General features: G+C 36.8%; 1 protein-coding gene across 2 annotated transcripts; it reads right to left on the bottom strand.

The window, feature by feature from the left end:
- Positions 1-69919: 69919 nt before the first annotated feature.
- On the bottom strand, positions 69920-131360 carry LOC145687461 (uncharacterized). Of its 2 annotated transcripts, none has more exons than XM_081760917.1 (8): positions 130938-131360; positions 121973-122161; positions 116547-116741; positions 113575-114148; positions 78056-78303; positions 76641-76800; positions 72241-72343; positions 69920-70090 (listed from the first exon to the last, which is right to left on the bottom strand). In XM_081760917.1, the coding sequence occupies exons 2-8, from the start codon at positions 122156-122158 to the stop codon at positions 70060-70062; spliced, it is 1497 nt and encodes a 498-aa protein (XP_081617043.1). In that variant the 5' UTR covers positions 122159-122161; positions 130938-131360; the 3' UTR covers positions 69920-70059. The 2 variants fall into 2 exon arrangements, with proteins under 2 accessions (XP_081617043.1, XP_081617041.1); XM_081760915.1 differs by having other exon boundaries at positions 121973-122172; positions 130938-131225.
- Between the last annotated feature and the right edge of the window lie 12819 nt (positions 131361-144179).

Genomic DNA, 144179 nt, shown 5'->3' with positions numbered 1-144179 from the left:
TGTTGAATGTTGCCAGCGAGAAGAGAAAGTTTTCATCTTGCTTCTATAACAAAACAAAACCGAAACCAGAATTAACATTTTACATTCGAGACGGGACAAGGATAATTCAAATTTGGTGTTTGGTTGGAGTCCTATAACTTTTAACAATTCTTGGCTCGAGCCCGAATACTTGCTCCTCCTGAACTCAAACCTAGAACCTTGTGACCGATGTCCTTGCCTTCTGAAGATTTCTTGATTGAGTCAACTAACTTTTAGTATTTAGATACAAACCGCCTATATTCCATGTTTATACACAGTGTTATAATAATAATTAGTTGTAGTAGTAGTAGTATCATTGATAATTATATTGTCTATATAGGATACTTGAAGAGAGTAGTACTTGGAACTACACAAAGGATTTAGCTCGACTCTACTCGAAACTCGATTCGAATCGGAGTCGAGTTGGGGGAAATTTTTCGAGCCGAGTTCTCGAGTCGAGCTCAAAGATGTCTGCTTCGAGTCGATTCGAGTTTTAAAGAAAACTCGCTCAAACTCGTTCGTGCCCATCCCTATTGTATGCATGGCGGGGATATAGAGTCTTTTGGAGGGGGATAGTACCATAAACATAATATATTTTTAAAATACTTTTCTTAAATAGATTTCACGGCTTTCTTCCCAGGTGGGCGAAGGGATGGTAGTCTTTCAGCATTTCTTATAAGTACCTTATTTGAAACTAGCAGCGTTCACCCCGCTTCGCTGCGGTCACCCCGGAACGCAATAAACTTTGTTACTTAGATAATTTTTACTTTTTCGCTTTCAAGTGATATGATAAAAACCATAGTAGATTGCAGTAAATGTTAACATTATATCGCCTGTCATTTATGTTAACCCGCCGAGTGACACGGTCATGCGGGTTGCATATAAATACGTTTATTTTTACCTATGATGAACTAACAAAGGATTTGTACGTTATGGACACTTGAATGGTCAATTATCTCAAGACACTGGTAATTGAAAATTAAAGTGATATGATAAAAACCATCTAGGGTCCAAATCCTAATAACCCCCCAAAAATGAAAGAAATTGGTTCAGCCGTATTAGCGTGAAGAGGGAACAAAGGATTTGTGCGTTCTCTTTTATATATAAGATATGTAAAACAGTAACACAATATACACACATCTTCTTGTCTTCAGTTTTAATTGCTGATTTCAATTACAAGTTTCAATTGTCGATTGCAATTAACAATTAAATGTTTCAATCGCGCCCTTTGCAATTAACAATTAAATATTCCAATTGCCTGGTGAATAATTAACAATTAACAATTAACGAAAACTTAATTGCAAATTTTATGATTGAATTCAATTGCAATTGAAATTAATCGTCAATTACAAATTGAAATCAATTGCAATTGAAATCAATTGCAATTAATTTTCAGAGCAATTACTTGTTACCTTATGCTCGGCATAACCTCATTCGATTTTGATACAAACCCTCCAAATTCAAAATTAATTGTTTCGGAAAGATCCGTATTGTAGAAAATTACATACCATTTGGAAGGGTTGTCAAAACAATACTAGGGTACGTGTGGAGAATAATTTGGTTTACGTTAGAAATTCTCAAAATTCTGTTTGGTTGCTGGTCATTCCTTCCAGCTCAGTGAAAAATATTGTTTCGGCAATCCACAACAAAGGCCATTTTGGAGTGAAGCGATGTTTGTCGTTCGCTAAGACCATGTTCCATTGGAGAGGTATGCGTGAGACTTTTACAAAGTATATTCAAGAGTGCCTTCTTTGTGCACGAACCAAGTACTCCTACAGGGTGATTAGAAAGGAGCCCTGTCATGTTGAGTCGTCTTCTTCCTTTGAGAAGCAGTGCCTCGACCTGGTCGGGCCTCTTCCAAAGAGCCAGGGATATAAATATATCTTGTCCATCTTGGACGTCTACAGTCGTTTTGTGTGTTTCTTCCCTCTTCGGACGGCACACACAAGAGAGATTGTGGCGGTCCTTGAAAAGAGATATTATTATCAGCTACCATACCCGAAGTATTTGGTGAGTGACCAAGGTCCGCAGTTCTTGTTGGGCGTCTGGAAAGAGTTTTGTCAAAAACACCGGATAAAACATATACTTACCACGCCATACCATCCGGCTTCTCATGGCATTATCGAACGCAGACATCGTGACCTTCATCGCATTCTCCGCCTATATTGCAGTGACAACCAGTCCAAATGGAGTAATTTTCTAAAAGCCGCCCAAGATTTGTGCAATCACTCTTGGTGTGATGCTCTCGGATGTACTCCAGCAGAGCGTTTCTTATCGTATTCAGCATCCAAGAGCTTCAAAGAAAACTTCATTTGGCCCAAAGAGACGGTGCAAGTAAAGGAAGACAAGAAATTTGTAGTTTCTATTCCAGCAGCAGAACCGAAGAAGGAAAGAAAGCTGCGGAAACAACAAGACATCATCACAGAAGGTTCTTTGGTGATGGTGAAAACTCACCATGTGTCGTCAATACCAAAAAAGGTATTTGCTAAATTTATGCATACCTACGTTGGACCTTACAAAGTAATAATCTCCAGTAATTTTTGTAGTAACAGAAAAAAAAACAACTTAAGAAGAACTCATAAGTTCAGATTTTTTTTTTCTCCGAAGCTCCCGGAGGATGTTACCTTATGCTCGGCATAACGTAACATGGCCCGGTGCTTTTGAGCACCTTGTATATTGGAAGGGAAATTTTAATTTTTATTTAGAATGTAAGAAAAACTGTTTTATTTTACAGTAGGAAAACCGTAGGTCGCAAATTTTGTGTAATTTCAGTAAAGTAAATCGTTTCAACTAATATTACAGGAAGATTACATGATTAGTAATTATATTTTGTATATTTTACGTATTTATCCAAGAATATAACATTATTTTAGGAAATAAGTGTATATTCCAGCTTTTTCAATGATTTTCAGTTTATTTTTATACATATTTCGGCATAGGGAATCTTCACAAGAAAGCTAAAATTTTAATTTCGTAAATCTTCTTCAAAATTCCAAATTAAGAAAGTCAGCCATAATTTCTTCTTGGTGCATCTCTTTGTTTTCGAAGTAAATTATTTGATTGGATAATCCACAATCACAGCTGCGGCTGAGATTTCGGCTTTCTTTGATCTTCGCACAGAAGCCTATCATCCGATAGTTACGTCACGATTATCTTCCAATTAGGGATCATCTTCGTGTAATTCTTTGTATTACATCGTCAGCCATTTCAGGAGACAGGCGTACAGTGTTCGTCGTCTGTAGAAATTGTGGAGTAATTCGTCTTTATTTTAAAACTGTGATAAATTCTTCGTTTTGGCTAGTATCAGAAGTTGTCAGCAGAGATAAACGTGCTGTGTTTGGTGTTTTAACAAAATTATTAAACAAGTAATATTCCAGACTGTGAAGTGATTTTCGTCTTGTATAAGGGATACTAGTATGGAATGTGCTTATTGTTACGGAATGAGCTCATTGGCAAATTTTACGTTCTCGATCAGCGAGAGAACGTAGGAGAAACTGGAGGAGACGGTGATAGAGAGTAAATATTGAGTCGGTGTGCAAGCATCGGAGAAGAAGAAGTTGAGTGACGCTCAATGGCTTTTTAGATCGGTGCTACAGTTGTTAGTATCTGAAAACTTTTTTGGAACCACAAGTTAAGAATCTCCAAGGAGATTCTAGTGGCATAATTTATCAGAAACCCTTTTTTATATATATATCTGCTTAGTCGCTGTCAAAGGAATGGACTCACGTAAGTAGGAACCAGTGGAAGTGAAATTCAATCCAGGTATTGGCATCTTCAAAATTCCTTGTCTCGATAGAACAAATATGTGTGATTATATTTTCTGGTGCATGTGTGAAATTCATAACATGATGTGTTAAGTGCATAAAGTTTCCCTCAACGCCGCACACATGCAGATTTGGTCAATGTGACATCGTGTTTTCATTCAATGGGGGGGGAAAGAAAGCTAGATTATCTCAGCACAGAGCGATTGTCGTAACCACAAGAAAATGTGTGTACCACACACACATTTTCCCCCAGTGAACAAAAGATGTTTAGATTCCCTGAAATCTTGAAATTATTCATTTTTCGGTAACACTGCTCGAAATTAAATTTTATTTTATTTTGGCATGTTTCTTTGGTTTTAAACAAAATGGTTCTAAACGTTGATTTTTGGAAGTAAGTGTCAGATTCACGGCTACAGTTAAGTGCAAGGGTACATGAATTTTGCATACCGATAACAGAAAACTTTCGGCAATAGGCTAAACCTTCGTAATATTCTATTCTGATACCCATCAAGTTTTGGAAATTTCAGTTTTTTTTATAATCACTAGTAGATACTTTATTCCTTCTTTATTAAGAAACTTAGAATTTCAGAGCGACACGAATGCAAGTAACCACTGCGTCTTTGGTCTGAATGTGGTAGCGAAACAAATAAATATATATAATAAGGATGGTGCTTCATGAAATATATGTGTGACTTTTTTTTTTCATTCTTGTTTAGGTTAAGTTAGTGTAGTTAGAATAGGGATTTAGGTTTAAGTTAAGGCAATATGTTGTGTGAGTGTTTACCTGTGCTAGATTGTCCAGTGGGTCCGAGCTGTAAGAGAGGTAGCGAAGAGCGTAAATCCTCTATGCCGGCCACAATCTTAATGCACAGCGGATTCTGAGCACCAAAAGATAAAGAAAAGTGAAAGTAGCTAACCACAACCTTGTGCAGTGACGTATTATTTTCAATAGTGTAATGTATTTATATTGTGTCTTTTCATTTGTTTTGCGTGTCGATTCAATGTGAATGTTTTGAAAGTCAAGAATATTACATGAAGAATATTAAATGAATGTGAATATTTTAGGAATATCTGTGGAAAGTAAATAATGTTTTGGTTCTGAAACTTATTGAAATCGATCATATTAGTTTCTTAGATGGGTATGTCAGTCAAGTGTAAAGATTTTCTGTTATCAAATATTTTGTCCAACTTTCATGAATATTTTCGAATAAAATTTACTAGCCGTGAAAACATCTTTCTTTTCGAATACAGTATATAATTATCTTGTAGTTTTAAGAATTAGTAGAAATATGGAGTTTATGTTTTGGTATGTATGTGAAGCATGATCAAAGCAAAGAGCAGTACGTACACAATAAGTTTACTGGGGAAATGAAATAGCTGTGAATCAAGGGAAGAGACTTTCCTTAGTGTGACCGGGGTTGAAAACAACCGAATCTATAGAAATTTTCTCATTTTATCAGTTTCAATCAAAATCTCAGTTTGGATTTTTTTTGTTGCAAAATTCTGTTTTTTTTTTCCAAGATTTTTTTTTAAAATTCAAATAGGGCTTTTACAGACAACATTAAGATCTTCATTGTGCTCATTGCCAGCTCCACTCGTAGGTCGATGTCTGTGTCTGTAGTCGTGGTTCACAACCTATTTTCGGATGGGATGCGGATGATGAACTGCAGGCCCGGATACCGGACTGTGAGTCGAGATGGAAGAGAGTTTGGAATCTTTATATTTCGGGCCAGATTTGAGTTCTATTTTCCGTAGATGATTGGCTTGGTGAGTGTATCAGTGACTGTTGATGACGAGCCCATACGGGCCCAGTAGGTTCGGTGTCACTAGTCAGTGATACATTCAACATAGCGTGTAATCTCAAGGAAAGGGAACATCATACAAAAACACAATATCAACATCATTTATTATTATTTATTTTTTTTAGTTAAATACTTTCAATTGATTTTGCCCAACACTGCCCCCTGCGTCCGTCCCTACATCTAGCTAATTGTTAAACGAAAGATTTCCTGGCAAATTTCATGTAGAATGTAGGACTATTGAACTAACATGAGCCGTAAGAAAAATTGTTTTTAAGTTTTACATTCCATGGTTATTCAGGCTAAGCTAAAGGAGACTGAAATAAATAGTAGAATAGAAAGTGGGAGGAAACAGGACACCGAAAAACTTACACATACGGCTTTTGTTAAGCACATTCCCACTGGGCGGGAGCTGTGTGGAACAGGGTGAACCTAAATTTAGACAAAACTTACAGAAAAGTTGACATTTCGGAGAGGGGGTTCGTACCTCCAAGATACACCTCTGCAACTACCCAAATTTTTAACCAAAGTGTTCCAGTAAAATTTCCTGTAGAAAATATTCTACTGTACGTTTTAAGGAAAATAACTGTAATAAAATAACTGAATATCACTGAACAGTAAGGCATTTAACAAAATAACTTTTAGGAACATAAACTAAGAATGGTCATACACTATTTCGAGAATTAGATAAGACGAGAAATGTTTACAATAGTTTTCATCTCATCTCGATTCTCATTTCCAAAGCGGGACGATAATTTGAATTATCCTTGTCCCGTCTCGAATGTAAAATGTTAATTCTCGTCTCGAATTTTTGTTTTAGAAACAAGATGAAAACTTCCTCTCCTCGCTGGGAACATAAAACCGAAATATTCTTGACAAGTCGCGTTTCTGCATATAGTGGTATCGCCTGAGCGATAATAAGCTTCTAACTTTTAGTCTTCTACGAGATAATTATTATTAATTTATAATTATTACTATTATTATTCCTGAAGATTTGATAGTTGAAGTATTGAAACATCCGAGTATTCAAATATCTGAATATAATAAAATGAGTGTCATTGCCGATCAATCGCCACTAAAAATCCTAAAGTAGAAAAAATAAATACTTCTTGACGCGGATCAGATACGAGAACCTCCAGATTACTGGCAAGGGCCTTGACCACTGAATCACTATCCTATGCGATACACGATTTGTCTCTACTGTGTTTACGTTAGATATCTTTGAATTCGTTTAAAAAGCTATACGTTATTTTTCTTCGTTTCAAAACGTCTTTTATATTTCTTATATGATGCTATAAGTCAATAATCTTTGGCATAGTTTATATTAATAACTTGAGTTGTTCTTAAATCCTTGGTTCACAATTTCTTCTCTACACCAAAGTTCAGTTGGACAAACTGGAGAAAAATTAGTACCCACTAATAAATGAAATAACGTACAATCCAGGAAAAACTATAAAAGTAATAACATATTATACAGTAATTTCCCCCTGCAAGTTCAAAAGTATGCGTATAATAATAAATATAATTATAATTATAATAATAATTGTTCACCTTAACAGTGAAGTTGTCTATTATTATTATTATTATTATTATTATTATTATTATTATTATTATTATTATTATTATTATTATTATTATTGTTCGCCTACTTTTGAATTTGCACGGCGAATTTACTGCATAATATGTTACTATTTCCGTAATTTTTCTTGAATTATGTTATTTTGTTTATTAGTGTGCACTAATTTGTCTCTAGTCGTCGAATAAATTAATTTTGTTGTACATTTTGGTGTAAATAACCTTACAACAAACAAGAAGCAGGTTCGTTCCAGAGCTGAAGTTAGTAATATTTGGGGTTTAGCTTCATGTGACATGATAGTGTAGGGGCAGGGTTGATATGTTTAAAACAAAATGTTTAAAACAAGTGTTTAAAACATGATTAAAACGAGGGCTGTTGTTTTATTCAGTTTGTTTTAAACGTTTTAAACAAATTGTTTTTTTCGATGCTGGTTGGACATGTTTAAAACAACTAAAATATCATATTTAAGAAGCTAATTTAATTTTCTAACAAACAACCCATCCTCCGCAGGATTTGTGCATGGAGTAAATTACAAGCAGAGTTATATTCTTATTATAACAGCAAGTACTGAACGAAATTCTGAACATCAGTGTGCGTATAACTAAACCAACAAAAATTCAAGTGAAGTATTTGAACATTTCTTAATTTCCAAGAATAACGGAGGTTAAACACACTATACACTATTCTAAGATCCAAATTCACAAATTCAAAACTTGGGTATTTTTTGATCACTATCATTTCCATAATAATAACAGTTCTCACGTCATAAGCCAGAAGAAATGCTGTGACAAATACAATACGACTCATAGGAAAGAGCAGTGACTAGCCTACAAGAAGCAAATGACATTTTAACTAAACAGTTTTCAAGATACATCTCTATCTGCAACATGGGTAGCTAATAATGATTAGTGTCTACGGCATAACAACACAATTAACTCTAGACACCCGCCAGGAATTTTAACAAAATGGTAGACTCTCACGTTCGGGGCTCTGGTGAGCCCCCTAATTATCACAGAGTCATGAGTTATACACCATTGGAAAGCTTATAGACCACAAATTCCAACGAAGTAACATTCGTGAAATTCCCGCCGTATTCGTAGAAAAAGAACAGACATAAAAAATCATTAAAAATATGAAAATATTGACTTTGTGGGGCCCTGGCAACCCTTGCAGCCACCCTACGCTGACAAAATGATGCTAATGTGTAGGCCACATACTTGTGACAATAATATAAGAAATGGTAGCCATTGCTGCCATTGCGTAATGAATTCGTTTTATGTAGGAAATATTTTAAAAATATATATATGCGCAGAAAAACATTCATTGAATTAGACATTCTCTCTCCTCCCCCACTACACTGGCGGATCCACGGGGAGGGCGGAGGGGGCGACCGCCCCCTCCAAAGGATTTTTTGAACTTTCAGCATTTATCATTGGGAAATACTAACATGGTCTTTTTCCCGACCGATCCAATATGTATGACAAGCGTAGCAGAGTCTAATCAAAATGTGTGGTACTTAATAGTACTTAATACAGACATATTTGAATTATGAATACGTTTCTCCCTAGTTCCTTGGGGCGAACCACTGTAGTGCGTTCGATGCTCACTCACCGGGAATCAAATCACAGAACCCCTTGCATCAAAGATCAAAGGTACGTTCGCTAGCTACTAGATCAACAAAGAGAACCGTGACTTTTGGAGTTCAACACGAAAACATTAGGAAGGGACCACGAAATCTTGAGAAATAACACAAGTTTGTTATTGTAATTCATACATAAAACACGAAATCCTGAGTGAGTAACTTCGTACAGGCCAAACCACTTAAGCTAGAAACTTGAAATTAGGACAGTATATAAGATTTGTTACGTAGGGTATTACTAAGGAATTTTTTTTTTTTTTTGAAAATCGAAGAAAGGAAGGGAGAATGGGGTGGAAATTACTTTAATAAGATGACCATCTCTTCGAATCTGTTACGACTAGAGACTTGAAATTTGGCATTTGGATTTCTCATTTAAAATAATTTGACACGCGTTTCAACTTTTTTTTTTTTGATATTATAGTAAAACGGAGAAAAAAGAGATGGAAAGAAAAAGTGGCGGCGATTGCAAATATTATAATAAGATATCAACATCTAAGAATCTTTGAAGGTTACAAACATGAAATTTCGTATATGGACTTTCCACTTAAAATAATTCAATACGTATAGCAGCATTTTTTATATTTTACCTAGAAGGGAAGAAAAGGGGTGGGATTATTATTATTAATTTTATTATTATTATTATTATTATTATTATTATTATTATTATTATTATTATTATTATTATTATTATTATTATTATTATTATTATAAGATGCCATATCTCGGGATCCCTTGCGGTTAGAAACATGAAAGTCGGTAGTTTTATTTTTCATTTAAAATAATTCAACATTTATTTGAACGGTTTTTTTTTTTCACTTAACGTAGAAAAGAAGGAAAAAAGGTGAGGCTGGTTCATTAAAATGCCTTACGAGGTGTTTGAATTTCGTGACAGTCTTACCTCAATCCAATTCTATATGAAAGGCAGAAGGAAGAACGCGAAACATTGTGCCACAGTACCACGTAGGAACATCTGCTACGGCCGTACGTCGACCAGATTGGGGATCTGGGGCGAGCCCCACCTAGACGAAGGCTAGTATAATATACCTAGGTAATTTTATTGTTGTTGTAAGCATAACTATAATTATACTGTTTCGTGGACCCCACACAAATATAGAGATAGATTAATTTTGTATTAATTTTTCTAACTGCTGTCCCGCAAGTTACTCAAAATATAAATGATTAGAGCAAATTGTACACTCTTTCGTTAAAATGAATGATATCGTCAATACAATATTTTCTTCTGTGCAAGTACTGTGCTAGACAGTGCATCTCATATGTTGCGGTGACTGTGTGTGAAGTGAATCATGACACCGTCACGTCTCCGAAACGGAAGTACGTATTTAATTTTAATCTACAGAAAAAATACTCCCATTACAAAAAAGAAAAAAGAAAAAAAAAGAAAAAAAGAAAAGAAAGAAAAAAATACAATTTCGGGTCCCAAAATGGAATCTGGGAATCTTTTTTTTTTTTCAACCCCTTCCAGCCCCGGATTCATATGAGTCCCATTCTTGCAAATTAAATACTGGTCACCTTGAAGCTACGCTCATCTTCGACAAAGCGAACCGCCCCTCCCAAACGATCCTTCTGGATCCGCTAGTGCCCCACTATAGTACCATGTCCATATGAAAATCATTTTTGCTGCACACATCGTGTATACGAACAATAATTATGCTTCTAGACCACTTCAGTGAAATATATCTTGTGTTACATGGGACCGTCTCGAAAATAAATGTAAATTAACCAAATTTGACTCCCTATTCCTCTATAAACAAGTACACATACAGGTTACTATCATGTAGGGGACTTCTTCATTGCTTCACATACCAATTTTTATGCATGTACCACAAAGGCGGGAGGAATACCCGCCAAAACCTGATGAAAAAAATTGATGATAAAAAACTTCACCCTCCCTCTCTCGGCCGTACATACGTACCCCCTATATACATAAAATGCAACTGACGGAAAGCTTTATCCCTCAAAAATACTTTGGTACCAAATCATCTTTCTAGCTTAATTAAGGACTGAGCTATTGATGTTTGTTGTAAAAATAAATGTAATTTACGTCAAAAAACTTAAACTCCAAAAATTGGGTAACTTTGGCCCCTCCCTGCTCCCCCATATAAGCAAGAAGTACAAATACACGATATTACCATGTAGTGGCCTACTTCATTGCTTCACGTAACATTTTTTATGAATCTATCCCCCAAGAGGGGGAATGGCCCCCCAAAAACTGTTGAAAAAACAAAACAAAAAAACAAAAAAAAAACACGATATTTACCCTCCACATACATAAAATGCACACCAGCAAAGCTGCATCTTTCAGGAATAAATTGCTACCAAAACCATCTTCCAGGCTTAATTTGAGGTTTAAGACTGAGTCATTGAGGTTTAAAGCCCTGACACAGCAGTTGCGTCAATGCAGACGACCAGTAGAACGTAACACAAAGAAACTAAACTATTATCCATTTCATAAAGATAGGCCCCTGACTTGGCGGTGCTGCCGTGACGTCCAGTCAAAACTTATATTACATTGCCGTACCTCGTTGGAATTGTTGGAATGTTGTCTTTTCAATACTTAAGACATACAGATTTTCTTTGTACTGTGTAGTGAGAAAAAAATAGAAATTAATGGAAAAGTGGGTATTTTTTCGTACTTTTTTGGTAAAGCAATGTTTATAGGACTATATCTCGGAAAGGAGATAACATGAAATAATTTCCTGTGCACGATATGTAGATGCATATATTACCTGTAAGTTCTGAAAATTTCATTACTCAACACCTAGTAATTTTCTTGTTATTCAGTAAAAAGTGAGACATCATTATCTCTAAATTGCTGCGGTGTATTTACAATCTGAAAAAACTTTTAGAAAGATCTTAAAGTAGCTTTTTCAACCAAACTGTTTTGACTTGTTTTAAAAGATAAACAATCACAAATATGATATTGTGATTTTCTCAGCTTTGCGCCCTTTCCTATCGCAGTTTATACGGAGTGCTACGTTGTCACATTTTCCTGGCCCTATACACTCTCAGCCGGACGGGTATTTAAACTTGTCATGCACACTGTCCGGCACTTTTTAGATATTTTTAAAATTTTATGTCTCCACAGATTTTGAATCAATTTCTTAGAAATTAACAGGATATACAGTAAATGTGCCAAGTGTTCAAAATTAGAAAAGCGAACTCTTATTTTGTTTGGATTTGCATGTGATGGTCCTCGAAAATTTGTTGCTTTTTGTCAGTTTTTCACTTACTGCACGCAGTACAAAATACACTTGCACAGAAACAAATACAAGCACAAAATTTATTATACGACACAACCTTAGTTGATATGTAATATTGAGTTTGCACTTCACAGAAAATCTGTTTTCAGATCTAGGAGTCCCAGTACTTCTCTTTAGTGTTGTATCCTCGTCGCCAAAAGTGCCTTTACATCGCCGTGACGGGTATGTGACCGCGCAGTACTCCAAGAAAGGGATGGTTGCATAAGAAATTGTGATTAATTTTGAAGAGTTTTTATTTTGACTAGGGAACTAACGCAGGTATAGGGAGTAGAGGCATAGATTTGAAGCATCAGTACACTGTTATCTCTGAAAAGATTCGTATTCTCAGTTTTTCAATTAATCATCGTCTATGTTAAGTTAATAACTGCTGACAACTGCTACTAGCGCTTTTCACTCTTCAGGAATTTAACACGACATATTCGCAGGACACTTTTCTAAATCCTAAATGTATGCGTGAATCATTTCATTCGTCTCACTGTCCTTACTTCAGAAAGGAAACTGAATATGCTGAACGTGAATATGTTTCGCTGTCGTAAAGCAAGGTCCGTAATAAATGTAAATAAGGTTCTTATTATTAAATAAAACACAGAGGTATCTATTCCGTGTATAGCACAATATAATACAGTAATTAATCAACATGATAATCACTAACGACCGCAGGATTTTTTCGAACGGGGGTGGGCAAAAGACCGATATAGAGTTTTTCGATTTATTGCCCTATATATATTAAAAGTCATAACATTTATCATTGATAGCGTATATCCTCTTACTTTTTAAAATCACCCCAGTAGCCTATTAGTCAGAACATACATCTCCAGATATAATGTACAGGGAAGACAAGGAAGGAGATATGAAAAGTGGCGTAACTAATTTTACTGCGCCCTGGATAATCGATTACTCATACTCGGCCCCTGTCCCACGCATTTCAACTGCTGTGTTATATGGTTCCATGTCAGAAGGGCCCGAAAAAGGGCGAGGATACAAAGACCCGAGTCAAAACGGGGCTCGGTTTTAAAAGGCCCCGCGTCATAAGAGCAAGGTCAAAAGTAGCTCCGCGACAAGTCGAAAATGCACCGCGTCAAAATGTTCCTTCGTCAAAAGGGTCCGGGTCAAAACATCATGAGTAAAGAGACTGAGTAAAAAGAGCCTTATGTCAAAAAAGCGGAGTCAAAAAGACCCCGCTTCAAAAGGGCACAGGTCAAGACGGTCCCGAGTCAAAAAGGCCCCGCGTCAAAAGAAACCAAGTCAAAAGAGCCCCGCGTCAAAGGGGTCGGAAATACAATTCCACGGCTAAAAAGCCTGAGATCAGGAGTGAAAATCAGGAGAAAGATATATATGACCAGTGGCGTAACAAATTTTATTGTGCCCTGATCGTTGGTCATCTATTTACTCATACCTTCCCCCTGCCACCCGCATTACAGCTGGTGAATATATATATATATATATATATATATATATATATATATATATATATATATATATATATATATATTTCTATGTCAGAAGGGCACGGATAAAAGGACAAGAATAGAAATGCCCGAATCAAAAGGGCCCCGGTCGAAAGGACCCTGTGACAAAAGGATCCGAATCAAAACAGCCCCGCTATCAAATGGGCCAGAATCAAAAGGACGTCGCGACAAAAAGGCCCTATCAAAAATGTCGGGGTCAAAAGGGACCTCACCTCAAAAAGGACACAGGTCAAAACGGTCCCGTGTCAAAAGAGTTACAGTCGAAAGGGCACCGCGAAAGAAAGCCCGAGTTAAAAAGGCCCCCGTTAAAAGGGGACGAGTCAAAAGACCCCTGCGTCAAAAAGGCCCAACTTAAACGGCTCCGCGTCAAAAGGGCCCGCAAATATAATTTCACGGCGAAAAAGCCTGAGATCAGGAGTAAAAATCAAGAGAAAGAAAGAGATATGACCAGTGGTGTAACTAATTTTACTGCTCCCTGATCATTGATCATCTATTTAATCATACCTGCCCCCTTCCGTGCTCCGCGCAGAGTTGGCATGTATATATATATATATATATATATATATATATATATATATATATATATATATATATATATATATATATATATATATAATATATATATATATATATATATATATATATATATATATATATATATATATATATATATGGAGCTGTCATAAGGGCACGGACAAAAAGACGAAGACAGAAATGCCCAACTAAAATGGACTCCGGCCAAAAGGGACCGGCGACAAAAGGGTCTAAGTCAAAAGGGCCCCGCTGCCAAAAGTGCCCAAATCAAAAGGTCGTCCCGACAAAAGGGCCCTATCTAAAAAATGTCCGGGTCAAGAAGGACACCGCCTCAAACCGGCACGGGTCAAGACGGTCCCGTGTCAAAATTTCCCGAGTCGAAAGGGCCCCGCTACAAAACGCCCCGAGTCAAAAGAGGCCCGCGTTAAAAGAGGCCGTGTCAAAGAAGTCCCGCGTCAAAAAGGCCCCGCGATAAAAGGCCCGGTAAATACAATTTCACGGCTAAAAAAACTGAGATCAGGAGTCGAAATTAGGAGAAAGAAAGATATATGAGCAGTTGTGTAAGTAATTTTACTGCGCCCTCGATCGTTGATCATCTATTTACTCACAACTTAACCCTGCCGAACGTATTTCAGCTGGTGAATATATATTCTATGTCAGAAGGGCGAGGACCGAAATGCCCGAGTCAAAAGGGCGAGGACCGAAATGCCCGAGTCAAAAGGGCCCTGGTCGAAAGAGCCACATGAGAAAACTGCCCGTCAAAAACGGTCCCGCGTCTAAAGGGCTCGTGCCAAAAGGGCTAGGCGACCAAACGCCCGAGTCAAAAGGGTCCAAGTCAAAACGGCCCCGGTAGAAAGAGCCCGGGTAAGGTGTCGGCGACAAATGAGCCTGCGTCAAAAGGGCGCTGTTTCAAAAGGGCCCTGGTCAAAAGAGCCGGAGTCGAAACGGCCCCGCGCCAATAGGGTTCGAGTCGAAAGTGCCACGTGTAAAATATACCCGAGTGGAAAAGGCTCCGCGTCAAAAGGGAACGGTTCCACGGGTAAAAAGCCTGGGATCAAAGCACGAGTGGAAATCAGGCATGCACAAGTGTAAATTGACCCTTTGGTAAGTTGAAGTGTTTGTGCAAAAGAAGGAAAAATGTCTGTATTTATTAGTAACAAATAGGAAATTTGAATGGTGATATAAGTTTTGTTTGGTTGTTGATTGTTCTGCTACAAATGCTATTGCTTAAGTCATTCTCCATTAAAGTAAGGTTGCATTCCCGTCTTTCGGAGTTACATAGCCTAATCAAACTTTATATATTATTCACTTCCCCTTTGTTCTAAAATTCAGTTTCTAGCCCTGGATCAAAGTATAGTATGAAAAATATTCTGTGAAAAAGATTAGTTTAATTTTGCAGTGAGAAGGCACATGTGGAGCTGTATACAGGGTTAGTCAAAAGTATTGGGACAGAACAATAATGACGTGCGTAAACGGAGGCAAAAAATGTTACAATTGGCATTATTGCATTGATTTGGAGTGGGGTCACCTTCGAACACATCTTGAATTCCGCCATATTGCGTATCACACAATATTATTAAATATAGAAGGTTATCATTTTAGACTTTAACTTAGACCTGAATATTCCTACAAATGAGAATGTGAACTCGTTTGTGACACATAATTTGTTTGAGACAGAGTGTGCTCTGTTTTACAGGGTGTCCTATGTTTAAAAGTAAATTACAGACATTCAGTAAAACGACTTCAGCATCATCCCTATTTATCGTAGGATCATGCTTCATGCCTCGTCTTATCACAATAGAACAGCCTTTCAAATGGTAAACTCCGCATAAAAAATTGCGACAGCTGACACCTTGCAGTTAGGCCACCAAATATACACCTTATGCCATAATCGTGTCAGGGAAAGAAACCCCTATCTCTCATTCTTGCTTCACTCCCATACTAAAATTTGCTAACAGCATGAGCGCAATTCTTATTTCAAACTATACATGTATTAGTATAGATAAAATGAAATAACAAAACCGAGACGAAACAAGATTCATAGGTTGATGTGGGGAGAAACTGAAACACACACAATGAAAAATTGAAACCAATGAATGTCTGTTACACAGAGATTCAGAAATGAGGCAGAGAGATTGAGAGGGAGAGAGAGAGAGAGAGAGAGAGAAGAGGAAAGGAGAGGGGAAGAAGAAAAAGTAACGGGAGAACAGATAAAACTGTGGAATTTAAACGTAGTAAGAAAATAACCTAACATTATAAAGTTCCGTTTCCAGAAATCCAACAGTAATATACTATAAATAACATTTGTTTTTACATAGTTTTTCAGAACTATTCGAATATATAGACAATCCCTTAAATATTTATTATGTTACTTTCATAATGGATAGCATACTCAATTTCAAGTAGAACTATAGATGTTTGAGACACATCCAGGATAATGTCAAAGGTTTAAAACACACGCTTTGTTTCCGCATGGTTCGATTGCAAATTCGGTAGTGTTCGTTGGACATAATGATCCAAAATACATTCTAATATACCCAGTAGATAGCGTTGGTCATATCCTCCATTTCAGACTACTAATGCAAACTGAACGAAAAAAAAAACGAAACGAAAAGAAAAGAGAAAGAAAGAAAAAAGAGAAAATTGAAGAGTGCTACTTTATTTTAAATATCTATCAGATATAACCTATATTAAAAGTCCAAACTGTATCGTAATGGAGAGCTACAAATGTTGGAAAGGAAAAGTTTATGTTTATCATAGATGTAGCATCTTTCAAATTTCAACGTGAATAAAACACATTGAATTATAGGATGGGAACAAATATTGTGTCGAACTAGTATAAATAAAATTTTGTTTTCAAATAACCAAAGAGGTACCATTTTCTAGTCTTTTCCGAAGAGTTATCTGTTCTGAACATCCAGCATTGATTTGATCTCTTCCGGATATAACGTAATTTGCACAGATAGAAAGAACACGCTAAGAGCTCAAACGCATCATCGTGTCAGTCGTATGATGTTGGTTAGGTTATAGACCACCACTGGATCGATGAATTTAAATCCGTAGTGACCCGGTAATTCGACTGACACTCGGTAACCCAGAGGATAAAAAAGAGATTTTACTTATTTCCTTGTGTTTAAACAGTATTTCTGTCAGAGATGACTAGGACCGTGGATGTTATCCCTAGAGCACGAAAAACACGACGCCGAAGTTAACAGTTAATTAGATTCCCCGGACCAGGTATATCAGGCTTCTGCTCCGTTTTAACTTTAGAATATGAAGTACCTGTATGTGTGAGAGGGAGAGAAGTGAAAGATGCAAAGACAGGATAGAGAAACGTCAAGAAAGATAGAGAAGAACGGGACGAATATAAATATGAAGCATACTTACTATTGCAGTGTATGATATAGAACGCACACACTATTTACTCGAACTATCGCCAGTAATAAATGCCTTGTAACTTCTCCATCAGAAGATGAATCTCTGTTTGCAGCCATTATTTTATACTATCTGATGGAGAATCGAACCAAGATTTTCCATTTGGAAGTCTGACACGTTACCACTACATAACCGATTGCTTTAGCCAAACGTTGTTTAACAAATGGTGTAGTGTTTCTTTCTGAAAACGAAAACAGGAAAAGTGTATACTGCAGATCAATGATGTCTTTGGAATGTCCTGGTAATTCCTTTGCTCTTTTCCAACCAACATTCGTAAATCGTCTCTATCATGATACAGGTGTTTGCTTTCACATTCTTACGTATTGCTTGTCCAGTGTGATAAGTCAATTCTTCACAATCACTTTGTAAAAAAAATAACTTTAACGTAACAGGATTTGAACCTATGTTAGATAGCTAAATTATTCATAAGGCCACTGCGTTACGCCTGCACTATCATGCCACCTAAAATAAGAAGCCGAATGTTACTTTCTTTAGCCCTGATCTTTGGAACGAATCGGTTTCTTCCCGTAACGTTATTTGCAACAAAGTGCACAACGAAATTGATTTGTTCGACGGTCTAGAAAGAAATAAGTGCTCACTGATAAAAAAAAATGTGAAAATAAAACATATTTTGCAGTAATTTCTCCGTGCAAGTTCAAAAGTAATAATAATAATAATAATAATAATAATAATAATAATAATAATAATAATAATAATAATAATAATAATAATAATAACCTATATTATAAAATTGAAAGTAACTATGTTTGTGGCTCCTAATCTCTTGAACCACCCGACCGATCTCTATCATGCTTTCCACATAGATAAGGTTCGGATCTGGGACGACTTTTGTCATTTCAGTTTGACGGTACAACGTAGGTGCCGGTGAGAGGGAGATACACGTAAAAAAAACTGAAAATGAAAGTGGCTGTCTTTGTGACTTCATCACTTTTGAACCACCCGACCGATCTCAATTAAATTTTCAACACAGATCAGGTTCGGGCCTAAGATGGTATTTATTTATTTGACGATATAGCTTAGGGTTGAGGAGAGGTAGAAGTTAAATATATAAATAAAAGTTGATAACTCGCGAAACAAAGGATCCTTCACGATCAAATTTGTAACAGGTGAGGTTCGGGCCTGAGATGATTTTTTTCATTTCACTTTCTCGGGAGAACTTGGAGAGGGGAGTGGGAGATATATAAATAAATAAAATAAATAAATAAATTAAGTTAATAAAATTTAATGACTCTTGAACCACTAAACCAATCTTGATCAAATTTTCAACCCAGATGAAGTTCCAACCTGAGATGGTTTCTGTCATATCACTTGCACGCTGGAACTTAAGAGATGGAGAGGGGGAGCGACATTTAACAAAGAACGAAAAATTACTGGTATAAGTGGCGAATCTGTAATTATTGGAGTCGCTGAGATTAACAGTGACACATCTGATGCTGTTTAAATCCAAATTCAGTCCCTCTACTTGGAGTAGGGGGAGACAAAAATGATCGAAATAACCAATATCGGTGTCGAATTCACAGTTTTCCGGCTTGCTGAGATCAACAATGACACTGCAGATGCAGTGCTCCACAACATGGGAAGGGGAGGGGATATATAAAACTCATCAAAAATGACCGATATCAAAGAGGGCTTTAGTATTACTAAACAGTGACTGAGTAACGGACCATATTAATATTTTTTTCTCAATTTAACCCAACGAAGCGGGTAATTGATGCTAATAATAATAATAATAATAATAATAATAATAATAATAATAATAATAATAATAATAATAGACTACTATACTGTGAATGTATACATTTATTATTATTATTATTATTATTATTATTATTATTATTATTATTATTATTATTATTATTATTATTATTATTATTATTATTATTATTCACGTACTTTTGAACTTGCACGATAAAATTACTTTAAAATATGTTTTATTTCTGTAATTTTTCTGGATTGTATGCATTTCCTTTATTAGTGGGCACTAATTTCTCTTTAGGCCGTCGAATAAATCAATTTCGTTGTGCACTTTGATTCGTTCCGAAGATCAGAGCTAAAATAAGTAATATTTGGGAAAGAGGAAAGGAGGTAAGAGAGGGGTCTCTTTACCTGACACGACTATGGGATAAGAAGATGTATTATATTGGGTGGCCTAACTTCATGACGTTAGCTGTCGCAATGTTTTTGAATCGGAGTGTACCATTTACATTTCCCTATTGTGTCCCTGAAAGAGAAATTTTGAGAGAAATAAGAATTTTTCTCTGATTTTTAATCTTTTTAGTCCCTTTGGACCCCCGTGTAAACGCAGACATCTTAAAACCAACTGAAAAATACTATATGTGTGTACAAAATTTCAAATTTCTATCTTGAATACTAAGGGCAGGAAAAGTATTTAATTTATCAATAATCCCCACAGTGCCCCAGACTACCGCAAAAGACCCTAATGGCGGGTAAAAAATTTCCTGAGACATCCTTGTTTATTCTAGGATCATGGTTCGCCATCATTCTCTTGAGAATAGTACTACCTTTCAAACGGTACCATTCACATGCCTCTATCATGTATCTAAGGCTGGAAAATCGGGAAGAAAGAGATTTTTCGTTAAAATATCCTTTTAAAGTTTTTGCCCCTCTGGACCCCCCTGTTTTAACGCAGAGATCTGAAAGAAATCTGATAAATACTATTCGGTGGAGTGAATATTTGTCCAAATTTCAATCTTCTAGGTGCAAAACTAAGCCTGCCAAAAAAAATATTATACCCATAATACCCCAGATTCCCGTATAAAACAGGATCTTGTGTAGAAATTTCCTTGAGACATCCCTATTCATCCTAGAATCGTGTGTCGTCCATAATTCTCTTCAGAATAGAACTGCCTTCAAACGATACCATTCACATGTCTCCATCGTGTATCTAAGGCGTGAAAATCGCGAAAAAAAGATTTTTTGGTTAAAAAGATTGTTTTCCTTTTTGCCCCTATGGACTCCCAGTGGTAACGCAGGGATCTGAAAAAAATGTGATAAATACTATTCGGTGGACTGAATGTTTGTGCAAAATTTCAATCTTCTAGGTGCAAAAGTAAGTCCTCCAAAAAAATTTAAAAAATAAATATCGGCCTAACAACAAAATATTTTTTAAAGTTTTGATGTCATCACCTCCTATGTCTCGACACAGAAAGGCGTGAATCCATACATAACGTGTTCTATAATGCCTCTAGACTTGGAAAAACAGAAAACCCAAAGTAAAAACCTTTATTTGTTCTTTTTAAATCGAATAATGAAGACACTACTTTAGTACCTAAAAAATACGTACTAGTACTCCAAAGGGTTATCAATCCACAAGAACTATCACATATTGAAACCCTCATATCGAATTATGAATGGATTTCAGGTGCTGTAATCAACAAACAAAAGTCAAGCCTGATGTGTATAAACAAACCCGGCTGACCAACTCATAGACTACAGACACGTAGACTACAACTTTCGTGCCACAACATGTACTGTGGTAGTGTTTGTCCTTACTCATCAAATAAAACCCAGCATGTAAGTTTTGCAGGCCGAGTATATATCTTTTAGATGTTTTTATATTCAGTCGTCTTTGGTTCCTTACAAAACTATTTTCCTGCCAAAGAAGTATTTCAGTACCATACGGAAACACACAATGCAACTGCTGTGGCATACTCACTCCCTAAGGGTGAATCACGCGACAGTGTACTTATCAAAATGTGTCGGTGGCCTTGGCCTTGAAAACATTCAACTTCAGAGCTGTTCGCTGTTCGCACATACATTCTGCCAAACACTGCTCATGGAGTCCCTTTCCAGTACAGTAAATGGGCGAAAAAAAAGAAAAGAAAGGAAAAAAAAGAAAGAATACGGTAAACTGTTCCTTATGCAAAGAGCGTTTGAAAACATTTCAAAAGGTACACTATGACTATTATCAGTTGATTGGTAACAACCGATGTCGCGGACAGATCCAGGAATTTTTGAGGGGGGAGCAGGTCTGAAAAATAAATTTGAGACATTTCTTGATATGTGGTTGGCTAACCAAAAATGTGAACTGGAGTGCTTCATCGCCCTTCTAGAGGCAGCATTGAGGAAAGTCATGTTGTTCAACACAAGAGAATCCAGGAGTAGCATAAAAAACATTTTATTACCATCTTTTTTATTATTGCATTATTTTATTTTATTGTTATCATTATTTTGCTTAAATTAGATTATGTAGAGTAAACTATTTTTAATTTAATTTCCTATTAACATAATTCATATTAACTCTTTACTAATATCGTTATTTTTATACTGCATAAGTACTATCGTGGGGTCAGATTTAACCCCATTATTTGTTTGAAATTAAAATATGTTAATACGTATTACCATTGGCAGTTGATTGTGGAACGTTTACTAGTGCTATACTTTAATGTATTTAACTAGTTTTGGGGAAAAAAGATATTTTCAAAATATTTTTTGACTAATGGTCTTTTGGTAATAGATTATTACAAAGTGAAACAACATACTTAAATGAAATAAAGTTTTTTGTTATCCGAAAATAACAAAGTATGAAAATACACTTATTTTCATGTAAAGAAAGCATTCAATTATTAGTGCTGAGAAAATGTAACTTGTCATTCAAAAAACTGACAATTGATGCTTTTGTGTTTGATTAGTTGCTTGGCTACAGGCCCGTATCTACAGGGGAACTAGGGGCCGGGCCGCCTCTAAAGTTTTACTGTTCCCCCTAACAGGGACGTACCCAGGAATTTAGTTCGGGAGGGGCCTAAGGCGTTTTGGAGGGTTCCAAATACAATTTGAGGCTAAATTATATGAAAATGTCTAAAATTGCCCCTAAAAGTAGACTACACTTTTTAAAAAGTCGGGATTTCGGGGGGAGGACCCACAAGACCCACCCCTGCGTACGCCCCTGCCCCCTAAAATATTCACGGTAGGCTTGCAAATGAACTACTATAATAGAATGATGAACTATAATATGGTTGGATCGGCCCCCTAACTTCTACCGCCCCCTCATATTTTTGGTCTGGCTACGGCTAGCTGCTTGGCTACCTATCAATACACACAATGATTAGTCTTAAGGGGCCGTCCACATATTACGTAACGCTATTTTGACCAATTTTTATCCTCTCCCTCCCCTTTGTCACACTTCGTAATGCAAGGCTGTACCCCTCCCCCGTTCGTTACGTAACACTTTTGGAATTTTGTTTTTTCACCAATTGTGCTTATTTTGGGAGTTATTATAATAAAAACTATTTTTAATAGCAGAACTTTTATTCCAAAATGCTTTTATTCTGAATATATTTGTAGTGTTTTTCGCCAATAAATCAAAGTACCGGTACGCATTAGAAAATGGTAGGATGGTAATAATATTTTAACCCCATGAGATTGCTTAATTAACAGTCCTAATTCTTCAAAACTGCATACTGTCGTTTCCCAAGGAGAACACGCCTATCCTTTTCGGTCAGATGATGACAATGAGAAAATACTGACAAGGAAGATGAAGGTGGAACAGGATCTAAAGAACTAACATCGATCTCTTTTTCAGGGATCCAGGATGCTTCGTGCATTTGAAGTTCGCCAGTTTTGACAATGCAAAGTTCCCTTCCTCATCGACCACAGATTCAAAGTGGCTGCGCATGTGAAGAAGCAGCGACATCTCGTTTGTGAACAAGCTTTCGAGCATCTTTTTTGGACTTCGGACTTCAGTTTACCTCTTTTCGTATTCTTCTTGTTCTAAATCAATGCGAGAATGCGAATAAACTCAATTTCTTCAGAAAAATTAAAATTGAAAAATCAAAAAATTTAGTACGAGATAATATCCGACGAATTAGGTTTTTCAATATCTTATTTTGATCTACAAATCCTGGATCGTTCCATCGCGGAAAATATAATTTCACGAAAAGAATATCTTCTGTTTCCCATGCAAAACCCCTTAGAAGAATAGAGTGAGTAATGATTCAAATCAAAGGTTTCAGATAATATTCTCGTGGGAACATGAGGGCATTTTCAGGCGGTGGTTACGATCACTAACAACTAACTCCGGAAAAGCGTGTTCCCTAAATCCAATGCTGCGATAGCCGCAAGACGGACCTTTATTGTATTGTAATACATGCAGGATTCGCCACCATTTACGCTGGTGTCTAGTGCGTCTTCGAATCTCTTCCGTATGATTCAATTTATATAGGTTATAGTTCGCAATTTTCGAAAACAATAGAAATATTTATCTATCTATCTATCTATCTATCTATCTATCTATCTATCTATCTATCTATCTATCTATCTATCTATCTATCTATCTATCTATCTATCTATCTATCTATCTATCTGTCTGTCTGTCTATCTGTCTATCTATCTATCTATCTATCTATCTATCTATCTATCTATCTATCTATCTATATCTATCTATCTATATATATATATATATATATATATATATATATATATATATATATATATATATATATATAAATGAAAGTGACTATGTAACTTACTCTTAACTATAACTCTTAACCACCCGACCGTTCTCGTTCAAATTTTCAACATAGATGAAGTTCTGACCTGGGATGTTTTTTATTATTTCACTTTGAAGGTGCAACTTGGGGGAGGGGGATATATAAAAATGTTCGAAAATGACCGATATTAGAGTCGAGACCATGGTGTTTGGGGTCGCTGAGATTAACAGTAACACTTTCAATGCTGTTTAAATTAAAATTTGACCATGCAACTTGGGGAAGGGCAGATATATAAAAATGATCGAATATGACCGATATTTGTGTCGAATCCATAGTTTTTGGAGTCCGTAAGTTGATGGTGACAGTTTTGGTGCCCTTTATATCCAAAGTGAAATGTATTCTCCCCGTATGAAAAACAGGTATTCTAGCTAATTTATAAAAAAGAAAAAAAACAATAAAATTATTTGTTTAAAAGATTGCATATAAATCTGAGAATAAAAATAAAAAATACAGCAGAAAAAAAGTGTTACGTAACGAAGACCTAAAGCCCTTCCACCCCCCTTGTCACGCTTCGTAACGCAAGGCCGAACCCCCTTCCCTCCTTAACGCGTTACATAACATGTGGACGACCCCTAAATGTGTCTTAATCACATATCCATTAGACACAGAACAAATACAGACACTTTAGTTGTTCTACTGACAGTCAGTATATATAGTGATTCTTCTTGATTGACCCTTGTGCACATTTTGGTTGCCCATAGAACAAATCCAAGAACGTTTCTTGACATCAATTCGTGGAGAAATAGCAAATCTCCTCCTTTTAGCTGGAGAATCTGTTTGCGGACGGTCTTCGTTGATGTTCCCATCAGTTAGTCGTAACAATGACTGCCGAAGCCTACGAGAAAGTGTCCCGCATTCGCCCCTTACTTTTAGGTGATCTTGAGTGAGAGTTATCGCAATACTCCTCATGAAGTCTCATCTCTCAAGTCTTGTTGGTTCTTTGGAAAGATGGTTAAAAAAACAAGGCTATTTAAGCATGCAACGTCCAATATTCTGTAGAAAATTGCAAGAAACCACCTTCTGCAAATTCTGCCAGTTCCGAGTTCTGCACACATATCCGTAACACTCTCCAAAAAACCATAGAAAAAATGTAATGCAGGAAACGTATAGCGCAAGTACTATCCTGGGGAAAATTTCGACCCCAGAGAAACCATAGAAACAACAAAGCGCATGGACACGAACAACAAGTCGCTACGAGATATCAAGATCAACTGAAAAAATGCAACCGTTAAGTTTTACGACCCACCATTATGCCGACTAGGCTAAAGGAGGCGGCGATAATGAGAAATGAATGAAATGGTGGAATGAAGAAAATGGGACGAAACTGGAGAACCCCGAGAAAATCCACCACGCACACAGTGTTCATCCAGCACAAGGTTCACTTTGCGCGGGCTGGGATCAAACCCAGGACCCAATACACCAGAGGTGAATACTCTACCACTGAGCCACCGCAGCCCCCTAGCAAGGTCAACTGAGAATAGACGACTGAAGCCTCAGTGAAACAAAATATATATATATATATTGTCCACAGCTAGAAATATGTTTGCTGAGGTCAAATTTGATCCCACAATAGCAGTTACGAGTTAAGTATGTAGTGATAACTTAGGAAAATATATATCTCCTTCCTTCTCTTCTCTCTACATTATATCTGGAGATGTATGTTGTGACTAATAGGCTACTGGGGCGATTTTAAAAGGTAAGAGGATATACGCTATCAATGAAAAATTATGACTTTTAATATATATAGGGCAATAAATCGAAAAACTCTATACGGCCTTTGCGCCCCTCCCCCCCGTTCGAAGAAATCCTGCGGGCGTTAAAGATTATCATGTTGGTTAATTACTGTATTATATTGTGCTATACACGGAATAGATACTTCTGTGTTTTATTTAATAATAAGAACCTTATTTACATTTATTACGGCCATTGCTTGACGACAGCAAAACATATTCACGTTCAGCATATTCAGTTTCCATTCTGAAATAAGGACAGTGAGACGAATGAAATAATTCACGCATACATTTACAACTTAGAAGAGTGTCCTTCGAACATGTCGTGTTAAATTCCTGAAGAGTGAAAAGCGCTGGTAGCAGTTAATAACAGTTATTAACTTAACATATAAGACAATAAAATTAAAAACAACTGAGAATACGAATCTTTTCAGAGATGACAGTGCATTGATGCTTCAAATCTGTGCTTTTACTCCCTATATCGACGTTATTTCCCTAGTCAAAATAAAAACTCTTCAAAATTAATCACAAATCCTTGTGCAACCATCAGACATTAATATGTGAGGATATGTATTTGAACACCTTTCATTCAGCATATTTCACACTACGATTTAGCAGGCGTTTCCAGGCCATTCCTTAAATACCTACCAATCAACAATAGTGAACTAAATTGCATCGATTGCTTTACTAAGCAGTAATTATTTCTTACCCTATAAAACATTCAGTGAAAAGTATTTTAAAATCGGACACATTGACACAGGAACTAACTGACGCATTCTTAACAATGACAATAGCAGTTTTAATTAATTAGGTGGGAGTAAGCGGAAGAACAGAAAAAAAAACGAGAGACAGTAAAATTTTGTATACGAAAAAGGTAATTTTATATTACTTTATTACTTTACCTATTTCACAATACAATTTGTCTGCTGAGGGCAGGCGTCGTCACAAGAGACGGACGCTCGTCCTCCTATTCCCCTCTGGTGTTGTCACTGATTGTTAACTTTCACATAATTTGAGCTATCACAAATGTGTTAGGATATGAAAAGTGGAAGGGTATCGCGAACGAAACGTGTGTATGCAACTTCTACTAGGAGAACTTATAAGAGTAAGACGAAAAAGGACAGGTAACATACTATATGTAATAAAATTAGTAGTTCATATGATAGAAAGTTCAATAGGGAAATACAAAGTGAGAGTTTTGAATATATATCCTAACATAATACATATTTATTTTTCCATAATATCTTACGAGAAGTTAAACAGCAAAATTCTCTTGCATACTCCACAGTGTAAAGACAAAAAAGTAAGATTATAATATACAAAGTGAGAGTTTTGAATATATATCCTAACATAATACATATTTATTTTTCCATAATATCTTACGAGAAGTTAAACACCAAAATTCTCTCGCATACTCCACAGTGTAAAGACAAAAAAAAAGATTATAATATGACAACTTTGTATATATAATTGCACGTTATGTAATAATTACGAACATTCATACAGGGGCGGATCCAGGACCGACTTCTGGGAGTGTTCGTGGATTGTCATACTGCTACTTTTAAGGGCTCCCAACTTTGGGATGGGTTTTATTTATATAGGCCCTATATAAAATAAGAAAGTTTCCTCTTCTGGGGGGGGGGCGATCGGGGCGATCGCCCCCCTTGGATCCGCCCCTGCATTCCAAGCCAATGCGAAGGTTTTTTTCTTTCTTTTCAGTTCTACACCCAATTCGATTATGATGATTTGGCACTGTTCGCGCTAATTGTTATGAGTGTTGGTTACATCATGTAATTTTTATTGACTTAAGCCACAATCTTACTACAGTTCGCGATAATCACTGGTATACATATATATATATATATATATATATATATAACTTTAGCCCTAACTGTTGGTCTAATGACTAGTGCATGAACCTTTTCTGTATGAGAGCTCGGGTTCGAATTCCACTTTAAACTGTAGATCTACCATCTACGTCTCATATAATCTCGGTTCTCAAGAAGAAAGCTAAAATTCACGTTTTGTTTGATTTAACTTCGTCTCTCTCCCAATTACATAGGGTTGATCTCGGAACAGATTGGTAGTACTCTCTTCAATTGCCATCAAGCAACATAAACGTTAGGAGATTATTTCTTCTGATTCGAGACCAGAAACTACTTTACGAGACAAGAGGAGACGGGAAAAACTTTTAAGATAATCGAGACGAAAGAGAAATAATTATTCGAAAACCGAAACGAGACGAGAATTCTATAAAAATTGACGAGACGAGAAAATCTTATTTGGGAAACACTACTATATTTGGGATTGAATTATGGTCCTCACATCAAATGTACTAGTGAGCCATCAATCTTCTCCCTCTTTAGTGACACGAAAGACTTGATTTAATTACCGGCACGTTTGCGTAGTTACAGACCGTTTGCGTATCGTACGCTTGTTCACGAGATGAGACGAGAAATAAAGTTTCCTTCTGTCGTCTCTTAAATTAAGTGTTGGATTCTTGTCTCGTTTTGATTCGAGTCACTAGAGGTCCACTAAGAGTGTAATATATCAACTTTTAAATCATATTTATTATTGAAGTATATTGTATAATAACTTACGTATCTTAAAATATGGATAAATACTCTTCATTGTCCGTGCTCGTAGGTTTTCTCGGTGTTTTCCCGTTTCCCCCTTTCTTCATTCCATCATTTCATTCACTACTCATCATCATCATCTCCTCTAGCCTAACCGACATAATCGTGGGACGTAAAACTGAAATATTTCATTTTACTCTTCATTGTGCTCGTACAACCACTGTAATAATTTATGAACTTTTACTATGAATTATGTAATACTAAAACACAGGTATCAAAGACTTCATTCAGTGAATTGTTGCCCATAAGACTTGATAAATATCTTGTGTCGAAAATGAGACAAGAATTGTCGTTTCTCGTCTCGTCTCTAACTTGGACATACATCTCTTGTCTTAACTCCTATTAGAACATACACTTATCGTCTCGTTTCCGAGAAGACACGAGAAATTTCTGTATCCTGCACATTACTTTTTTGCTTCTCCAAATACTAAATTTCTCAGTCACCTTTCATACCATTTGTTTTCATTTGCTTGATTCATCAAGTATTTAAAAGTTAAACTGAATTTAAATATTTCTCTTTGAAGTATAATTTCTTTCTAATCAGATGTTTTTTAAACGAAAATTTCTCTTTGCGTTCTAGCATGATGCAATAATTTTAGAAGAACCAGTAGCTTTAAATCCTATTAACCTATTATTCTCTTAAAATTTCTGCCAGAAATATAATTTCTAAGATTTTTTTTTTGATACGTATGTTTCTTATTACCATTATTCTCCGGACAATAACAGTTTTAATGTGATAGGATTTGTTTTATCTCTTTCTCTGTCTTGTTAACACTCAGTGCGTATCATTTAAAATCATTATACAGGGTGTTCACCAACAACGTTTGGGAGCTGATTCGTAACACCAAGATAAAACAAAAAATATAGACCAAGCTGTGTGCACAAATGCTTCCTTTGAGTTATAGGCTGCCGAAGAGGCGAAAAAATGAACTTTAAATGTCCGCAGCTTCTAAACTATGGGACTTACCGTAGTCGGATCAAGACGTAACTTAGGATCTAATATGTGCACTATCCATATATTCATGTTTCAGAATCCTTCGGTACTTCTGAGACAATTTTTATAGAGGTAGTTGGTGAGTGTTTCAAATTATATGCCCGTACCAAAATTCCTTGTATGAAATTCCTTGCGGAAGAACCGCAGGATTCTGAAACATATATTTTTAAATAGAATACACACTAGTTCCTAAGTGAAGCATTGACCCGACTACTGTAGATCCCATAGGTTTGGAGCTATGGACCTTTAAAATTCATTTTTTCATGTTTTCGGCAGGCTATAGCTCCAAAGGGAAGCATTTGTGCATCCAGGTTAGTCTATACTTTTTGTCTTATCTTGGTGTCAGGAATCACTTTCCAAATGTTGTCGGTGTTGTTTTGAAACACCCTGTATATATATGTATATGGTGAGTCAAAAATTTCTGTAAAACGGCTTCTTATTAAAAAAACTAGTGTTGACCTGGCTAACTCTGTCCAGCACATTCTGCGCCTGCCTGTCACTACTTTTTGTGACGTCACTCGCTACGACCAAGGGCTTCTCTTGAGACTTGTGCCTTACCTCGATGAAAAACAAACAATATTTTCGCAAACACAGCCACAGCTAGGGGCAGAGAGGGAGTGATACAGAAGGCATAGAGCTCGCCTTATAGCTGCAAATACTTAGAACTATAAGATGTCAGATCCATGGACAACTATAGTTCCTCTCTTGTTAGAAGGCTTTCAGTCAGGGAGACAACTTTAGTTGTCGCGCAACTATCAATGTCAGTTCCTGCGACGGAAGAGCAGCAACATAAAACTAATCCCTTGTGTTTACTTTTCACGAATATTTATCACTTTCATGCGTACAGGTCATTACTGCTTAGATTTAAATGACATGCTGTGTAAAGTATTATATATTCCCTATAAAGATATAAGTACTGAGAACCAAAAAAACATGAAGCTATTTTTGTTCTCCTTTTTCTATTAGCCAGTAGAAGTGTGCATGGCTGATTCAACACCCTTCTTGTAGTTTGCATAGGATTGACATCCTCTTTTTAGTTGAGCTTTTGGCTATGAAAGGAAAGGAAATTTTGAGTTTTACGTCCCACGGTTATGCCGGTTAGGCTAAAGGAGACGGTGATAATGAGTAATGAATGAAATGGTGGAATGAAGAAAGTGGGAGGAAACGGGAGAACCCCGAGAAAACCCACGCACACTGTGTTTGTCCACCACAAAGTTCACTTGGCGGGAGCAGGGTTTGAACCCGAGACCCCTAGCACCAGAGGTGAGCTTTTGGCTATGAATAACACTGGGACAACTCATGGTTCTTATGATAGTGGTGTATTTTCGACCGGAGGATTACGGAAATAATAAGTAATATAGACTTCGATGCTCTTCAAACGGACAATGAAGGTAGTTTGTATGCAATTTATGTGACATGCATCTAATTACCTCTATCTATTTCATAATATTGTATAGTATAAAATATACAGAATTCAAGATGGCTGCCATGATGTACACTAAATCATTTAATGTTGTTTCTACAACAATGCCAAATTGTAACATTTTCTTTTCCTCCGTCCATGCGTGTCTTTTTACTGCCCTGTCACGATAATTTTTTCTATTAGTTACACATGTCAAACACAGCACTCCCTGTCCCAAACAGATGATGTGTCAGAAATGAGTTACATTCTCATTTGTGGGAATATTCAAGGCTAGGTTGAAATGTAAAATCATAACCTTTTACATTTAAAATAATATTGTGTGATATGCAATCTGGCGAAATTCACGTACTGCGTAGATTTAAATAACGCACTGTGTCAAGTGTATATTCCCTATAAGGATATGAGTATTCAGAAGAAAAAAATCCACTCCAAATCAATGCGTCCACGCATGTCGTTATTATTGTTCTGTCCCAATGCCCTGTATACAGATCCACATATGTCTTCTCAGAGCAACATTAAACTAATGTTTTCCACATATTTTTTTCATTCTATATTTTGATCCAGGGGTGAAAATGGAATTTTAGAACTAAGGGGAGTCAATAATAGATAACGTTTGATTCAGAAAGTCGAAAGTGCAAGCGAACTTTGATGAAGAACGACTTAAGCGATAGAGATTGTTGCAGAACAATTAACAAAAAAAAATAATATCACCATTCCAATTTACTATTTGTTAATAATTACTACAGATGTTTTTCCTCGTTTTGCACAATCACTTCTACTTACGAAGGGGATATTATCCCCTCGCGCATGCCTGATTTCCACTCTTGTTTTGATCTCAGGCTTCTTACACGTGAAACCGTATTTTCCGGGTAATTTTGACGCGGGGCCATTTTGACTGGTGCATTTTTGTCGCGGAGCACTTACACCCAGACATTTTTCACGCTGGGCCTTTCGACTCGGGCCCTTTTGAGGCGGGGTCGTTTAGACCCGGACTCTTTTGACTCAGTGTCCTTTAACTCAAGCCATTTTGTCCCGGAATCTTTTGACGGTGGGTCGTTTTGACTCTGGCACTTTTGTCGCGGAGACCTTTTGACCCAGGCCTTTTTGACTCGGGCCGTTTTGACGCGGGCTCTTTCGAACTAGGGTCCATTTGTCGCGGGGCCTTTCGACTCGGCTCTTTTTCTTCACGCGGGGCCGTTTCTACTCGGGGCCTTTTGTCGCGAGGCCCTTTTGACCTGGAGACTTTTCAACTTGCGCTCTTTTAACGCGGGGCCGTTTCTTCTCGGGCCCTTTTGACGTAGTAACCTTTTGACTCGGATCTTTTTGTCGCGGGTTTCTTTTGACCCGGGAACTTAAGACGCGGGGCCGTTTTGACACGGGCACATTTGTTGCGGAAACTTTTGGACCCGGGCCCTTTGGCTAAGGCCTTTTGGTAGCGGGTCCATTTGACTTGGGGCCCTTTTGAAGCGGAATCTTTAGGCAATGGCTCTTTTAACGCAGGGCCCTTTAACTCAAGCCTATTTAACCCGGGCCCTTTAGATGTGGGGCCGAATTGACTCGGGTTCTTCTGTCGCGGAGACACTTTCACACAGGTCCTTTTGACTCGGGTCCTTTTATTGCGGAGATCTTTTGAACCCGGGCCTTTTAGGCTCGGGCACTTTTGTCGTGGGGGGGGGGTTTCTATCCCAGCCCTATTGACCTGGGCTCTTTTCACACGGAGCCGTTTTTACCTGGACCTGTTTGACACAGGTCCATTTTGACTCGGGTCTTTTTGTCCCAGGACCCTTTTGACACGAGCTCTTTTGACGCGGTGCCGTTTTGATCCGGGAGCGTTTGTTGCGAAGAGCTGTAGACCCGGGCCTTTTCCACTCGGACATTTTCGTAGCGGGGCTTCTTTTGGCACAGTCCGTTTGGCGTAGAGCCCTTTTAACTCGAGTACTGTTAACACGAGGTCCTTTGGACTTGGGTCTTTTTGTCGCGTTACGATTTTGACCTGGGCATTTTTTACGCTGGGCCGTTTGACCCGAACCTTTTGAGGCGGGATAGTTTTGACCGGGGCTCTTTTTACGCAGGAACCTTTTAACTCGAGCTCTTTTGACGCGGGATCGTTTTGACTCGTTCCCTTTTGTTGCGGAGACCTTTGTACCCAGACATTTCTCACGCTGGGCCGTTTTGACTCAGGTCCTTTTGAGGAGGGGTCGTTTCGATCCAGGCTCTTTTGACACACGGCCTTTAAACTCGATTCCTTTTGACCCGTACAATTTTGACGCTGGGCCGTTTTGACTCGGGCCTTTTTTGCTTCGCTCTTTTGACCCGTGCCCTTTAGAAACCGGTCCTTTTGACTCGGCCTTTTTTGACACAGGGCCAGTTTGTCGCGGGCACTTTTGGCTCAGTTCCCTTTTGTCGCGAAGATCTCATGGCCCGGAGCTGCTTTTTCTTGGCCCGTTTGACGCAGGGCACTTTTGACTGGCGTTTTTTGTCGCGGGACCCATTCGACCCGGACTTTTTTCACGCTGGGTCGTTTTCTTCCGGGCTCTCCTGACGCGGGGTCATTTTGTCTCGGGCATTTTTCACGCTGGGCTGTTTTGTCACGGGCCCTTTTGAGGCGGGTTCCTTTTGACCCGCACTCTTTTGACGCAGGGCCCTTTTTACTTGAGCTCTTTTGACCAAGACCCTTTTGACGCCGGGTCGTATTGACTCTGGCCCTTTTGTCGCAGAGACTTTTGACCCAGGTCTTTTTGACGCGGGGCCTTTTTGACTCGGGCTCTTTTGCAGCGCGGCTATTTAGATCGGTGCCCTTTTGAGGCGACTCCTTTTGACCCGGTCTCTTTTCAACTAGGGCCCTTTTGTTGCGGGGCCCTTTGGTCTGGCACCTTTTGACGCGAGGCCGTTTTGACTCGAGCCCTATTGATGCAGGGCCGTTTTGTCACGGATATCTTTTGACCCAGGCTGTTTTTACTCGGGGCTCTTTTACCAGAGCCCTGTTGACTCAGAGACATCTTGACCTACGCTCTTTTAATGCAGGGTCGTTTTTACTCGGGAACGTTTGACGCAGGACCTTTTGACCCGAGTCTTTTTGTCACGAAACACTTTTGACCCAGGACCTTTTGAGTCGGGGTCCTTTTGACCCGGGCTCTTTTGACGCAGGGTACTTTTGAGCCAGACCCTTTTGACGCGGGGTCGATTTGATTCGCGCCTTTTGTCTAGGAGACCTATTGACCCGGGGCCGTTTTGACTCGGGTCCGTTTGTTACGGTTTGTTTCGACCCGTGCCCTTTTGAGGCGGGTCCTTTTCACCCGGCCTCTTTTGACCCAGGGCCACTTTATCGCATGCCCTTTTGATCCGGCTCCTTTGATGCGGGGCTGTATTGACTCGGGCCCTTTTGGCACCAGGCACTTTTGTCGCGGAGAGTTTATGACCCGGGGCCGATTTTACTCTAGGCGTTTTGCGCGGAGGCCGTTGCTCGAGCCATTTTAACCCGGGCACTTTTGACGCGGGACCGTTTTGACCGTGGCTCTTTTGACGCGGAGCCGTTTTGACTCGGGCACTTTTGTTTCGGAGACCTTTTGACCAGGTTTTTTTGACTGGGACCTTTTGTAGCGGGGCCCATTTTGACACTGGTTCATTTGACGTAGGGCCCTTTTGACACGGGCCCGTTTGATGCGGGTCCGTTTTGCCTTGAGCTCTTACGTCACGGCCTTTTGATCGTTGCTGTTTTGACTCGGGCCTTTCTGTCCTCGCCCTTTCGTCCGGGTCTTCTGACATAAAACCATATATATAACGCAGCAGCTGAAATGCGTGGGGCAGGCGGCGGGTATGAGTAAATCGATTATCAATCGATCCCTGGCGCAGTAAAATTAGTTACGCTACTGATCATATCTCTTTCTTTTTCTTCTCTCTACATCATGTCTGGAGATGAATGTTCTGACTAATAGGCTACTGGGGCGATTTTAAAAAGTAAGACGATATATGCTATCAATTATAAATATTATGAATTTTAACTTAATATATATAGCGCAATAAATCGAAAAACTCTATATCGGCTTTTTGCTCCCCCTCCTGTTGGAAAAAATCTTGCTGGTGTTAAGGATTATCATGTTGCTTAGTTACTGTATTATATTGAGCTATACACACAATAAATACATCTGTGTTTTATTTAATAAGAAGAACCTTATTTACATTTATTACGGACCTTGCTTTACGACAGCGAAACATATTCACGTTCAGCGTAATCAGTTTCCATTATCAAATAAGGACAGTGAGACGAATTGTTAGCAGTTATTAACTTAACATAGAAGATAATAAATTGAAAAACTGAGAATACGAATCTTTTCAGAGATGACAGTGTACTGATGCTTCAAATCTGTGCCTTTACTCCCTATACATACGTTATTTCCCTAGTCAAAATAAAAACTCTTCAAAATTAATCACAATTTCTTATGCAACCATCCCTTCCTTGGAGTACTGCGCGGTCACATACCCGTCACGGCGATGTAAAGGCACTTTTGGCGACGAGGATACATTTCGAAGCACTTTCCCACGCAAAGTTCGACTTTATATATCAGGCAATAAACCAGGGATGCAAATAAGCAACAAAAGTTTACTCGCCCAAGAAAAAAGTTACTAGCCCACATCACATAATAAAAATAATTTACTTAACTTCCATATGATATTAAATACTCGCCCGCACCGATGAACCACAAGCCCCGGGCGAGTGGTTATTTGCATTCCTGCAATAAACGCTAATATTTATTAAAAACTTCCTTTCACCTTGCGGATGCTACGTACTTGTAGTTTGGATTCCACGTTTATAAGTAGGTCCACGTCTCATATAGCCTCACTGCTGAACAGGACATTCAATTCAAAATCAACTTTTTTTTTAACTATAAAATTTCATCGGTACAAACAGCTGAAACACTTTATATGCGGAATACTCTGTAGATAGCCCAGCATTTTGATCAATTCCCGGGACACCACTAAACAGGGGTTTTGCGTTTACTTGAATTTTATCGCTCCAAGCTACATCAGAATCTGTCTTTGAATAGGAACGACACGTTTTTTTCTCTCTTTCCCGACGCAGCCTCAGGTTCACTTGAAACCGAGTTACTACCTTGTTCACTCCCGAATACGCCACTGAGCACAGAATAATCAATGTCTTTACTATTCATTACTAACTCATAACCGTCTGAGTCGGAGTCATTCATCAGTTCTGCAATTCCATTATCGTTAAAAATTTTGCCTCTTCTTTTTGTAAAACCGCCGCTCGTAAAGGAATATCCATATATATATATCCACTTACACACGCATATATATATATATATATATATATATATATATATATATATATATATATATATATATATATATATATATATATATATATATATGCGTGTGTAAGTTTTTGACGCCTACGAACCGAAGGGAAGTGTTGAAGACGTAATCAGTGCGACGTGATTAGACGCAAATACAGCCCTCGTCAGCTACTCATTCCATTGTTTTCTTTCGTTGAAAGAAAACAGAGGACCCATTCTGTGTTACTGTACATTCGGCAGGGGAATTGATCGCAGAACTTGGGTGAACACGTGATTGCCAATGCTACATTTTTTTAAACCTTTAACATGTTCCTAAGCTGGAAAGTGTGTATACTGATAGATCTTGAGGTAGAAATGGAGCCATTGTTAATAAGTGTTCAGGAAGATAGCAGGAGTAGCGATGAGTCAACAAACCCATTACGAAAGTGAATGAAGTAAATAGATTAAGAGATGAAAACCTGTGAGTTTTACGTCCCACGGCTATGCCGGTTAGGCTAAAGGAGATGAGTAATGAAGGATAATGAGTAATGAATGAAATGGTGGAATGAAGAAAGTGGGAGGAAACGGGAGAACCCCGAGAAAACCCACGCACACGGTGTTTGCCTACCACAAAGTTCACTTGGCGGGGGCTGGGATCGAACCCGGGACCCCAAGCACCAGAGGTGAACGCTCTACCACTGAGCCACCGCGGCACCAGATTAAGAGATGAGTTTTTGGATGTTTTACTTAAACGTTTTATTTTGATTACATTGAGATGTGTAATGCATTATTATTATTTTTATGATGTTGTGAAAGATTATAATAAATACTTTTTCCTATTACATTCTTTATGAAGAAGGCTTCGCGCTACAGGCTTCCTGAACGCGACAACACTGTACGACAGCGGTGCCGCACTTCCACTTACTGTATGCTGTATCTTCATATAAGCGCGGGGAATTAAAGATTGGGCTGCAACATGGCTCACCGCTTAACGCAGAGAATATGTTGAAGTAAATTTCTTTTATTAAAAAAATAAATACTCTACCAACTAAACCTTATTTGTTAATAGTTTCAAATATTTGGAACACTAGACTTCCAAATTTTCGAACAGTGTTTTGTACGTTTCTCTACCTACCATGGTAAAGAAGATCAGAGCGTCGTACATTTGTTTTAATTACACAAAAAGTACCAAGTGATGAAAATTGAATTTTTCACAACTTACAGTTAATGGATGCATCTACATATTGTACACAGGAAATTATTTCACGTGATCTGTTTTCTGAGATATAGTCCTAGAAACATTGATCTACGAAAAAAGTACGAAAAAATATGCGCTTTTCCATTAATTTTTATTTTTTCTCACTACATAGTACAAAGAAAATTTGTATGTCTTAAGTATTGAAAAGACAACATTCCACCAATTCCAACGAGGTACGACAATGCAATATAAGTTTTGACTGAACGTCATGGCAGCACCACGAAGTCAGGGGCCTATCTTTATGAAATGGATAGTACATATTCTGTGAACGGAGATCGGGAAAATCCCGATTTCTTTCTCCGGAATTGAACATTTGGGCGGATCGAGATTAGGGAAGTTCCCGAAATTTGATCTAGCGGTTGAATATAGATGGCAAGCAGTACCTAAGAGTGTAAAAATGTGATATATATATATATACCTATTTAGATTATTGTTTTAAACAAAATAAACATTTTAAACATGTTTTTTTTGTTTAAAACAAAATACATTGTTTTAAACGTTTAAAACGTTTTAAACAAAAAAACATGTTTTAAACATAAAAAACTATTTTTTTGTTCTTTTTTAAAAAAACATGTTTTTTCAACCCTGTGTAGGGGTAACGTTGCGGACTTATAAGCAGTAAAGTTATCTAATCTAAATTCAAATCCTGATCATGCTCAAGTTGTTTTTTAACAAAGTGATCGTGAGGAATCGACTTCTCATACTAGACGAGCAATCCTTAAGAACATGGAAACAAACACCTGTATCGTGATAGAGATGATGTAAGAATGTTGGTTTGGAAAGGGTAAGGAAATTACCAGGACATTCGAAACAATTCATTTATCTGCAGCACTTTTCGTGTTATCGTCCTCAGATAGAAACCCCACACCATTTGTTAAGCAAAGTTTTGGTAGAGAAATCGGTGGAGTAGTGCTATCGTACAAGACTTCCACGTGGAAAATCTCGGTTCGATTCCCTGCCAGATAGTATCGTTTTTTCGCATAAAATAATGGCTGCAACTGTGCGGATTTTAATGTTATATCCGTAATAGATGAAATCGACACTGGATGTTCGGAACAGATAAATCTTCGGAGATGACTAGAAAATGATCCCCTCTTTAGTTATTTCAAAACAACATTTCTATTAGTTTGACAAAATGTATTTTCATTCTATAATTCAATGTGTTTTATTCACATTTGATATTTGAAACATGCAAGGTCTGCTACATCTATAAGCAGGGACAGTTCCAGGACCGACTTCTGGAGGGGGCGGTAGGTTGTCATACTGCTACTTTTAAGGGCTCCAAACTTTGGGATGTTATATATATATATATATATATATAAGAAAGTTTTTTCTTCTGGGGACGATCACCCCGATCGCCCCCTTGGATCCGCCCCTATCTATAAGGAACATCCACTTTTCCTTTTGAACATTTGTAACTTTTCATTGTGATACAGTTTCGACTTTTAATATAGGGTGTTTCTGATAGAAATTTACCAGTAAACTAGAACCCATTCATTTTTTCTTTCTTTCTTTATCGTTTCTATTCTTTCTTTCTTTCTTGTTCAGTTTGTATTAGTAGTCTGGAACGGAAGGTATGACCTACGCTTCCTAGTGGGTTTATTAGAATGTATTTCAGATGAGTACGTCCATTGAACACTACCGAATTTGCAACCGAACCACATGGAAAGAAAGCATTGTTAAACGTTTGACTGAGTATTGTGTTTGTCCACAAAGTTTCGTATTCATTTTGAAAATGACTTAATGAATATTTCAAGCATCCTTTATATATTATATTATTATTATTATTATTATTATTATTATTATTATTATTATTATTATTATTATTATTATTATTATTATTATTATTATTATTATTAATGCAACATTTTTTGGTTCTAGGCTTGTGCGATATTCGATATATCGATATCGTTTATATTAACATCATAAATTTTCGATATCAATAATCCGGTGGGTAAAGCATGGAGGCCCCCTAAGACTTTCAGTGGATGAAGAAGTAAAACTTAATTTTTACAATAATGTCTTCTAATGACAATTTCTTTATGAACATTGACTACAAATTGCAACGTAAGTAAATCCACTTGCAAATTTGCACAGGCGTCTCTGACGGGGGTACAGGGTGATGTGCCTCCGAATATTTTAAGAAGATATTAAGACATTGTAGAATAAATTATATTCCGAATGGCATGTAGGAGTTATGATAGAAGAAAAACAAGGAAGGTAGAAAAAGAATAAATTAATGGATAGTATTAAAAGTATAATCCCTATGTCAAGGTTAAGGAGTTGCCTAACAACATATTGTATGTAAACTTAAATTTGTAGCAGTAATGGAAGTAGATTATGGTGAATGGGTGTATTAAGTGATTTCATCCCTACTGCACTAACCCTAAGTGCAAAGATCTAAAACTCAAATTTTCGGTTCCAAAAAATACGTCTGGTACGTACAGAAAGCATAGGCTGGTGGATGTTCCACTTTATTTTCATGGAAATAAGTATGAGACTCTTACTTATCTTTCATCTATTTGGACTCTCAAGAACTTTAAAAAATGCAATTCTCTCTATTATAATACAGTGAATCATCCCTTAACGGATACTTCTCAATAACGGACACCTCTATAGTAAGGACAGATTTTTCTTAATGCAAAAATGTGTGCTCTTACGGAACAAAACCCTGTCTTTTACGAACACTCTCAGATATGGACGCGGACAGTCCTTCTTTCCCCAAACGTTTCAATAACCTCTTCATAACGGACAGGAATTATTCTCGGTTCTGCGATATATTACAGTAGACAGAAAATTCTTTTGCCCACAAGTGTATATATCATGAGTTTAGACCTGGTGAACCATCAAACAGAACAGCTTGAAGCTGAACTTGAAATTGTTCTTTAACACTGATGCAGGATCAGTCATATGGCCAAGAATTCTATGCGAAAGATCTTCCCATCCTTAACAAATTTAGTTCTTTCTCCTCTGGGCCTTTCATCTTTCCCGACAATTTTATAGACAACAAACAAGCGTTGCTTATTTTACAATAAAATTTTCAACGGGCAATGTTTCCTCTCTCACTTTTTGGAAAAGCAAAATTTTTCTTTTACTTATGATACTAGAACAAATCTGGGTTGCAGTTTACCCAGCTTCCGTTTTCACTTTCTCCAAGAGGATATTCTTTGTGATTGGGGATGAATCATTAAACATATGCACTCCCAGTAACTTGCTTTTTCGTCCATTTCGCCAACGCACACAGACACACACATATGTCTTCCGCAACCGTACTAAGGATTCTTAGAGGACACTGGCTAATGAGTTTTATTAACCTTGTAGAGAAAAAGCATGCCTTTTTCGCTAATCAAAAGAGTTTGGCAGGTTAGTTGGATCCTAATGCATCTTTTGAGAAGGTTCTGATAATTTGAAATAAGCGAAAAACGCTTACAGGGTGATGACTTAAATAATGGGCCTTATGCAGGGTCGTACTGACGGGTGATTAGTGCCATACTAAAAAGTTCGACTAACATATGTCTCCTGCAGTAGTCAGGCCTTTAGGATGACGCTAATCATACGTCAAAACGACTCTGCATAAGGCCCATTATTTTTTGCAGTATACAAATATATTAACACATCCCCCAGCAATAATAATATTTAACATAAATTAATTTCTCCTTCATCCCTCCCAGTAATTCAAATACGTATTAAATAGAGTATTTTCATATTGAATTTTACGTATTTACGCTCATATATAATATATTTACTATATATTAGTGCACACAATACCGTTGTAAGAAATTTATTTTCTGTAACGTCTCTGTAAGAGACACCTCAATTAACGGACAAAAATTCATATCCCATTGATGTTCGTTATTCATAGGTTTCACTGTATTTATAAGTGAATGTAAAATATAATCATTGGAAGTTCCATTGCAACTCGACTTTGGAATCTATCGGAAACAAATGAACAAAAATACTGGCAAATACTTCATATTTAATATATCGATTGTATTGGTAACGGTAATATGAGGATCCTGTTAGCTCATAATTCAAATAAATCACCATTTACTCATAATTTTTATGTAAATTTAGTTAGGGTTTAGTAGAATTCTAGTCATCCCCGTCTCCCCAATTTTAACTTGCCAGAGACGCCCATGCAAATTTGCAATATTCTATACTGTAACTCCTTAGCCGCCAGAATGTTTCTATTGCAAAAAAAAAAAAAAAAAAAAATAGAAACAAAAAAGCACCTGTCAAAAGCAAGTGCTTTGAACTTTGACCTAGATTGTATGATAAGTTTTTTTTATTCCTCTCCCTCAGAGATTTCCATTCCTTTTGGCCTTTGGGACAGCTCATTGACAAAAAATGCTCACATGACCGCTATATGCATACACGCTCTTAGGCAAAGTCAGAAATTTTGGAAAGGAAATGAGTTTTTAATAATAATAATAATTATTATTATTATTATTATTATTGAGTTTACAACTAGGGTCCCATCTCTTTTATCTTGCATGGAAGGTTCGTAAGTCTGCTACGCCACTGGCGTCCCTTATTTTGTCTTTCTCTCTTTCCGTTTCGTGTGTATGTTTGTTTTCGTGCTGTTAAGCTTTACATTAGGTACCTTTTTTCTTTTTTTCCGATTTTTTTTTTTTTGAAAAGGAGAGCAACTGCATACCTCTGACATCTATTTCTAAAGACTGTCTCAGACGGGACTGAAGTAAGGCTGCGATTCACAGTATAAAATTCACAACCTTACTTAACGATCGTGTGAGAAGTAAACTTGTTCCCAGTTCATGTTAAAATTTTGTGCTGTGCTTATTTGGATCCTGACTTGGAAGAAACAGAAGCAGTTTCTATTTTCTTCTGGACTTGTATACAACTACCAATGAAAAAAGAGTAGCGCCTGACGACATTCAACTATATTTTTCGCTGTAATTTCAAAACAATGCTGCCTGGACAAGAGAAGCATTAATAGTATTATTAATAGTCATAGAAAAAATATGATTTTTTGTATAACATGAAGCACGATTTTATATTATTTAAAAAAATGCAACAATAAAGACCTTAAAGAAAGTATGCAGTGAAGGTATCCGCCCGAACACTACAGATGTGAACAAATGTAATTACATCTTTTAAAAGAATAAAAATGGATGATTTAAGTATATTGTGCAATTTATATACCAAAAAAATGTAACATGTTTTTAAAAAAGCGTGCAGGTTTACTTTTGGCGCACTACTCGAAATAATTGTTCAAAATTAGAATTCTTTCACTAATTACCTTCTTATTGTTTTCTAAATGATTTATGCTGGGCGACATGAAAATATCCACATGGCATAGTTAAAATTCAAGTGGGTATCATAAGCTATTGTTGAAAAATTATAATTGTTTTACGATTTGCGTATAAATACAGTGTCCGGATACATGCATAAACCCTACAGCCCATAAAACATAAAACAACCTGCGCTAGGTCACCACTAAAAAGCACGAATGCTATCTAACCGAGTCGTAGCAGAGCGAAGCTGTAGGGCCCGAGCGTGAGCGAGGGGAACAGGCGCCTCGGCGGAGGTGGGTATCCGCATAAGCGAGGGTAGTGAAAACGAGTGGGTTTTGTGCACGAGTCAAGATTTGTGGCTGTCTCGTCTCGAAAATGTGCTGTAAAAGTGATGTGTCGACTCAAAAATGTATATTTTTCTATTGGAAGATCTGTGTCTTGACTCGAATTTTGTCAGAAAAATCCTGTCTCCACTCGTCTCGTGCGCATCCATATTTGTTAATGATTCGAGTTTCAATAGCATTTGTCATGGCTTCATACTATAAGTGAACAAGTTTGTAAACAGAACAGGTTTGTTGCGCACCTAATCCTACATTTCCCCATTCCCTTCTCCGCGACAATGATGTTTTGCAGTGTTGCAATCTGCAGGGAGCGGAATGGTCTGAGGATTTTCTACGACATTTGAGTGTAAATGCTGTATATTGACTGTTTTAAATTGTTAATGCATTTTAATATTTTCTCTTTGAATATTAAAAGAATTAAGTACGATTAGGGGAAATAATTAAGTATTTCTTACCAACGTAATATATGAATTAAAACCGTTGGAAAAGTTCGAAATTAATTTTAATGAAAAATAAATAAACGATAGAACAGAACTCACCTTCTAAATGTTTTCCATTTCTCCTTCAGTTTCACTCTCCCACTCATCTGAGTCTGTATCGGCCGATGAATCTGAGTCTGAATCGGTTTCACCAAGTCTAATTATCAGTTCATCTACGCGCTCATCCATAAGTCCGTCTCTTTCAAAGTAAGAATCTTCAATTTTTTTCACATGTTCACAACATTTTACCCATTTCTGTGCTGAATATTCATTAAATAAATTTCCCAGTAATTCTTTCTTTGCATCCAGTGAATCGGAAATGCATTGCCTCGCTTTGGTCTTGATTTCCCCCCACACAAGTTCAATAGGATTTAAGTCTGCGTGGTAAGGTGGAAGTCTTATTATAGTGTGCCCCGCGTTTATAAATTTCTTGTCAATCGCGTATTGTTTCACATAAGGTACACTTTGAATTCTTAAAAACAAGGGGCCGTGGTGGCTCAGTGGTAGAGCGTTCACCTTTGGTGCGTGGGGTCCCTGGTTCGATCCCAGTTCGCGCCAAGTTGGCTTTGTGGTGGACAAACACCGTGTGCGTGGGTTTTCTCGGGGTTCTCCTGTTTACTCTCACTTTCTTCATTCCACCATTTCACTCATTCCTCATCACATCGTCCCCCTTAGCCTCGATGCATAATCGTGGGATGTTAAACTGAATATTTCACTCCATTTTATTATTACAGAGCTATGGTTAGAAGGAAACATCTTTATATAGGCCTATACAGAATGATGATTATGATGACGTGTTCTGCCTGAAGGCAGGTCTTTGACCTGCAGCAGCTCCCTGTGAAAGGTTAACCCATGGTGGTTTGCTATTGCCTTCCATGAGATGAAAATGACGTCCTAAAGACGAGGTCTACAGTTTAAAGTGAGATCCGAACCACTCGTATCCCCATCGAACCTGGGATGCCTTGATTACAAGACGACGAGCTTACACATTTATCCACCGTGAACACCCTGCTTTATAGAATAATAAACTTAAATTTATATTTTTACTGAATTGATTAGTGATGCGCACGACACAAATTTTGAAGTTGTCTCGACTCGAAACTATTTTGTAAAAGTGATATCTCGTCTTGAAAAATGTATGTTTCTATTGGAAGAATTTTGTATCGTCTCGAATCTTTTCGTAAAAATTATGTCTCGTCTCGTCTCGATCGTATACCTAGGGTGATGATTAAATCAAATATTTTAATTGTAACTGTGCCAAATATTTTGATAAGCACTTCTGGAAGAGGAACTAGCTGAAATAAAAGAAATCGTTGAACAAAGTTTTCTCTACTAGTTATCATTGTTATAGTTTTTTTTTGCACAAGTATCTTCAGCCTTGGAAGGAGAATAATTATTCATTCTTACTGAGAAGGATGGGGGCGCAAAATGTTAAATATTATAACACTTGAGACATAGTTTGTACTAACAATAGACTGAAAGCAGATTATTTGTTGTCTTATATTGACAAAAATACTTTTGTCAACTCGTCTCATTGAAGTAAGACAGAAATATTTCCCTTTCAGAAAGATGCGCCCCCGTTCTGTATTTGCCCCTGGTTCAGTATCGTAATGTTCTAGTAGGCTCGGCTGTCAGGTCAGTCTTTAAGGCGGATTTTCATGTGTCCTTTACCTCCGTGAGTTGCGAGCGATTGTGCTAAACAGCCAATGAAATCACGCATCGGAGATGGCGCGCTACACTCGCGTCAGAGTAGAAATTTGTTCAATTCTGACGGAAGTAGCGCGCGTACACTATTGTATTCACTGACTAACATGGCGGAAGTCGCAAACTTTCTATTTTACGCATGCGCATTAGCTAGGGAGTAGTAATTTGGCGCAATACACGCACGGATGTATGAAAACGAAAATAATTTACGGTAAATACGCTACATGTGATGCTTCCGTTCTAACGCGGGCATGAAAATCCGCCTTTAATGTGGCATCTAGAAAATTAAGTCATTCGCCTTTTGGTTTCTCTTCGTTATAAAGCTTAATAACGAACATACGTGAATATACTACCGTAGAATACGAAGAGCTACCACCGCAACGCATTTTCAAAAGCGGGATTAAATGAAATGGACCACTGATATGAGAATTACGAGTCGGTACTCTAACGCTACATGGCAATATTTATTTTAGCAGGTGATATTTGTTGTAACATAAGTTTGCTGAGTTAGTATCACTGGAACTTTCAAAGCCAGACCAGTGGATGGAAGAGTAGTGGGGAGGATGGCGGAATACGAAGTGCTCCGTAGCGATCTGCGCATCTTGGTTTGAAACTTGTCGAGTTATAGTAGCGTTCCACTTGTAAACAAAATACAACTTCTGTAAACTGTGCAGAAATTTACCGCCGGTGGAAAATAGTTTCTATACAGGCATCTTTCATATCAACTCACTTATTTTATCCGTCGTAAAGCACTGGTAATAATTTTAGGCTAGAAATATTACACTCGTAAACATAAAATTCAGATGTGATGCGTCAAAAGTAAACCTGAGCCAAGACCAGAAACAATGAGTTAATTGTCATCAGTGTTATGTGGCTTTCGTGAAATTTTAGGAAACAGTTTTACAATGCTGGCACAATACAAAAATCCCGGGTGTAATGCATTAGATGGGTTCCCGGCGCGGTATAAATTTACTTTATGGGCTATGTGGGCGCCTGATAACTGCCCTCATTTACATATTTGGACAAGTCATTTGATTTTCAGTTCTACAATCTGGTGGATCCAAGGATCTACAGACCATTTTTCAGCTGATTCGAACTCCCCCATGTTCGTTCTGAATTTTCGGAGTTAGTAATTTTAATAGCGTATGGAATTCTGAATAATCCATTCTGTAGTGTTTTTTTTTTTTTTTTTTTTTTTTGTAAAAACGAGGATCTTCTGTAAGTAGTACATTATTCACCATTGAAAATATGGTGCTTTCCTGTGCATTGTTGCGGCGAAGAATTCACTCCCTGGTCCATCAGCTCCTCTTTACTCTTTCTCTCTCTCTCTCTCTCTCTCGTTTTTTTGGGAGGAGGGCGGATTTTGTGTCAGCAACAGAGCAGATATCGCTGTTATGGCTATTTCATCCTCTTCGGATGAACTCATATTGTGAAATAGAAAAACAATAATATTTACGATTACGACAGTTGAATGCCCTGTGCGTAACGCGTTTTTCGTCTGTTTAAAACAGCGACCACTAGAGGCTGGTAAGATCTACCTAGTTTTAAGGATCGTCTGAGACCCCTACATCACCTAAGGATAAAAGAAATTGCATGGAAGTTTCGGTTAAGCAACACTGTTAAGTTGTAGCCTGGGTTGAGGCTTTAGTTCAGATCCGTGTGAGACGGGCTTTAATATTTATCTTGTTCGAACTGCTTAAGTAAGATCATTTTGTAACTTTTTTTATGGTATCCACGATAATAAAATCATCATTCTTAACAATTTATTTTATTCTCTTATTTGCAGTTTTCCACACTGCTATAGTTGTAACAAAATTGAGGTTTGGTCCAACGCCCTTCTAATTCTCACCCACCCTAACAACCGCGATTTTTGGGTTGCCTACTATTGCAGGAAATGGAGAATTGCACATAGTAATGCACTTTTGGAGTCATGCATACATATTAATCTAACACCCTGTATGTTAGATTAATAATCAGTTATGTAGATTAATAAGCAAGTATGTTAGAATAATAACCACTTACGAGATTACATGCAATTCGGATTCGATATCTAATCACTATAACGCAAAGGAGACATTTGAGAATTGCAGGGGCTTCTAGTTAGTTTCTCTTCAAAATCACCTACTATAGTAGCACAGATATATTTATTAAACGTTGAAGAAACGCGTTCATAAAGCAAGGTAAGCGTTTATTAAACGAATCAATGTCAGTCAGCCTTTTAAAAAAAAAAGATTTTGTCAACGTGGGAAAACAATGTTAAAATTGTCAAAACAGTTGTTGTTCTTGAAGAAACAAATTCTTCAGTCGATCAAAGCATTAATACGGTGATACCCAAGCCCAGTACTTAAAAGTGTTTCTTGTAATTTTTATAACGATTACCGTATTATTATTATTCATTAGTCTTGCTCTTATTGGCAGATTTCGCCCTCTCACTTTCTACATGTATTATACGCACCTATAAAACAGAGAGTAGAGCGTAAATACTGCACAACAAAACTATTGAAAATGTAATAACATTTAATCTTACCTGACAAGTCCATCTTATATCATTTAGTCTCTGAGCTCAACAACTTGCTTCATTCCTAACTTTCCTTGCATCCTAGTAAATTTTGCATGTGGCACTGATCCACTAAGAAACACATACAGGGATTCTAAGAAGTCGGAAAAGTTTTTGCAGTATGGTATCCCTTTATAGAGATCCACGATAACAAGGTTTAATGTATGGTTCATACAATGGATATAAATGGTTTAAGGTACTTCTTGCTTAATTAGTGCTTGGACTCCACGAGATTGCCCACTCAAAACGTTGGCTCCATCGTATGTTTGACAAACAGTTTTCTAGAAGAATACCACAACTGCACAGAATTTCTTTCACATACCGATACAGTGACTCGGAATCTAAATTTTCAGCAGGATGGAAACCAAGGATTCTCTCATGCACTATTCCTTCAAAGTAATATCGTCAGTGATTTATTTGTGGATTTTGTAGAAGGGGGGAATATTTATGAAAGATTGTGTTCCGTATAACAGAACAGCTATAAAGTCAGGTTGGGACAACGTTATTTTTAAACCTATCTACTTTGAAATTATGGTACTAGTTTCAGGGAGTCCCCAAGTTCATTTTTTTTTCATTTTTTTAAAGAAAACAACAATTTTATGATAAATATTGGTGGGGACGTTAGATAAAATTTGGTTAGGTAGATGATATTACATTTGTTACTTGCCTTGCTACTTTTCGTCCTACTGCTGAGAAGAAGTGGGCAGCATCCAGCAAAAGCCCTATAGTTACATTGCAACCTGTATAACTTGTCATAACAAGTATCACACTCCTACGTAAAACTGTTTTGTTATGACAAGTAATTCTTTAGTCCATTCTTATTAATTGAAAACGAAATTCATCGCCCGTACAATAAATAGCTACTAAAATAGTTAAGAGTTTACTTTTTGCAGAACAGTGATAGGTGCACATACATTTGAATCTAATTTTATTAAATAGAAGGGAAAAGACAGTACTAAATGTCATTCTTCATACCATAAATAAGTTTTAGTACCAGTCGAATTAATAGTACTGTCACACTGTACCTCACTTTAGAATAGTGAAGCAATAGGAGATTGGTTTAAATCGGATACCGGCTTTTTCCCAGTTGATTTGTCGGTAGCAGCATGATGTCCACTTTTATCCAGCAGATGACATACTTTTCTGCATTGAAAGAAGTCTCGTAATGTCTGGTAGATTTGAGTTTATATATATATATATATATATATATATATATATATATATATATATATATATATATATATATATATATATATATATATATATATATATACAGATAAACGGTTTAAAGCGTCAGTGTGCTGTAAGTTTAAGCTGGAAAAGCCTCTCCCACAGTATGTAGAAGAAACTAGAACAACAATGATTTCATGTTAAGATTTTGTAGATTTTGTCCAATATTAGGAATTCTCTCGGAATGCTGCAGAATTTTGGCTATATTATCAGAGGAAAATTTTATTTTATTTTTTAAATTTCCATTAGTTCTTTGTCGCCGTATAACATTCTTTCAGACAATTCTTCTGGCTACTTGCATTGTAGCAAAACCTCGACCCTACTGAACGTTTCATTAGGAAAGCAAGACCGAATGTTATCTACTAGACCCTGACAGAATTGCAATCTTATTTGCTGGTATTTCTCAAGAGAACTGTCTAAGGGTTTTACAAGTAGGACTCCACACAACTGACCAGTTTCTCTAAACTGACGTTGTAATTCTTCCATGAACATGCCATCCTTATCTTGCAACGCTTCCAGTACACATACAGTTGTTTCAATTTTGCTTATTGCCTGTACAGTACAAGGGATGCTGGCCTTTCTTGTAGAAACAGGCTAAGGACATCTAGAGGTTCCAGCATACCTCGGATCATGGACATTTCATAAACAAAATTCCACTTAGTGAAATTTTGCAGACCCACAAATATTACACGTTGCTCAAAACTTCTCTGCCAATTTGTGGAAGCTTCTCGAAAGTGTTCCACTAGCGCAGGGTAGGATTTCCACAATGCTTCTACTGAACGGTAGGAAGAGCGTAACCACCGTATATCAAAAACTGTATTAATATTATAGAAGAGAATACTTAGTTCTTCTGATATTAATTCGATTTCTCGTGTTCTACGGGGACATTGGGTAAACACCGTGTAATCGCTGTATTAGCGTAGCCAGAATGTGTGTTTGGGGGGAGGCTAATGCTGTTGTAGGTACATAGAGAAAAATTACAAACAAAAAAATATATAAACATAAAAGTATATAAAAAATTACAAACATCAAAGTACGAAAGTAAATTGTCGGACCTCTTTGGGGGGCCCGGCCACTCTGCCCTCCTTCCCTACGCCACTGCGCTCTACAAAGTTTTGAAAATGAACCATATCTGAAACCGTATTAACAACGTTGTGAACAACCAGTTCCATCTTCTGACTCATGTAGTAAAACACGAGTAAATTGGTGTCTAATTCTCACTGCACTAAAGAGACAGTATCATTTATTTGGCGTTGCATGTTACTGGCGCTCTCAGACAAACTGCCATAAGTCTTTCCCGTAATATCGTTTTGGAAAGATTCATACGTTCAAATCAAGGAATCACAAACCTCTCTGCCTGTTATTGCCTGTAACTCAAATAATCCTAAAATTGCATTGATATATACGCGATTAACTACAGTACGGATATACACAATGAGAACAGATTTATGAGACACAATGGAGGATTCATCCACCATTAGCTCGAAGGGTTCAACGGAACGCGCAAGGTACTCGGCCAGTTTGCTTTCATTTCTCTAGCTAAAAGTCAATAACATTTGCACATGTAACATACGAGTAAAGAACTTGTCCGAGGTCCATTAAATTTATTTCTTGCACTTCAATAAGACGTGGGAGCACCGTAAACGATAGACGATTTTGGACAATAACGTAGGTAGTCCTAAATATCGTAGTTGTCTTTTTAACACGAATTTAATTCACAATTTTCCACCTGTCTTCTGCATTTGCCATTGAAACCTATATTTCTTTCGTATCCCTTTGTTCACATATTGACATGTGAACATTTCTTGTGTGCAATAGACTTTTCGTGGTCAAAGATTTTATAAAAACAGATTGTATAATCCAAGAAAGGGGGAAAATATCTTCCCAGGCTGGGAAGACTGAATTAAATCTAGAGACAGGGCAGTCAAAACTTAGAAGGGGGAAATTCCCAGGCTTCCCTGGCTACAAATAAATCCCTGAATATCGTACAACAATTGAGAGCTTATGTCCTTTGATTCATCTATCATTAGACTATAATACTTTGCCTCTTCAACTTCACCCTTAATTGTTTCTTTAGCTAACTTACAAAAAGCCGCCAGCAATTCGTCCTGGATCAAATTATGTATGCGTTTTTTTGAGCATTAAGCAATTTCTTATGTAGATCACTCTTAGCAACCAACGAAACCAGTTCGAGAAAATTGACCCCATTTTCACTATTTTCTCCCTCTCTGTCGTCCCTCTGTGCAATTCCCTGCACTGTGATGTAGCGTAATAAATCAGCAACCCCATGAGCAATTGTCCACCGCACATCGTCGGGCCGATCGCTACTATGGCGGTATATAAGCGGATTTCGAGCGGGAACGAAGCGGGACATCGAGTCGGTTGAGTAACTGCAACCACTGGCGGACCGATGACGGTTTTGTCGGGGTACCTGCGAACGCGGTACTGCGACGGATGTAGCCTTCGGACCATCAGTAGCGTAGCGTGATATTCCGAAAGGGGGATGCCAAAGTTAGTCATTTGTGCGATATAGTACTACTGCAAGCAGTAATACATAGCTATTCCGAATGGAAATATAGGGTTATACAAAATTTAGGAGGAAACCCCCCTAATTGGAGGTCTAGTGGGGCATAGAGAAGCGAATGCGTGGATTACGTTAGAATTTAATAACCAATTGTCTCAGCTCCTTCTTGCCACTACCGTTGTGACGAGAAAACTAGGCCCCACTTTTGTATGAACATTGTTTCCAGTATCGTTCCCTTCATTTCTTTCTTGTGGGCGGCTTTTTTCTCCACATACCACACGTCAATCTCGTTCTTTCAAAAAAAAAATATCGCCCCTAAAAATCTGTCATCTTGGGTCCGGAACTCAGACGCCCGTTCGTGAATATGGGCCTGAGTGTATATATAATTTGAAAATGTAAATACAAAGCACTTAAACCAACTCTGGGGGCCTTGGGCCCAGATACTGAATTCAAGGGCGCAAATCTGTCTTCAACGTTCGTGGGATGGGTAAGACTGTCCCATAATCCTTTCCTTTTTTTAACGATGTTCAAAATATTTATGAAGTTGAAAAAAATGCTGTGGAGGATTAGGGGAGCAGAGTTGTCTATAACATCGGCAGGAGGGCACATTTTAAGGCTTATTGTGGGGGGAGGGGAGAAAAGAGACTCATATTACAGTAGATGAATCAGATTTCTGAGGTAAACCTGTTGTACTCGTATATTATATACCAAGTGATGTAGATGAAATAGTGGTACATATCATTATTACAACTCAGTGCCGTGAGCACATTCTGAAATTTGAATATATGCATAATAATAATTGACATGTTTCTATTTTTTGACATTTGTTTTATAACAATACAAATAATGACTTCCCCAAAACTATGAAAGAAAATCAATCAGGCCTATATTTGGCGCAACAACACTCTTATCTGAGCAAAATTATGATTACCACAATAGCATTATAGGTATTGTTACAGGAATTAAACAAATAGTTGAAAATAGACTACTAATAATTAATGACAATGAAATATTAAAGAATACGATTCTTTTTTAAAAATGAAACAAGTCAAAAGACACCAGTTTCCTTTGTGGCAGTCGGATAGAAATCATCATCATGACAATCTCAAATCGGATTATTGGGGGGGACAAGATTGTAGGGAACATGTTTCCCTTATGTCCCCGAGATTTGTGGCAGTGACTGAAGGGCCCTGGCACAATCTTTGTGAGTGACGGGGAGTGGTGGCTCTCTTGTCCTACCAGATCGGTGACCGTAATTCTACAGAATGCTTTAAATTTATGCCTGTGTCTGTGAGCTCCTTTACGATGATGATTATAATTACGATGCATTTAGTTACGATTAAGGCATAACTATTTTAATACTATTATTTACATAACCGGCATGCTTCAAAAATGCGTTGAACTAACCATTTCCGTTTTGTTCTATTTCCTTTATATTAGGGCTCGTACGTTCTATTCAGAAATTATAGCTTAGTTCAAAATATATACAGTTGGAAATACTTGAATATGCCAGCGTATATCTAAAGCAAATGTAGGGTTGCAGGGGATGAGGAGGAGTGAGAAGGGAAGTAGTCGCGCATGCGCATTCAACAGAAAGCAGGCGAAAACCCCGATGCTTTCAGTAGGCCTGGAAGCCCGAGGAAAATAGCATACGACAGGAGGAAAGACAGAAAATGTGCACCTGAGCGACGCGCATGCGTAGGTTCCTCTTGTCAAAGTAAGTCGAGAGAGCGCGCCAGAAGATTGCAGTGGAAATAATTGTGATAATTACAAGCAGACAATTTATATATAATGAAATACGTACTTTTTCTTATTAACAGGGGATGCCGGGCATACCGGCGTTGCCTTACGCTACGCCGCTGCCACGGACGGACTCTAGCGCTACAAATAGACGACAGCGGAAAAGCTCACAAGCATCCACATCCTCTGTTATCTCGACCAGCTCAGTTAGATCTAGGTCTCCTCAGGAGAAACAGAGCTATGCCGCCCGCCTCGCTACTTCACCTCCACCAAAAAAGCAGCACTTGCATTCTGATTCAGACTCCGATACAGATGAAATGATCATCGCAGATCCAGTAAATGAAGAATCTCACACTGTTCCAACATCGATTTATAGTATGCTCCTAACTAATTTCGATACTAAGTTTTCTAACTCTAAATTTGTTGCGCTTCAATTACGAAAATACCTACCACGTGCAGCTATCTCGGAAATAGTTCATACTCGCAATGGCATTATTCTAAAAACTACAGATTCATCTCTATTTTCAACTATCAGGAATAAGGTCCCAATAGACACATTCGGAAAGAATGCGCAATTAACTTCATTACAGGACACCCGTCGTAAACAGGCACCTCCTCCTAGGCGTACGCCCTTGCTCTCAGTGGTCATCCGGGGAGTAGATCCTTCATACACTGATGATGAGATTCAAGAGGAATTGAAATACGAAGGGCATATGATCACAAAGACCATTAGAATCAAGAACGATCGAGGCCCTACCTATATGGTTCGGGTATTGACTTCACACCAAGAGACGATTGATGACCTGCTTGCTAACGGAGCTGTTATATATCAGCACAAGCACAGGGTGGAACCATCACGTTCCTCACCACCATTGCCAGTACGTTGCGAGAAATGTCAAGAGTATAATACGCATCCTACTGCTGAATGTCGAAACAAACAAAAATGTGGTTATTGCTCTGGCCCGCACTCCACACGTGCTTGTACGAATCTCAGCTCTCCTCCGAAATGCCCCACTTGTCAAGAGCAACATCCTGCATACAGTTATAGATGTAAAGGCAAACCTGAACCACAAAAGGATCACCCTGAGCTTGTAGTTCCACTACGTACTCCTGATCAACCTATCACTATACTAAACGCAATGTTAACTTGAGAGCCGCATCACAAGCGCATTAATACATGTCGGCGCGCGAACCTTTTCACAGGGAAGCCTTTGTATGTGTGTGTGTGTGTTTTGGTTTGGCTCTCAATCGCCAGGGTTTCAACTGGCGCTGTTCTGAGTTTCAGCTGATATGCACGGAGCGATGATTTCTCGTCCTTTTCCTGCCGCTTACGGAAAATATGTTTCTTGGTCTATTTGTTTTAATAATTCATGAAGACACGACAATAGTAATAAATGTATTGGAAATTCGCACGTAATGTATTTGCAATCCTCAAAATTAAAACCCAAGAGCATGAAAACTATTTTGCTTATTCATTTCAATTGATTAAGGTAAGAAAGGATAAGAAATCAAGTTATTCTCATATATCTACCTGGAAACGGTCAATCATAAACAGAAACATACGAGCAGCCACCCTCCCACACAATAAATTAAAAATACGATTTTTTTTCTAAAAGCACAGCAATTCTACATTGGCACTGAGTAAACCACAGTGAACCGGCAACAATCATATTAACAATTTCTTCAATAGTTTTGTCTGCATATTTTTCTTTTTGTCGAGCGTACAAATTGTTGACAATTTACTTTGCTTGACTTTAAAGAGGTTTCTCTTCCTCGTGTTTGCGATAATGCTGAGAAGATGATAATTCAGATTCATTCATATTTTCAACTTCGCGCTTAACACTCTTCATGGTTTCAGTTTCAGTACACACACGTACCCACTCTAACGCACGCGCGAAGACGATATTTGGCAGAGCAGTGTTACTCTCTGCACAAAAATTGCAGAAGTTACATATGAGTTCCGTTATTTCTTTTGTTTCATTTATCAGCAGGCAATGAAGTTTCTTACGGGGTAGTTACTCTATTTAATTTATATATCATATAAAAATATTAAGCCATTTCCTATCCATTGTGGACGGTTTCTAACATTGACCAATTAAATAATTTTACTGGTCCTCTGCTTTTGTTATAAGATTTTTCAAGTTTATAATCTTGCAACACTTGCAAGAGACTCGCATCTTAGCTGCCGGCTTTTCACTCCTTTCTTTCCTTCTCTCTTTCCGATTCTGAGTCATGACGTCATTTTCATAACCCTTTACTAATAAATGTAGTATCATTTATTTTAAATATTGTTTCTGTATTGACATTTTTATATACTTGAACTCAATTAGCTCTTTGAATTGATCTTCTAAGTAATGTTTTACTTGTGTAACGGGAGGAACTATGTAATGTGCGCGGAGTCGCCTGAATTGAAGCTGCGTATCTCGGCTATCAGGATAAGGTCGCGGCAAGTATAATCACCATCCATCAGATGCACCAATCACTCTCAATCAACTACTGACGTTCTTTACTTTGGCAATGCAAAACATTCAACCCTTTCAACGACCGCACATACTTCAACAGATCATTCAAGCTGCCAAATCTACATTCAATATCAATTTTACTGCCACCTATTCTGGAAACACAGTCCATTTTCATACTTCCATACCTGACACTTCCAATCATGGCTCTGGTGTTCTTATATCTTAACATCCGTTCTCTTCGAAAAAACAAAGTGCTCTTCGAAACGTTGCTCAGGGAAGAACATGCCAATGCTTTTCTGCTAAACGAAACATTTCTACAACCCGCTATAAGATGTCGCATACCAGGATATTCCTTGTTTCGCGATGACTCCAAATTACCAGCTCAACGTGCCCATGGTGGTACTGCCATAGGTTTTCTTCATATGATTCCTCACCGACGCCACATCTACAATGCTCCTCAACTTCCAGAGTACGTTATCATATCACTGTATTTTCGAAACATCACAATCACTGTAGCAACAATATACATCCTACCTGGTCACCCATTACCCACTGCATTTGTTCAATTCATTTCCAACAACTTCAACTATTATATCATTATGGCAGACTTTAATATGCATAGTCGAACAGAGCAGGACAGAACTAACTTCAGAAATTTCCTCACTACTCATACCACAGGTATTATTCACGATCTTCCCAAACCGACTCGCCCCATATCAAATACAACGCCAGACATAGTCATCACGTCAGCAAATCTTGCCTCACGCAGCCTCATAGAAGTTTTAGATCCACTTGGCAGCGACCATGTTCCAATTAAACTTTCTATCAACACTCGCAGCTCAAATCCAACGCAAACAAAACCTAATCTTTCCACAAGCCTTCGCTTCGATAAAGCTAACTGGGACAGATACAGGAGTCATCTTACCACCTCCATCGCTCATACTACAGCGCCCTCAACAGAAGACGATATGTACGCTGCCATACATACGATCACATCTTCCATCCAGAAAGCCAGTTCTTTGTCTATACCTACCAGTACAACTCGACCATATCAACCTAATTTACCACCTCATTACCTCACAATGATCACACGCTCACGTCAGTTTTATCGTGAGTATACTCTCACCCACAATCCGGAATCATTGCGTCATCACAAACAGTTACAGCGCACAGTACGTAACTACATTCGTGCTTATAAACTTCGATGTTGGGTAAAAGCTTGCAACAAACTCTCAGACACTAATCATCCTTCCAAGTACTGGAAAAGATTCAATGCGCTGTGTGGCAAATACACTAGGACCCCATATCCTCTGTTAATACAAAACACACCTGCACAAGACGATGTAGAAAAAGCAAACGCATTTGCAGACAATCTTCAACGCATATTCACACCACAACCTCCTGAGCATGCATCTCATCCCGTTGAAAAGATCAATCTCGCTGCTTACCAGTTACAACCCAGCATAATTCATTCTCTTCCACCTCACACACCATTAGCCTCTCCTATTACTGTTGACGATATCAGAAACGTAGTCACCCGGAAACGTAATTCTGCACCTGGCTTTGATAACATCACTTATCGACATATCAAGGAAAGTCCTCTCTCTTTATTAACCCTTCTAGCAACGATTTACACTTTTATTCTTCGCACTGGGTATTACCCAACCACCTGGAAAATGTCGAAAACCCTGATGTTTCCAAAGCCAAACAAGCCATTGGACGATATTTCTTCATATCGTCCCATACAGCTTACATCCACATTCAGTAAAATCCTGGAACGAATCTTGGTCAAACGCCTTCATCAATATCTCGCAGAACACCACATACTTCCTAATTATCAAGCTGGATTTCGACCTGCTTTCTCCATCAATGATCAACTGCTTCGTCTTTCTAGTCTGAACACTAATCATTATAATTCTGACAAACCCTCTTGTCTCGTTTTGTTCGATTTAGAAAAAGCATTTGACAAGGTCTGGCATCTGGGTCTCATTTACAAACTGATTCGCCTTACTATTCCTATCCAATATATTCGAATCATTTACAATTTTCTGACTGGCCGACTTGCATATGTTTCTATCAACAATAAGTTATCTCATCCCATTTTTCTCCTCTCTGGTGTTCCACAAGGTTCGGCATTGTCTCCACTTCTATACCTTCTGTTTGTCACCGATATGCCTCCACTACCGGACAAAGTGCACATATTTCAATACGCTGACGATACTGCCTTCCTTGCACTGGGTAATACCATGCAACAAATTAATACGCTTTTGCAGACAGCTATAGATAATTTCTCTCTCTGGTGCACGAAGTGGCATCTTCACATTAACGCTTTAAAAACACAGGCCGTCGTATTCCTACCACCCCAAAAGTCAACTAGAATTCGCCGCAACCCCAATAGATTATCCATTCAAGTCGACCAGGTTCCCATACAAGCCAGTAAGACAGCAACATATCTAGGTGTAACATTTGATCGACATCTAACCTGGAAGCAGCACCTGGCGTCAATCACTTGTAAAGCATACAATCGTTTAAATTTACTGAAACGTTTAACTGGCACTACTTGGGGTTTAAAACCAGCCACTGTTCTCACTACTTATAAGGCATTTCTTCGCCCAACTCTCACACACGGCCACACAGCCTGGGTATCTGCCCCAACCAGTTTTTACCACAAACTCCTAATACTTGAACGTCATGCCTTCAGGATTGCACATAGAATCAAATTACCCAACATCTTTACAGTCTTATCACATTCCCTACATTACAGTACCATATCGAAAAACTCAGACTTACTTATCTTACTAACCGTTACCACGATCATCATCCTCTTTTTATGGATACCATGCACCATTTAGCAGTTCATCCCACGCCCTCTCGATATATGCACACGCCCTTGTCATTATTATTTACCCTGTATTGTTACACACTGCCACCGAATCACCCAGACTTACATCTCCTCGATGATTTTCATACTCATTTTCATCATCCGTTCATTACTCCATCTACTGCACAGTGATTCTCCTCATCACTAACATGGGCTCCCCCCTGTCCCCATCATAGCCTAGAGTTGCCCCTAGGCAAGAAGATACTCTCATGTGTCCAATTAACATTTCCTATGTGTTGTGGTGTGTTTTGCACCTCATCTCATCTCTCACAACCATCATCATACAAATCGATACTACTTTGGCCTAGTGTTTAAATTATTTCCTTCTGCATCTGATTAAACTTTCATTATATTTTTAACCATCGCTTCTTGATTTATCATCCTTCTTTATATGTATCTTATATTTTCTCTTCATACTATGTATATTATGTGTTATATATATTATATGATATCCTTATATTATTTTGTATGTCTCCCAACCCAAATGTTAAGGCTGCAAAAGCCTTAAGTCCTGTGTTTATTTATAGATTTTACTAAATAAAGATAAATTGATATCTACCTTCCCATAGACCATCCTTTATACATCCAGTATCCCATTCTTCATAAAATTCCATTCCCTAAAAGAGGGCGTAACCCTCTAACAGGGTGCTAGCCATCGGCTAGCTTGTAAAAAAATAAATAAAAAAAAGCCATCTACAGCCCACCATCCGCGGATGGGAATGGAATTCTTGAAAAATAATGGTGTTAAATCTTTGTATTTTAACCATGTATTGGTATAAAGGTTTCAGGGCTTAAGTGCCAATACGTTGTTGCCAAAATTGAGAGTAGATGATTAAAGGCGACATGAAGAAAAATTTTTGGGAGTAATCCGCCATGGTTTCTGGTTTGCGGTATATCCAATTACGTCTTGCACATGGGGGAAATACGTAGGGGGAATTTCAGCGGCTGGGTATCGGTTAAAGGCGGGGGAGCAGCGGGATTATGGCGGATACCCCGCCGGCGGGACGAAGGCGTAATTAGTGTAATCGAGCAGGTGGCCCGGCGGCGGCGTCCGCCAGCGGCCCGCCGTTCGCACGTCGATGGGGCTACGGCGGCCCGCTGGCGGAATGCTTATGGGGAAGGCGTGCAATATACTGACGGTTTTCCCTCACTTGACGGTCATACACTTCACTTACACATGTGACGACAGATGCATTTCTACCTTTGGATTTCATTTGTTTGAACGAAGCCCAAGCAATCTGAGAAGTTTTGTAATGCTCGCTGTTTTCGTGTTTTCAAAGCCCTGAGTCCTTCTCCATAGCTCTTTTCCAGTTTTTATAACCAACTGCTGTAAATATATCATTCTTCCCTTTATTTTTGTTCGGCAATGAAAACACTCTACAAGAAAAAAAACCTGCATTCTCCTGTAATCAATCCACGGAAATGTTTTATATCAATCACTTTTGAATGATAGATTGTCCTTGCCGTATTTTGTTGTGGGATAATGATGTAAATGTGGTTGACACGATTAAGTAGGGCTAGGGCTTTTGGTTGGGCAGAAAGGCCCCTCTGCTTCCACTGACAAGTCGTTAGTAGTATCTTCATAAGCAATGCTGTCGTCTTCACTCTCTCCAGCATCTAGTCAATTTTCACTTTCTTCGAAATCGAACACTTCAAATTGCGAATCCCGGTTTTCACGTGTATTTGTACTTTTGTCTTTTTCTCTATTGAAGAAGAAGGATTATCACTAACGTCAACGGATTGAAAATTGCGCTTCTTTGAACACGAGGAAGACACTGAGCCTGAGAAGAAATCGCTGATAATTTTTTTCGACATATTTGCTGAACAAGCACCGACCACCGAGACTTCTGAACCCAACAGACATCAACTCAACAATGCTATAATAAGGGTTTTCGAAAATTTGTTTAATGCCACACGGGTAAGACATGCGGTACATTCCTGTAAACAATTGCAAGTTGCAATCCTTTTTTAAGAAGCTATCGCGCCGACACAAAGCATCACTCTCCTCCCTCTCTTTCTGAAATGAGACAATAGACAATGCTGCCCAGTCCTGTCCATTATTTAGTCGGGTTTTTAAAAGCGCTTCCATTTTTTTCAGCGCAGCACATACAAACACCGGCGTTTCAATAGCACGATTGTGTTTGTGTGTTAAACTTTAATTCATCAATCACGACTTTTGGCATCATTATATTAATAGAAATATATGTCTTAAAATCATTGTTCATTGCAGAATTAAACAGAGTCCTAGAACCTATTACATTTGCAACCAAAAGTAATGCCTATTGCTTTTCAAGAACAGGATGTCACCTTCATTATTATACTTCTGTTGGGGTGGGCGGATGAGTGGGCGAGGCCATCCATCGAGTGGGCGGTCGCCCACCCTTAATGCCGTCCCTGGTTATTTAGTTCTTCAACGTTTCCGTTTTTATTAACTGGAAGTACTTTTGTTATTTTACAATTAGTGGGCATTGTTCCCGAGGTGAATGAATAATTACAAGATGAGCGATGTATATGCTTAAGTGATGCTTGTAATCTATATTATAAAAGAGAACGCACAAATCCTTTGTTAGCTCATCACGCTAATACGGCTGAACCAATTTCTTTTATTTTTGGGGGGTTATTAGGATTTGGACCCTAGATGGTTTTTATCATATCACTTTAATTTTTAATTACCAGTGTCTTGAGATAATTGACCATTCAAGTGTCCATACGTACAAATCCTTTGTTATTAGTTCATCATAGGTAAAAATAAACGTATTTATATGCAACCCGCATGACCGTGTCACTCGGCGGGTTAACATAAATGACAGGCGCTATAATGTTAACATTTACTGCAATTTGAAAGCGAAAAAGTAAAAATTATCTAAGTAACAAAGTTTATTGCGTTCCGGGGTGACCGCAGCGAAGCGGGGTGAACGCTGCTAGTTAATCATAAATTTATTGTTCGTCTTTAGCAGCACCATATTTCGGTTTCAACATTCCTATTATCTTCTGAATTTCGTAGGTTGTGACTAGGCGTAGGAAAAACGAATTGCTATTTATTGGCTCTTTCATATATTTGTTAGGACTTGAATCGTTAATATTTCTACCAAGATTTGAATCTATAGTGACAAAGAAATCATTTAAAATACCTGGTACATGTTCCGGAGAAACTATTTACCTTCCATTTTTGTTATGAATTTTTGTTTGTTAGGGAAATTGTTTGTATTTCTTATTACTTCATTCACGGTTTTCCAAAACTTTTTAGGATTATCTAGCGAATTATTAAATTTATTTTGATAATACATGTTTTTGAGTTTTCTCTTCTCTTCTGTTACTTTATTTCTAAAAAAGATATATTCTTCTTTTAATATTTCATTATTAGGATATCTCCTGGTTTTTGAAAAGAGGATATCTCGTCTATTGACTGATTCAAGTAATTCGTTACTGACCCAAAGAGCTACTGGTGTATAGAGTTTAGTGTTTGAGATTATTTTCTTCTTAACCGAAGTTGCGTTTTTTATTCCATTAATTAAAAATGAAATAAAATTATTATAATGCTTATTCACATAATTACCTTCATTATTAAAGTTTTGTGTTTCAAAATATTTTTTTTTAAGTTTTCTTATGGTCAATCTAATGAGAAACCCGCTCTTCTGTATTTTCATGTTTTTCTCTACACTCAGTTTTCCATTCTTTAATAATTGTTACCAATACCCTATGATAACTAATATAATTTTCAATAGTACATACATGTTGTAATTCACAATTATTAGAATACATTTGATCTAAAAGTGACTCATTTGTGTTACTAGCTCTAGTAGGGTACTTTGTATCACATAGTAACAAATCAAAGGACATAAGGTACTCTATAAGTATCTACATAATTAATTATATTGACGTTTAAATCTCCGGTTAATATTATTTTTGTATTAGAATATAGTAACAATATTTTTTTCAAGCTTTTCCATCATAAGTGGACTTTTTTTTGTAATTGGGATTATATATACATATTATATGCAGTGTTCTTTTTCAGTTTTATTTAATACTTTAAATTGTCATGAGTTATGGATATATATTTCTACACCTCCTCCAAGCCTATCTCTGTTCACATGTACTGATACATAATCTATTGTATTAAAGTAATCTATATCCAATATATCAACCAATGTTTCACTAATTATCAAAAAATCCACTAGCGAGAGTCTATGCAATATTATCTCTATTTTGTGTAATTTATTTCTTATACTTCTTACATTAATTGTTACACTTCTTGTTGTAGTCGATAATTCAGACAATAAATATTCTAAAATAGACTTATAATAAAGATCCTTACAAATGAGACCTAATCCTGAATCTAAATCACCATCCATTTATTACTAAGTTGCTACATAATTATCTTCTTTATTTCCTTAAGAAGTCGATATCCTCTTCACTCCTAATTCATACCACTTCGTCATTTTCGCTTTTCCTTGCCAAAATCTTAGTCACTAACCCACACATACTTAACATGAGGACGAAGATCTCTAGCTTTCTTGAAGAGGTCCTTGTTCCTTTCTGTCAAATTGTCATTCAGATATATTTTTTTGTTTCCATGCGAAACATGGTCGCTTACTCTGAGGGAAGAACATAGACTGAAAGTATTTGAGAACAAGATCCTGAGACAAATGTTCGAACCCAAGAGAAACGTGAATGGGGAATGGCGGAAACTTCATAACGAGGAACTACATAATTTATACGGTTTACCCAACATTGTTAGGGTCGTCAAGTCTAGGAGGCTTAGGCGGGCAGGTCATGTAGCTAGAATGGAAGAAAGTAGAAACGCTTTCAAAGTCTTCACTGGAAGACCAATCGGAAAACGACCATTGGGAAGACCTAGGTGAAGATGTGAGGACAATATTAAGATGAATCTCGCAGAAATAGGAATACAAGGTAGAAACTGGATCCAATCGGCTAAGGATAGAAATGTGGAGAGCTTTTCTGAACGCGGCATTGAACCTCCGGGTTCCATAGGCCATAGAGCTAGTTAGTTTAGTTTCCATCAGCACCACGGGTGCCTAGTCCTATTGTGTCTTTGCACTTGATTTCCTTTTTCTTCTTTTCTGCTTCCGTAAGCTCTTCTTTCTTCCATCTATTCTTGAATTTTACTACAATTGGTCTTGGAACCCTGGTTGCTCTGGTGGGAATCCCGTGCACTACATCTACATCTTCTTTAGTAAGTGGAACTCGCAAAGATTGTGCAAAGTTTGTGATAATGTCATAAACAGCATCGTCTTTTCTCCGGATTTCTCTAGGATTCCATGAAGCTCAAGATTGTTTTGCCTTGAGTATTGTTTTAGTTTTACCACTTCTTATGTTTTCTATTTTCGCTACTTTTCCAATTTCAGTCTTTACTTCGTTGATGTCCTTTTTTATGTCTTATGCTTCATTGCAGTTCTTATTGCTGTATTTTCTTCATTCTTTTCCTTAACGTCTTTTTTGAGATTGCTTAAGTTACTCTCCATCTTTTTCAGTAGAACAATGATTTTTTTTTTTTTGCCTTGCCACGATGCTCGCAGTCTTCTCTTTTACAGAACCACTTTCCCCGCATTTTTTTCAATGTATCACTGTCTCCTTTTGTTAAATTTATACAATTTTTGTGGAACCATGCTGACACTGGCCTTCACATATTAGTCCATCCTCTCCTACTTTTACTTTCATGCTACACACCACACAGTATTCTCCTTGTGTGTCCGACAATTTTAGGCGTTATATTTATCCGCTATCACACACTAATTGAGCTTTTGTTATTTATTTATTGAATATATACGATCACGTTATTAACACTGCACACTACCATTAACAGTTTCTAATAGAATAATTTCATCAGCAAGAGTTGAAACACTGCTTTACCTTGTATTATTCCATAACAAGAGAATTATCTATAGAGAGTTTGCAATCCTATTCAACACTTTCATTTGTTAACAGATTCTTACTGGCCCTCATAAAATCAACTTTCTCTTGATATATCATCTGGATTGCAATGATAATCTACTTTAGTGACTTAGAAGTACTTACTGTTTAGCTGAAACATAAAAAACTGGTATAGAATACATTCTTCCCACTTAAGTCATACCCAAATACGAAGCCCATCACCACAACTATCACCGATTCAACGTTGCCAATTCGCTTGAAGCATATTGATAGCATAAATGCATGGACGTAGTGTCCATTAAGGCTATAAGGCTTAGCCTATCCATTTATTTATACATCAGCCTCTAATGTTGCTTTTGGATATTGATACAGTTAATCTTATTAAAATTGATTTATTTTATAATACGCTTTTTAAACATCAAGCGAGTTGAAGCGAAGCTTCTGCAAGAACGCACGCATTGAAGGCTATCGGCAGCTACCTTCCGCTTCTCTCATGGAATTAGGAGAATAGGACGGTGACAATCACTTTCCTGCCATCCTCAGCAGACGAAAACTTCTTGAGCTATACAGAAATTCATGATGCAACGAAAGTGGACGAATGTTGACGAAAAGCTAGCCTTTCGGGTGTTTGGTGAAACAAAAGCGACAGGATGCGGTCTTGTAAGAAAGTATAGCACAGAGACTATGAAAAATTTAGAAGCTCACATCCAGTAACGAGTTTTGACCAAGAAAAAAAAAAGAGAAAGACAGAGAGAATAAAAATGTTATTATGAATAGTATTAATACATCAGGAACCTTATTGCGTACTGGTTTGCGTTGTCACAGCGTAAAATTTACATTTTAGTTTTCGATAATTGACATAGCATTTATGTTGTATTTTTTGCGTTGTGTTGCTATCCGCAAGTTTTTCGAAGATCGATACTGAAGGAGACCTCAGATGAGGTATATTCTTTTTTTCCATACTTTCAATCTAAAAATAGCTTTTTCTGTAAAAATCATCAATTGACTGTGAGCAACTGCTCCACTGTTTTCCATTAGTATGCAGATATATGTTGTTGTGGGTGAAGTGCTTAATTTTATTTATGATTTGGGAAGTTACACTTAAGATTGTCCTATAGCTATCCGTTTTTATTTGTTTCTTTGAAACAGTAATACAGTGTATGTGTGATATGCGAGTATCACATATGTAAGGAAACCGTATGTGTAAGGGAAATATGAAGCAGAGCCAGACTTTTTCTTGCATTGTATGAAAAATATATTGCATGAATTAGCATTTTTCTATCAAGCATTAATGCGTAGTCAGAACACTAAGACGTGATCATTTAAATAAGGGTGGGATAGTTTTTTTTGGGGGGTGGGTAACTTAAATTCACTTTACACTCATATACACATACACCAAAAATTGCAAATTTCAGGGGATTGGGCCCCTCCTAGCCACCCTTTAGCTACGAATCTAATTTCAGCCCACCCATTTCAAAACTTCACGCTACGTTACTGCATAAATGTTAGCATAAAAATTAACGACTTTAATGTAGTGTCGGTCTTTTTTAAACACATGTATTCTTGAAGATGCAGTATTATGACAACCAACTCGTGTGTTATTATACAGGGAAGTAAAAAGGAGGGAGGGCCATAATTTCATTATGCTATTCAGTCTTAATTAACTCGAAATAATTCAAGCATATGTGGGAACAATTCTGAAAGTAAATATATACTTATTTGAATATGACCAGTCTGTGTAATTGATCATTGGGTTAGAGGGAAGCAAACTGGGCCCCATCTTTTTTCGATTGATTCTTGTAGTATGTGACGAGACAAACACGACGGTACCAAAATTATCGAAATTGCACCGGGGGAACATGGGTAATTTTGTAGCTTAGTATGGAAAATGAAGGGGAGGGAGCAAACTGGGCCCCATCTTTTTTCACTTGATTCTTGTAGTATGTGACGAGACAAACTCGACGGTACCAAAATTATCGAAATTGCACCGGGGGAACATGGGTAATTTGGGTAATTTTGTAGCTTAGTATGGAAAATGAAGGGGAGGGAGCAAACTGGGCCCCATCTTTTTTCGATTGATTCTTGTAGTATGTGACGAGACAAACACGACGGTACCAAAATTATCGAAATTGCACCGGGGGAACATGGGTAATTTTGTAGCTTAGTATGGAAAATGAAGGGGAGGGAGCAAACTGGGCCCCATCTTTTTTCACTTGATTCTTGTAGTATGTGACGAGACAAACTCGACGGTACCAAAATTATCGAAATTGCACCGGGGGAACATGGGTAATTTGGGTAATTTTGTAGCTTAGTATGGAAAATGAAGGGGAGGGAGCAAACTGGGCCCCATCTTTCTTCACTTGATTCTTGTAGTATGTGACGAGACAAACACGACGGTACCAAAATTATCGAAATTGCACCGGGGGAACATGGGTAATTTGGGTAATTTTGTAGCTTAGTATGGAAAATGAAGGGGAGGGAGCAAACTGGGCCCCATCTTTTTTCACTTGATTCTTGTAGTATGTGACGAGACAAACACGATGGTACCAAAATTATCGAAATTGCACTGGGGGAACATGGTAATTTTGGTAATTTTGTAGCTTGGTATGGAAAACGAAATGGAGGAAGGAAACTGGGCTCCAACTTTTTTTTCGCTTGATTCTTTACTATGTGATAATACAAACACGATGGTACCAAAATTATCGAAATTGTACCGGTGGAACTTGTTTAATTCGGCTAATTTTGTAGTTGAGTATGTAAAATCAAGGGGAGAGAGCAAACTGGGTCTATCTTTTTTCGTTTGGTTCTACTACTATGTGAGAAGTCAAAGACGATGCTTCCAAAGTTATCGAAATTGCCCGAAGTTTTCGAATTATCGAAGTTTTCGTGGGAACATTCGAAATTGTAGTGGGATCAATCGGTCCGCACAACTGTCATACTGGCTGACCGTGAAATTACACAACAAATGGTTAAACGGAATGGGTGTGGTGCTAGTGAAGTTTGAGATATCTTATTCTCATTAGGAATTTAAATATTTTTCACATGGTGGACTCCCTAAATCAAATCTTAATTTCTTTCCTATAACGTAATGAGAACAAGTAAAAGTTAGCATTTAGTGTTCTGGTTTCAAAATCGCTGAAATCCAGGGATCAAATCCTAAGATCGTCTATTTGTAGTAAGAACTGTTGTTCCACGAATTAAAAATTATATATCAATTTTACTGGCGAAAAATCTAAATGTCGATCAATTACCATCCGACTAAATTTTTCAAATCCCTTCTCAACACATTATTAAATAACATTGCACAATATTATTAAATTATTATATATTGAATAGTATTTCAAAATTCCTGTACATTTCACACTACATTAGATCAAACATTCCTTTGTGGTATTTTACTTGGGGCGCAGATTATTGCAGCACATTCTGTATTTGGTAACCCTGGTTCAAAGGATGTTTTGCTGTTAGTTCCACTTGCGGCCACGACCCGCTCACCGCTCGCTCTACCTTTAAAAAAGATGGTGCCCAGTTTGTCATATACTACAAGAATCAATCGAAAAAAGATGGGGGACAGTTTGCTCCCTCCCCTTCATTTTCATACTAAGCTACAAAATTACCCAGATTACCTATGTTCCCCCGGTACAATTTCGATAATTTTGGTACCGTCGTGTTTGTCTCGTCACATACTACAAGAATCAAGTGAAAAAAGATGGGGCCCAGTTTGCTCCCTCCCCTTCATTTTCCATACTAAGCTACAAAATTACCCAAATTACCCATGTTCCTCCGGTGCAATTTCGATAATTTTGGTACCATCGTGTTTGTCTCGTCACATACTACAAGAATCAAGCGAAAAAAGATGGGGCCCAGTTTGCTCCCTCCCCTTCATTTTCATACTAAGCTACAAAATTACCCGAATTACCCATGTTCCCCCGGTGCAATTTCGATAATTTTGGTACCATCGTGTTTGTCTCGTCACATACTACAAGAATCAATCGAAAAAAGATGGGGCCCAGTTTGCTCCCTCCCCTTCATTTTCATACTAAGCTACAAAATTACCCGAATTACCCATGTTCCCCCGGTGCAATTTCGATAATTTTGGTACCATCGTGTTTGTCTCGTCACATACTACAAGAATCAAGTGAAAAAAGATGGGGCCCAGTTTGCTCCCTCCCCTTCATTTTCCATACTAAGCTACAAAATTACCCAAATTACCCATGTTCCCCCGGTGCAATTTCGATAATTTTGGTACCGTCGTGTTTGTCTCGTCATATACTACAAGAATCAATCGAAAAAAGATGGGGCCCAGTTTGTTCCCTCCCCTTCATTTTCGAAACTAAGCTACAAAATTACCCAGATTACCCATGTTCCCCCGGTACAATTTCGATAATTTTGGTACCATCGTGTTTGTCTCGTCACATACTACAAGAATCAAGCGAAAAAAGATGGGGCCCAGTTTGCTCCCTCCCCTTCATTTTCATACTAAGCTACAAAATTACCCGAATTACCCATGTTCCCCCGGTGCAATTTCGATAATTTTGGTACCGTCGAGTTTGTCTCGTCACATACTACAAGAATCAAGTGAAAAAAGATGGGGCCCAGTTTGCTCCCTCCCCTTCATTTTCCATACTAAGCTACAAAATTACCCAAATTACCCATGTTCCCCCGGTACAATTTCGATAATTTTGGTACCATCGTGTTTGTCTCGTCACATACTACAAGAATCAAGCGAAAAAAGATGGGGCCCAGTTTGCTCCCTCCCCTTCATTTTCCATACTAAGCTACAAAATTACCCAAATTACCCATGTTCCCCCGGTGCAATTTCGATAATTTTGGTACCATCGTGTTTGTCTCGTCACATACTACAAGAATCAATCGAAAAAAGATGGGGCCCAGTTTGCTCCCTCCCCTTCATTTTCATACTAAGCTACAAAATTACCCGAATTACCCATGTTCCCCCGGTGCAATTTCGATAATTTTGGTACCATCGTGTTTGTCTCGTCACATACTACAAGAATCAAGTGAAAAAAGATGGGGCCCAGTTTGCTCCCTCCCCTTCATTTTCCATACTAAGCTACAAAATTACCCAAATTACCCATGTTTCCCCGGTGCAATTTCGATAATTTTGGTACCGTCGTGTTTGTCTCGTCACATACTACAAGAATCAATCGAAAAAAGATGGGGCCCAGTTTGCTCCCTCCCCTTCATTTTCATACTAAGCTACAAAATTACCCGAATTACCCATGTTCCCCCGGTGCAATTTCGATAATTTTGGTACCGTCGTGTTTGTCTCGTCACATACTACAAGAATCAAGCGAAAAAAGATGGGGCCCAGTTTGCTTCCCTCTAACCGATCATTGTATTGTGAAGGGAATCGCTGAGAGCTTTGTCTCGTTTTCGAGGTAGTTGAATCCAAATTAAACACTCAAGTATAATAATAGTTTTTTTCTTTCTTTATTTGTTTATTGAAGGAAACAAACTTTGAAACAATTGATGACAAAGATTTATTAAAAGCAAATGAAAGTATACAGAGATGTAACACTTTGAAGATTTTTCTCTCTCTTCTGTAAGTTTTCTTTTAATATTGCCCATGATTGAAAAATCGCTGTAATCCAGAAATTCAAAGATTTTGTTCTCTCTTTTCTTGATTTCTGAAATTAATAAAATAGATACATTCAGAATTTGAATTGTCATTAAAATATAATCTATCAACTTGCTAATAAACGTTCTGAATTCACGAAGTACTAAACAATAAATATGATGCACAAATATCTCATTGCCAGAATAATGTTTCAGTAAGAACATGGATGTTTCTGAGTGCCAGTTAATAATAGGTAAATCTTAAGACTATGTCAAATCAGTTTCATCTTAAGATTTCGAAATTTGGAACAATTACTAAAGTTGAGCTATTAAAATAGAGTGGTAGTATTGGCTGTGATGGATAGAGACTTGAAATCAGGAATTAAAAAAATGATGTCTCCATGCCAGAATATTTATTTTAAATTGGATTTTTGTTTAGGAAGAAAGGAAGATTTAGGATTTAGATTTCTGGGCTTTCGGTATCAATGGCCATTTAGCCCGTTACGTATGAGAGATGACATCCCTCGGCGAGCATACTATCCGGGGAAAGAGAAGGAAGAAAGGATTAGAGAATAAAGAAGCGGCCTGGGACCTATAAGTTAGGTACCACAAGGCACTTGTTTGGTGTGAATGAGGAAAACCCAGGATGGCTGGCCTGAAAAGCTTTTCGACGGAGTGCCTTCACCGGGAATCGAACCCAGGACCGCTCGCACTGGAGACTCAAGATTTGTTTCTATAGTAATGAAAAGTTCAATTCTTCTTCTTCAATAATAAAAATTTTGCTCCATTAAATATGAAAGTGATGTTGGTACTATCAGGAAGATATGGGTTATATCTTGACCACGGATTTTAAATTACAAAACAGTTGTCACACCTTAAGGAGGCCATTATATTGATTTAATAAATCTAACGCCTTCAGACTCTTGAAGCCAAGATAAGTGTAAATGTAACACAATTTATGTAAATGATTATGAAACAATATGGTTAAAAAGTTATTACTCTTAAGAAATCATAATAAGACATTCTTTTAACATAGGCACAAATAAGAACAAGTAACTCCTATCTTGTTGTCAACAGCCATGTAGAAACTTTGAACTCACGGCACTTACATACATGAGAATATAGTATATCAGGGCACAAAATTTCTGGTCGCCAGGTCACCATTGGCGACTAGGAATTTAGAGCTGGCGACCAATGTTCAGTAGGAATGGTTTCTGCCTAAATTCACAGGGATGCGCAGTTTCTGTTTAGTACGAAAATAGTCACCGAGTGGGAGAAAACATGGAATGTGAAGTCTTCACAACGTTGTAATTCGCCGCTCCTTTCCCACTTTTAATCGAAATGTAATGAAATATCTGAGTTTTACGACCCACGCTTATGCCGGTTAGGCTAAAGGAGACTGTGATGATGAGTAATGAATGAAAATGGTGGAACGAAGAAGGTGGGAGGATACGGGAGAATACCGACCCACGCACATGGTGTTTGTCCACTACAAGGTTCACTTGGCGGGGACTAGAATCGAACCCGGGACCCCAAGCACCAGAGATGAACGCTCTACCACTGAGCCACCGCGGCCTTTCCAACCTCAATCGAATGTGCAGTTTTACCTGTGAGTACTGCTTCTTGTGAGAGAGGCTTCAGCAATCTCAACAGAGTTAAGACTGCCTACAGGAATTCACTGAAGACTGACACACAGGATGATTTGCTGACAATTTCCATCAATGGCCCTTCACTTAAGAACTTTAATCCGAAAACCGCAATCGACCACTAGTACTTCTGTGTAGAGAGAGCGTTACACAAACATGAAGTATTAAGGTAAGATATTTTTAACATATATAAATTGTTCAATTCAAAATGGATTATCCTATATCTAATTGTTTGGTTTTGAAATACTATGCCCTGATGTAATCTGTACCTTTGTTAAACCAAAGGCTGTAGTGATGGTGGTGGGGGATCTCTCATAATTTGTACGTGAGTGATATACTGGCGACCATCATTTTTGGTTTGGCGAGTGCGTCTGACTTGAAATTTTGCGCCCTGACATTTATATGACACCTTTTTTTTTTTTTTTTTTTTTTTGCTTTCTCGAGATTTAAGGTATTTTTTATCTTCCCTACTCCTTTACATTAAGATGACTGTTTAGAGCCGTCGAAATTTTATTGTAAGACAATAAGTGTTAGGTGCATATGTAATCAATTTACTAGTTGAACTTTATACGTACTCCTCTCCCTTTATTGCTCTTTGTTTCGCCTTTACTAGCCAGCGCTGGATCGGTTCTACAATTTGAGCGTCCGTAGCTTCACTGGCGTGCACACGAACAACATCTGTGGAAGAAAAAAGAATGTAAGACAAAATAAATGAAAGCTTAAATACACACCGCAGATATATATATATATATATATATATATATATATAAGATCTACAGGTTCGGAATGGGACGTGGTTAAGAAATGAAAGGAATAAAATCAGGAATAGTATTTTTCTTCAATACTTAAGGTCACCACAGTATGACGTTAGGTTCTCTGGTGATCTGAAATGTTGAGAAATATTCTTCCTGATTTTATTCCTTTCATTTCGTAGCCATGTTTTTCTCCAGATTTGTATATCCTTTTTTAATACAACAACTGATGAAGGTACTGTGAAGGGTCAATGAAAGTATTTTTATTCATTTTACTACGTTGCGGTATGTATTTAAGCTTTAATTTATTTTGTCTTACATTGAATTTGACAGAGAATTTGAAAGAAAGAAAAGAAAATGAAAGGAAATAAAATGAGAAATTCATACAAAAAAGCATCTGATGTTGGCTTTACCGTATTACTAATTAGAGAAGTCCACTTCGGAAGCACGTGAAGCTTCCATCCTACGCTAATGTATTACTGCATATTTTGTGATTCTCCAACCTTAAACCAAATTAAATTTTAGAATTTGAACTTTCGGACACATAAGAGCATATCCACTCCTCTTGAGTTTGCACAGCCTCAAGTATTAGACAACCAACCATACGTGGTCGATTTATGGGTTTCAGGATTTCAAAGGCGTGAGGGAAAGCCATAAATTGACCACATATGTCTAATATTTGAGGTAGTGCAAAATAGAGGGGTGGATACGTATGCTCTCTTGTGTTTGATAGTTCCACCTGTTCACAATGCACCACAGACAACGACACTTATGCCATCGTATTTCACCATGGCACTGTGAAATTGTGGTTTGTTGATCCCCTTCACACCGATTATTGGTCACTGTCCGAAATTTATTGGCAAAATATGTTGTCACAACTATCTCATATCCAGTTTTTTTTTTTGTTTTTTTTTTTGTTGTTTTTTTCCCCTGTTGATGTGATTTTTCACATCTTTCCGTCGCAATAAAAATATTATTTTTCTATTACGAGTTGTTAACAGTGCACGTAAAACAGCACTACGCTGACTTCTACCACACTCCCTTTGCCTAATTCTGCAATATCAGGACAACTTCGTTAGCTAATCACAGCCATGTTCGCACGAAAACATTCCACTTGTTGTAGTGTATACTCACACTATCATCTACGATGACACATTAAGCGGTCATTAGCATTCGTTCGATGTTTGTCCACGTGAAAGTGTAGCCATGCCAATGCAAATTTCCTTGTATCACATGAGTGTATATACAATTACATACCAGACCATGTTAACCTACACTGAAACCGAAAACCACGCTGCACTCAGAAAGTATGAGAAAATCAGTAACCATTGTCTAAAATGCCCTTTTACTATCCACATTACCGTATATTCTCAGTGAAGAGCTTTGACCAAGCTTGGCGAGGTCTACAATTCCATCGCCTGGCATTTGTGTTGTCTGTCTGTGTGTGTCTGTACATATATATTAGGATAACTACTCAACGCGTGATATTTCATTTTATTTCATTTCATTTATTTGCCTGCTTCATTAGCTTACAAAGCATGAGAAATTCTCATGTAAGCGTTACAGTTATCAGAAAGAAAAGAAAGAAAAAAACATACAATATTGTCAAGTACCAGAGGTATACATCATGCATATTTCCAAAACCACAAAATAGGATATATTAAGTATAAAAACATGACAATTTACATCTAATAAGGTAACTGTTTGTACCACACCAGGCATGTACTCACGGGTAAGTATCTGTTAACAACTCTTCACTTAATGAGTCATTTAAATATTCTTTAATTGTATAATAGCACTTTTCAGTGAGTAGATTATATAAAGTCTTACCAAGAATGGAAACATTGGTCATATTTTTCAAGTACAGAGGAAGTTTATTATACAATCTGACACAATTCATGTACACGGTTTTGCTTATATTAGCATATTTTTGATGCATCACCTTGTCTTGCATTATGGCTATGAACATTTTTGTTAAAGATAAAAAGATGCTTGTTTTTCACAGTAAAAGATATATATTTATAGATATATAAGCTGGGGAGTGTTAAAATTTTTGCTTCTATGAAAACCTTTTCACATGTCGATTTTGTGGGTAATCCAAAAATTATTCTAATCGCTTTCTTTTGCAATCGGAAAGTGCTTAAACTATTTTCAGCAGAGCCCCAGTGTATTATGCCGAAGTTAATTAATGAATTTAACTTGGCATAGTAAAAGCTAAGAAGTGCTTCTCTCGACACAGTACCTTGAAGTTTGTATAACGCAAAACACACGCTACTTAGTTTCTTGTTTAAAGTGGAGATATGAGCAGACCATGAAAGATTATCACTTATGATTACACCTAAAAGTTTTGTTATGCAAGAATATTGGAGTAAGTTAGAAGATATTTTTATTCTAGCTGATATACGCGGTTTTCCTGGAAAATGAAAATGCAAGAGAATCGATTTATCATGATTTATAATTAATCTATTCGCTGTTAACCATTTTACTAATTTCTCCGTAAAAATGTCAGATTTCCTCTCAACTTCTTCTATTGATTTTTCTGATATTATCATACTGATGTCATCAGCACATAAAATACATTTTGCTAGATGCATAAATTCTAACAAGTAATTTATATATATCAGGAAGAGAATAGGACCCAAAATGGAACCTTAAGGAACACCTCTGATTACAGTTGATAAAGACGAACAAATTGTTTGAAACCCATTTGCAGCTAATTTTGATATTTGTACCGCTTGTTGCCTAATGGATAAATAAGAGAGAAACCAGCTGTGAGCTACTCCTCTAATACCATAAGCATACAACTTGTTTAAAAGAATAGCATGATCAATTGTATCAAAAGCTTTGGATAAGTCGATAAATAGGCCAACAACGTATTTACTGTTTTTTAATTCAAGAGCTATATTGGACAAGTAATCAAACAAGGCTGTTTCAATACTTTTCTTATTTTGAAAGCATGTTGTGATGGTGATAGTAAGTTACATGACTTCAAAAAATTGTAGAGTCGTGACTTCATTACATATTCAAAAATTTTTGAAAACGTGGAAAGAATGGAGACTGGGCGATAATTTCTTACATCATGCATACTCCCCTTTTTATGGAGAGGAATTACTTTTGCCACTTTTAACACTGATGGAAAATATCCTTTCTCAAGAGATAGGTTTACTAAATAACAGAGATGATTTACAATGAAAGGAAAACAAAATTTAATAACAGTCACTGGAACTTCATCAAAACCTGTAGCTCCCGAATTAGACGTCCTACTCAATATTTTCCATAACTCCTCTACTGTTGCTGGAATTTAAAAAATCGTATGTGAATGCATTGGAAATTTCATCGAGTCGTCATAACTCGCTTGTATGGGGTTAGATAATGGTACACTATCTAGAAAATGATCATTGAAGACATCTGCAATCCACTTAGGTTCTTTAATAATTTCGTCCCCAACTTTAACATACTCAAAGTCGCTCTTTTTGTTGCTTGTTCCACCATTTAAGATTTTCCACATAGTTTTAGCTTTATTAGTAGAATTAAGTATTGTGGAGCTATTTGATAGCAATTTAGCTGTTTTAATTACTCTTCTGTATATTTTCCTGTACTTAAAAATATAATTTCGAAACCTGTAAGGAAGTGGTGTATTTATTTTGAGTACTCTATTATATCTAAATAGGTTACTTTTAGAAATTTTAATACCTACTAATGAAACTCATAGTTTTGTTGTTGTTTAAAGTACGAGTCAAGTTTGTTGCCGAGGGACGTGGGACAGGGATGATGAGGTGAAAACGACCCATAAAAGTGCAAATTGGGTTCATAGCGCTGACTCGTGTAAATTTCCAGCCCAAAGAACTGGAGTTAGAGAAAATGAATTTGGGTTGAATATTTATCATCAAGAGTAGGTTACGAGTAAAACACGAAATGTTAAAAAAAGTCGCCATTTTGAATTTAACATGGCCAGTTAAAGTATACATTGATAGAACTGGAACTAGAACGCTGGAACTAGAGAAGCGAAAGTGTGAAGGTTTATCATCAAGCGTAAGTTAGGAAAAACACCTACGAAATGAAAAAAAAAAAAAAAAAAAAAAAGTTATCCCTAATTCAATATGCCGGACTAGTATTGAAAATCTGTACGCGAAACAATCGAGGACTATTGTTCGCAGAACTTCTATATTGTCTATAGGTTAAACATTTATCATCAAGAAAAAATATACATAGAAAATACTTACCAAGTATGATTTGTCCAATTTTTAAAGTAGATAGAATTGTCTTTCCCTTCGCACCAAGCCAGCTGTACTTTTGAGCTAGGTTGTTACTGAACAATTTTGGGAGAAGTCTGTAAGTAATGTTTCTCGTGTCTTTCCCACCTACTTTTGCAAGTTGCTGTACCTTAAATTTAAAAATAAATTTTTAAAAAAGTGAGTGATAAATAATATTTGAAGAATTAATTGAATTATACGTTCTAAACCAGTGATGAAGCTTTCTCCTTTGTGAGATCAGTAATTTCAGAAAAAAAATCTACTTCTATATAAGTATTCTACGTTTTCGCAACACAGTATACGCGTATTATGCAGCAAAGACGAAGAAGTCACAGTTTTCCAGCAACTTCGCTAAATTACGATATATGGATCGACTGCCGGGAGTGGCTTTTTCCATCCTCAGCCCTAGGAAAAGGAAACACTCAGGACATTGTAAAAGGAGGGAAAATAGACTGCATTGCATGCACCTGCATGTTCTAATTTAAGGTGCTTTTTTTTTTTATTTATTTATTCAATGCAGCCCATTTTCCCTTCTTCTACAATGCTCTGAATGTTCCCTTTTACCTAGAGGTGAGGAAGGAAGTGAGTCACTTCCGAAAGTCGACTCATATATTGTAATTTAGCGAAGTTGCTGGAAAATAGTGAGTCTAAAATGATATACTACAGATGATTCTGTGTAACAAATGCATTAATAATTATTTGTTTCAAAGTAAGTACTGCATAACAGTGGTGAAGCCTAGTGGTAGGCTTCGTAGATGAGTGGTTAGCGTAATGGACTTCTGCGTATAGGGTCGCGGGTTGGAGTCCACGCAAAACACATTGTTTGCTATTTTTACTGAGCGAAGTAGCTCAAGTTGCAGAGAGTTGGCTTCGCATTCGGGAGGTCGTGGGTTCGATTCCCGCTGCCGACCATTCTGACTGGGGCTTTCCTGGCCGACACTTTTCCTAATTCTTTCCATTGCTGTTGTTGTTAGATATCCAGTATAAAATGGCCTCTGAGTTGTATTTAGTGATTGTTAAATAAATAAATAAAACCATGAGGATCTACGTAAATATTTAAAATGGACTGTAAGCTTTCTAACTATAAACTAGTTCATCTTCGGACAGGTTAAAGGAAGTCTAATACATGGATAAAAGGAAAAGGGTTATTCATCCTTAGTTGAACCACTCCATAACTAAGGGCCATTAACCCTGTTCCTTTCATCCATGTGTTCGATTTCCCTTAACATACCCGAAGATAAACTAATTGATAGTTCGAAAGCTTGTAGTCAGTTTTGAATATTGCGTAGGTTTGTGTACACGTTTTCACGGGTAAATACCATCAGTATGATTTCTACGTTATAGAGTCAGTATCTGTAAATACTGCATACTTTTGTTTTACTTACCAACGCCTTTCTGAATGCATTATTCTCCAACTTTTCCTCCATGGTGCTAACTTCTTCCTCCGATTTCAAAGGAAGGCAATCTATTACTATAGGATCATCGACAGAAACACTTCCCTTCTTTTGATAGGAATTTGTCACTTTCGCTTCAAGTGCTTCAATCTTACGAAGGATTTCATTCTGTGCTGAAAGAATGGCACTGAGCTTCACTTTTGTAGCTGTAAAATCCCTGAATGTAGCTTCGCTCAGGTCTAGAAATAAGAGAAAAGGAACAAAAACATATTTAGGGCGACCTTACCTTTTTCATAACTTGAAAACAAAAGCTATCTTGAGCAACAAGCAACGACATCGTTTGCTTTATAAACTAAATAATTTCACACGCGAAATATTTGAAGTATATGATTTAAAAACAATATACAAATATATAATTGTTGATTAATGTAGAAGAGTAGGTAATCTTTTTTAGAGTTGATTTACAAATTCCCATGACTTTCTGTCTCCGTCACTGAAAAGTGTGTACAAACAATAGAAAATAAATTTGCCACGGACTTGCTTTGTGTGCCCCGTGTTCTAAGGGCTGCCCTTGGGCACAGTTGGTTCCGTTGGCCCCAGTATTTCCGTTCTTATACTATTAAGTAAAATTTTGTACATTAGAGTGACAGCGTGGAATGATTCAGTAGGAGGAACTGAGGAAACTTATGAGTAGAGACCGGAGTGTAGGTATTATGCGTATTCTTTAATTGTACGGAAATATAATAAAAGTTAACGCTTCAAAGTTTATCTGGGTGGTTATAACTTCAATTTAAACTACTTAAATTTTGTCCCTTTTTGTTCCATACTAATACTTTAGTGCCTAATATTGTCTATTATATACATTTTCTTGGAAATAAAAACTTCATTACAGTAACTATATAAATTGCTTGTTTTAGGAAAGATTTCTGCCCCTTCAATAAATTTAACATCAACAGGAACTTATTTTCAGGTCAACGCTAAGCTTCAGTCCGCGACGATAAAAGAATCTCGGCCAAAAGAACGACTAGCTATGATTTGCATCTTTCTCTTCCCCTGCCATAGATGCACCAAAAAATTAGCGTCCTTCAGTGCTCATTTGTCTTGCCGTCGTCATTTGATGTTCGTCTGGTGAAGGACCAAGTAGTGTTTTAAGTGTTTATACGAAATTTCAAATCTCACCGAGAAAGGAACTTTTCTTCAAAAAGTGAAAGAGCTGTATTTAATTCAAAAAATGTTGTAAAAGATGTAATGCTATGTGAAAGTGCTATAAAATTTTGGACTGTGTTGTTTAGTAATGAAGTGCTGTGTGTAGTGAAAATGCTGCATATCATTTATTTAGTAATTTTACGAGATGGAACACATTAAGATTCTATCTTTTTATGAAGAAATAATCTGCAAACAACATGTATGTTTCTATATTATTGGGACATTACCTATGACTTGAATTTAGTTTTTGAATTGCATTGAATATTTATTTTCATTAACTTCATTATTTTAGTTAACTTTTAATGCCTATTTTATTTCCTATTTTTAAAATTATGGATACCCATTTGCCGGGTTTTAGTGTCCAAACTTTGAGGCCCTGAGGAACTGAAGTTGGACTTTCTAAATTCTGAAGACCTGTAGCGGGATTTCATAATATGTTTTTTCTTCGAAACCATTTCATTTTTAAAAAATTCTGGCACAATTATTTGTATAATTGCACTTTATATTCTAAAACAACTTAATTTTAAACTAGGTTAGCATTTTTCACACTACGAAATTGGTAAAAAGAAGAAAATCTATTATGGGACTCAATGCACTTTAATTTTATAAATTATTGTCATTTGGCTAAAGCCTGTTGTATCCTCTGAGAAATAGGTGTAAATTATCTGGGAGGGAAAAAAATATTATTGTGCATACACTAAATATCAAAACTATGCTAAAAATATGTTTGTAGCGCAATTATGAAGTATTATGATGACCTACGAACTAAGGAAATGTCTTCAAATGCATTACCGATAACGTAACAAATTTAGAAATTTAGGTGATAAAACAGGCTTGTTGCGTAGGCTTACAAGTCCATCATCTATACTACTTCCTTTCTTGCATACAAGTCAATAAAGAAAGAAGAAGAAGAAGAAGAAAAAGAAAAAGAATGAGTGTTTACTCTTTTCTACTATGAGGAAACTTTTCACGGGACTTCAGGACATTAGACCTATCCTTTGATTCAGTTTTATTTATATTTCTCTGATCATGAGGAAACAATCTTTGCAAATTTTTTAAACAACATTGAAATTTTCCATTCTGTAAAGTTCTGTGATCCACCTGTGTGAGTTCAATTAACTAGTTTCATATTGACATCACAATATAAAACGACACCATGATCATTTCTGAATGAATAAATTATTTAATATAGAGGTCCTAATCGAGTATCTGTGGCTAGGCCTACTAAAGACCAAGTCAGCAATCAAGAATTCTCACATGGTTCGGATGGAATACGGTTCAAGGACCCCGGAAAGCAGAGGTGAGTGCAGCGTACCAATTCTCCATGGACACTTCTGTTAGAATTAGCATTACGAACTATCGATGCTACATTACTTCATAAATAGGGCAACCATAAATTTGAAGTGAAAATTCTTGTAATGGTTTCTTTTTAATTCCAACAGCATTATTTGCAACATATATTTTAAAATTTACAAAAAAAAAAAAATAATAATAAAATAAAATAAATAAATAAATAAATAAATAAAAAATAAATAAATAAAAATAAAAAATCAAATGCAATGCAATATTATGATCTAGAGAAATCCAATTTTATAGAAAATAAAGACGATAAAAAAATCGAAACAATTCAAAACCCAACATAAAATTATCTTTACTGGCCAGGTAAGTACAGCGGTATAGCGTAACTTTGGGGATCGAGAGACCCTGGAATCGATGTCAGTAGTCAGCCTCACTTACTTTCCCGAGGGATTTTTTTCTTAATCACTAGGTGAATACAGAGGTGTTACCTTGCATAATCATACACATACCCTGGCCGCTACTTTTTGAAATCTTTACCGCTTCCCTAATCTGACCTGAGCTTTAAATACTTAAATGTCATAACTCATCAATAAAATAAATCCAAACGAGATTAATCCTTGGCAGAAATCATTTACGAAAATTGTAATAAAACAATCGTTGGTAAAGCGGGCGCAAATGATATATCAAACAAAAAGATAATGAAAGCTTTGTACTCACCGCAACGTATTAAAATGAATAAAACCACTTTTGGTGATATCCTATTCACTTCTAACTAACTAACTAACTCTATGGCCTACGGAACCCGAAAGTTCAGTGCCGCGTTCACGAAAACTCTCCACTGACTTCTGTTCTTAGCCAACTGGATCCAGTTTCTACTTTGTATTCCTAGTTCTGCGAGACCCATCTTAATATTGTTCTCCGATTTGCGCCTAGGTCTTCCTAATGGTCGTTTCTCGATTGGTCTTCCAGGTAAGACTTTGAAAGTGTTCCTACTTTCTTCCATTTTCGCTACATGAACCTGCCCACCTCAGTCTCCTAGAGTAGAGTAGAGTAAGAGATTTTGTGGGTGCGCCGACACTGAGGTCTTTTTGCACCCGTGCAGAGATCTAACAGAAAAAACAAATTAAAACTAAACCAACAGTAACAAAACTAGAAATAAGTTAATTAAAATACATGAAAGAACATCCACACTTGAGCTAAAATGAGACTGCATGCAAAATCTGAAGCTCTTGGAAAAATAGCAGCAGTTCACGAAGAAAACGAGTGTCGTCACCAAGGAGCAAGTGTAAATCTTCTGGAAGCTTGTAACGTTGTCGATGCCGAGCCAGATCGGGGCAATTAACAAGACGATGACGAATAGATAAAAGGTATCCTCAAAAGGCACATTCTGGAGCTGCAACGCCACGTAAAAGATATGCATGTGTCAAATGACTTTGTCCAATACGCAGTCGAGTTAAAACTATTTCTTCGCGATGAGACTGTCGGGAACTAAAGGTCCAGACTCCTAACCGTGGTTTAACGACATGCAATTTGTTGGCAATGTGCGTGATCCCATTCCGACTGCCACTAGTGTAGAAGACGAGATGTGAACACCGGGTAAAGATCAGTGCAAGAAAGTGGCGTCACTAGTGCAACAACATGAAGAGCTGCATCTTTTGCCACAAAATCCGCTTGCTCATTACCAAGAATGCCTACATGGCTAGGAATCCAACAAAAGTGGACAACTGAGCCGACACCAAGTAGGGAATGACATTTTAACAAAATACGTTGAACTAGAGGATGCCTAGTGTAAACATTACTAAGGCTGGTAAGAGTACTCTTGGAATCAGACAAGATCAGAATATGGGCAATGTTATGGGACATAGATTAGTCTAAGAGAAATGTCTCGACAATTATTACAATCAGTTTTGTCGCCTTTCTTGTGAATTGGAACAATGATTGATTCTTTCCACTCTTGTTGCAATTCCTCCTTGTTCCAGATAAAGAGAGTAAGTTTGTGTATCTTGTTCCACAATTTTTCGCCTCCAGCTAAAATCGTCTCAGCCGGAATTTCGTCTACACCCGATTTGTGTTTCTTTAATTTCTTTATAGCGATTTCTACTTCCATTCGGTTAGGTTCTAGAATATACGGTTCTGCGGTGTGTATTTCATTTTCTCCACGCACATTTGTTTATGATTACGTGTTAAGCAAATCGTCAAAGAAATATTTCCATCTATTTAAAATGGTCCTATTCCCCTCATCAGTTGCAAATTTAAAAAAAAGATCCGGAATGGAACGTGGTTAAAAAAGGAAAGGAACAAAATATCAGGAAGCGTACAAAATCCATGTTAGGTAATTAGTAACTTGAATAGTTACTCTTTTGATGAGGTAAAGTATCCACTAGTCATCTGGTGGTTTCACCTCCATCACAGCTATGTCGTACATCTTCGGATTAGTAAAACCATGCCAATATGCGGCACTCTGATCCTCCAATAACCACGACTTAGGGACAAGTTCCACACCGTCATTATATTCCACTACGCAGAACTTTGCCATCTGCAGAAGATAGAATGCTGCATTTGCTATCCAACATTACTGTTATGAACAATTTCTATATACATATATTCCCTTTATACATTTGTACATGACATTATGTAGGAATAGAACTCGCTCCGAAATCCTCAGCTTAACAAGTTTCAAAGTTAGTGGTGCAAACATTGTGCCTTTATATGCAATTTATACTTTTACATTCATGGTTCAAAATCAGTAATAATTTATGTTCAATTTCAGGGTTGAAACTTACGTTCCAAATAAAGTTTTAAAATAACTTTTACAAAATTGTAACCTGGAGCGCTTTTGATTATGCAATTATTTACATTTGATTTCACTCATAATAAGAATTAAGTGTTCTTCCTGTCGTCAAATCCTAATATTGATCACAGAGAATTTTCGATTCTTCCTTAGGTTCTCTTCTACGAAATTGTTTCCTTTTCTCGCCTTCCATTTCGCGCTTCTTTTAGCTCCCAGTAGCTTTCTCTGGATTTCAAATCCTCTAGTGTCCTCCTTTCTGGCCTTTTCTTTCCTTCTATGACATCATGAAGAATAGAATTTCCTCTCAAGATGAATCCCATGCAGATTGCTTTGCTACGAAAGATGTTGGTTAAAAGCATACTTTTCTTACCTACTCGCTTAAAACCTCTTGATTAGTTACCTTCTCCGTCCATTTTATCTTCATTCTTCTTCAGTACCACATTTCAAAACTCTCCAAGTACTACTTCTCTACTTTGTATGTCCACGTATCCGACCCGTACAGTGCAATACACTACACCATATATCATTCTGGCCGCACTATACTACTACACTAATCATTCATCGGTTCGGTGTTATTCTGCTATTTTTTTTTTTAATGCCCCTTTACCATGACTGTTCTTGTCCTGATCTGCTTGCAGTAAGCATCCTTCGTCAAAATACTTCCTAGGTACACTCATGTCCAAAATGATTGTCGGATATCTATAACTGTCTTCTTGTAGGAATATAATTTGATAATGATTTTGCACGGTACTTTTAATACTGATACTATGTCTATAATCGGGAATTGTATATTTGTCGTAAATTTCATAGAAAAAAGAATTATAAATATGAAAATTAGAATAAGTAAAACAAAATGTTGCTAAATGGACAAGAAAGACCTATTTTCGTTTTATTGTTCTGCTAGTTTTTACTGCTCTTTTGACATGAAATTTGCCACATACATGTCTTTGCCGAGTATACACATACTAACATTATAAGAAATACCGGTCGAATTCGTTATCAAATTATATTCCTCCAACAACATATTTATAGACATGCAACAATAATTTTGGACATGGGTGTACATAAAGTGATCGACTTCCTCAAGTTCTTTCTTTATCCACACTGATTCCTAGCGACTCGTTTTTATAGGATATTCTCTTAACTTTAGACCTGTCAATGTTAGTTTCCATGCCATATTGTCTTCCGATGTCAACTAATCCCTCCATCATGTTCTGCAGTTCTTTTTCGATTTTGGCTATAATGACCGAAACATCCATATATATATATATATATATATATATATATATATATATATATCAACTTGTTTAGGTTCCTTTCCCTAATAATACAATTACCACTTTTTCTAATGTCTCCTGTATATTGAATAATTGGTGACATGTAGCATCCTTGTCAGACTTCCGTTCCTATTTCCACGCTATTAGTTTCTTCATTTAGACGCATGTTTACTGATATTTCATTTTAAAGTCCACAGTATTTCGTCTTTTAAATAGAAGTGTAAAATTGAACGAAAACTTAGGATTGCGGTAATGACAGATAATTTTTAAAATCAGTGGACATTTTTTTTTCTTCTTCCACAAATTGCACCTTCAATTTAATTTTATCTTAAAACGACCCAAATACTAAGTTTAGATGGTGTAAGAGTCTGAGTACTTGCTTCATATTCATTAGAAAGCTATGTATTCCAATTGCCACGGTGGCCATCTGAGTCGTTCTTAGTTTATTTTCTAATGTATGCTGAACTGAAAGTCATGCTTCCCTCTTCCTTCATTCTCCTAAAGAAAAATACTCAATTTTTGACCTATTATTGGTCCTAGCTGTAAGATCTATGAAAATACCATAATATAAATAAACAAATTAGAACTATTAATACAATTATCCATCTAAGGTTGTGATGATTGATTGAAAAACGAAAATAAAATATGGCGACAAGTTTATTATCCCTACTATTTTACAAAACATAAAAGAGATCATCACAAAAAGCATTTTAATCACACCATTAAAATGTATTTTACTTGAATAAACAGTTCCGCAACATTCATCGATCAGTCATTTCGATACAACAAATTCATTTGCTATATATTACAATAATTAATTTATTGTTGATAACTTATGCAGTGATTTCCAATCAGTCTGTTGCACAGTTCCATAGAGTGGGTCGCTAAATTTTAAGATTTAAAATCATGAAGCATTTGACAATTAGTTCAAATCAATTTTGAGACTGACTGTACCAGTCAACGCCTCCGGCAGTACTTGCAATGCTTGGAACTACTTAGAATCTCAATTTTGTACAAACCTATATTACACTATTTATATTATAATTAATAAAAAATCAAACAAGTGTGTTGCGATGTCGTTGATGTTCAGTCAAAAAAAAAAAAAAGAAAAAAAAGAAAAAAAAAAGTTCGAACCACAGGTTTACGGATCACTGTTACATTATTACTTTATATAACTTCTGTGTTTCAACAATGCGGAAAAAAAATAAAAGTTTGTTGTCTTACAAGTAAATTCTTACGTCAGTTTACTTAATAACACAGTTTACTTATGTAAGAAACTTCTTTTCAGGCCTGACTAGTTAAAGTAACATATGCATTGATAAATCCGTTTTTAACAGCTTAATTAGTGCACTTCGTGGAACTTTAAACACTCTTGCTGCCATCCGAACACTCATTTTATTTTCTCTGACTTGGGTAATCGCTTGTTCCATACAACTCGTATCCCACTGTCTTCTAGGACCCTTTTTCCTCATAGTCATCAGGTATAATAAATTCTGTCGAACTTCGTCATGCGATGGGCCTGGATATGCATCATCATCTATCCAAAAGAAAAAAGGAAACAGTAAGACTTTTTTAAATAGAAAAGATATTTCATAACTTCATATATGCTTCATAAATTTACACTATCGCATTTTTATTATTATTTTTTTTTTCCAAAATGAGGTCAATTTTTCAAAGTTCTAGATATGAAAATGAGATCATATGTTTAAGAAAGTTTGAATAATATATTCATGTTTCATGAATCTCATACTCTACTGATATTACTGCGCTTGTCATAACTAATGCGCGTTGGTTGTATGCTCGCATATGTTAACTGATCTTACATACTGTTGTAGTTTATTTCTACACATGAATAATAGTGACATCATTTGGCAGATATATTTTGATAAGAAGATAAAAGAAAAGAACTTGATTGAATTGTTGGTTGGAGTCCTTTCTAAGTACCGAAGCTATATGAAACCTGGATCTATAGTTTAAGGACGAGTTTGAACTACGGTAGTGCGTTCTAATTTTTTTAGGCTCTCCAACCGAATTCTGACCCCATGCACCAAAGACGCACACATTATTCACTAGACCAGCGGGGAGAACTTAAAATCTTATATTGAATAATGCTACCATTTGATGGGAATATATGGAAATCTTGTACAGATTTTTAAAGTGAAACTAAATACAGAAGTATTAGACTACCACAATTGTCTTACATCAACCCCCATTTCACTCGTCCTTATTCGACTTTTTTGGAACTAAAGCACTAGGGAAAGCTTCGCATAGAGTTAAATGTGGATTAAAGTGCTTTTTATTTACAATTTCGACTATAGGAGTTCTGGATGTAAACGTCGAGCTTTCTAAGGCATGGTTTGCGGAAGCGTATTTATTTACAAGAACAATGAGAGTGGGTATTGCCTAAGGCTTTAAATTAAAATTCAACTAGGAATGAATATTTTATATATATATCAGTTATTTTATCTCTGAATTTGCATACGAGTGTAGCAACTGTGTTGAGAGAGATAAAATAACTGAAAACACATTAAAATTTTGGAGAACTGTTAGAGGTAAATGATGTGTCTCACGTACTACTTCCCATTTTAAGTTTTGAAGGTGACCGATTTCAAGATAGCCGCAGGAAATGCGATATGGTCTGTGTATGGATAATTGATCAAATTGATTTCTGTCTGTTGCGTACTTTTTTTATTTTATTCGACTGTCATATAATATATAACATACAGTATGCGGCAAAACAAACAGTACTGAAATTCGCGTATGGATGGCGCACAGATGCAACATGGTATGAGTTGTGAGCGCCACACGTGTGCTCAGTCGTGTGTGGACTAGCGTAGTGTGCAATTGGCACAAAGGTAATGTTACTTACAACAGAGGAGAAGGTGTTCATTCACGAGCACTATTTCCGCTCATACGGTATGGATCAGCATCTCACTGAAGGAGATGAGCGCTCACGTCTACTGTATTGCTCTGGAGCTATGGCATATGAACATCAAGGTACACAGAGCTTTCATCAGTGAACCATATGTTACTGATGAAGACTTCATGTTCATATGCCATAGCTCCACAGAAATACAGTACACGTAAGCGCTCATCTCCTCCAGTGAGATGCTGATCCACACCGTATGAGCGGAAATAGTGCTCGTGAATGAACACCTTCTCCTCTGTTGTAAGTAACATTACCTTTGTGCCAATTGCACACTACGCTAGTCCACATACGACTGAGCACACGTGTGGCGCTCACAGCTCATACCATGTTGCATCTGTGCGCCATCCATACGCGAATTTCAGTACTGTTTGTTTTGCCGCATACTGTATGTTATATATTATATGACAGTCGAATAAAATAAAAAAAGTACGCAACAGACAGAAATCAATTTGATCAATTATCCATACACAGACCATATCGCATTTCCTGCGGCTATCTTGAAATCGGTCACCTTCAAAACTTAAAATGGGAAGTAGTACGTGAGACACATCATTTACCTCTAACAGTTCTCCAAAATTTTAATGTGTTTTCAGTTATTTTATCTCTCTCAACACAGTTGCTACACTCGTATGCAAATTCAGAGATACATGAGCTGTTGAAGGCAGGCCCGGATGGTAGAACTAAAATTGTCACGAACGAAGCAACAATAATGGAAAGAAGATGGCGGAAGTGAGAAGGCGAGTGAGAAGTTAGTGTCCGTGCTTCATTCAAATAACCAGCTTCATAGCCTGTGCAATATCTTCTATATTATATTAAATGGTAGCTAAATAGCTCACGAATCACAAAAACCTCTTCCAACAATCACTAAACGTTGTGCTCCGTAAATAAGTTGACATTTTCCTGCATTCTTCTCCCCACCAGAACATAGTGTATGATTTCTAGTGTAATGTTGCAACCCTCTGCAGGAAAATGGCCCCCATCACAAATAAGTCACTGAATGCAAGGTGCAGTCAGATCGAGGGTACAATTAACAAACTCGAAGATAAAATGACTACTGCACTAAAACAACTAACAGGAGATAGTTCGGGACAGAATGCTGAGCCGAATATCTCTACGCAAGTTCAAAAAGAGTTACTACAGCTCTCTGAGGACTTAAAATTAATCAGGAAAGAAGTATCTGACTTGAAAGTGGAAATAAAGGACCAAGGCGAATGCATCGATCAACTGGAGTAATATAGCAGGACGCCATGTCTGGTCCTCCACGGAGTAGCTGAAACACCAAATGAAGATCCCACGGCACTTGCTCTTGAGACTTTCAACAAAAAGCTTGATGTAAATCTCACCGTAGACCAAATCGACCGTTGCCACAGGCTGGGTTCTTTTGGTCGTAGTCGAAGTGCTGCAGAAGTTGTGCGTAAGGGATCCCGTCCCATCATTGTAAAATTTGTGTCTTATCGATCTCGGGACCAAGTTTGGAAGGTAAAAAAAAAAAAAAAAAAAAAAAAAAAAACCTATTGAAAGGCAGTGGACTCCTCCTTACCGAATCCCTTACCTCCAAACGCCTGGACCTTCTACGACGTGCCAAGGACGCATTTTGAGTACGAAGTGTGTGGACAAACGACGGAAAAATTGTGATCCTCATCGGCCGTGAAAAAAAATCTGTGACAAACGAGCGTGAGTTGCTTTCTCTACTTCCAAAATGAAGCACATTAAGCACATTTTATCACATGCTGTGTGTGTGTGTGTCAATATGAAGGATATGTTTCGAAAATACTGCCAAGTTGAATTAATAGTTATTCATGTGTCTAGTGTTACGTGTTTTTTTTTTTTCTTACTTCTTCCCTACATATTATAGTGTGGTTAGTGTTCTTCCAGTTTATGTTTGTGTCTGTAACAATGCAATGGTCCTCAGCGTCTCCTCGCAGTTATAAAAGCAAAAGCAGGGTTAGTACAATTATTTTCTCTCACATTATTTTTTTCGCTATTTTCCAGTTCAGTTATGTGCAACACAATGTATTCAATGTTATTAACTTTTAAGATCAGGTTCAATTCTAATACGTGGTAGAAAATGTCCTGCTTATTCAAAGACCTCATTAGAAAACAGAAAAACTCATAAACAGTGCCCATTACTGTCGTCGCTAATTACAGAATGCAGAGTAAGAAAGTAGATATATTTGAAACACTGAGCCAGGTGTCTTCATCCTCTGGGGAGTTGTGCGGCATCGACCTTGGTGTCAATGACCGCACTCTTCCCTCCCTCTCCTGCCCTTCTCTCCTCACTCCCGGTCTCCAGTCAACCAGCGAAATCCTCAAAGACGAGATGGCAAAGCAACCATATGATCTTCAGCTTCTGCACTTAAATGCACGAAGTGCCATAAAGCACCACGATGAAATTACGGCCATTCTTAGCCCTCTCTCTGTGCATGCTTTGCTGGTTTCTGAATCTTGGCTGAAACCTACCTTACCCGACTCATTAATAAAAAAAAAAATGAAATGAAATCTTTGAGTTTTACGTCCCACGGTTATGCCGGTTAGGCTAAAGGAGACGGTCATTAATAAACATACCCAACTACAAGGCTATAAGATGCGACAGAATAGGGGAGGGTTCCGGGGGCGTCTTGGTATATGTTAGAGAAGACGTTCAAGTGAAAATACTAGATCAATCCCCCAGTTTATATTCCACTTCTGCAGAATACATCATGCTGGATCTGAATATACAAAATAAACACTCTATTGATCTCCGTTTATCGCCCACCTAATACAAACTTTGAAAATTTTGAAGAAGCGATCTCCCAAGTTATCCCCAGTACAGTAACATCATAATTATGGGGGACATGAACTATGATCTTTTGACGTCTAAATCCGAGGTGCTGCGATATAAAAGCTATATTAATTCTCTAAATCTTTCTTTTTGTACGTTACAACCTACTCACAGAACTGAGACGAACGAATCGTTAATTGACCACATAATAGTCTCCGATACTTGTAAAGTAACAAATATAGGTCAAGTATCCGTGCCAGGTATAAGCCGACATGGCCTTCTTTATCTAACTTATAACATAAAATGTCCAAAATACGTTCCGTGAGTAATATATAAAAGAAACCTAAAACAAATATATGACAACGCGTTGTACGAAGACACAAATCTCGTGCCGTGGTACTTAGTTTACTGTGCTCCCACTCTGGATCAAAAGGTACCACTTTTAATAGTTTTGTGCAGCAACTGTATAATAAGCATGCCCCTTTGAGAAGGAAAAGAGTGCGTAGACTCCCCCAATCCTTGGATTAACGATGATATACTCGCGCTCATGGCTCTTCGAGACTCTGCCCACAGACGTTACAGAGCGGCTTTAAAACAAAAATCAAACATCTCATTAATGCAGGAGAAAATTACGAAACTGTTGTAATCAAGAAGTTCGTAAGGCGAAAATCGAATTTGCTAGAAGTTTCCTGAGCCATACGACTCAACCACGAGAGCTATGGCAAAAACTGAAGTTCCTTGGTATTGGTGTCAAAGCCAAAATCGATAAACTTCCAGAACTCCATATAGACACCATAAATGAACAGCTATGCTGTACACCAATACCAGATAAAATCAATACTTTGAAGAATATTAAAAAAAACGAGTCCTGTAAAAAATATATTTAACCTTCACCTCGTCACTGCTCCGGAAGTCATGAAGGCAATAAACAAAATCAAATCACCTGCTTCAGGAGCTGACGACTTGCCAATCATTCTTATTAAAAAAATATTACCGTTCATTGTATTTGTCATTGTGCATATTTTTAATAGTTCCATCACAACCGGAGAATTTCCATCAATTTGGAAACTCTCTCACGTTCGCCCATTGCCTAAAACTACAAATCCAACAAAAGCATAAGATCTCCGCCCTATTAGTATACTCCCTGCACTCTCCAAAGCGTTAGAGCATATAATATATGACCAATTAACTAAGTTCCTCGAAACAAATAACACCTTAAATCCGTTTCAGTCAGGTTTCAGATCTCAGCACAGCACTTGCTCTGCTCTAGTAAATATCACTAATGATATTCGTGCCGCTATGGATGAACGCCAAATCACACTGTTATCCCTACTAGATTTTTCTAAAGCTTTCCAAACTATAGACCATGACATACCGATTGCCAAACTGTCTTCCTTCTACAACTTTTCCCAGTCAACTCTATCTTGGTTTAGCTCCTATTTATCAAATAGAAAACAAAAAGTTGTCACTAATAACGTATGTTCCAATACGAAACTTGTCCCATGTGGAGTCCCGCAGGGCAGCGTCCTAGAACCTCTTCTGTTTTCCTTATACATCAACGATTTACCTGAACACATCACCCATTGTAAATATCACTTATATGCAGATGATATACATGCTACTTAACCACTAATCCCCTAAATTTAACCACCGCGATTGATCACTTAAACAGTGACATTGAAAGTATCTGCACATGGGTAGGTAACAATGGACTGCAAGTAAACCCATCCAAATCAAAATTTATCATGCTTGGTTCTCGTAAACTACTCTCCACAATCAATATTTACAAGCCTACCGAATGTTCTTGTAAACAAGGTACCCATTCCTGTAAGCGATAGCGTCAATAGCCTAGGACTCCAGATCGATAAATTCTTAAGTTGGACAGACCATATTAATAGAGTATGCAAGAAAGCTTACGGCTCCCTTTATTCTCTTCAGCGTTTAAAAAACCTTCTCCCGGAATCCATTGAAGCGTCCCTGGTTCAATCATTGGTAATCTCTCATTTAGATTATTGTGATGCAGCATATGTTGATTTAACCGAAGATCTGGCAAAACGTTTACAGCGCATTCAGAATGCCTGCGTTACATTAATGAGGTTAAATTTCATTTCGGTTTGCTGTCTTGCAATGAGATCATAATGTGAAGAGAATAATTCTAAGCTTGATGATCTTTCTTATGGGGGTCAAAGTAAATACAAAAATACACACAAGTCTCTTCCTCAACACTTTTATTTTGCATGTGTACATACTGTCCATCAATCATATTAATCATACATACTTTTCAAGTGATGAAAATATTCCTCACATTTACACTGTTAGAATATTTTCACACAGAATATATAAATTACTCTTGAATCCGAACAGAGCGAAATCACAATTACTATTAAATCCTTTTATTTGTAGGTGCTGGCTCTGAGGAACCATACATTTTACGAAACATTCTATTTTTATATATACATATATTTGTTAAATTAGTTAAAGGTGGAATCCTAATCATCATAATGCGTTTAAATCTTAAGGTTCTCCCACTGAGGATCGTACCCAGGACCATGTGCACCAAGGGCACACATGCTAGCCTATACACCAGCTTGGAGGGCACTTAAATGATTATATCACTTATCAATGAGAATCCACAAGTTAACCATCAGTGAAAATATATTCTACATAGTATGTTGGTGAGTATCGTGATATATCAAAATCGGCGTGAGTCATGGTATACTAGAAATATATAAAGAGATTTCAAAAAATACCTGAATTATTACAAAAACAAACAATAAATAAATAAATAAATATAAATATAAATATAAATAATGGAGCTTCATTTCATTCAAAGTAGACCTCTTGGGATCACCGACCTATCAACTGAAGATTCTCCTAAGTAAATGAATTACCAAGATAAAAAGAGTTCTGCTAGATCTTTCTTCTGCATATCACGTTTTTTATTACTACCTTCGAACTTATGGCGAATACGAGAAATTGTTAGCTGTATCAATTGTCAAACTGCACTCTCACTACTCCATCATCACTGTTCTTCTAATATTTTCAATAAGATTTAAGAATGTTTTCGCGCTGCTCGAATTACAATTGCGTCTGCGCCAGTGTTTCACGTTCTACAGTGATATGCGGATTACAAGGTAATTTCATCTACAAAGCGTTATATTATTTTCATTAACGTCATCTATGGAACCATAATTATACCTTTTTAGTTAAATGTCCCTTGATTATGTTTCGAGGCTAAGGAAGACTGTGATTATGAGATTAGTAGAATGAGATAATAGTGGAATGATGAGAAGTGGGAGGAAATGCGAGAACCCCGAGAAAACTCATACAGCATTTGTCCACCACGAAGTTCATTTGGCAGGAGCTGGAACTAAACCAGGTGGGCATTCTATCACTGCGCTACTGTCACCCCGACGATCATAGTACATGTTGTTACCGATTCTCATTCCAATTTCGGGAAGGTAACATATGAACAAGTTATAAAGTGTGCAAATTTTTATCCGTCTCTGGTGTATATGTAAAGGTACCTGCATCTATTTAGGACAAAAGTACTCTGGTTAAAAATTATTAGAGGAAATCATTATAGATAGTTAACAGTTTTTTTTTTTTTTTTAATTATTTAACCACAGTGCTTTTCTCCGTAATTTTATGTAGGTAATAATAATCTCTGTTATTTGTGTTCTAGAGCAAAGAAATCTCTGTGGCCATAAGAAAATTCTCTCTCTTTCGAGTGCTTTTTTCTATCTTGATATCTACACAAACTGACATGGACACGTGTTCCTGCGGCACAAGTTCTAACAACATTCAACATATTCTTCCCGACAGTGACATAAGACCGGATCTTTCTGTCAAGTATTTCTTGTCTTTTCTTTATTCTCAATAACAACACGCCCTGTCTTAAAAGGATATATTTTATTTATTTAGTTTCTTCAGTTTTTTAGTCCAGAACTAAAACGTATCTTCTGTTTTAATATACATGTTTATAAAGTTTTTAATGAATTAATTCTAACAACTTCAAAAATAACTAGTTGGATTAAGCAAAATGTATTAAGAATAATCATTATGCACTCAAATATATAGAAATCTAAAATGAAGAAAATGTGATTGTATCATATTGTGTATTTGTACCTTCCTGTGGAATTACACACTCCAAAGACCTCAATATTTAGTCTCTGAGAAGTCTTACAGAGAACAACAATATATTTGAAAAGAAATATAAAAAAAAAATTAAAAAACTTATTTTTAACCACATTTTTTTAATCAACAGGATAAAGTGACTCTTCTAATAGGTTGGAGTGAAGATTGCAGTTAGAAAGAACCGTCCATTATGACAGTGATAAATGTTAATTTATTCCTTTTCTCCTTGTAATCTCAGCTGTTTCGTCTGAAATAACAAGAAAAGAAAATTACATTTTCATATATATGAAATTCTTCTCCTAATGTTCCTTATTGCAACACTATTTAATGAGAACAGAATCCCAGATGAAAATACTTGAAAGAAAAACTGCCGATTCTTAATTGTAGACCAATGTGTGCATCCCTTACATCTTCCCTATTCATATCGGTTATTTCTACCCTACACTCTTCTCCAACAGTTATAGTTTTCGAATTAAATGGCTCGGTCCCAACCTTTAGAATAGCAAACTACAAATTATCACGTCACAAAGAGGAAGTAAACCAAGAATTCTTCGCTAAGTGTTTATTAGATAAAGAGGGGAGGGGGTCAAGAAGAAATGATAGGTCAAAGTATGTCCCAACTGGGAGCCGAATAATCCTGAAGACGAACAGCTTAAATCTGTTATTATCCCTACCTAATCCCGGGGCCATGGATAAACGACTATTTTTCCTGGAAGAGGAAAAACTTTCCTCTACCCCCTGTGGCTTAGCAACCTCAAACTTCACTGGGGTTCGCGAAGGAGTTAATGCTGTCAGATTTCTAAACTGAACTAACGAAGGTTTTATTTTTTAAAAGGATCCTTTTTCCTTCAGAATGACATTTAAAAAAAGCGAAGAGAGTAAATGCCTCTAAAAGGGTAAATATTCATTCTCAATTGCTGCAAGAGTCTTACTTTTGGTGCTACAATATAACTTAAGGCTGGTAGTAGGGTTATTTTCCTTTTTTCCTCTTGAGTTTTATAGTTTTCCGGATTTTGCAAACCATAATAAAATGAATTACATTCTTGTAAATTTAAACATGATTTTTTTAAAATTTATATATAAAAGAAAAAAAAAAGAAAGAGTTTGACTTAAGTCTTCTTCATCCATGAATGAACAGAACACATATAAAGGCGTTCAAGTTAAAAGTTCTCTGCTGTTTTAAAAATTAAAGAAACGAATAGAAAGAAGGAAAAAATCTTAGCTTAAAATGCTTTCTCAATAAACTTCGTTCCTTATAGAAAGATTCAATTTATTGTTTATAGCCAACAATAGTTCACTGGCGCAAATGCCGGAGGTATGAGGGGGACATGTCCCCCAATCTTGGAACTGGGGGGACTGTCCCTTCCAATAATCCGATTTGAAATGTGTTTTTTTTTTGGGGGGGGGGGGGGGAAACGTGATGATTTGTCAAGACATCCGAGACTAACTATGAATTTCCTTATTCCATCAAAACATTACGTCGTCTGTTACATAGTATGGAGTTTTCGTATAAATCATTGCCAAGAAAAAGCGAGAAATATGAGTCCAATGAAGTTATTGCTTAGAGATACCGTTATCTTGAAGAAATTCAAGCTACCGTTCCACGGGATACTAGTTAGACGAAACTTGGTACGATAGCAACACGTACCAAATGCAAAATAGGTCCGACGACTCTTGACAATTGCACAGTTGCAACTTCGGACAAAAAAGGGGAAAGGATTGTTATTATGCACTTTGGTGGCCGATTTGCTTTTGTGGATAGTGCTTTATTTATAACTCACAAGAAAATGTCTGATGCTCGATTATCGATTATCTCCTGTCGATTATCATGGGATAATAAACGCAAAAATTTTCGAGCATTGGTTTGAAAACTCCATACTAAAACGCTTACAGGAGATATCAGTTATAGTTTTGTATAATGTCTCTTACCATAGCCGTGTAATTAATCCGAAGCCTATACTTCGTGGAGAAAAGAAACTATTTTTAATTATATGCGAATACACAGCAGTGCCATATCTAGTCCGGTCCCGATAATACTTGTTCTCCAAATTATTGATGAACAACTGCCTGCGAACGGAAAAAGAAAAAGGCACGCAATTAGACGAACTGGCAGCATCATATGGGTATGTTGTTTTAAGATCACCTCCATATCATTGCGTACTTAACCCAATTGAAATGGTGTGGTCACAATTAAAACGGACGGTAGAATCCCAAAAGATGAAAGGCGAACCCCTACAAAAACTGATGTCTTTATTAAATAGTGCATTCAACACAATTAGAGTTGACAATTCACGTGGAGAATATTGAAGACAGTTACAGAAATCTTCAGTCAACTCAAGCAGAGTTTTAGTGGAAATAACAGATTCGTCAACAGACGATTCTGACTTAGATCAGGATTAGCACTTTCCCAGGGAAGACAGTACTCCATAGTTTTTAATATTCTCTTATTTTCGTAGATCATGCACCTTATAAAATTTGTGGTTGGTTACTGTTCAATTAATTTTTTTCTTGTTCAAAATATTTGTATTCACGAATGGGCGAACATATAATTGCACGTTTTTACAGAATTTCCTATTTAAAAATAATTTCCCCATTTATTTTTGCGTTAATTAAAATATTGATATATTTTATTGCAAGTTTTTATTTTGTAATATGATAACGCTTGGTCTTGTAGAAGAATTCACATACAGTTAGAGTAATACGTGGCAGTTTTATTTTATTTCCACTGGTAATAGGCTACAATATATTTCTTTTATCCTTTATGATTCATTACACGAAGACCGAGAATGACATAGAAGCAAAGTTATCTGATATACAACCAACAAAGAAATGAAAGTTTCAAGAGGGCTGAAGGTAGTCGAAGACGAACTAACCTTAGCTACAGATCTGATTTCGATATGAACATTGGTTAAGAAACCTGGGTGATATGTATCTTTAATTAATGCTAATTATTTAACACCTATCCCTATAAAACATTTAATTTTCTTATTGCTAAATGTAAAAATTTACCAAGTTTACTTTTAAAAGTCAAGAATATAAAATTACTAAAGATGAAAACTTTTTTTTTTTTTTTTAAGATGTGGAAAAAAAACCTTTCAGAATCGAGACAAGACTTCTTCAAACTTAACAAGACGTCTCTTCTCGTGGGCAACACTGGTCAAGATCGAGTTAAATCGTTTCCGCGCGTCTCAATTGGGATAATATACAATAAATTTAAACAACATTTCTTTAATATCGCCTATTTATTGGTTTTCATGATGAGAACCATAAACCCAGCCAAAGCCACTAACCTCAGGATATGTTTTCATGTAAGACATTTGCAAGCAACTAAATTATATTGATTTCAATACAACAGTAAAATATTTAAATACAAGTCATAATTTTTACAATAGCCTGTTTTAAATTTTATTTTCAGTTTAGTTTACTGACAGCTTTATCAAACAAGTGCTAATCAAATTGCAATTTTCTGATATTTTGCACTAATGTTTGTTTTTAATTACCTGGGACTTTTTCTTCAATAAAACTAAAATTATAGGTATAATATTATAGAAAATGGCTCCATTTCCCCTTCTCAGCAATTGAATTTTTAAAATAACTTCAAGGATTCGTGAGAAACTCTGTTCTTAACAAAAACTATTTGAACCCTCTTTTACTCACCTATAAGACATACTTCAAAACAATCTATTCTTAATCCTTGATTTTGTGACAAAGGGACATTCTGTACAAATTCATGTTTCTATCTATAATAGTGTATATGTCTTTTTTTTTCTTTTTTTTTAAGGTAAAAGAATGATTCGTGTTGAGTTTTGATATTTTCGCCCGATTTGAATTATGTTATAGGCAATGGATCATTTAACATTTTTTTTTAGATATTTTTTTATTACACAATTCATGCGTCAATACGTTTCTACTACGGTTTTCCCTAAAGGCTTTCTCTAGAAGAGAAGAACATATGGTGTCCAGATATTTTTAAGAAAAAATGTGACAACCTTGTCCCAGCACGCGCGGAAAAGACTTTTGTGGCAACTTGTGGTTATGCTTGGGGAAAGGGCTTTTTCTTACGAAGGGTATGGGCAAGGGACGTTTATCGGTGGCCGCGACTGTACGTGTGAATACGAAAACTTCCTCCCTCTTAGCAAACTTCGCTATAGTTTCTACGCTTCCTGATGCTTATTCCTGTTTCATCTACTACCTAGCAAAAATCTTACCATTGAAGGTACTATTGACTTTGAAGCTCATACAATTGACAGCTAAGGTCTTTTATATTTAACAGCTGCTAACAGGGTCAAATAATTGGCGTATTACGTGAACTACAGAAGTCGACGAAGAAGATGGTCACTCTATTCGAACTGCATATTTCTTAATATGTTCTTACAATGACACTATATTTAATACATGATAAACTGCTTGTCACAACAGAGTAAACCTAACTTTCTCGCTGATTCTTTACCTGTCGTCTTCTTACTCTTCCACCATCCCTATCCGATGCATTTTTAAACCACTTAGATAATATTTCTAGAATCTCGTGCTCTGTTACCTGTTCCTCTCAAAATGTCGACGCTACAACACCTACAACAAAAATATACTCGATTTATATACATGCTCCCACTACTTTTTCCTCATTAAGACGAATAACAAGGCACTTACACAATTTCCTATGCCTATCTCTCTCTAGCATTTACTTTTAACTCTTGAAATCCTAGTCTTATTTAAAATGTGAAAGTGACAGACCAAATGCGTTTTTATTTCCTCTATTACAATTTATTTATTTATTTTACACCAATAACGAATCGTTTACAGCTTGAAAGCTAAGTGTTTCAATTAGAACATTTAGTGTATACATGTTCTAACCAATTACTGTAAATAAGTTCACTTTCACATTCAGATGCTACCTCCCGAAATTTATTCTAACCTTAACTTCACTAGCGTATTATTTTGTTCACTTCGTTCTTTACTCTTGTCTCTGTTACTTTCGTGTTTTGCATTCTTACTGCTTGTTTCTGGTCTTTTATTTTAGTTTCATTTCATCTATTCCATCTATGGTATTATTTTAACTTGTCGGGTTTCACTTTTTGTGTAACACCCTAAAAAGTTACAGAACAAAGAAATAGGTGTGTCAGTTCTTACCGTCAAATTCTCTTCTAGCTTCCACGTAACCATGCTACATTGTATCTAGAATCTTTCTCAAGCTCAATTTCTCTAGTGTTGTCTCATTAAACTACTACTAAAATTTCGTGTAGTAGTTTATCGCTATCAATTCCAGCTCCTTTTTATGCATCCTTTGCCAGAATGATAGCAAATTAGCTCAGAAACTTAATCTTCATACGTATATCTACAGTGAACTCCCTAGTGCGTTGAAAACACACACTCCTCAGCTGTGGATATGTCATATTAGGACGATATACTAATAACTTACAACGTACCACTGTTAGTTGCATCAACTACGTAGATCTCCATAGGAAAATAATTTAAGCCCTCTGCCCTGATGAATACTGCTCGTTTGTGCAGTTGAAATATAGGCTTAAGAAATAAAATAAAATAAAAATTGAACAAATATTACAGATTATTGAGTCATTATATTATTATAATTGCAAATGTGTTCTGTATGCTCAATCTATATATATATAATTGAAAATAACTGTTTGTGACTCTACATCTCCTGAATCGCCAGACAGATCTCGATCAAATTTGTAACATGGATGAGGTTCGAGGCTCGGCTGGTTTTAGGCTATTCACTTTGATAAGAGAAATGATGAGTAGGGGAGGGGGTATAAAAAATAAATAAAACTTAATAACTCCTGAACCTCTCGACCGATTTTGATCAAATTTTTAATATAGATGAGGTTCAGGCCTGGGATCGTTTTTATGATTTACATTTGACGGAGCAACGTAGGAGAGAAGGAGGGGGAGATATATAAAAATCTATTTACATAAAATGACTATTTTTGTAACTTAATAACTCTTGAACTATCCGACCAATCTCAATCAAATTTTCAAGAAACATTAGGTTCAGATCTGGAAACATTTTTGTAATTTCACTTTAACGGTAGATTCTAGAGGAGAGGGAGGGGAGGGGGACGTATAAATAAAAACTAATAAAACCTAATAACTTTTGAACCACCCAACCAATCTCGATCAAATTTTCAACATACATGAGTTTAGGGGAAGGGAAATTTAAAAATGATCAAAAATGACCGATATTAGTGATCCATAGTTTTTGGGGTCGATAAAAGAAACACTGACACTTTTACTGCTGTTTCAATCCAAGTTCAGCCCTCAAAGTTGGGGAGGGGATAAACATTTAAAAATGATCGAAAATGACTAATATTAGTGTCGAATCCATAGTTTTAGGAGTAGCTGACATGGGAGGATCCCACAAGTTGTCGTTAAAATCTGATTGCCACATAGCACATCTGATAGAGCATCATGAGAAATGAAAATGTGCAAAATTTAAGATGCTATGGACCAGAAGGATAGGAGCTAGGGGCTTCAAAATTTGAATTTCCAAAAGATTATATCATGAAGTTAAGTACGTTTAAAGTAAATATCTTGAAAATCGTTAAAGCAATCAAAACAAAAGTTGCATAATATAATGAGAACAAAATGCCCTATCGAAAACCACAAACAGGGTTGCTATAAATGAAGCAGTGTTGCCAACTCAGCATAACATATTTTATTTGAAATAGTACCATATACAAGTGTGCACAGATTTAAAATACACTAATATCACCAAACATATCAGTTAAGTGTAGTGGCACAGTGTTGCACACTGTTGGAGGTACGTGTGCTGAAAATGTGCAATGGAAACGTCTGATATGTGGCAACAGATGGTAATAAAAGAATCTGGGTCTCATACTATGAATTTAGTTCAAATGCATAACACAGATAGTATAACACAGTAAAATGTAAGCAGTGTCACAAAATATTGATGTATTTGGAAAACGAAATTGAGTGATGCCATTTTACGTCCTGTGTCACCTCCGAAGCTATATGCGAGTATAAAGTAGGATCCGAATCACTATGTAAGAGAAAGATTACAATGAAATGCAAGGTGAAAAGTACAACAAAAACATGTCCGAGGCGAGATTGGAACCCGCGATGCCTAATATGTCGGTTGTCTAGCCTTCTAGACCACACAGCTATCCTAGCAGACTAAAAACGAAATGGGGTAGTAATAAAATGTTCGAGTTTAACTGAGGATCCAGTGCAGCAGAAGCTGCGAGAACAATTTGTGCAGTGAATGCAAATGCTGAAATGAAGCAACTGCTGAAAGGAACAGCACAGAAATGGTTTTCCCGCTTTAGAGTAGGACGGTTTGACTTGCGTGATGATCCACGTTCTGGAAAACCTTCAGATTTTGACCATAATCGCTTGAATGAGTTGCTTCATGAGACTCCTCGTCAAACAACGCGCGAAATGGCGAAAGCTTTTGAATGTAATGTATGCAATGTATTGTTACAGTCGTAGAATATGTTATGTCTATGTTGTATTTGTATTTGAATTAACACAACAGCAAAATAAAATATAAGAACAGCACGAACTTATGCATCGACCCAATACTTGTACGTGATGAAAATCATATTTTACAAATATATGAACAGTTCAATAATCAGTATCAAGTTCACTCTTCAGACTTCCTTTTTTACACAGTAAACATGGAAAACAACTTTACGAATTAAAAACTCAGCGTGCACAAAACCACATCCTCACTTTTTGTTTCCTCACGCATACTTCAAGACCTGAGGATGAAGAAGATTCATTCATTTGTGCATCGACGGAATACTAAGGTAAATTTCTAACTAGTGTGAAACTGTTGATGATCCCCTTACCACTATATAATACTTCCTTCTTTTTCATGAATGCACAACAATACACTAATTTAGAAAAATAAAATATGATTCATAACGAAACTGGCTACCTGTTAAATATTTAGGGTTTCCTTTGTATCCTACCAGTTTCAGCCTAGACTTACTTGGCATCTCAATAAAGGACTTTACAGCTTTATTCGTAGATAATTTAGGTCTATCAGCAGATAGAACTGAAATTCTAGCATTTAGTAATTCCGATGCACTAGCAAGCATATCCTTTATTGCGTCATTTGTAAAGAAAGTAAAATAAGAATATATTATAATTTTTCCCAACTTTTATATAGCTCTTCAAATCAAATATATAGATAACAAATGAGAATTGTGTAAATGTAGATTGTTATTAATTTTTAACTTCGTCCTTATTATTCTCGTATATGAATAGAATAAGGTATGATATTCCCTGTGATTATATACAGAGCTTTTCTTGAATAAGGAAAATGTCAGTATAATTTACATTGAAAATGTCTGTTCGTTAGCATCTAAGAATAACTTTTTTTTCAATGAAAACATTTTACATTTTAAGTTCATAAGCTTTGAAAATGTCTCTGTTAGCAACTATCTAACTTTTTTTTTTTTTTCAATGAAAACATTTTACATTTAAGTTCATAAGCTAAGAGAGAAGGTAATGAGATGGATGATACTGTGAAATGAAACAAATGGAAGGAAACGGGAGAACTTCGAAAAACCCTAAGCACTGGTGTTTGGCCACCACAAAAACAACTTCGAGCGAGCTGGGATCCAACCAAGAACCCCACGCACCAAAGTGAGCGTTCTGGTAATAGTAAATTTAACTATTATTAAGTTAGGGTATGATATGGAGAAAATCTTGACACCTGGATTGAATTTCGGATTAACTAATTTTGATAATTGTGATTGATGTGTAAAGTCAAATACGAGATTATTTCGGAAAGCAGCTACAGTTGTAGCGTGGCGCTAGTACTAATAAGCGGAGTGCCATAATGTTACAACACGCAATCTGTGATTCAGTATGCTTCCAGCTATGCTAATGAGAGCATCGCAAAGCCGCGTGTGTCGGTTAACACGTGACAAAATGTGTGATGTCATTACAATATCCTGTCAAATGCTACATACTCCGAGTAATAAAATTTCTTTGGGCAAGAAGTCTGTCAGCTGCAGACATCTATCGTGAATTCTGTGCTGTACATGGCGCAAACATTTATGATAAATCGAGGAGTGGTAGGTCTTTTGTGATTAATGATGATCTCGTCAAGAAAATTGATGATAAAGTTTGTCAGAAACAGTGATTCACAATCTTAGAACTTTCTGAACAACTTTTGAACATATTTTGGACTGTTTTGCACGACGGAGTCACCGGAAAATTTAGCCATTGGAAGTTGTGTGCTCGGTGGGAGCCGAAAATTCTAAAGGAAATCCGCAAAACTGGTCGAATGCACTATGCCTTAGATTTTCTTTCCCGGTACAACACGGAAGGGGAAATGTTTTTGAACAGAACAGAGACTGGTGAAGACTTGGTGGCGTGTATGAACACAGAGGCAAAACAATGCGAATAGCATGGAGTTTTACCGTTTCTCAAAACCAAGCCGACGGCAGGACATAAAATTTGTCAACGAAAGTTATACCACCGTGTTTTGGAATGCTAAGAAAGTCTTGCTTGTCGAATTCATGGAACGGGGTACAACAATCGATTCTGAAGTTTACTGTAACACTTTAAAAAAGTGAGAAGAGCCATCCAGAACAACGTCGGGGTCTACTAACATCTTGGGTTGTATTCTTGCATGACAACACCAAAACTTACAGTGCTCGGCGAATACAAAACATTTTGCGCCAATTGAAATATGAATGTCTGATTATCCCTCAGAGCCTGATTTTGTCCTGTTCACTCATATGAAGAAGTGAATTGGGGACAGCACTTTGATGACAAGAATCTTTAAAATGGTGTCAGGTTGATTCAATTCCCAAGAGGCCGAGTTTATGCAGAAGAAATTTGTAAGCTGGTAAAACGCTATGGTAAGAGCTTCAATTTACATGCCGATTGTGTTGAAAAATAGAGCACAGATATATATATTTTTCATATTAAGTAAACGAATGTACTTGAGTGTTTATTTATTTTGTTTATGGTAACTTTCTGAATTATCCTAATAATAATAATAATAAAACATTACTGCGTACTTATTTACTGGAAACTTTCAGTAGAATAGTATTTTCATTGCTTGGCTCCTAAAGTTTTGCCTTTCTTTAAGTGAATAAAAGGACAGCTTTGCAAAGAAAGATGGTAGCCACTTTCTTGAAATTATTCTGCACCTCTGTAGGATGTTCTAGGCAATATTTGCGCAGGATTGCCAGACGTCCGGCTTTGAAGGAGCAAAACTGATATCGTCCTATGTAAGCCGGGCATGATTTCTCTTTTTATGCCTTAGAAATAATTCTTATTAAAAAATTGAGGATCTTAATATATAATTTCCATGAAGAATTAAGGGTTCCCACTTTGCTTCAAAAAAAAAAAAAATATATCCAGGACGCTCCCAGGACAAATCACCAATTATCCAGGACTTCGACACAGGAAAGTATAACAGGATTACAACTGTAGGTTCAAAACTCTCAACAGTGAAATGAAAAGTACAGTAGTTTATGCAGGAATATTAATGCAAGTACATTATTAACACACAAAGCGGAGCGTAATGTGCTGCTTTTTTCTTTTTTTTGGGGGGGGGGGGTTGCCTCCGAACCCCCTTTATAGCCACCCGATCCACCCACAGCCAGCACATGTATTTTCATTTTTTCTACATGACATTTTAATTGTGCACCAAACAAATTTACGAACAACAAAAATCTATTTTTCGTACATGGCATCTTCATTGTGTGACAGATATAATTAGGGGAAAAAAATTATATTACAAGTTTTTCAACTGAGTAAGGAGTTGTGTGATTTCCTCACCTATATACATGATCTCTTTCTTCTTTAGCGAAGCTGCTCTACGGATATCATCTGAAAGACTTCTCTCATGTGCAAGCTGGTTTGCTTCAGTCTTCAAAGCTTTACTTGTTTCTATCAAAATCCTTTTCTTTCTCTGCAGCTGCTGTACATTTTCACTTATCTCTTTCCTCTTGCTCTGCACTTGGCTTTCTATTTCAACAGTCCTTATTTTCTCCAGCTCTGCCTTGCATGGAAGACATGATGCAGCATTTCTTTCGTGATGTTGATTGAAGTAAGGTCCTTATGGGAAATGTTATCATACACCAATCTCAAACCGATCAATGGTTTCTCCTTCATATTTTCAACAAGCAGATCTTTATTTACGCTGTAGCCTCGTTCGACAGCAGCCTGCCCATAAGACAAAACTAGAAGCTTCTTTATGATTAACAACAAATTTAAATTCTTCCGAACCATCCAACAGTTTTGTGTAAAATTAATCCAGCCTCTCAGGGTCGAACTTATACCCAGCAAGTGTATCTTTAAACTGCTCAGTAAATTTTCCATACTAAAACAGCTGATCATATTCTTTAAGTGCAGCCCATTGGGTGAAAATAGACTAATTATGGAGCATTTATACTGGTACAAAGCACAGTTTCTGGAGGATAGTGCTAGTGAAGACAGCATCCAAGAATGGGTTGACAGACTAGTGGATGAACGAAGAAATAAGAAATTCTTCCAGTCAACCACTCTGTTAGAAGAAAGAAAGCCTCTCAACCACCCACACATGCAGGATCATGACAAATTATTATCAGCACAAAACCAAGAATAGCAATCAATTAAAATCTTCATTATATATATGAAAAATCTGACTTCAGTATTTTGTGTAAATTTTAAGGATGTTTCCAGGACAAAATCAATTCAAGGACATTTCCAGGTTTTCCAGGATTTCCAGGAAGTGGGAATCCTGAGAAATCTATTTGGCTAAGGAAATAGAAGTAATGCATGTTACACCAGACGAAGAAAAGTATACTCATTTTAAAGGCATTTTCTTCTTAAAACTTCAATGAAATGATATATTGGAGTTTTACATCCCAGGGTTATGCCGTACGGGCTAAAGGAGACGGTGATGATGAAAAATGAATGAAATGAGAGGAAACGATCCCCCGAGGAAACCCACGCACATGGTATCTGTCCACATCAAAGCACACTTAGCACGAACTGGGGTTTAACCAAGGACTCCACGCACCAGAAGTGTACGCTCTATCACTGTCACCGCGACCCCTCTAAAAATTTCATAAACTACAAATTGATTGCCTCTTACATTTCTTACATATCAAACTGCAGTGCTGACTATGAGAGAATATTTTTCGAAAAAGGAAATCTCTATTGACATATATAAAGCAATAGACTAATATTGATACAGTGAAAGCAGAGCTTCAAATTTGTACATATACCTAAATATCGTGGGACATCGTAGTGGTAAAGGGGGAAAATGTTCTTTTTCACTTTAGAAATATGGAACCCTACTAGTAATGCACATGAAAAATTTTGCAAAAAGGTTCTTCACATCATACCCAGGCAAAAGTTTAAAGTATATGTGGTTCACACGTTACCTTAAAGTAAGTCCACGTTTTATACAGTCTCGGAGTTGAAAAGGGACAAGATATTACACTACAAAAATAAATCAATAAATAAAATAAAAACATAACTTATGGCAGTAAGAAACACTATAAAGTATTCTTTAAATATTTAAAATATTTAAATATAATATTTAAAAAAATAATGTTGGAATAAAGCTTCGTTAAGAAAACATATTTGCAACAACACATACATATATATTGATTTCCGAAATCCTGAAACATTTCCCACAGTCGTAGCTCTATAACTATTCGTTCGCCCAATAAAGATTTTGTCTTATAATGTAAAGAATATTTCTGCTGGATTTGTTAAATTCTTTGCGGAACAAGCTGTTTATGTAAAACATACAAAAAAAGAAACCAAGAACAAGTATATTCGCGACGAAGTGTCATTCATACGTCAGATGCAGAACAATATAACTTGCTTCGTTACTTGTTCAATACATAGTAAGGAAATTAAAAAAATAAATAAATAAATTTACTTCCCAGTAAAACTTACCTTCATTCTATTACTTTGATTCTGTTTATCTTCAACATGTCTTCTTGTCCTATGCCATATTTACTGAACTTCTTCACGTATTTCCAAATCGATGACCAAATCAAACTATCCCAAACCAAAACCTAATATTTTCTGTATTTCTTTAACTCAACGATGAGTGTTATGTCTAAAATGTAGTAACAGAAAACTAAAAAAAATAAGAAATTACTATTTCCAGTTCATAACTTTATCCCGGAATTTACTATCTTCTGTAATCTGCACATTGTTTGATGAAAAACACAATTCTTCCTTTAACGAACTAGTAGAAGCATTCTTACAGGGTGTCTACTGAGTTTCAATTTCAAAATTCCAGTACATTCAATATAACTATCAGCAAAATGCCAGTACTTAATACAACGATTTTTTAAAGTTCTTTAGGAATAATCACACTCTTAATGATTTCAGGTTTGTAATTGTTATACCATACCATCAAATGAATATTTTATTTTTAATAAATTTAGTTATCCTTGATTTTGAAATACAAATGATTAGGTATATGTAGCTGCTCATGAAAGCGCTGAAATATTTACACAAGCAATGTGCCACATCCATATCAAGCATTAAAACTGGCTCCCAGTTTCCCATCATTGGACAAACTTTTACTGACTTTACTGACTAGTTTGCAGCTCTGTACACTGTATTTGGAGCATTGCATATAATAAAATGCATCCATTGCTATTATACGTGAGGTATTGAAAACAAAAAGTTAAAAAAAAAAAAAAGAAACTGAAAACAGTATTAGTAGAAAGGGGAAAGATACTGACTATCCGCAACTCCAAGAGATGGCTTCATGTCTTAACGCCGGATCATTACAAAAAATCACAATTTATTATTTCAGTAACTGTATTGTATTACATTAACTATTGTTGTTCTATAAAATCACTTTTTCATAATTTGAAGCTCAATTTCACTACTTTCCTTTGACCGACATCCTCAATTCATGGCCCGTAGACAACCTGCTCTCGGAGGCCTCATACAGTGAGCCAAGAACATTATTTGTATTATATAAATGTATTATTCAGTTATATTATAACTTGTGTAACTAATTGTGTATTACTCTATTCCAGTTACAATGTAAAATTGTTATTACCCTGGACTTTTGGAGTTCAAAAATCTAGGGTAGATTATAAAGAATGATAGTATTTGTATATTTCACAATTTTTCCAGTATGTGAATCAAAATTTCAGTATTTCCCGTATCAAAATTAAATTCAACTATAATTCCAGTATTTCAAATATTTTCAGTATCAGTAGACACCCTGATTCTAGGTAAAAAGTACTGTTTTCAAGTATTGCAAACTGAGTGGCATCAACCGTACTAGACTGTTCAAAGGAAGCGTTTAACTGTAAATTATAACATGTCGAAACCTCTCAAGCTCTTTCTTATTTGCCAGTTTGGAACCTTATATTCCTTTTTAACATCGAGGTTATATAAGCCATGGAGCTACAATTTTAAGTGGGATCCAAATATACGTACTCCCACCGTAGGTCAAACACGAGTTCAATACGAAAAGGAAGAATGATCACAGTTTAGTTTCGAGAGAATTCATTCACCTCCTCATAAAGTGTATTCGCTATTCAGTGTTGAATACCTACATAATTTTAATTTTTTAACCTATTGATTTATTTCTATAGGGAGCTACCGTATTCTTCTGTTTTCCTTAAAATGAACTCGAATTTTAATTTGATTTTTCTGAATTTTTTTCGAATGTATTTAAATGTTCCTTGCTCTACGTAATTTTAATGATTAATAATAACATTTAATTTAAAATTAAATTTATAAATAATGGGAATTCATTTTGAAAAATAAAAAGGGCGTTACACAGCTTTGAAAAAGTAATCAGTATAATCACTCCATTAAAATCTGAGTTCAATTAAAAAAAAAAAAAAAAAAAAAAAAAAAACATCAATAAGCTAGAAAAAAATATTGTGCAAAGACTCAACACCATTAAGTCAGTTACAGATCAATATTGTATACAGCACCACCAGCGTTTTATAATTAGTTACTCAATGACTCCCAAAATATGATCACGACAAGTATAATTTACGTTTCACATTTTCAGCAATTATCGTTAAGCTAAGAGAAGATTATTATACACATGCGCTGATCTCGATTGCAACAAATCGACCATAATTTTGTTGTAATCCTTAATAATCTCCACCCCAACCCCTACTACTTTTAGCTAAAACATTTTGCAGTAGAGCAGTGAGGTGGCAATATACCAACTATGAATAAACAATACTCGAAATAGCCAAATTCATCTGATTCGGTCGTACTTCTGGATGTTCGTATTGTAAAGTGTATCGTCCCGCTGAGTATTCGAAATATCCAAGTAGAATTTCCAGTATACAAAGGTATCAGAGAACGTCATGGATTATCAAATAATTTAATCGTATTGTGATGATTTAATCGTAATCTAAGTTAGCCGATAAGCTAACTAATTTTTTTTTTTAATTTAATCTTTTATCTTATGTTCTTTCAGTACGACAGTTCATCAATGCTGGTCATTGGCTTATCTAACGATGGGGAGAAATTGCCTCGCTGTTGAAGTTCCTATGTAAACTCCCAACCAATCGATCGTAATAATTACCTTCGAGAATAGTATCCATGTGTAAAATGTATCAAATGCCCTTAGATTTTCCATAAACTATTGAACTGTAGTACAAAGTGTTATGTAGGGCCTAGTTTGATAGATGTATACTATTCAATACACTACACGAAATTATAAAACCAGGTGATCATGATATAAAAAATGACGATGATTGAATCTCTTGAGACGACAGACCTTCATAGAAGTTTTAAAATACTTCGACGAGTTACTACTTGAGGATACTATGTGTCCTTAGTATGGCACTTGATGAACTGTGCACACAAAGTATTGTCTATCATTATCAACAATACTTTACTATAGTACAAAACTTAAATATATTTTTCTTTAAGTTTTAAAACATTTTTTGGTAATGATATCTACGAAGAACACACTAATTTCTTCACAACTACAAAATTACTGAAAATAGTAGCTGACAAAAACTGCATAATAAAATGAATGTGAGTTTTTGTCGTCGCATGACGCAATAACCGCTGAATTAATTAAAATGATACTTGGCACGATTATTAACCTTAGGCCTTCCAAAGATCATCTATTACTAAATTTATGAAATTGCATATCCTAAAGAGGCAGCGCGTCATAATTTATGCAGAACTTCAATATCTCATGAGGTCGCCAAGTTAAGAAGGTAAAACTCAGTATATAAATCCTTCATTAAAAATAAACAGACTCGTGTCCCAGCATCTTGAATAATTACTGTTTTAAGGAGGAATGGAGAGGGGTCATAATTTATGCGAAAAATTGAGTATCGAAAACGATCGATATCAGTGTCCAATCCATAGTTTTCGGGGTTGCTGCGTTGAACAGCACACTCCCAATTCTGTTTAAGTCTAAATTCATCCCAACTCAGCATGGGGGTGAGGGTAGGGGTAGAAAGAGGTGACATTATGGACTTTTACCCTCACACTTTTATTGTAATACGTATCCAAGTGGAGAAGGTGTCCGAATACTTTTTATCAACACATTCTCCCCATTCAAAGATGGAACATTTCAGCTATTCTTTCCTTCTTCGAACTTCCACGAACACCTTCATATTTCGTTATATCTATCTATCTATATATATATATATATAGTCAAGTGCTCAAAATGGCGCCAACGGACTACATTCTACTATTCTATAAGTCAAAATAAAGCGATATATATATATATATATATATATACACAGTGGCGTATCCAGGATATGATCAAGGGAGGGGCCAAACCATAGTTTGCCGCTTTATCCCATGTAAAGCAGAATTGAAGCCCATTTTATCCAGTGTATACCTGAGCGTCAAGGGGGAGAGGCTATAGATCCCCCTTGGATCCGAGCCTATATATATATATAATTGTATAAGTTTCGGCTCCTCGTCTGAAGATGCGAATTACACTATATGGCAACGTCGCAGATAATGAATCATAGAGAAGATCTATTAATTCATCAGTTACATCGATTCTTCCTAAATGGCAATTAAAGTCGATAGACGTTAACACTAGCACCACTACAATCGTTCTCACTGGTTGATGGATTCATAGAGCAATGCTAATGATTACAAGTTAATTTACGACGTTGCCATGTAGTGAAATTTTTGATTCCCTATAGCGACTGAAGGAGGCCCCGCTTGGTATCAGGCAGAACATCCGATAAATATACACGTATATGAGATGGGGTGTTGGATAATACGACTCCAAAAGGATATACGGGATTTGAATGAGTTCTTGCTATTGCCCAGATCTACGAAACTATTATGCATAGAACCTTGAAATTTTGTATAAATACACTGCTTGCATCCTGGGCTGCAAATAAGGTGGGGTTTTGCGAAATACGACTCCTAAGGGACAAAAGGGGGACAAATTGTTTTTTGCCGTTCGCCAGATCTACCAAACTGTTAGGTGTAGAATTTTGAAAATTTGTATAACGTTCTTCAGACATTCTAGGCTCCAGATTAGACAGCATTTTCCAAATACGAACCCTAAGAGGGAAATGATTTTTCTTTTTCAAAATCAGATCTCCGAAACTATTAAGTGTAGAACCATGAGACAGTTCGTATTATCCACTTGAATTCAATATCGAAAATGAGATAGTGACATGCGGAGACACACGCAAAATATCGTAGACAGTAACATGCGGAGACACACGCTAGTCTAAAATTTTAAAAAATGGCGAAACAAAGAATATTTAAAACAGGGTGTCTACTAAAATTCCAAAATGAAATTTCGTGATTTTTTTTTACAAACATAAAATTTCGTAACATTCTGAAGAGCGAATTGGGTGCGAATTAGGCCGGATGTTCATGCATGTGATAGAAACGAGCTTTGCTTACGATTTGGTAGCGCCCGAAGCCGATCGTAGACATTTTTGGTGGTGAATTTTGACGTTTTTTAACCTAATTTTCAGTCTGTACTTATATTTGTACTGATAAAAAAAATATCGTCACCCAAAAGCTAAATTTCGTGATTTTTTCTTGACTTGCACGACCGTTTTCTGATTTCGTGACTTTTAAGACTTTCGTGACCAATAGACACCCTGTAAAACCACCATATTTTGGAAATTTCTGCACACCTGCATCTTGGATTTCGAGGAAATGCTCGCTTTGCACCGACATTCCTTCCCTCCTCTAATGAATCGAGCATTTCAATTTTGTTTTCATTCATTGTAACAGTGCCGATCGACTGTCTTGCTAGTAAGTGGCGTGAGTAGAATAAGGTATGGAGAAGTACAGCAGCTATACAGAGGTTTTTGAATTAAAAGTCGTTGAATTTGCGGGAGAAAACGGAAAGAGATCTGCAGCAAGAGAAGAACAAAAGTGCCAGAACTGCTTGTGTATTAACATTTGTTTCTTTCGAGTGGAAAAAACTGCTTACAAGTAATTTTAATATTTTTACATTTATAATTGTGTTGCGTTTGTGACTTTACATCAAGTGTGTGCTGACGTACTTGAAGATTATGTTCGAGGAGAAAATAAAGGTAAGAAAAATAATTTGTTTATTGATTTTAAATGCCATAAATTTGATTCAATTAGTGGTCATTTGCTTTTCATTTAATTATTACCATTATGTGGGAAGTTCAAAATGAAATTTACTTCGAAAAAAATGACTGAAAACATCCATTTTTTTTCTTTCTTTTTTTCAACGATCCGCGTAATGTCCAACCTGCATTTTAACACCGCGATCTTAGTATTAAAAAATAATTAAAAAAAAAAAAAAAAGCGGACATTACGCGAGCGTATACGGTACCTAGTATTACAAATTCGTTCTCATCTTTAGAGTTTCTTTTTAAATATGCAAGTTGAAACATTAAATGCATTTTGGTGTTTCGAAAAGTGTAGAAAATTTAATGTGAAAAGAAGTATGAATCTGATTTTATCAGCTAATAATGTACTTAGAATATTCTCGGCCGAATTTTAATAGTCTTTAAAGTGTTACTTCTCTACGAGTTTAAGATTACATATAATGCTAAGAGCAAATTGTTACAAAATTGAAATTATATCCAACACTTTTCAGGAACACAAAACCAACGTACTACATTGTAATTTCCACTGTGCAAAAGTGAACGTCACAATACTTCTTAAGTTCCTAGTACTTACTAATTTCTCCTGTTCGCAACAGATCACTTGATCCTTGTTGGCTTAAGGATTCTTGAAACGAGTTGTATGAATCTTCATCAAACTCTTCTTCATGTTTTTCAAACGAATCTTCAGGCTCAATATACTCTGGAACTTCAACTTTTATGGGTACTGGTATTATCTCCTGTTCTGTTTCATTATCTGTTGCTGCTTGTGAATCTTCTGCTTCAATATCTGTTGCTTGTGAATTTTCTGTTTCAATATCTGTTGGTTTTTGTTTTTCGTGACTTAGTGTTGGTGTGGAGTTTGCACTATTTTTTAGAAGAGACTGAGGCTCCCTGGAGTTTGAACTAGTTTTTAAGAGAGACTGAAAATCTTTAGACTTTGCATTATTTTTTAAAAGAGACTGAGGCTCCTTAGAGTTTGCACTCTTTCTTAAAAGAGACTGAGGCTCCTTAGAACTTTTTCCGAAATTGTCCCTTGGTTCATCCAACTTTCGCCGCTTACTGAAAGGTGATTTTGGTTCTATTTCATGTTCTTTATGTGTTGAAGAGAAGCTACGCTTAGACACAAAATTTCCACTGTCAGTTTCACACTATAAAGAAAAGAATTTTAATTACTAAGAAAGCAGTGTAATGCAGCATTACTAATCTCTTACATTAAAAACGTTACAATACTTCCATTAGTTACAGGGTTGCCCGAAGATAGGTATAGAGTACCGTACTGACCATATGATTTATATGTTTTTACTAACATCTTTTACTAACATCGGAAGAGCTGAAGCAAATAAACCCATAAAGTAGAATGTTATACTTGATCAATGCAGGGGTGTATACCTACTTTTGGGCTGCCCTGTATATCAAATTTTTCTTAATCTTATAATTGTGTTCGATATTGTATTAGTCAATTTACGAGTCCCTTCATAAAAATAAAATTGAATCTATATAGAAATATTGGTTACATTTTATTAATAAGCAGAATATTTATACACATATAATCGACTGGTAGATGGATCAGGTATATAGATTTTCAATATATGCTCATAAATTAATAACTAATCAATATACTCCTTTAAGTCAATTTCTAGGCGATGCTGACATCCAAACATGTGGTACAATAAGACTTCCATTGTGCATATACTTGATACAACTGAATTCTTCTTATAATATTAATTAAAAGATTTCCATATCTTATACTTAATAAAAGCTCAGTCTTTTTGAGTGAGTTTTGAGAAAATTGAATGCAAGCAGCTTTCGTTTATGCATGCCGAAGTAATGGCCCAATAAACTATCGAAATAAACACGGAATTTTAAAATGAACTGAATAATGGTTTTAGATTATAACACAAGATGGAAGGAAATTCTGAATCCTCTTGCTTTAAATAGAGGAAAACTCTCATCTTTCATCAATATATACGACAGTCTTATCAATTGTTTACTTTAAATGATGTTATATTGACAGTAATACCACCTTCTCTCAAGGCCACCCAGAAAGCTCATGTGGTTCGATACCTGTTAAGCTGTGGATCCATGTCCCACATAGCTCAAGCATTTAAACTGATTTTAAACTCCAAACCAACCAACATTTTAAGGTGTCTTACACACAAAGCTGTTACAAACAGCATCTTTTTATTTTTTGTTATATTGAATGCCTTGCAGCCATGTCTGACTATTCAGATTGCTAAAACAATCGCAGTGTATTCGCGAAACGTATGGAAATAAGTAAGGCAAATTGTAACGAATACAAAACAAAAAAACTCTGCCGCAGAGTATAATGCTAATTAAAATATATAATTACTATTATTAAAAGAAATAATACGAGACTGATAGTTTAAGATTGGTTGGGTGATTTGATGGTTAGTGAGACGTGACTCTATAAACACCGTGAGAGGGCTCAGCAACCTCAATTTAATTGCTGTCTTAACGAAACATACCAACGAAGTGTAAAACGTGATTCCTCACATCAAAATAAAAACATATGGAACGGTGCAGAAAAAGTGTATAGTTTCAAAACTAGGGGCTTCGAAAAATAATCGAAAAATTATGTTGCAATACGTGTTATTTCGAACATGAGAAACCGTATAGTATAAAGGAAATCACGCATACAACATCCAAAAATGCATTTCAATAGTGTGCAATAGACGCGCAAGGAATTCACCACAGGGGATGATTCCCAGATATACTCTCAACAGAATACTCATATATGCTCTTGACTTTAATGCGTGTCCAAGTATATAAAAGGTAAGCGTTGATAACACTGAATACGAAATGCGTCCGTGGGAAATCTGGAATATTAGAGATAGCCAGCTTCACGATTTCTCGTGCTTGGAATTTAACATGAGCTGCGATGTATTATTTCAAGATATATTTCATGCTGTTTACACTTATCAGCTTGAAAGAGTACATCGCAGCACGTGTTTTTCTGAATACAAAGAATCATGGAACTGGCAGTCCCTAACACTCCCAATTTCCCGCAAACGCATTTTGTAGTCACTGTTATCAACGCTTATCTTTTATTTATTGTGGACAAAAATTTAAGTCAAGAACATATGTGAAAATTCTGTTGGAAGCAAGTCTCGGAATTATTCCCTGTGGGGAATCCATCGCACACCCACTTCACATTGCTGAAATATGCATTCTTTGGATGAGTATAACTAGCTTTTTTTACGCTAATATGGATAGCCATTCCATATTACCTCGTGTTCGAAATACCGCATGTCACATTCTATGTGTTTCACGCTTTTAGACGGTTCTATCTATGAGACTATGCACTTATCCCCATAGACGTACATGAATTTCTATTCTTTCTTATTTTAATGGAGCGATCACTTCTTATAGTTTGTACGTATAGTTCATTAACACCCTGTAATGACAAAACGAATAATTTCTATTATAATAGCACGTAAAAAGTAATTTTTCTTTTTGTCAAGTTTGTATACACATATAAATTAGTGACAAGTTCGATAAATTATATATGGCTTTCACTTTACGTACCTCTTTACCTTCCAGGGTTTTGTTTAGACCTCCTGCTAATCCTTGAATTTCCAATAGCTCAGCAGTCAGGAAAAGAGAAGATACCTGGTCTTCAGCTACACTTACTTCACCTTGATACATGAAGTTTACTAAGGTACACAAATCCTGATATTTCACATTTTTGAATATAATTATTGGATGCTGGCATGGATTCTCCTACAAACAGTGCGACAAAAGAAAATAAGTTAGTAGTGATTCTTTCCACTAAAGTTTAATGATTACTTAATTAAAACATCATTTTATACGAGGGTCACTACGAAAGTTTTGAGATACGCATTAATTGTGGCACAGAATTTGAATTCCAACAGTTGCGTTCGGTAGTGATATCTAGAACGACGAAGCGAAGCAAGTTTCCACTCGCCTCGCTTATCGGCGTGGCCGTATCGCCTTCACTTGTTTGTTGATGTGAGCAGTACTCAGCTGTCTAGAATGGAGCTCGAAAGGGAACAGCAGAAGCGCATACGTGTGGAATGGTGTGAAGAAATGCTTGCAAGATTTGATGGAGGGAATTCTTGACGCGTCTCTGACATTGTTACTAGTGATGATACATGGATCTATTAATTTGACTCTGAAAATAAACGCCATTCTACAGTTTGGATCTTTCCAGACGAAAATCCACCCACGAAAGTGAAGCTCCTTAGTGTGGGGAAGAAGATGGTCGCAACTTTCTTCTCCAAATCTGGCCATGTTGCAACTGTTCCACTTGAAGAACAAAGGACTGTTACTTCTCAGTGGTACACCACTGTTTGCCTAAAAAAGTGTTCCAGAAGCTTCGGGAACGGCGTCCAAGAACTGGATTACGTGAGATCCTGCTTCATCATGACAACGCCTCCGCACTCACGGCCAACATCACAATTCAGTATTTAGAATCTACGGAGGTCAAACTTATGACTCATCCGCCGTATAGCCATGACCTGGCCCTGTGTGATTTTTTTCTGTTCCCCAGGATCAAAGATCGCATGCGTGGGAAGAGATTTTGCAGCCGTGAAGAAGCTGTAGCGGTTTACGAGAATGAACTTTCAACACTTGAAGAAAAAGACTGGCAGCACTGCTTCCAAAAGTGGTTTTCGAGGATGCAAAAGTGTGTACAGTGTAATGGTGAATACTTTGAGAAAATGTAACTGTTAAATTGATTTTAAGTATGTAAATTACTTCACATCTCAAAACTTTCGTAGTGACCCTCATATTTACAAAGAACTAAGTCTGAAAGTAGAATTCACAGCTATCATAAAAATTTGCACTCAAACATTTTCTGTTTCATTCAGCGACAGCCATTTAAATCACACTTAGCTAGCTATGAATACTCATTATACTCTTGAAGTGCGCAGATTCTTTTTCTTCGCTGACACACAATTATATCATCCTTTGACATGACAAGAAAATCCACTAACCTTCACGCGCCACATATAAGAAAACTCTAGAAACATACGAGGGGGACCCCCCCCAAAAAAACGGGAATTGTGCTGGAGTGGGGGAACCCATTGTTGTACCAGTTGTCCGTTACGACCACGCCACCTGCGTCAGTGTGCGAAGTTGTGTCGCTGTGAGTGCATCGGTTCGCTCTTGAGAGTTTGTTTAATAAAACAACTTTTTCCAGTTCGGCGAAAACGTAATGGCAGATTATCGAGAGCAACGGGTGGCTGTGAAATTTTGTTTCCTGTTGGGGAAATCGGCCGCGGAAACTACTGTAATGCTGAAGACTATTTATGGGGATGCTGCCCTAAGTAAAACCAGAGTATACGAGTGGTTTGCACGTTTTAAAAATGAAGAAATGTCAATTGAAGACCAACCCCGTTCAGGACGTCCCTCAACGGCAAGAACTGACGAAATCGTCGAAAAAAATCAATGCCCTCGTCCGTGAAGACCGTCGCCGAACCATTGATCAACTCTGTGAGATATCTGAAATATCGTGGAGTTCAATTCAGAGGATTTTATCAGAAGATTTGCACATGAGAAGGGTTGCAGCCAAATTTGTCCCTCGCCTTCTCACAGACGAGCAAAAGGAGCGTCGACTTGAGGCATGTGTTGAACTTCAAAATCAGCTCAAAGAGGACCCTGACTTTTTTTTGCCAAGGTGATTACTGGTGATGAATCGTGGTGCTATGGCTACGACCCCGAATCAAAGCAGCAATCAAGCCAGTGGAAGACAAGTGGTTCTCCTCGTCCCAAGAAAGCTCGCCAAGTGAAGTCACACATCAAGACAATGCTCATTTGTTTCTTTGATTGCAGAGATGTTGTGCATGCGGAGTTCGTTCCCCCGGGTAAAACTGTTAACCAGGGGTCTTACTTGGAGGTTTTGAAAAGATTGAGAGAGAGTATCCGGAAGAAAAGGGCAGATCTTTGGTGTACAGGCAAATGGTTCTTCCATCATGACAACGCTCCGGTCCACACCGCCCTCTCCGTAAAGCAGTTTTTGACCCAAAACGGCATGACGCCGATTGTGCACCTACCTACTCACCGGATCTAGCACCCTGTGATTTCTTTTTGTTCCCCAGACTAACGTGACATGAAAGAAAAGCGTTTTGCCACTGTGGAGGAGGTAAAACAAAAATCGCTGGAGGTCATAAAGAAGATCCCGATAAGTGATTTTCAAAACTGTTTTGAACAATGGAAGGATCGTTTGCAGAAATGCGTTGCGGTCCATGGACAATACTTTGAAGGTGATGAAAATTTGGTGTAAAAATATTAAGAAATAAAGAAGTTATGACGAATTTCCCGTTTTTTTTTTGGGGGAGGGGCCCCCCCTCGTATATTTTTCGTAATTTTGTAGCCCTGTATATGTATTCAAACATCCTCTGCATGTCAGAAACTAGCGATGGAAAATGCGCAAGACTTCAATTATAGATTCGTTAATTCTTACCATAATTATAGAGCACTTATTTTAAAAACGAAACTAGTATTTCGTAAGAACTCAGATACCTTTTTTTAATTGGAAATTACCAGGATTATAACTGAGGATTATATAAGAGAAGATATATTCCTATCTTCTCTTAAAAGAATAACTTTCACTCTCGAATATGATCTACAAAATTTCAATCCATTGACTAACTCTCAAAAAATTGGATCCTCTGATTTCTACGTGACAACTACATAACAAAGAGAATGAAAAATTCTAAAAGGTAAATCACTATAAATAAATACAGATAGTGCCTGAGTTATGGAAATTCGACATACAAAAGAAATTTCCGGTATGAATATGAATGGTACTTACATCTGAAATAAGAAGTAGTGTTAAATTTCTCCATTCTATTTTGATAACATCTAGTGAGTGAGGCATTAATTAACTATTGTTGAACTATTATCAATTGTTATTATTATTAATTTATTTATTTTTCAACCCCTGGCGTTGCAAGAATATAAGCTTCTGTATCCAATTTATAAAACATATTACTTAGGCCTAATTGAGTTTTTGAATTGCATTATTATTAAACAGTATTTTCTCGTACATTTTCACACTTGTTTGCAACAAATATAAGGCTATGATAAAAATTCAACTTACGCAAAGAGCCCCACAATGATATATTTAAGTAAGTCGAGGCGCAGTGTCATGATATATCACGAATTAAACTTTTTAACCCTTTTGTTTTAAAATTCCCTTTAGTTAAATCACTTAATGCTACCTAATTTTTAATTCCATTTTCTCTTTGCAAAATTAACAGCGTATAGTTCACTAACAAAATTACCCTGGGAAAAAGATCTACTAATACTCTTTTCCAAATGTGAGTGTTAAAAGGTGAAAGTGTTATTTTGTAAATACGACTCACCATAGGCCGTTGTGGTGGAAGAACATATTTTGTTCAAACATTTGCAAATAGTTTTCTAAACTCTATGTTATTAGTTGTATACTTCTGTATATAGTTTTCTACGAGGAATGGCTAAAAAATAAAGGACTGGCAACCCTATCAGTAATGCAGTGGGGAGCGCATGCGCGCAAAGCAACCTTGAGTCTTCGAAACCAGATTATATACATGAGCTGCCGCTCTCGGTCGGATTTAGTCTGTGAGCAGCGATTGAAGAGTGAGATGTGCAATCGTCGAGGAGGATGATTTAGATTTCTGGGCTTTCGGCATCTAAGGACATTTTGCCCTTCACGTTTCGAGGGATGACGTCCGTCGGCGAAGACACAATCCGTGGAAAGGGAAGGAAGAAAGGAAGCGGAACTTACAAAAACTTCACGCAGCACCAGAAAGACTGCTGGAAGCATTTTCACTGACACAATGAAACGCTTGGAAGCAGAACCGGACTTGTTAATGAAAATCTTCACTGGTGACGAGACGTAAATCTTTCAGTATAATCCTGAAACGAAAAGGCAATTAATGCACTGGAAAACTCCCTCATCACCGCGAATGAACACGGTACGCAAGAGAAAATCAACGGTCCCCTACTAATTGAATGGGTACCGTCAGGTCAGACAGTGAATAAACAATATTATCACCAAATTTTGAGGAAGCCAGGAGAACGCGTGAAAACAAAGGACCCTCTTGTGGAAAAACAATGAATGGATTGTGCATCACGATAATGTTTTTTCTTTTCATACTGCTTTAACCGTTAAGCAGTTTCTGGCAGCTAAGAGGATTCCAGCGTTGGAACGCCCATCTTATTTCCCGGACTTGGTACCGAGCGATTTCTCTTTTTCCAAAAGTGAAATCCGCTCCCAAGGGAACTTATTTTCAGACAGTGGAAGAAGTGAAGAAAGAAATGGTAGCGGTTCTCAAGACAGTGACACTTGAAGATTTCCACAACTTCTTCCAATACTGGAAACTTAAATGCAAACGTGTATGCGCAGAGGGAAGGGGGTATATTCAAAGGGATTACCTCTAATTTGTAAGTTTGTCACAATAAACTGTACTTTTGGCACCAGTTCCGTTATTTTTTTTTAGCCAGACCTTGTATATTCTGTTAGTGGCATTAAAAATTCAATATTTAAGAATAGATGTCTTTAAGTGAAGATGTGTAAGAATCTACTTCCAATAAAAAAAAAAAATAGTAAATCAGAGTTTTCTGGATTCTGTCTTCTAATACAGGACTGTTATAAAGTTCATGCTATAAAACAGATGCTTGTAACTTTCTTTTATATATAAAATAATGATATTGCAGTGAGATACATTTTAAATTGTGCAATGATCTGTAAATTTTTGGTCGGCAAGAACTACAACAGCCCTGTATTTCAAGGAAATCCTCTTCGAAGATGAATTTGCATAAAACTAGGAAAATTACTTTCGAAGACCCCACGGAGGGTTAAATAAGAAGCAATAATCATTTTTCGATACAAAGCCAGTGTTAATTATTATTATTATTATTATAGCAAGCAGCACTTACGAAAATTTCTTGTTCGACGAATGCTTCAATTTTGAAACTATCCAAAAGGATTGAGTACATTCACTAACCTTGAATAATTCTCTGAAATACGAACTGCACGCAGATAGAAGCATTTTATGAGCATGGATTCGCTTTCCTTCACAACTGAGTGTTACATCTACAAGATCCTCTTCATTTCGCAAAGTATCAAATGCTGATGTGATGTGCTGGAAATAATGATTCCATCGCAAAGAGAAACGTTGACTCGAGCCCATTATCTGAAATTAATCTAAAAAGACATTTAAAAAATAAAAATTCACCCCAGAAAATGTTTTTTTTTATATATATAACTAACTTTATATATAAGACAGTGTGATCTACTTATATGTTCCTCAAAAATTAACAAAAAAGTCACTAAATGCGTAACACTTACAGATATTTTACTTCTCTCTCTCTCTCTCTTCCTTTTTCGCAACGGTATTAACAGTTCTCTTATGCTCCACAAATACTTGACATAAAGGTTGGCACATTCCTTATTACAAAATCCTAGATAGCAAATCCAAAAATCTGAACTTAAAGTCTTTCTTAATCCCTCAAGTTTACATGCACAAAAATGAATTTTCCTATATTCTCTCACATAGAGTAACGTACATCGTGTATAAGACGAATGAGTCATCTTCATATGGATGTTATTACCAAACAAATATGAACAAAGTTCTTCTACTAAGTTTCGCGACTGTTGGTATAAAAACGAAATACAAAGACAGAATAAAGTAATCACATGCTATTATTACACCTCTTTCGATGCAAGTAGTGGCACGCGTGTAGAGCTGTAAGATCCCCTCCTGGAAGCCTTGTTGAGTGACCTTATTCAGTTCACTGGTAACAGCTTGATGGTTATCAAAATGGAGTCAAACCTTAACCTATGCCCTTTCAGCTTGGATCTGACTCTGTGGAACAGAGAGAAGACTGTTGAGGCTGGTCGGAAGAATATGAGGGTCGTTGGTGCAGGCAACTTGCTTCTTGGCCAAGAACTTGCTCAGCAAGAATTATGTTAAGAAAAGGTACGTTCACGAATGAGAAGCCAGTCATAAGAAACAAGAATATGTACTCTCACATGTCAAAGTTTCTTCATGAACTCATACATAACATCTTCGTAAAATTTTGCAGTGACTGTGTGACCCTCAGGTATGAATTCTTTGTGAACTACACTTCTCCAGTCGAAGAACACCAACAACATCGTCTTCATGCGTGACTTCTGAACGTGCATTCTTTGACGACTACGGAGAGCCTTTGCCAACTCAACCTGCTGACAGGTGCTTCCTCCTTATTCTCCGTGCTACTATTTGCATCGACAGAGGAGGAATCTACCTGGAATAACAACATGTGTTTACGGTTATTCCGAATTTTTATTTTATCTTTAGGTCACCAGTTTCAAAACTTACTAGGCGACTGTGTAATCAACATGTAGATAACAGTCACAGGAAACCACAAAAACGGATATTTGCTGAGAGAAGTTCATATTAGTATGAGGTCAAACATGCAAATTATAAACTGCTAAGAATCTACAATTCATTGACAAGGAACATGAGTGCACGAACGGAGGAAAATTTTAACTTATATATAATGCCTACATAACTTTGAACATATACAGTAAATAAATTGATATCAGGGCCACGGTGGCTCAGTGGTAGAGCGTTCACCTCTGGTGCTTGGGGTCCCTGGTTCAATCCCAACTCGTGCCAAGTTAACTTTGTGGTGGACAAACACCGTGTGTGTGGTTTTCCTCAGAGTTCTCCCGTTTCCTACCACTTTCTTCATTCTACCATTTCATCCATTTCTCATCATAACCGTCTCCTTTAGTCTAGCCGGCATAATCGTGGGACGTAAAACTCAAAGATTTCATTTCATTTTTTTAAATTGATATCAACACGGTATAATTTTGTAAATTTACACGGTTTCGAGATAAATATCTAGGTAAAAATGCATATAATATATACGTACGTATACTAGCTGAAAAGCCCGATTTTCGCACGGGGAGAATAGGTTTATGGGAAATATTTGAATCCTTTTCCGCTTATAATACGAGGGGAGGAGGGGGCTGGAAAATTCATGAAATCACCAAGAAAAAAATAAAAATTGAAACTTATCATTGTAGTTATTAGAAAGGTCATTTATTGTAAACCTCCCGTCCCGTATATGATCATTTTATCATTTTTATTTCCTTTGTTATAGGTTCTGTAAGAAGATATGGCGGAGGATCTAGGAAAATTAGAGAAGAATGAGCTTCGCAGCGTCATCAAGTTTTTTGCGCTGGAAGACAAACCCTCTATGGAAATTCATAAAACTTTGCAGGATGCTTTGGGGGAACACGCTTCTGGATATACAACAGTAGTGAAGTGGGTGAGGCATTTTAAGACTGGTCGTCGTGAGAGTGAAAATGAACCTCGCTCAGGCAGGCCTTCAAAGTGCAGTGACCACGGAAAACATCGACAAAGTGCATGACATAATCATGGAGGATAGGCGTATATCGATCAAAAACATTACTGCGTGTGTGGGTGTCATAATAGCAGAATATTTGGACATGTGGAAGGTCAGTGACAAATGGATCCCAAAATGTTTGAATGCTGACCAGAAGAGAACATGGGTGCACATGTCACACGAAATTTTGCAGAAGTTTCAAAACCCTGTTGAGTTCTTGCGCAGTATGCTGACAGAAGATGAAACATGTCTGCACTACTATGATCCAGAGACTAAATAGCAATCCATGGAGTGGCGCCACAGTAGATCTCCTCGACCGAACCTAAAGATCAGCTGGGAAGGTGCTTGCATCGGTGTTTTGGGATAAGGACGGTGTCATCCTTATCAAATATCTTAAAAAGGGTGAAACCATCAATGCTGGGGTTTATTTCAACTGTTTGATTGAGCTAAAGGAGGAGGCTCTGAAGAAAAAACGTCGGGCAAAAGTGAGTAGTGGTGTTCAGTTTCTCCAGGAGAATGCACCCTCCCACAAGGCTCATCAAACCATGCAATTGCTGGTGGATCTGGGCTTCACCTGTGTACTTTACCCACCCTATTCACCTGATCTGGCCCCCTCCGACTATCGCCTCTTCCCACATCTCAATAAACATTTCAAAGGCAAACATTTTCCACGCGATGAGGCACTCATTTCGGAGGTGGAGGGCTGGTTTGCACAGCAGGACAAAACCTTCTATTTGCAAGGGTTAGAAATGTTGCAACATAGTTGTGAAAAGTGTACTGAACTTCGGGGGGAATACGTTGAATAATGTATTAAAATGGTTCTTCCAGGTAAATTTCTTCTTAGTGACTTCATGAACTTTCCAGCCTCCCGTCGTATTTATTTCAATAAAAGTGTAATCATAAAAATACCGAAGATATTCTATTTGTGGCATAAATATTAAAATACCCTTCCCCACAGAATAAGCCTTTAATCAAATTGATATGAATAAGCCTTTAATCAAATTGATATTGAAGTGGGTCCTATCTATCTTTCAAAAATCATTTCAAACGGGCCAGACTTTTGCCCGTCCCGAAAACTATAAATTCGACACAAATTTTAGTTATTTATCACAGTTTATTTTTTACCTACTCCCTCCCCCCCGTTCCCATGGGGATGACTTGGATTTTAACAGCACTGGGGGTTTCACTATTCATTTCAGCGACCCCTAAAACTATGGATTGCACACTAACAGTCGTTTTGCATTATTTTTAAATGTCACTCCTTCCAACTCACACCCATTGGGGTATTTCATCTCTACAGTATTTTTCCCAGAACAACATGAACATCATTTGTCTACCATGTTTGGTTAAAATTGCCCCAGAGGTTTAGGAGTCAGGCGGAATATACATTTATACATATACATCCAAATATATATATAGATAGATAGATATGCGAGCAACGTCTTCGGTGTTGCCCCTGTATATTCCCAACTCAGCTGACATGCTTGTTTATGCCTAAATTTGTGGTTAAATGTAATCGCGATTGTAACCTAATAGCAAGACGAAACCAACTATGGATTCGATACTAATCTCAAGTCATATGAGACATTTTGTTTTTCACTCCTTCTCACTTTCATACCGATGGAGGCTGAACTTGGACTTTAACGCGGAGTGTAATTATTAATCTCAGCAACATCGACAACTACAAATTCGATATCAATATCGGTCGTTTTCGATTAATTTTATATGTACATTCTTCCACCACCCTTTGGGGTGCTAATGGGGTTGAAATTTGACGTAAATAGTATAGCAGGGTGTCTACTAAAATTCCAAAATGAAATTTCATGACCTTTTCTTTTTCTAACCATAAAATTTAGTAACATTTTCAGGAGCAAATTTGGGTGCGAATTTAGCCGAATTTTTATGTTTGCGTTAGAAGTGTACTTTGCTTGCGATTTGGTAGCGTCTCAAGCCAACCACAGACATTTTTGGTGGTGAATTTTGACGTTTTATAAAACAAAATTTTCCGATCAATTACTTATATTTTACAGATGAAAAAAATCGTGACCCAAAAGCTAAATTTCTTGACTTTCATGATCATTTTCTGATTTCGTGACTTATTCATGATTTTCGTGACAGATAGACACCGTGTATAGGAATGTTATCAATGAACTTAAGGACTCTGATATCGGTAATTTTCAATTATTTTTATCTTACCATTCCCCCCCCCCCTCTCTCTTTTAGGAGTACTTATGGGGTGCTGAATTTGATTTAAACGGCATGAGAAGTGTCATTGTTCATCTCAGCGATTCCAAAGACTACGGATTCGACAGTTATCGTTCATTCTTGTACGCACCCCTCCTCCCCCATAGGTGTGCAAGGAGAGTCTTACCCTCACTGAAACCTGGGTTTAAAGGTCAACGGAATTGCCACCACTCAACTTAGGAAACCGAAAACTATGGCCTCGACACTAATATCAGTCTTTACATATCATTTTTATGTTTGCTAATTCCATTCACCCCTAAGACCTACTACAGGATGAACTTGGACTTACTGCCACCAATTAGGTTAGCGACGCTGGAAAGAAATGATTCGACACTAATATCGGCCGTTTTTGATAATTTTTATATGTCTTCACTTTCGGAATTTTTTAGGTCTTTCGCTTTCCTCTCCCTAAGAGTGACAGGGGTCTTATCCCAACTCATAGTTCACCTTGGATTTAAGGGAAAACAAAGCTGTCACCAAACAACTTAGTGACCTCAAAAACTATCCACTGGACGATAATATCGGTCGTTTTTGATCATTTTATGCCTTCTCCTCCCATCCTCCTAGGAGTGCTAAGGTGTCTCGTCCCAATTCGGAGCAGACCTTGAACTTCAAGGGCAACAAAATTGTCATAATCGAAAAGTATGGATTCAACACTAATATCAGTCATTTTCAATTATTTCTATACGTCGCCATCCCTTCCCTCTCTTTGGAGTACTAATTGAAGCTAAATTCGGATTTAAATGGCATCGGAAATCTCACTGTTCATCTCAGCGACTCCCAAAAACTAGGGATACGACACTAACATCGGCCGTTTTCGATCATTCTTGAATGTACTTCCTTCCCACTAGGTGTGCAAGGGGAGGCCTTACCCTCACTGGGGCTGAACTTGGACTTAAACAAAACATCGAAACTGTCACTAGTCAGCTCATAGATCCCGTAAACTACGGATTTCACTAATATTGGTCGTTTCCGATCATATTTATGTCTTTCTCTCCTCATTTCCCCTAGGTGTGCCGCCTATATATATATATCGATTTAAAAGCAATTTTACACGCGGAATACAATTAAGCTACGGAAGTGACTTGTACCTGCAACAGTAAAATATATTTGGGGACTCACGCTGCAATGATATGTGTGAGCACAAAGCAATCGGGGTTTTAGTTTGCGATAGTAGGCATAATAGTTTTAATTGATTCCACCATGTTTTGCATTGCGTTACACTCCGCAATTTTCTAACAAGCTGGTACGGAATGAAAGTCGTTGGTCAATTTGCACAGGGTACAGAAGTTTATTTTATGCTTACAAGCAGAATGCTACTAGTATGAAACCATGACAAGTGCTACTGAAACTCGTATCATTGCCAAAACCTACTCGTTTTCAGTGCCCTCGCTTATGTGTATACTCACCTTCGCTGAAGCAACTGCTCCCTTCGGACGCATCTCCTCGCTAGCGCTAGGACACCCAGCCCTACTCGGTTAGACAGCATTCGTGCTTTTTAGTGGCCATCTAGCACAAGTTGTTTTGTGCTTCTTGCACTGCAGTTTTTATGCATACATCCAGACGCCGTATTTATACGCAAATCGTAAAATAATCGTAATTTTTCAATTACTAATGATGGCCCCCTTGAATTTTAACTATGCCATGTGAAATATTTTCATGTCCAGCGCAAGTCATTTGGTAAACATTAAGAAGGAAATTAGTGAAAAAAATCTTCAAGTTTTAGGTCCCACTATTACGCCGGTTAGGCTAAAAGAGATGGTGATGATGAGAGATGAGCGAAATGAAGAAAGTGGGAGGAAACGGGAGAACCCCGAGAAAACCCACGAGCACGGTATTTATCTACCACAAAGTCCACACGGCGCGAAATTAGTGAAAGGATTCCAATTTTTGAACAATTATTGCCCAAGTAAACCTGCATGCAAAAATATGAAAATGTACTAAACTAAGTTAGATTAGGTTCGGTCAGATGTTCCTATTGTTTTCTGGGGTTAACTTCCTAAGTTTTAGGTCCCACTATTACGCCGGTTAGGCTAAAAGAAATGGTGATGATGAGAGATGAGCGAAATGAAGAAAGTGGGAGGAAACGGGAGAACCCCGAGAAAACCCACGAGCACGGTATTTATCTACCACAAAGTCCACACGGCGCGAAATTAGTGAAAGGATTCCAATTTTTGAACAATTATTGCCCAAGTAAACCTGCATGCAAAAATATCAATATGTACTAAACTAAGTTAGATTAGGTTCGGTCAGATGTTCCTATTGTTTTCTGGGGTTAAGTTCCAAAGTTGGTCGTCCGTTTCTAGCAACATTTCGAAAATTTACCGGAAAGAAATAAAAAATTTGCTTGTTTGTGTGCTTGATAATGTATAAGGAGAGTGAGTGTTGTGTTTATTTTCTTACATAAACGGTTCTAAACATGGAACCATTTGGAAAGCGGAGGGAACTACTGGCACAAGGTTACATCATGGTAGGATTTTCGGAATGTAATGAGCATTAGTTTTGTACACATGGCTAGTGATAATCAGGAAAATTATTAAAGTAAGTAACAGTCATGGCTTAATAAGTCTAAAAATAGATTGTAGAAAATGCAGGAAGCAAATAACTAAAGAAACGTAGAAAAAGTTATACTTGTCAATGTAACGATAACATAACAAACATGGCGGCGAGGTTGAAGAACACAGGTTCCCATTCCCATTTAGCTGTAATAAAGACAGAAAACAATGTGCCCTGCGGGGCTCTAACCAGGGTGGATTGATTTAAATCAGTCTGATTTAAATCACGATATAAATCAAGATTTAAATCACTTGATTTTTTAAATAAAAATCGTTGATTTAAATCGAATTCCGAAATAAATTAATTTAAAGTGAAAATAAGTAAAATCTCGTTTTTGTTCCGTGTTTTCGATTATGGAAGTTAATAATCATAATACAATGAGACTCAAATGTACAGTATACTATGAAATCAAGTGTCATGCAGAGGATAATTAGGGGAAATCCAGTTCTGAGCAGGTAACGGAGCAAATCCTGCTTTCTTCTTCTCGTAACATTGGGTTTGGGTTTTAAAATCGTTAACTATTCCAACGGGGAAATCACCATCGACATTTAACACGAAAATTCTTTTTTGTGCTTGTCTGTTTGTTTGTTCCCAGATAATAGGGCGTATTTAGAGGGGTCCTATCCCCTCTCCAACTTTTTTTTTTTTTTTTAATTTTATAACTTTAGGCGAAATTTATGTATTTCATACTGCAAGCTAGTTCTGAGTTTTTAAAAATAGGCCCCTGCCAAATATCAGTAACTCTTGTGATAAAATGCGTCATTTTGATAAACGTTGCTGTTCTTTTTCCTTAATGCTTAACCTTTTAAATTATATCACCTATTTTTAGGTGATAGGGTAGAGTCTTCATTATTCAGTTAGAAAAGTACCTATAAAGTTTTTACTTAGTTTTCTTCAAGACTGAAGGCTTTAGGAACACGTTACATATGCCTTCACGCCTTTCTGCGTTGAGGCATAGTGTGTGATGACGTCATAAATTTAAAGAGATATTTTTTGTTATGCGTATTACAGTGAAACCTCTACTAACGGACACCTCTCTAAAGCGGACACCTCCCGTAAAGGACATATTTTATAATCCCCAAACACTGTAGTAGGAAAAAACATTGGCAAACCTCTCTAAAGCGGACACTCTCTAGTACGGACACGGACAGTCTTTTCTGTCTTTTATAGAAGAAGCTGGACGCTCATACTTTTAGGGATTATTCATTGAATATCTACGAACTTAGAAAGGGGGTAACAAACCCACTTTCATTTACTTATCCACTGATACGAAAATAAAAAAGAACGTACCTATTTGCCCTTGTACTTTATATGCTATAGCGCATTACATTATATGCAACAATGCTTTTGGTCTGCATCATGATATAAATTTAAAAATATTTAACATTTTTCGAATCGAAATCAACAAAATTTATTCTAGAAAGTAAAAATAGAATGTTAAGCACATATAATGAAGACAACGCAGTGATTTAATTTGGTAACGTATAAATATATAATATGAAGTATCCTTGCGCACGGAAGACAGGGGGTTCTCATGTATACTATTACCTTTTGTAAAATTGGTGCGGCGATTCAGCGGTTAGTTCGTACATTATTGTGGAATGTGAAGTAGATGTAATTTATTTCCATCGAGATATGCATCTCACTGATAAGAGCACAACATATTTTAATTACTTATGTACTGCCCTATTAAAATATTATTAAAAAATTCTTTTGTATATTTTGAAAATATGTGGAACCCTATTCCCAATCGGCACCAAAATAACCACTTACCTCAGTACTCCTTGGTTTTATGTCTTCTTGCCAGAAATTCCTTAGGAAATTGACAAATACAGTTATTACGTGGACAAAATTAAATATCTGTCTTCGTCACCTTATACGTTTTACATGCAAATTTGAGACTATATAACCTGAATGCGGCGATATAGCACTTCACCGGAAACCCAAACAAACGATTAGTTTTCTTGGTAATGATATTTTAAAAATATCTCTTCCTGCTTCCTGTCAAACACTCTTTCTCCAACCTTATCAACAGTGATTCCAACCAATTTAATTAAAAGTTCCTTTGTGCCAATCTAAATTTTCCCTTATTACTTAAAAGAATCTGACGCACCGATAAGTCTATAAACCTATACGAAGTTTTATTGTACGTTCATAAAAATAAACCACAAGCGCAAATATTAATTGCGTTATTAACTACCATACCACTGGAATTACAACTTTAGATTCCACAACTTACAAAAATTGTTTCATTTGTTTGTATATAAATATAGATGCCTTTTGCTCTCAAAAGCAAAATTCTGATCTGGTTTTTCCCTCGAATGCAAAATTTATTTTGAATTTGCATCACTGCTTCTAACACTGTTGCCAACAGGGCCTTCACAGTCTTCCAAAAAGGTTGACACAAAAACTTGCTGATCGAGAGATGAAATTACTCTATTTGTAAAATTCCTTGTCTATAATCACTATTCTATAACGGTTTGCGTCAACGCAACGCAAGATCTACTTCCTATTTTTAATAGCAGTTGCAATGTTTTTGCAGCGTTTACGTTGATTCACCACAATTTTGCCAAAGTTGGCATGGAGTATTACTATATGCTGTTACAGAAATAGATCTCTTGCTTAAAACCTCATAAGATATGCAAATTAAACCTTTCATGAATATTTTCCTGTTCAAGAATAACAATATTTATGATTTAATCATACTTTGTTCGCTAATATATATATATATATATATATATATATATATATATATATATATATATATATATATATATATATATATATATATATATATATATATATATATATATATATTAGTTGTATGTATGCTTAAACGTGATTTTCTTTTACAAAAACTTAATAATTAATTACTAAAATTTATTAATTATGCGTTTTCATTGTTTGTAATCAATTACTGAAAATTAATAAAACAAAAGTATGGGACTTTTTACTCATTTCTCTTTGTCGGGAAATAACTGTTTATGCTAGCACCATAACAAATATCTAATTATAATTAGATGAAGACGAAAATGTGAATTGCGAGTACTCGTGAATTACATTGCAAGAACAACCATTCTGTTTTATGTGTCTTTTTTGTCCAAATAATTTATTTTTTCTTGTACATTGCATATTTTATAGACCCTATACATTTGTCTTTTTAATGATATGATACCATCACTTTCAGTTATAGATATGAATTTCAAAACAAGGATGATTAAGTTCTGACGCAATATACGATTGTAAGTCAGAAGTTATCCGTAATGAAGCTATAACTTTTCTTACATTGTTCATACTGAACTCTGTCCTCCTTCAATTTATTGTTATGCTGTTGTGGTCATGCTATGAAAGTTTGATCCTGATTCCTCAATTTCTCTTCGTTTTGTTGCAGACAGATCGTGGTGCTCCATTAAAAGTTTCCACCAAAGAGGAACAAAGCGCAGTGATCCGACCACCGAATCCTATTTTTATCAGATTTACCAACGTGCAGTTTTATTCACTTATTCTAAGAAATTAGAAATAGGTCTTTAAATAATGTCCGTCCTAAATTAAGAAAAGAAATAAACATTCCAAGGCTACCGTTTATCTTGATAAACGACGTAAAATCGTAGAAAACGACAGCAATTGTGGCATTTCTTATGTTTGCGTCTTTGCAAGAAACAAGTAGAAGGTGTATGTAGATACCAGTTTTAAAGGATGATAAAGATGAAACTTTTTTTCTTGTTTACTTTTAGCTTGTTTATCAATATAAAATAATTTTCCATACAATAGTTATTCTCTTTTTAAATATTGCACACCACATCTGATCCAGGACGGACTTCTGGGGGACGGTGAGTTGTAATACTGCTACTTAGAGCTACTTTTAAGAGCTCCAAACCCTGGAATGGGTTTTATTTATATATAAAACTAGGAATGCAATGTACATACCCGATTGCAATGAAATGAGCTGAGCGAGCTTAAACTACGTAATCAGGAAGCGTTTTTCGGTGATTACTCCTCGATGGTACATCGGATTTTTGATTTCGACCTATGTTGTCACTCAGCACGACATACTCTATCAGCGTGCTAAGTTTGGTTGAGATCGGCCAAACGGTCTAGGAGGAGTTCGCGGACAACCAAACGGCTAACCCGAGTATAAGAGCTTCGCTTCGCTCAGCTCAACTAGGAATGCAATGGATATACCCGATTGCAATGAAATGAGCTGAGCGAGCTTAAACTACGTAATCATGACTTTTTCCCCATGTTAAGTCTATGCAAGCGTTTTTCGGTGATTATTCCTCGATGGTACTGTAGTGCCCTTAGTAATTGTGTTATTTTATAATGGTAATATTTTTAAGTAGTATTGTTAACTCTCTTTTGTAAGATCTGGCAACATTGATACTTCCGCTTCTGTGGAGGGAAGACGAGCGGGTGATTTCCGCTGTACTACGAAGAAAGAGATTGTGTACCGCATGGCTTCTCGACATCTGTAAAAATGAAGCCTAAAATTATAGTTAATCTAGGCCTCTCATAGCCATCCTCCTTTTATTAGTAATCAACAGTTTTGACAGAGCAACATTGAGTGTAAGTGAAGCTTTACGGTTACTTTTTCATCATAATTTTGGTGTGCAATTTCCAAGAGGAATTTATAAAGAAGAGCAAGTGGTCTCCCACGTGTTTTGTTACAGCTACAAGTTTTTGTCTGTCAGTGTGTGCCTCTCCATTAATTATATTTCAAGTTTCTGTGTTCATCCTAGTGACATTCTCCATTTAATACGATAATGGCAATTTTCGTGAAGTTTTTCTTAGTTGTGATAATGTATGAAATCATAAAGAAGCACTAAAAACTTCTGTGGGAACCCGCCCCATGCACGCTCTGTCCGGTATCATATCAGTGAAGGAAGCAATGTATTCAACCTCTAGCACAGAATCATCAAGAGTCCAGATCTTTACAAGGATTGTAACGAATCAGCAATGTACCTTCCCAGGAAGTAACTTGGTTTCCACGTACAAACGACTTAAATGCTGATTCCCATTCATATATTTGTTACAACACTACTTCCTTGAACTTAAACATGTACTTCAACAAAATGTGGCTTCTTTACATTCTAGTGTACTTGTTACTGTACCAAGTATTGGATTCTATAGCTGCTTATGGCATCTTAGTAGCAAGTAGCATGTTTATTCCAGACTAATATCCTTTCATATGTGTTGTTGTGAACCAGTGCAGTTTCTTAAGTGAGCAGTATTAGTCTATTAACAAGCAGCTTGTCGAGTGGTGCAGGATTTATGCCAAACGCATATTCAGTTGGAATAATTTAGAGGCATTTTAGTGGTCCATAGCCCAGGTGAATGAGCAGCATGAAGAATCCACCCGTTATTTTCGCCGCCGCTCGCTCAGTGTTTAGTCGAGCGACAATGCAGTTCTGGGACATGTTATCTTACACCATAATACATTTTTCTGGAATTTTCATACTTTTTTCCATTATTAAGGAGTTACCTTGGAGCCCCCTTTGGTTTAGCTCCGCCCAGCCTTGGCTCAGGATTAACTGGTAGTGAGATGAGATGCTGTTGTGTTAGTGTTTCTTATATGAAGATGGGCAGTTTAAAGGTGTTTTCCTGATAAAGGTTCCCTTCGTAGCAACCACATTCGTCATTTTGGATGAGTATGTTGTTTTTAGTTATGTTCAATTAAGTTTGAGCATGTTTGTGCGTATTAAAGCTCATCTTTGATATAGCCTGTTAATTTATCAGGCCCAGTTAAGCTCTTCGAAAGCTTACTTTTTCTAAGCCCTCTTTAGTGTTTATAATGTTCAGTGCTCTCTGAGTTGAGTGAAAGTGGCATATTAGCCAGTGCTTTCTCATAATAATAGTGAATCCTCCAGCTATCTCTCCAAGCTCATTTCAATGGTGTTCTTTGAAGAACTGTGTTTACAAGTGTGGTGCACTACTTAATTATCTTGTTTTTATGTTGCTTCATAGCTGCAGTAAGCTGTATCCTCTACTATTTGTCAGTGCTACTTCACGAATAGCTGTTTTGTGTTCTCACTGGTGCTAGGTGTCCCTTATAATCTCCATATAATGTTGGCCACTCGCATTTTAGTGCAGTTGTGTTGTTTACACAAAAGTGTCTTTATCTTATCTTATCTTATTGAGCATCAATCCTGAATACATGCATCATTCATTAGTGAGTATGCTTTGTGCATATTCTCAGGTAAGAATCACAATGTTGAATAAACAAGCTTAACGCTATATGTGTTCATGGCAGCTTCACTCTCACCGGGGTGGAGCATAATGTTGCCAGTTCAATCAAGAAAAGGGCACAGAATGCCCATATGTGGAATGTAAATCTCATAGTAACAGGTAATCAGTCTCAATGGGTTATTAGATGAATGTGTATAATTTTATTGCATACCTTTTCTTAGTGGTAACAATTTTAATACTGAGTTTTGCAATTATGTTTGGATAGTGCACATGTAGGCGCGCACCCGATGGTGGGTATACGCTGGCTAGTACCTTATAGCTATATTATTATCCTTGAAGTCTAGTTGCAGTGTACAACAATTAACAATTATGATACGATATTATCTTTTGCATAATAAATTTAAACTATTTCTTTCATCATCCTCAGAAGTGACAATTCTTCTGGAATTTGGTAAGAATCTAACTTGCATATTATTATGAAGTGTGTTAATGTTTCAATCATTATACAAGGGAGGTGAAGATGGTTGTCCCTCCTCAATTGTTTATAGCTGCAAAAATTTTGATGCAATCTTGCATCAGTAACTGAATATTTTCACGCATGACTTTTTATTGTTTTTATAAATATACGAATATATGTTCTCGTGCATGATAGTATATGTACCTGTTATAAAGTACCTGTTCTATATCAAGCTTCCATGGCCCTAATACCAACTTTTGATCAAATAATAAATAATCTTTTCCATTTTAAGTGTTGTTGTTCAAGTGCAAGTCCCTAGTAGCTAGATAAGTTTAATTTAAGGTTAGCTATTTCTAAATTATGGTATACGCAGGAGCAAGAAGAGGAAGGGGGGTTTGTTCATGCCTTCTCGTAGAGCTGGTGTGGGCAAGCCTCGTGTTGTCGGACGTTGTCTGTGCGCCCTATACTTCATTGCCATATCATCTTTCACAGACTGGCGACCCCTTGATACTCAGTTTTCTGGATTTTCTTTAGTCTGCGTTCTAAGTACGTTAGACGCCTTCCGCTCTGTAGCACTCAGAAGTTCCGGGCCATCCTCTGGGGCGCTACAGTACATCGGATTTTTGATTTCGACCTATTTTCTCACTCAGCACGATATACTCTATCAGCGTGCTAAGTTTGGTTGAGATCGGCCAAACGGTCTAGGAGGAAGCGTTTTTCGGTGATTATTCCTCGATGGTACATCGGATTTTTGATTTCGACCTATGTTGTCACTCAGCACGACATACTCTATCAGCGTGCTAAGTTTGGTTGAGATCGGCCAAACGGTCTAGGAGGAAGCGTTTTTCGGTGATTATTCCTCGATGGTACATCGGATTTTTGATTTCGACCTATGTTGTCACTCAGCACGACATACTCTATCAGCGTGATAAGTTTGGTTGAGATCGCCCAAACGGTCTAGGAGGAGTTCGCGGACAACCAAACGGCTAACCGGAGTATAAGAGCTTCGCTTCGCTCAGCTCAATAAGAAACTTTCGTCTTCTGGAGGGTCGTCGCCCCCTGGATCCGCCCGTGCCTTCTATTGTATGATAATATTACCATGATGGTGTTTGATTACTTTGATACAATTACGTGAAATACATGTTTAAGTAATACGTGGTAATATTTGATAATGTATTTTAGTAGTATTATGCTTCATTTATACAAAGTGGTTATTTTGATTGGTTTGATAGTATAATTAATGCACCTTATACTTGTCTATCTCTAGAACACGTCTAGCGACTACTCTCAGTAATCGAACGTGTGGCTTTTCTCATGACCGTTGAAATGTGGGGGATGCAGGAACATGTTCTCATTATAATTGAAAATGCAGAGACAATATTCTTTTAAAAATCTTGCTCCTGTTGAAGAGCATATTATTGTAAAGTGATCAAATGTAACCATAGGTAGGAACCGTTTGGGTGATCCTAATGTTACCCACGAAACAAGAAGATATGATAAATATGCAAGGTCCTCTCGTCTCTTCTCGCAAAATTTTTGTCGAATTCTAATTTAGTCTAAAAGTTATCAGAATCATTCCGCGTTATGAGAGATCAACGAACGGTGTGGTATAACACTATTTAAACCATATTTATTAGTATCTTATTTTGTGTAATGAATTGTGTATCTTTAAATATTGATAAATGCTCATTATATTCGTACAATCACTTTATCAATTTACGGTACTGTTTCTATAGTGTGAATCATATTACACTAGAACAATGTTTGAGATCTAAAACTTCAATAATCTAGTGTTGTCCATGAAACTCGAAGAATTTCTCGTCTCTTGGCAACACTACTTGGTCCTGCTATTCAACTTTGACGAAGGCGAGAAATTGTAATGGATAAGAGCAGCGGCGCAAATCTATCTTCAACACTGGGGGGATGGTTAAGATCGTCCTTTTTCTTTTGTGATTTCCAAAATATTTATGAAGCTGAAAAATAATGTTGTGAAGAATCAGAGGAGCAGAGTTGTCTTCAACGCTGGGAAGCGGGCAGATTTGAGGCTTATTCTGGGGAACATCAATTTCATCTCACGTTCCTTTTGTGGTAATCGAACAAAAATTTTTAAAAATCTCCCCAAAAATACATTTCAAATCGGATTATTGGGGACGATAGTCTCCCTCAGTTCCAAGATTGGAGGGGACATGACCCCTCAACCCCCAGCGATTTGCGCCAGTGGATAAGAGACTAACCATGGAGATCATATATGACAATTTCAATTAAGAATAAGGTCATACAATACATTTTTGTTTTCTTAAGTAGTTTTCTGGATTGTACGTCCCCAATCTTTGCACATAAGTCAACTGTTTCTTTCCTAGTAGAATACCTGAATATTTGCGAGGAAAACATAAAGGGTTTACTTCCTTATCCCCAACTTATTTAGTGTATTGTCGTATTTAGATCAATCTAAATCCAGATATAGCATTCAAAATTATGGTGTGTATTAAAATCTTTGGTCTATTAGAGTCAAATACAACTTGAATTCCTGGCCGCGAAAATGAATTAGTTTCACAAGTAAACATTCCGAGGATGGTGGAAGCATTAGTGAATAACGGCGATTTCCGCCTGTAACTACCGGTAATAGTTATTGTTGTAACTGTGTAATGGACCGAATTTTGGCCTCGTTCCGTTACAGACATTTTAGGACTTTAATAAATAGAGCTATTGGGTCTTATGCAGAGTCGTTTTGAAGTCTGATTAACGTCATACTACGAGGTTGACTAACGGATGGTTATCAAAATTGTATTCAGAGTCTCTGATTAGGACGTAGTATTTGTCGAAGTTAATCACATGTGACTAATTAATCTAGAGCAGAAGCTAATCTTGCACCCTCGGTTTAGCGTGCGACACAACAGTTCGTATTTCATATATTTTCATTTTTACAGACTACGCATGTGCTCATCTACCTTTCCATAGTTGCCACATTTATTTTCCTCACCCGATGCATTGGAGTTATATACCCAAGTACAAGTTAATCATACTCAAATCATCTTTTTAGTTGTACTCAAAGTAGACTCTGAATACCATGACGTGCACCTTCCTTAGTAAAGAGTTAGTAATCCTACTAACTAGTCTGTGAGTAAATTTCGATTAACGAATTCTCTCTGAATACCGCCCATTGTTATCTCTTAAAATAGCTAGCTCGGTGAAGAGAAAAAAAATGGAATCTTATTTGTTTATTTCTAAAGATGTTTTATATTCAGGCCATAAATTTCAAGGATGTTATAAATAGAGGATCTGCCCATATGTATCTTCATCCTATTAAATCGGTGAAGAAAAAAAGGCAACAGAGCATCGGCACGTCTGATTAGCTACTCTCGTTTCTACCATCGTCCGATTGGCTACTTTCGTTCCCGCCATGATTGTTGGCTCAAAACATTGCGATCCTATTGGGCGGAGTGGGCAGAGTAGGGGTGGCGAAACTGTGACGTATGGCTTCAAGATTTTGCTGTAAGGGCACATCCTCTATTTTATACGATCCTTGGTAAATTATTATTTTAAGGGAGATTTTGATTATATTAATATTTAAAATATATAATTACTATTGAACTTCTTTCCATTAAACTATTAATATATATAAATTATCATTGTAACTCAGTACAATGTAATTACGTTCTCTTTCAATAACTCTAATTATTTTATAATTACCAAAAAGTATTTAACATTTTAGAAGAAGGGAACAAATATTCAGTCAAGCAGAATGGTCTACACGGTCTGTCTTGTATAAGTAGCTCCGGAAGATATGTAAGGCATTCGAACGTGAATGACATTATCTGGAGAGCACTCACATCGGCGGAAGTTCCATCTGTTCGTGAACCTGTGGGGTGTAACAGATCTGATGGCAAAAGACCAGATGGCATGACGCTGGTACCATGGAAGAGGGGAAAGCTACTACTTTCCTGATACAACGTATCAGCATAGCAGTTCAGCGAGGATATGTGGCTTCCATTTTAGGTACATTACCTCCTGGAAAATTGTTAGGAGAAGTTTTTCTTTTATAACTAACTATTCAAAATTTGCTGTTTATCTTGTATATCTTTTAAAATATGTATAAAGGTCAAGATGTATATTTAATATATATTAAAAATACATTGTAATCATATCTATTAATAAATCAAGTGTAATGATGTAAATATATATATATATATATATATAACAGAAATGAACAGAATCTTTAGATTTATCCGTCCATGGAACTATTTCAATTTAACGACATTCTCCTAACTTTTTTTTTTTTTTTTTTGAAAATTGATAGATTTGTTTTCTTATTTTTGATAGTGAGTTGCTAAATAATATTTTATACTGTTCTTATTATTTAACAAAAAGTGAAATATTTGCATGGAGAAAATATACAACACAACAGCTGAAAACACAAAAGCTAGAAACCTGACAAAAACAATGGCTATTTTATTCAGGTTACAAATTTTCAAAACTACGCTGCCCTCTTCGTCTCGCTCAGATCTTTACTTGAATTCCGCTGCTCTCTCTGATGAGAATTGGAAAATTAGGATTGTTGTTTTTCAAGTGAACATAGTGATTGTCAAAGAATTTCCACCTGTGTACATCTTATTTCCCTAGAAGTTATCTAGGAAATCGTGGGCTTCCCTCAGTTTCTGCATGTTCGCGTCCAGATTTTTCTCTTTTCCAAAAAAGTTAAGATTGTTGATGTTCATAAAACTTTGGTAAAGCTTTCCAGTTTTAAAAAACAACCATTGGGGCACCTTTCCTTTGTTCTTTGGTTTCTTTTGGTAGAAAGAATCACCAGTCTTTCCCTACTAATTCACGAGGTATTGATATATTGCATGATATGCCCTTCGTCGACTATAGAAGGGAGCAGTGTTTTGTGGGTTTATTTTTAGGAATTTAGGCTTGACGCGTGTTCTCCTTGTGCCAGGTTAAAGTGTTCTATCTGAGGTAAAAGATTTCTTCAAGCTTATGGGAAGAAGGGAAAGAACTCAAAATACTGACAGCATTGCCTTTTTGTATGGCTATGCTTATACGTTGCAGTAAAAATTGATAGTTTCTCGGGTCTCCTGTTTTTGCTGTCAGACTTGCTCCTAGTTCCTTCAAAAAATCAATTGCTTCTTTGCTGAAACACCTGTTGTTTCAGTAGCAAAGGCTATAAAATGATGGTCTTTTTTAAGTGTAGAGTATTTTGAGTGTTTGCGTGAACAAGCCGCTTCTGCTGCACTCCCTGCTTTTATACTTGTGGATTGTAGATAAAATGGAGCAAACGTATCTACACATGTGCAGGGATGCATTCGAGTCGAGTCGAGTCGAGATTTAAGCCTGTCTCGACTCGTCTCGAGAAAATGTTGTCTCGACTCGAAAATATGTTTCTGTCTCGACTCGACAGTCTCTGTCTCGACTCGACTCGAATTCGAGTCGAGACGTCTCGAAATTCGAGTCGAGACAAAATGTACGAGTTAAAATATACCCACACATCAGCCAGACCATCATGACTACCTACCTAATTGTCAGTATGTCGACTTTTGGCATGGATAAAAACGGCGACACGTCTTGGCATACACGCAATGATCCTTGATAGGTCGCTGGAGAGAGCTGACACCACATGTGCTCACTCAGGTCACCTAATTCCCGTAAATTCCGGGAAGGGGGGCGATGTGTTCTGACGTCACGTTCAATCACATCCTACAAGAGACATCACTCAAAGGTCCGGCTCCAATTTCAACGAAACTTTTTTTGCTGATAGAAGGCATGTATGCACCATTACTTGTGATGACAAATTTTTTGCCATGGTGCAAGTTTTCTATTTTTTAAAAAAATAACTTTTAAGAGTTGTGATGTGGTTATTAGAGATTACTACAGAAGTCCCTTACTACCCTTTGTAAACGGAGCGTTAATGAAGAAAAGTGAAGAAAAACCATGTGGATACATATAAGTCCTGGGGGAAGTCGTATGGTAGATATGACCTTGATGGCAGCCATCTTGAAATCCGCCATTTTGAATTAAGGTCAAGTTTTCAAAATGGGAATAGGGTAATATGATACATAATTTCGGGCTAGAATTTAATTAGAAAAATAATGGTGAGGTTAGTTTTAAGATACACGTATTTGGGGGAAAGTTACAGGCATATTAATTGTTTTTACTTACTGTGTGCGTAAGTCCCTTCTTACTTTCGTCTCAAGACCTGTAAATCGATCGCAACGGCAGAGTCCGGTTTTGCACTAGTGTTTAGAAATCTTTAAACTCACTTGAGGCAATATTTGTGGATTATTGTATTGTATTTTGCCTTTAATTAAATTTGAACCCACTTCATGATCTTGTGTAAAGTATCACTAAAAGAGAATTTCTGTTTTTATGGAGAACGTAAGCATAGCAATTATAAAAGGTGAGTAAGGTCCGTATGTATTTATAAGAAAGTTTATTTTACGAGTCTTTTGTGGTTCCGCCAACCTATTCTTTAGTTGTTTTCTTTTTTCAAAATACTCATATCTCATAAATAAAAGAGCTATTATAAAATCTCTTACCACTATTCTTTAATACTTATAAAATTTTATTTATTGTAAAAGCACTGGCGAGATATTTCTTATCGCCCACTAAAATTATGGTGGAGCTCCTTCGTGGCTAACGGTTAGCATACTTGCCTTTGGCGTGGGAAACCTGGGCTTGATTCCCGGTGGGAGTTCATGTAATTCGGATTCCACGTTAATCAGTAGGTCCACGTCTCACATAGCCTCGCTGCTGAACGGGACGTTAAACTCAGAATCAATTCAACTCAAAATTATGGTTTTGACTTTATTATGATGTCATTAGCTTAAACGCCCAACTGCCCAGTAACTATAAACATTGACTACGTTATAAAATGGTAATTTGTGACGACTAAAATAACAGAAATTAAAGATTTTTCTTTGGTTTTTGGAACATTTTGAAAAACGTGAAAAACTGGTACTGCACCGATACAACACACCTTTTGGATTTGTCATTGTGTAAAGTGATACAAACTAAAGAAGAATTACAACTTTATGAAGTTGTATTAGGACTTATTATTTAGAAATAAACACCAAATAAGTGTAATAGTTCATATCCGTATCAAATACCAAGTTTATGATGAATCAACTACACAAAGTAGGATCCAAAAACGCTCATTGCAATTTGTTCCATCCTTCAGTCGAACCAGGAACTGAAACATAAAGAGTGACATTTTCTTTTTAAAGATACTTTCTCCAGCTAAGTATTGTGAAGGTTTATGTCAGTAGAAGGAATTGCATTCCATTATACAAGCGCAATTTCACAACTTTATGTACACATTACTAAATATCGAACATCCTTGTCCATATGATTAGCGTACGCGTCTTTGGTGCGGGAGACCTAGGTTCGATTTCCGATGGGAACTCCTGTGGTTCTGAACCCACGTTAATTTGTAAGTTCACGTCTCATATAGCCTTGATGCTGAAAGGGACACTAAACTCTAATCTAATACTAAATACAAATATTTAAAGAAAAATGATGACGCACCAAGATGACGTGAATTTGGCTATCAAATCCATTTTGTGTTTTCAGTTATTTTCTAGTAGTATTTTTTCTAGGCATCCTTTCAAAAGACAGTGATGTAAATTTCGTAACTGCGAATTCCTGTTAGAAGCCATGAAATTATCCGATTAGATGCAAAATTTCCCGTCCACTAAAGTAGATACCGTAAATTTACAATATCTAACAATAAATAATTTTGAAAGATATCGCTTTCGAGGGAAAAAAATGAAGTGAAATCTTTGAGTTTTACGTCCCACGATTATGCCGGTTAGGCTAAAGGAGAGGGGTGATGATGAGAAATTAGTGAAATCGTGGAATGAAGAAAGTGGGAGAAACGGAAGAACCCCGAGGAAACCCACGCACACGGTGTTTGTCCACCACAAAGTTCACTTGGTGCGAGCTGGGATCGAACCAGGGTCCCCAAGCACCAGAGATGAACGATCTACCACTGAGCTACCGCGGCCCCGCTTTAAAGGGGCCATGACGTATAGTTGAACTCATTCTCGTAGTATGAAAGGCATTATTTATAATTATGCATGATAGGATCACAAACAAAATTTAAAAATATTATGTGCACTTTCTTTTAACAAACATTTTATTGTCTTTTATGGTGTGGAAGGGAATGTTACGTTCGAAAAAAAGTCCTTAACACGATTCTTGTTGCTACACACTGCATGTTCCTAGCCACAGAAAAGATGCAGCGATAGGTAGGCTATTTTTCAATTGCTTTACATTAGCTTGATGTTTCAAGACTTTTGTGTGTTTCTGAAGGTCACTTTTACCACAAAAGAGCTCAGTATTAACATGTCTTACATAGCTTTGGTTCGATTCTCAACACG

Source organism: Thermobia domestica, chromosome 1, assembly GCF_964235325.1.
Source record: "Thermobia domestica chromosome 1, izTheDome1.hap1.1, whole genome shotgun sequence".
NCBI lineage: Eukaryota > Metazoa > Arthropoda > Insecta > Zygentoma > Lepismatidae > Thermobia > Thermobia domestica.
The sequence above is the reverse complement of the archived record's forward strand: the minus strand, read 5'-3'. Positions and strand labels throughout refer to the sequence as shown.

Excerpts from the sequence above, each read along its gene's own strand:
- LOC145687461 (XM_081760917.1), bottom strand. The coding sequence starts at position 122,158 with ATGGGCTCGAGTCAACGTTTCTCTTTGCGATGGAATCATTATTTCCAG. Across the intron at positions 72,344-76,640 it reads AATTGGACAAATCATACTTG|ATGTTGTTCGTGTGCACGCC; the intron begins GTAAGTATTTTC and ends TTTCTTCCACAG. Across the intron at positions 70,091-72,240 it reads AGAGCAATAAAGGGAGAGGA|AAATCAAGAAAAGAGAGAAC; the intron begins GTACGTATAAAG and ends TATTAATTTCAG.